Consider the following 144,179-nt stretch of genomic DNA (forward strand, 5'->3'; position numbering starts at 1 on the left):
TGGGTGTGGCCCCCTGATTAGGCAAGCCAAGCAGCTGTGAGTCTGGCTTTTAGAACTCTGACAGTTCTTACTGAGCATGCCCTGGCTTATCATAGGGTTCCAGCCAAAATTTCTTAAATTAATTAAAAATCAGCCAGGCATTTTTTAAATTTTGAAACTGCAGAAGATGAAGGTCAGAGTATGGGGCAAGGTCAGTATTAGGATTACAGGTACTCTGTGAACATGGCTGATTTTTAATGAATTTCAACATATGAGAACTCTCAGAGAAAAAAGTCCAAAAGGGCTCTGAGTTCTCTCTCTCTCTTTTTACACTTTGAACTCTCTATTCTCTCTGACTGTTTTGTGTATTGCCATGAAAATTGAGAGGGTTGTTAAGCAATTGTTTCTGAGTTCAGGACTATAAGTTTTGTAAGGTTTCATTTTGAAATGAGCTTATGGGAAGCATCAGAATGGCATGTGTGGGTATTTTCAATTTAACATTGCGGAATGTGAAAAATTCCCACTGGCTATAATATACAGCCACTCTTGTGGCTGTATAATATAGATCAGAGGTTTATGTGGAGATACACGCCTCTCTCTATCCAGGTAAGCAAGAGACATCTTCTCAGTCCCAGGACCAGAGCTTGGAAAAGTTACTTTTTTGAGCTACAACTCCCATCAGCCCCAGCCAGCATCACCACTGGATTGGGCTGATGGGAGTTGTAGTTCAAAAAAGTAACTTTTCCAAGCTCTGCCCAGGACACATTCTGGTCATGCAAAAGCACCAAGGAGGGTGTGGTAAAGGATTGCCCTGGGGAGCAGGCATGGCCTAGGAGAATCCTAATGGCCCCATAGTAGAGATGGGGGAGAGTTTTAATTCAATTCACATTGCATGCCACATTTCTCAAATTTGCACATTCCAAAACAATATGAGGACTGAAACACAGCCATCCTTTGAAATTCTCACTTATCTGAATTTTGCAATGCAGTTCTACAACCAATGTTTACAAAAATGCATATACTAGGGGAAAGTGTGCAGACAAATAAAGATATAAGTGAAAATAACATACAAAATGCATTATATCATGAGAAATTGCTTGCAAAAATGTGCACATTCCTCAAAGCTGGATCCAAAATGTGTTCATTAGGAGAAATTCACACTAAAATGCTGGAGAATTTCCATGAGGATTTTTTAAAAGAAAAATTCAGAAATTGCTGCAGAAATGTGGAGAACCAAATTTAAGATTGGAAAAATGAGAAACTGAGAGAACCGAAATTGACAGATCTTTCCATCCTTACTGGATAGGTAGGCCTGGAGGCTGAGGTTCCCCACCCCGGATATGAATGCACACATATACATACAATAGTGTAGTGGCAAATTCAGAATACAGGTTCCCTTCATTATCATCATGCCATGCCCCCTCACAGCCATACCCCCACATAGCCACTCCCCATCTAAGATTATACAACTTTCTAAGATTATACAATAAAATGAGCTTTCAGTCTCTCACTTTGTTTGGAGTACATTCCCTTAGTGATGTCTTGCAATGGTCAATTCAGATCCCCATATGCTGCTTTTTAGCTAGTTCTATTTTCTATGCACGCACATGGGCAAATAGTCCAAGATGCTATAATGTAAGGAACTTCCTTTGCTGAGTTTCCCTTCTTGGTTGTCATACTGAAATGCAGAGTAACTGCATTTGGGCAGAGCTTATGAGTTTCAGGAAGAAACTTAAACATGGAAATTCCTGTTCCTAACCTCTGGTGCTGGCTGCACCACACACACACACAAACACACACATTCTTAGTCATATTCATTTGCATATCACCTTATAATGCACAACTAACATATATAGAATGTATCTGAAAGCTAAAATATACATCACACACACACACTTCCCCCCAAAACATATTTTTCTCTTTCCCTCCTCCTCCCCTACTACTTCTAGCTTTGGGCTGGAACAAAACAACACATCTCCCTCCCTCATATTTTTGCTGCTGAGTTGGGAAAAAGATCCTTGTTAAATAAACAAACAAACTGGAGGCCATACAGCAGAGAGAGAGAGAGAGAGAGAGAGATTGATTCTTCAGCCCTCCCTTAATTTCTTTTCCGCTTTCCCTTGCTTGCTTGCCCTTGGTTGTCATCTCTACAATCCTTTCAACAACAGACATCACTAGGAGCCAATCCGCATGACAAGAGAGTATGTTAGCTACTGAGAAAAGTCTTCTCAATGGCTGACCCACCTCCTTTCATTCTGATTGGCTTCAATTAGCAGGAAAGGATGCTGGAGACGTAGGAACCCTGATGGGACCCTGCTCCCAAATAAGTAAGGGATCTAAGACACACACACCCTAGGATCCTAGGCAAATACTCTACATACACAAATACTACACATACACACCCCTGAATGCTCAGCTGTCACCATCATTATTCAATTTTTGGAATCAGCTGAAAACGTTTCTTTTCCTCCAGGCTTTCTGGTGCCTTCTTGATGCTTCAAGGGGTTAAGAGTTTTTACCCTGTGTAATTTTATGAGTACACGTGGTTAGATTTTGCACAGTATTCTTTTAACAGTTTTATGGATGTATGCATGGATGGAGGAGAAATTTGGTTCAGTTTGCATATGTGAACTGAAACGCAGCTATCTTGTGAAATTTGCGGTTCTCTGATCCATTTTGTCTGACCCCAAGGTTTTGTGTATATGCCTCTTCCATATGGTTTTTCTCCCTTGATGCTCCGTTCTTTAGTTAATTTCCAAAGTGTTTGAAAAATGGTTATTTTCATTAACAAAATAGCATGAAGGTCACCCTTAATAACCTTATCCAACCCAAATATGTGTACAAAAATGCAAATATTAGTGGAGAGTGTACATGAAAATGCATCTACTAGTGAAATGTAAGAAATGCATGTTATAAAGGGGAAATTGCTTGCAAAAATGTGTATAGCAGGCAAAGCTGCATACAAAAATGTATATATGAAAACTAAACTGCTGAAGAACCTGGGAGAGCACGGTTCGAATCCCCACACAGCCATGAAACTCACCGCGTGACCTTGGGCCAGTCACTGGCTCTCAGCCTCATGAAAACCCTATTCAAAGGGTCACCATAAGTCGGAATCGACTTGAAGGCAGTACATTTACATTTAGACGTATGTAATGTTTTAACTTTGTAACCCCCTTGGTATCACTGTGGGATGAAGTGTGAGATAGACAGGAGCAGCATTACAGCGGTGTAATTGGGCCTTCCGCTTTGTAGTTTTACTCTGAGTCTGCAGAACTATTGATTTTTTTTTAAAAAAAATCTAAATATTTGAGATAGACTGCATATTTTGCTTTTTAGAAGCATATTGTTGCTCTTTAGAAATGCTTGCATTTTGTTGACTTGAAGTTTTGTAAATTGTGTTTTTTTTATTTGTATTTTGTATTTGTGTTTTTCTATTTGTATGTAAGCCACCTTGGGGGCCTTTTTGGTTAAAAGGCGGCCTAGAAATAAACCATAACATAACATATAAATTGTAGGATATAAATTGTACACACACACACACACACACACACACCATCCTATACAAGCAAATAGATGTTTTGATTTGGAGAAATCACTTTCAGGGAGCTCCCCTGCTCCTTTAATTGCATATATCCCTTTCCCCTTTCATTCCTCTATCTCCCAGCTTCCAGAACAGGAAGAAATGTGCTAATATACCTAACACGTTTAGGCAGTCAGCAAGTGACACTGTCTGTCAAGTAGGCGAGAGCTCACTTTACATTCCACTTACCATCTGCTAAGACTCATTTTGTGTCAAACTAGCAAGGCAGGCAGCATTTGACAATGTGGAAAGAGTGAACAATCCTCTATGTTGAAAATAGCTGTCGTCTACTTGTATTTCCACAGTGATGGATGCACCCAATGAGAGAGGAAATCCTTTCTTAAATAGTGACTTGAAATAATTTTCTAAGGCAATTCGATGGCACTGTAAGGTAGAGTTAAATGTTTTAGAAAAAGGAATTGACCAGGAATAGTAAAGAGCAGCTAAGGGAGAAGTGGGAGACGTTAGAAATATGCATGTTTAAGAGGCAGTATTGCCCCAATCCAGCTACACACATACACAGCAACCAGTGAGACCACACAGCTGCTGTCAGATAATCACTGTTATGTTTGTTGGATGTGGAAGAAGAAGTGACTACATTTCAGCTCTGCCTCCTGATAGGGACTATGCATGTGCAACCCAACCAGCTGGATAGGTCAGGAACCATGCATACTGTACCCACGGTGATATGGGGTTTCCTAACTAGGTAGGGATGTGTGCATAAAGTTTTGCTTCTGTGTACATAAAGCACTTAGCTGGATGAGGACATATTCAGGAATCATACTGGGTTTTCTGGCAACACCTATTATCTGGATATCTAGCCCAAACAACTAGTGATCCTAGTTTTTCAGGAAGTTCTCCATTTGCACCCTAGCAGTTTAAGCATTTCTGCTTAACTGAACCTCCTCACCATATTGAATAACACCAACCTTATAGAAATAAAGGCTATTCTGTAGTTATAGACTAGACACTGTATTCAGAACAAATCAGTTATTTAAATATTTATGAATCTAGCTTTCTTTCAGCATTCTATTAGGATGTACATATCTCCTGATATCAATAATTAAGGGGTTTAAAGGTACCTGATCACAACATATCTATGACTGACCTCTTAATGTCAGTCCTTTCACTTTTTCCAAATACGTTATTTCAGTAGTCAGGTACAACATCCTTGTAAGGTAGACCAACATGTCCCCATATAATTGGGGAGAAGGAAGCAAGGCTGAGGAATTGTGACTTTCTTAAAACCACCCAGGTAACTGATAATGGCTCATGCTTTTAATCATACACTAAGGTATGTATATCTCAGAACTGTGCAATATTTATAAAAGAGGAATGTGTGTGTGTGTGGAGGGAGAGGGAGAGATCAGCTACTGCTTATATTCAGATTGTCCATTAATAATGTGATTGCAAAACTGAATCCTTAGAAAACAGATATGTGTTTTATGTGAATTCAGTTGCTGAGCCTAACTGTAGTTATGCTTATTATTTCAAGCTCCCAGCTACACAGCCCTGTAATATTATTCAGCTCCAATTAAATGAGGCGTATGCAGCTATCTCTAACCTGAACATATCTAGCCTTCTTTGTATTCAGATGTTTGAGGTGCAAACAACATACCAGATGGAGATAGGATGCTTAGACGGGACCTATTATGCCTAGACATCTGAGTATGAACATGAACCACTCATCTGTGTCAGCACAAATGCAATCTATCTGCCACATAATGGATGCCATTGACTTTTCCCTTTGATTTAAATGACTTTGCTCAAGTCATACCTTAATGCTATTTCGCTAATGAAAATAAGCATTTTTCAAACACTTTGGAAATAAACCAAATAACATGTCAGGAAGGGAGAAAAGCCATGCAAAAAAATGCATGCACACAAAATACCAGCGTTAGATATAGAGGTTTGTGTGTACAACTTCACATGAGTGTGACAATGATAAATTTCTTTGTGTTTCCCCCAAGTAAATATTAACATTCACTATGCCACAGAAAGCCAATGTTGCGCCCTCTGAATGATGCTAGACTAGAGTGCCCAGCATTCCTGACCATTGGCCTTGCTTTCTGAGGTTGATGGGCATTGTAGTCCAACAACATCTGGAAGGCACCACAGTGGCTACCCTTGCACTGTGCAAAATCACTTTTTTGATAACCATATCCACTTTTTTTATATACCTATGTTCAGTAATAGCTCCCTTTTGGTTATATGCTCTGCACCATGTCATCTCCAAAAAGTGTCATGGTGGTTCATCATGATAATATTTTTATTTAGGAGTGAGTCAGGCTGGAAAGATAATCCCAAATCTCATTAGAATCTAGACTGTTAATGGACATGGCTTAGTATAATGTCTGTATAGGAAAGTATTTCTCTTCTACCATCAAACAGTAAGGCAACATTCACAGACGGATATCTGTGTGCATTTTACAAATACCGACATTTGAAACCAATATAATGAAAACAATTTGAGTGACATTTTACTGATAGTGTATGGAGTCAATGGTAAGGGTGGCCTACATAAATAATTCAATTCAATGTGACATACAGTTCAAAAGGATACAAAATACATGTAATGGTATTAAAAGTAGGGAAGGAAATAAAAATTAAGAGAAAATGGTGGATTTCTAAAAGCACTTTGAGAATAAAGGAAATCTATTGTTTGTTGAATGTGAGGAGAGAAAAGCAAAGGAATGAAGGACATTTATGCCTGCTGAGGAGAGTTAGATGAGGCAGATCTCCAGCTGGTTCCTGGCTCAGCTGGACTATGCTAGAATAAGCTCTGCTCAGCCGGGGCTCAGCTGGGCCAGCCCAGCTCAGCCAGGACCCAGTTGGCTCAGCTGAGACCAGTGCAAGTGGAGCTGGCATAAGCCAGCATAAACCCAAAAAGGGGTGTGTTGGGAGCATGTCAGTGGAGGGCCCAGGTGAGGGGACTTAGGCCACATCCAGCTTGTGTTTGGAGCACTCCCGCAGGTCCCAATCCAGGCAAAAATTACGCCAGGAAAAAGGTCAGTCTAAGAAAATAATTGCAACAGAAGTCAATGGAGAGGGTTTATTCCCCAGTATTTGGGAGAGCAGGCTTTTACTTTCCGGTCCCTGTGTGCAGCCCCAGGCTGAGCCAGCACTGAGCCAACCCAGAGGCTCCTGAATGACAACTGGATGAGGCAGAACTTTACACCGGCTTCTCTAGCTCCAGTACAACTTATGCCAGCTTCCCTTGAGTTGGATTGCTCTGCCCAATAGACATCAACCATACACGTCTGGGTAGGCTTGCCTAAGACCTAAGAATAGATAGATATGGGGGGGAAAGGAATGGATAAAAATAAAAAGTTAACTAGAATATCAGAGGGGAGTACATGAGAGAAAAGAGGAGATTTTAATAATTTTTTAGAGTGCAATATTAAATAGCTCAATCAATATATAATTTGTTTATTTTCCTCGTCCCTCACCATGCTTCTCTCCCCCTTTTTAATTGTGTCCATTAGATTCAAACCCAGTGCTTTTTTTTTTGTAAAAAATGCGGAGCTCATTTCTTGATTAAAGTGCCATGCATGCTAGCACAAAATGGCTGCCATGGGCAGCAGCAAAAAAAAAGGTGCCGGTACTTCATATTGGTGAGTTCCATAACAACAACAACAAAAGCATTGTTCATGCCATTGTAAACTGCCTTGAGTTCATTAGAAAGTTGGTATATAAACCTAGCCAATGCATAAGTTTAGACAATTGGACATAATGCATAATACAACAAGCAGTGGGAAACCTGTGAAATTCTCAGGGAAGTAAACTGCAGGAAAAATCCCTTTTCCCAGAGGGGAATGAGGAACACAGCTTCTCATCATCCCTGTTGTGTATGTTAGGAGAGAAAGCTGTGCCTTCTGGAAGCTCCTCATTTTTATTTCAGACTAGCACATGCACATTGCCATCTACTACTTGAGATACTACGCAGTGGGAGAAAAAGATGCACCTATGCCATTCCTGCACAGAATTGGTTTGGGAGTGTGCTGCTTAATGCTGCCCATTCCCATCTCCAATATTTTTTTTTGCAAGATGTGGAATCTTGTACCAGGAGTGGGCGAGTGAGACTCGGGCAAGGATTAATGACAGGCTGTGGGTTATCATAAAATGAATGCGGGGAAGAGGGTAGGGAGGGACACAAGGTGACAGAGGATAGGGACCCACGAGGGGAGAAGGAGAAGGAGAAGGAGAAGGAGAAGGAGAAGGAGAAGGAGAAGGAGAAGGAGAAGGAGAAGGAGAAGGAGAAGGAGAAGGAGAAGGAGAAGGAGGAGGAGGAGGAGGAGAAGAAGAAGAAGAAGAAGAAGAAGAAGAAGAAGAAGAAGAAGAAGAAATGCTTACATTGAGTGGAAACAGAAATATTGGCATGTAGAAGGTGCCAGGTGAAGACATTCCTGAGTGTGATGTAGTGGTTAAGGTGTTGGACTATAACCTGGGAGACCAGGGTTTGAATCCCCACATAGCCATGAAGCTCACTGGGTGACCTTGGGTCAGTCACTGCCTCTCAGCCTCATGAAAACCCTATTCACAGGGTCACCATAGGTCAGAATCGACTTGAAGGCAGTACACATACATACATCATCCAGGCTTTTGGTTATTAATTTGGTCATTAATATGGTTTCAGGCTGTTTCGTGGTGTTCAGCTTTTATTTTATTTACCAAAATTTATATACCGCTTGAACGTAAAGACCTCTAAGAAGTTTACAAAAAACATCAAAATTATAAATAAAAGTGAGTAATTAAAACATATTTAAAACAATTAAAACAGCTATTAACTAAAAAGATTAAAACAGATCCACCTCTGTGTGTCCGGAAAGGCTTGCCTAAACAGAAAAAAATTTAAGCAGGTGCCGAAAGGAATACAGTGAAGGCACCTGCCTTATACCACTAGGTAAGAAGTTTCAAAGGGTAGGGGCTGCCATAATAAAATAATGACATCTTACAAGGGTGGAACAAGTATTTTGTGGTACCTGTAACACTGCCTGTTCCGCAGAGTGAAGTGCTCGAGTGGGCACATATGGGGAAAGGCTATCTCACTAGTAAACTAGTCCCAAGCTATTAAGGGCTTTATATACTAGTAGTAACACCTTGAACCTGGTCTGGTAACAAATTAGCAAGTTTTAGTAGAGTGGGATAGGATCCATCCTTTCTATAATTATTGTTGGATGAGCACTTTTAGGATTTTTGTTTTATTGCTTCCCTCCCGCCCCCATGCATTTGTTTTTCAACTGATGATCAAATTGTTTTGATCATGTAAGGTGCTTCAAGGCATCCTTTTTTTTGTGAAAAGCAGTGAATAAATATAAATAAAATAAATATTTAGAAGAATGGTTCAGAGACTGGTGCTAACGTGGTGGCTATCTGAAGTCAGCAAGTCTGACTGTATGTGTAGAAGGCTATGGGCATGTAGAGAGTGGGGCTATTGCTCAGGCACTGGGAAACAAAGATGGAGCTGTTAAATTTGTAGGCCCCATCCAGACTATATATTTAAAGCAGTATAATACCACTTTAAATAGTCATGGCTTTCCCCAAAGAATCCTGGGAACTGTAGTCTGTTAAACATACTGAGAGTTGATAGGAGATTCCTATTCAGAGCTACAATTTCCAGAGTTCCCTGAGGGATTGATTATTAAACCACCCTAGGAATTGTAGCTCTGTGAGAGGAACAACTCTCAGCACCCTTAACAAATTACAGTTCCCAATTCCTTGTCTGGGAAAGTTATGACTGTGGTATGATACTCCTTTAATTGTATAGTGCAGATGGGGTCGCAGTTTGAAGATGAAAAATCATTTTACATAGATTAGTTTAGCAGAGTGGTGAACAGCAGCATACTATTGATGGGCTGCTTTGGGGTTCTGCCTTCTTATGGTGTTTCCTTTTAAAAATTGTACTTCTGTAAATCTTGCAGTATCTTTTCCTTGTGAGCGTGGATGGCACTTCAGAAATAGAGTAAATAATGTTCAGTTGGGATTATAATTGTAGAGAACTCCAGCAATCCATGTTTGCTTACCCAACCCTTGAGCTTTCATTTCCAAAGCAAGCTCCACCTGGCTTACAACAGATTGGCTAAGAAATGAGCTATGCTATTTCCTCCACAGCTGTGGGATTTGCCCTTCCCTTTCCCCAGAGCCCTTTAAGTAAGCTTTCTCTGTTTTTGCACAAGGAACTATTATGAACAGCTGTCCCTGGTAAAGCTACTACTGTGAGGCAAGAGTCCCTCTACTGCTGGGGGATCATTTTGCCCCTTGGGTTACCACGGTGGAGAGCTTTTGTCACCCAGAAGCTTCTTTCACCAGCTTTTCAAAACAGCTCCTTATACAAAGCAACAGAGAAATAGCTCCGATGCTTTGCATGGGAGTTGCTCTGAAGTTCTGCCTCTGAGGAAACTAGGGTTGGAGCAAAAAACTGACCACACAAAGAGCAATTGAAGCAAGACTGTCCCCTGAAGGGTATGGGCTTTTAAACACACATACTCAGGATAAGTTCTGTTGGGGACATAACTTCAGTGTAAGGTATAAACTGGGATATTTTTTCTCCGGCTTGGATTTTAGTCCAAGCTGGAGCAGAACTGATTCTGAAGGGTTTCTAGCACTGGTCACTTCCCCTGTGAGGTGAGCATTACTGAGTCCCTGAGGCCATTGAACTTTAGCGGCATCTGCACTAATTTCAAAGTAAAGAAAACTCATTCTGGTTGAAAGAAAGAATCAGTTGTGTGTTAGAGTCTCACACAATCCACCTAAGTACTGTTTGAACACACAAAGAGACCACAAAGAGAATCAAAGCCCATTTTATAAAAAATGTCCAGAAAAGGAGAAATCAATATAGACTTTTAAAAAAAGCAAAATCAGCATAGACTTTTTCCTTCCCCACATTAGAGCTTTCAGTGTGTCCCCATGCACAGAACTCATTTTACCAATATAGAGCCTCAATGTAAAATAAACCATTTTTTAAAATGTTTAAACCATTCAGTTTCTTTATAGGGTGCCTTTATTAAAAGCATAATAGGTTTGCCCTGAATATCTTAATGATATGATGGCCTCTGGGTAGTCGTTTAATCTCTTCTATTTGGAGCAAGTGAACATGAAGCATTCTACTCCTCTACTACTGGAAACAAGATAATGAGCCATTTTAGGCTGCCCTTTCCCCATGAAATACTTAATCGTAATGTTGACCTTGAAAGACCTCTTGCATTCACCAGGTGGGAGCATTTTGTAACTGGCAAGCAGCCTCACTGGGTCCTGAAATATATTGGAAGCAGTTAGTATGTAGCAGCAAAAGAATCAAGCCATTCTCTCTAGTTGTTAGTTAATTACCTGATTAGAGAGTAAAAGTTCTGGGGACCTCTGCAGTTACACTTGGAGCAAGTAATTTCTCCTCACCCAAAAGACGCAACAAAAATAAACTGGGATTTATTATAAAATGTGCTTAGGTTAGTGTTCATCACATTGGATACAAATTCTGTTCACCCTGAGCAGTGTGCTCAATGCAACATCTGTGCTGAGCATGATCAAAATCCTCACATCCACCATTTGGATTAACTCTGCCATGTTAAAAAATAAACGGACAGGCCTTCCGGATTGATCCTGTATTTCTTTCCCTTACAGTTTAGCACAACGTCCAGAATGTTAACCAAATATATACTGATGCAGTTGTATCTGCTGAAATCTACAGAGCACTGCCACAGTGCCTGACCCTGGATTTGATCTAGAAGGTCACTTCTGCAAATGGAATGGTACCATCTGCTCATGGAAAGGACTAAGAGAAAGGTGAGTCCACCAGTGGAAGAAAGGCGGGAAGCAGATTTTTTAAGATTCCCTCTTCCCCCTGCAGCCCGAAGCTCACTAAGCCTCTGTTTTGGAAGGGTTCCCTGTCTGGAGCAGCTTTTCATGGGTGCAGGGGCAAGGAGAATCTGACAGAAATCACCTCCCCCTCTTCCTCCAGTGGAAACATTCCATGAGCAGACCACTATGAATGGGGGCTCTGGATTCAAACCAGTAACCATAGAAGGTATGGTTTACTCAGCTACAGGTAGATTAAGGGTTGAACCATTTGCACAGCACCTCTTTATTCACACTGTTCCTCATCCAACTGGAGAGGCTAGCAGACGCATGGAAGCCTGCTTTCAGATGTGTATGCCCCCTAGCTGGATTGGGAGGGGTGGATATATTTTATATGATTTCTCCAACAATGCAAATGAGAATGGACTTTATGTGCTTTAGTGGTTGCTAAAAGACTTGTGCTTTGAGCCTGGAAAAACCTGTCAACTATTATGCAATGGTTTGATGGCCTAAATGCCCTTGCTACATGTGAATATGTCTTCTATAAACACCAACTTTGTCTGGATACATATTTGGACTTTTGGATGGCATGTATTGATCTATATGTGTAAACTAAATGGATGTATAGATGCTTAACTGTTCTGTTAATGTGAGCTGACAGGGCTTTTTCTTTCTTTCTTTCTTTCTTTCTTTCTTTCTTTCTTTCTTTCTTTCTTTCATTCTTTCTTTCTTTCTTTCTTTCTTTCTTTCTTTTCTTCTTCCCCCCTTAATGTAACTGTAATTAAAGAAACAATAAAAAAAAAAAACAATGCAAATATTAACAATGTTGATATATTTGTAGCGCGGGGGGATTGGATTTGGCTGATGGGCAGTTCCAGCCTCCCATGGGCCAAGTTCGACAGGTGGGTGGAGCTGCTGGTTTATCAGTCTTCTGATGTCACATGGCATCAGGTGACTTTTGCAGAACAGTGTGCACAGAAATACTGATCATCACAGCTTGAAAAACTTCCATATGACACACTTTGCAAGCCATAACAACCAGCTGGTCTTTGGGGCTTGCGTAGCACTGTGCACAGAAGCCCCTATGATCACCTGATCATTGGGGTTTGCAAAGTGCTATGCACTGCTCAGTGCAAGGTCCAACAATCAGAAGATTATTGGCACTTGCAAATCTCTGTCCACAGGCTTAGTATAGGGTTCTACAAGTGTGGCCGATCAGCTCAGTGGCTTCTTTATCCACTCCACACCTGATATTATGTCAGGTGTAGGACAGGTAAGAATGGCTTGTCCAAAATGGCCTTGTAAGCCAAATGAGGTGGCCTGGAGAGCCTAATTAGGCCTACGGGCTGGCAGTTCCCCAGCACTGAAGCAGACCCTAATGTGGACCAGTGATCACTGTCTCCACCATCTTAACCTCTTTCTTTGCCTGCATCTCAACACGCCAAGAAGTGGGCACTAGCGAAATGATGGAAGATCAAGCTGGATCTGATCTGCAACATTTGAGGAAAATATTTGAGGAAAGCATACATACCTGAATCTCAAGTGACAATTGATTATTTGAAAGCCCCATTTTGTGGCAGACAAATAGGAGCACAAGTAAAATAGGAAAGAGAGTTCGATTGACTGGTCACTACTGATCACCAGCAGGAATACTGGGGAAAAGAAATTGTGATGAGAAGAATCTAAATTGCCTTCAAGAGTACCCAGTGGTGGCAAATTTCCAAGGCCACCAAATCTCAAAAGAGGCATTACTACATTTCAAGAATTCAGATGTGTATATTTAATCTTCCTTGAAATTGGGTGATTATGCATATATTGTGTGCCTGGGAAAATTCTTGCTCTGGGGGGCTTTTAAAAATAAACATTTCATCTAGCCAGATATAACCCAAAAGCATGGAGCTATATTCTCTCCCTCTTTCTTTGTTCCAGTTTTATTTGGCTTATCTAGACAAGTCAGTGAAACTAAATGTACCTTATGTGAAAAATAACTACCAAGGTGCTCTTGCAGTCTGTTAAGCGTTAAGGGATTGGACACTGGAATATGGGTTATTCCTCCTGCCCATCTCTTACCGTATGGTTAATGGCTTTGATGGCACAGAGGAGGATTGTTTATAGGATTTCTTTTTAGTGCATGGTATATTAGCATCTCCAATTTTAATGCATTCCCTAAATAAAAAATGATGAAATGCCAATGTTTTGCAAACTGTGTGCAGTTAACTTTGTTCTCAAATCTGACTATATATACACAATTTGTAGCACATATAATTCCCCTCTCCTTCCACACCCCCATCTTTTGCTGATTTTCCTAGAACAGATACTTAACCAGCAATTTATCACTTTTGTTGCCCAAAATAAAGCACTGAGCTAGCATGCAGCAGCAGAGCAGCAGCATATATATGGCTACTGACCTGTGCTGAGAAATAGGAGCTGTCATTCTGGGAAAAGCCAACTATTGCTCTGTCTGAAACATAAGAAATAGTTCTTGGAATTGGAGAGCTGGCAAGCCAAATGTAGCCCACCAGCTATGAATCATGGCTTGCTGGGGATTTGGTACAACTCCTGCTTTTGCTACTCAAAAGTGTGAAAGAATGGGGTTAAGAACTTGACAGGCCACAGAACATGGCTGGTAGGATGAGCACAGCAATATTCCTTGGCCGTGGTAAGTTTCCCAATTCAAGTAATCACAGAGTTGTCTGATGTGTGTACAGTGGTATATTTCTTTCAGAGCAGAAGTGATGAGGTAATTTGCCAGAGCACCAGAGTAACAGACAGAGTCTTCTCGCTCTGGCAAGTGAACGAGGTGATAACAAGACGTTTAAGTGTTAAAGGTTTGTGACGGATTAGCACAGAAGAAGTCAGAGAATGAGAAAAATAGTCAAGCAGAGGCTGGATACTTTTTTTCTTTCGATAGGGTTCTTTCTTCATGCTCATAGTTTAAATGGTAATGGTGCTTTATAAGATTGTTTGCATTTCTAATTAAAAGTTTAAGCTTGTATTTCAGCTGGCTAAAGAAGATCCTTTGGGCTCATCTACATGGAAGAATTTCTTCGTAGCAAATATACTGAATTTACCTTCGTTATAGATTTGCACCATCCACAGTTCCTGCTCGATGTTAGCTGCCAATCACTTTTTCTCATTCACACAAGTAGGTGTTCATCTGGGAAGGATTAGCCTCACTGTTTCCTCGTGGCCCCACATTTCCACTCCCTCTGGTCGCTACATGACCAAGCATGCTCAATCTGTTCTACTAGCTATAGTAGGTTCCTTTAAAAAAAACACTGAAAGTGCAAATATCTGTGTTTTCCCTGGTAGGATACAGCTGAAATACAAATATTTGTTTGAGCAGTGTTATTCTTTTGTGCACAAATTAGGGGAAAAGAAAAGAAAGGCACCTTTGCAGCAACATAAAAAAGGCCAGTAGGACAGAGGAAAGCAGCAGAGGAAAGTAGCTTGTCAGCCCACAGAAAACAAAATGAAAGAAGGGAGGAGGAGATAGTGTGCATGGAGAGGAGAACAAATGACACACCCACCTAAAAGCATTGGAGCAAAGTGTCTGCAACCACTATGGAAATGGAATGGAGACTTTTTTTCACCTTTTTGTATTATCAGCGGATTGGGTTAGTATAGATTTATAGGGGGGGAACTGTATGATAGCTTGTTTGCCGGTAACATCACGTGAACCATGCAAACTTAAAGGAGATGTGAGTGGCACCAAACATACAGTGAGCAGCAATGTAGATGAGCCCTTTGTTGAAGCTCAAAGTGTTGTTTTTTCAAATTAAATCTACATAGTCAGAAGCACCACAAAGTTCAACGGAGCTTACTCCCAGGAAACTAGGTTTGGAGCCATGCCACATTTATTTATTTATTTATTTATTTATTATTTCAATTTATATACCGCCCTTAGCAGGATAGCTCTCAGGGCGGTGAACAAACAAGATAAAATACAATATATCATAGTAAAAAATCACAAAAACATGTACAAACAAACAACAGAAAGCACAACAAAAACGAAATACAACACAAATTAAGGATACATGTTAAAAGTAGAAAGATTAAGAAAATTAAAAGATTAAAATGCCTGGGAGCATAAAAAGGTCTTTACCTGGCGCCGGAAAGATAGAAGTATAGGCGCCAGGCGTACCTCTTCGGGGAGGCTGTTCCACAACTCAGGGGCCACCACAGAAAAGGCCCTAGATCTAGTAGCCACTCTCCGGGCTTCCCGATGAGCTGGTACCCGGAGGAGGGCCTTAGATTCTGAACGAAGTGAACGGGTAGGTTCATAATGAGAGAGGCGTTCCACAAGGTATTGAGGTCCCACTCTGTGTAAGGCTTTATAGGTCAAAACCATCACCTTGAATCTCGCCCGGAAGCAAATAGGGAGCCAGTGCAGACGCACCAGAATAGATGTTATATGCGAAGACTGACTGGTCCTCGTCAATAGTCTGGCAGCCGCGTTCTGCACCAGCTGAAGCTTCCGAACTGTCTTCAAGGGCAGCCCTATGTACAGCGCATTACAGTAATCCAATCTTGAAGTTACCAGAGCATGAACAACGGAGGCGAGGTTGATAAGGGATGTGAACCCAGGTCTCACCAGCTAAATTCCAATATGCTGACTACTACACCACCCCTTGCCAGCTCTCCATTTTTAGGACTACTAACTGATCCTAATAAATTGCGTATTGTCCTATGTACTGCTGCTGTTTGGTGCATGTGTGTGTGAGAGAGTGTGATAGCAGCTGAAGAAGGCAGAAGCCAAAACATGTTGCTTTAAAACTTAAAATATCTCTGTTTTGTTATTCACTGTATAGATCTATCTATATCTATATATAAATGGATAAACACAGCTGCCTGCATTTTTTGACTCAAGGCAGAGTTTTGCAGATAGAGTAGATCACAAGTACCCATGCTCTGAAAATTACAAGGATAAAAGCATGTTTCCAGGGCAAAAATATTATCCCTGTGTAAACCTGTGGATGCTTCCACGTGATCACTTTAGAATTTGGCAACCCAGCAGAAAGGTCACCTTGTGGCGACCCTTTCACATTGAAAATGGTTTGGAAAGAGATGGGTAATGGTATTTTAATTGCATTTCAAATGGATGATATTCAAGCTTTTCTTTTTCAAATGCTCTTTCTATTTTTCTTTGTTGAACTACCCAGGAATCACAGCTGAATTTCCTGGAACTACATGTAATTAAACATACAGAACATTTGGTCCATGAATGTTGCCCAATAAATGTTAAGGATGTGTCCAGACATAGTAATTTGAGCATGTGCAGTTAAATCTACCTACCTATCCACTAACCTATGTATGTTTGGGCCTCCAAGGTATAACGAAATAGGATCTACATTGAGTAAAAGGAATGCCATATCTGACATCTTAAATTTGGTTACTAAACCTCAAACAACCTCATTGCTGCTTAATCTGTTATACATGGTGGTGGTTTCACTTGTGCCAGCCAGTCCTGCCTTACCGTTAAATCTCCTCTGGATTCTCTCGGCAAACAGTGCATTGATTGGTAAATGAAGTAAGAGCAGGGGATTTCTTCCAGAAAGGACAATAAATACATAAAATATCCCAGAGTGGTCAAATAGGCATTGTTTTCATCCAACAAGATTTAGAGGAAAGAAATGGAATAGAAAAGGAGACAGGACTGTCAACAAATCAGTATCTGATGGACCATTTGAAAGCGTGCAATAGGCCCTCCCAACGTATGACCTGCCAAGTTGATTGCAACACACCACTTGTATATGGGGCCTGCCAGTTAAGCTTGACAACTGCCCCATTTTTGTAGTAATTGGCAGGAAGACTTATAGAACTTCTGATAGGGCTGTCATGCAAGGTAGGCTACATTCACTTTGGTGGGTCACAGGTTGGGTAATCCTGGTCTACACTTACTCCTGGAATAAGGAATGGTGTGGTGAACTGTAAAAGAGCAACACAATTTCCTTTATAAAGAATGCTTGCCATTCAGATAGCTAAAGAACTGCAAGTGGAGGCAACACAGACTCCCTTGGCCTCCTGGAGACTAATAAACTTATGACTGCTTTAGAGGAGGAAATATTTTGCTAAGAAGCAGCTTCACATGTGACACTAAAAGCAAAAAGACTTGAAAAACACCCTCCATCTAAAAGATCCCAGGATAGTCACTCGTTGAAAGCATAAAATACAGTTTAAATAACCATAACACACAATGAAACCCTAGATACAGCAATTAAAGCAGCAGAATGCAACGCTGAAACTGCAAGTCTGGAATTTCCTAGCCTTGGATAATGTAGTGGACTTTGGCTTGGTCCAGACCAGGGGTGGCCAACAGAAGCAGCTGCTGTGACATGGGGGTGGTGCTGCAGAACCAGCCTCCCGGCAGTGGCATTACTGCCACTTACTGGGATGGGGAGGCAGGCAATGGTGAGGTTGAGGCAGGACAGGTGCACCAGAAGACCCAATCCAGCACACATGGCCCACCCGGCCCCAACCTCACTGCCACCCGGCATCACCCCCACACTCTCCTCACAAGTGGCAGTGATGCCAGGACTATGCTAGTTCACCCTGCCAGCTGTTCCTGGTAGCCAATGTGGTGCCCTCCAGATGTTTTTTGGACTACAACTCCCAACATTCCTGAGCCTTGGCCATGGTGACTGGGGGTGATGGGAGTTGTAGTTCAAAATAGTTGGAGAGCACTATGTTGGCTACTCCTGGTGTAGACATAAGGGGAAACTAAAGTTTACCAGTGTAAGAATGAACAATGGCATGTTTCAGGCTCACAGACCCTCCTTCTTCCTCCTTTGAGGCTTCAAGGAGGAGATTAAGAAACTTCATCTTTATTTTAAAGTAACCACAGTTCTGTATAATGTCAGGACTTGGGAAACTGCGGTTTGTTAAATCTCTGGTTAGTGAGAACACACCAGAATAAATCCATGGTTTCAGATCATGGCTTACTTTCAAATTGGGTTAGATGAGAAATTCAATTTAGTTTGCTTTTCAAGCCTAATTGACCAAATTCACACTTTCCAAAATAATATGAGAACCAAAACACAGCCCTCTGTCAAAATTTGCACTTAATTGAATTTTTCAGTGCAGTTCGCCAACCAAACAATATTTACAAAAATGCATATGTAAGGGGAAAATATTTATCAAAATGAATATATGAGTGAAAATAGCATACAAAAATGCATTATATTAAGAGAAGTGGCTTGCAAACATATGTACATTAGTCAAAACTGCCTACAAAAATATGTTTATTAGGAGCAATTCTCACTAAAACGCTGGAGAATTTTCATGAGGATAGAAATGCTGTAGGAATTGTTATAGAAGTTGCTATAGAAATGTGGAGAACTGAATTAAAGACTGGTAAAATGAGACACTGAGAGAACCGAAATGGACAGATCCATCCCTACTCTTAAACCCCCATTTTAACCAACCACAGTTCCCTGAGGCCATGCATTGCAGGGCACTGTGGTCAGTGGTGTCTTCAGGGGAGGACTTTGGGGCAGAAGTCTAGGGCCCTACTCAGGAGAGAGAGTAGAAAGACCCCCAAATGCAGCAGTAATATATGTTAGCATCCAAAGAATGTGTAAGACCATTAAGTCTAGAGTCTAGAATTATATAGCATACCACTAACTGGGGTTAGTTTAAAACTGAATGCAGCTTCTCCTTGCAGGCACCCAAAAGAAACAGAAGGAACAAAGCATGCAAGCCCAAAATAATGGTTTCTATCACCATTTACTAATAATGGTAAAACAGTGGTGTCTTATTACATCTGATGTGAACCTTTGTGGGGGAGGCATCATTTGCAACATCACCCAGATTACTGGGTGGTGCATGTTGCTTCATGCGTGGCTCTATGTTCCCTGAGTCCATATAAAATCAAGCATTTATTTCAGAAGCACACTAATATGTTTTCTGTGAATCAGCCCTAAGAAGAGTCCATTTTTATCTTTGCTGCTTCCCAAGAGAGATTGTTTATCCAAACAGGAACATTTTAATTCCATGTTTAAATACCATCTCCCTGTTCTGCTTCGCCAGGGAACTGGAGAATACTGGAGAATACTGGAGTTCTGGAGAAGAGTTCTTCTGGACTCTGCTTACAGACATCGGGAAGCGAACAGGCCATTTAACCAGTGTCTCCCGGGCATCTTTAGTGCTTGGAAGAGATGCTGTATCTCACTCTCCATTCATCTCCTGCTTCACTTCATATTCATTTTTAGCTTACTTGATAACGCTCCTCTTATCTTGTCTCTTCCAATAACATCTACACTCTGCTACTCCCTTATTCTCCAGCCACTCTATCCCTTCTGATTTTGTAAAGCCAGGCTACTGACCCTCTATGCCATTTTCAGATATATTAATCTTAGTTAGTACCCTTTTATCCATGGTAAACTTAACCCAATAGGTTCCCTTATCTAAGTGGTTTCCGTTTCTATTCCCCAAGCTTTACTCCCATTTTTTGAATGTGTGCTTGCGTGTTTAAAAATCCCTGCTTCTGCTCTGTTGAGAGATGTGAGGGAATCTTCAGCTGCAGTCCTATAAAACAGGAGAGGGGAACCTTTTTCAAACTGAGGGACGCATTCCCTTCTGGGCACCTTTGGGAGGTGGTGGACAGGGAGGGGCCTGAGGCAAAAGTGGTCACAGCAACATGTCAATTTTGCCTTTGTACAGTAGGCTACTTTTACACACTTCACACACACCACTCTAACCTCCCTCCAGGCACGCAAGAGGCATTGTCTTAGTTCAAGAACTCATTACAGCCAGGCAAGAACACTCAAGGAGGGTGTGGGATGTGGCCTGGGGGGAAAGGATGGGGCTGAGAAGGACAAGGACCCATAGGAAGGGTCCTGAGAGCCATACAGAGGGGCCGGGTCTGGCTTGAACTCAATGGGACTTGCTTCTGAGAAGACAGTACTTTAATCGACTTTCTCCAGAAAAGAAAAGATTTGTTTTCCCCTGAGGTGTGCTGTGTTTCTGGATACAAGCTGCTATCTTTCTCATCATCCTTCTGTATTTCCAAACAGGGTGTTCCACATAAAAACACACTGGGTGTGTGTGGGGAGGGGGAACAAAAAGGCAAGGACAGCAGGGATATCCTGAGTGCTCCAGGGACCCCCAAGGTATGTAGGAAAATCATGTATTTTTAAAAAAACTGGGCAAAATTAGTATGTACAGGGCCGGCACCAGGCATGACTGGGCCCTTGGGTGCCAGGCATAACTGGGCCCTTGGGCACCATACTGCCCTGGGCCCACAGCACCCTAGCCCAACCTCCTCATATAGGCTGCACGGGGCTAATAAGCTTGCCTGTGTGTCTCACCTATCTCTCCTGTCTCTGTGAATAAAGTGCGCATTGCATGTGCATGTCTGCCATCAACCAAGATGGTAGTGAAGGTGTCAGCCCCTTAGGGAAGCTCCTGTCACCATCTTAGTTGAAGGCAGGCTACCTTCACAGGCAGCAGCTTGAGAACAACCATTGCAGCCACATTTCCCAGTATGTGAATTCTCTTTTAACACTATTGGGCAAGAAACAAACCGTCATGCAACCAACAAGCTGCATCATCAGTGGGTTTAAGGAGGTTAAGCTGAGCACATGGAACCGCTGCTGTTGTTTCTATGGATGTAAAGGAGTGAGGTTAAAGGTAAATGAAATGCAAACAGAAAAACAAAAGACAGTGATGATTTCCTAAATGCAATACCATACCAACCACAACAAGATGCCTAGGAGTAAGGCAGAAAACTCAGCATCCCACAACCAGCCAGGATTCCTGATCAAAAACCAAAACTAAAAAATTCTTGGCAGCCAGTCAGCCAAGGTCACAGAAATCCCCATGCACCACAACTTGACCCAGGGCTGCAGTTAGTACAGAATGCTGTGGCATGATTGCTGATATAAGTGGGACCTATCAGCACATAATATCTCTGCTCTGGAATCTGCACTGGTTGCTGATTTGCTACCATGCCAAGTTGAAGGTGTGCTTTCTATGTTACAGGTTCCACATAGTACTTGTTCTGTTCTTGTGAGAAATCAGTCCTTTAGTGTGGCAGCACCTATGCTTCGGAACTCCCTGCCTATTGACATTAGGCAGACCCCTTCATTGTACTCTTTTCAGCACCTGCTAAAAACATTTTTGTTTAGGCAAGCCTACCCAAGCATGTAGAAGCTACTGTATTTTTGTATCTGTTTTTAACTCATTGATGGTTTTATTATTTTGAATGTTTTTAAATACCTGTCTTTAACTGTTTTTGCCAATACTTTTATTGTTTCAATTCCTTCTGTAAACTGCTTTGAGGTTCTTTATTATAAAGTGGTATGTAAATGTTGTAAATAAAATACATAAATAAATTTTGGAGTCACTGTGGCCTTTGAGTCTTTTCCCACTTTTAGGAACAAAGGAACCTGCCTTATACCGACTCAGGCCATTTGGTACCATCTAGCTCAGTACTGATGACATAAACTAGTTTTGGCTCTCCAGGAATCCAGGCAATAGTCTCTTCCAGAACTTTAATTTTGGACATTTGCATGCAAAGCATATACACTAACACTGAGTTACACCCTTCCCGTTTTAAAAAAACTTTTAAAATTGTTCTTTTCAATTCACTAATGAATGCACAGCATACCTAGGGCACATCCACATCATTAATTTAAATCATGGAATCATAAAATCATAGAATAGTAGAGTTGGAAAGGACCTATAAGGCCATCAGGTTCAACCCCCTGCTTGATGCAGGAATCCAAATCAAAGCATTCCCAACAGATGGCTGTCCAGCTGCCTCTTGAATGCCTCCAGTGTCGGAGAGCCCACTACTTCCCAAGGTAATTGGTTCCATTGTTGTACTGCTCTGACAGTTAGCAAGTTTTTTCCTGATGTTCAACTGAAATCTGGCTTCCTGTAACTTGAGCCCATTATTCCATGTCCTGCACTCTGGGATGATTGAGAAGAGATCCTGGCCCTCCTCTGTGTTACAACCTTTCAAGTACTTGAAGAGTGTTATCATGTCTCCCCTCAGTCTTCTCTTCTCAAGGCTAAATTTCCCCCATTCTTTTAGTCTCTCTTCACAGGGCTTTGTTTTCAGTCCCCTGATCATCCTTGTTGCCCTCCTCTGAACCTGTTCCAGTTTGTCTGCATCCTTCTTGAAGTGCGGAGACCAGAACTGGACGCAGTACTCAAGATGAGGCCTAACCTAGGGTTGCCATATTGCCCGGATAGCCGGGTTTTACCCGGATTCTATGCATGCCACCTGGCGCCCGGCTAGTCCCTTACGTGGACCGGATTCTCAGCTTTAATTAAAAAAAAAAAAAAATTCTAGGTGGTCCGGTTCTTGAGATATACATAAAAACGTCAGCCACCCCCCTCAACTGTTAAATCTTTCTTTAAACAGTACTGTACTATAGCACTTTGTAGCTTTAACCCCGCCCGTTCAGCATTGCAGCCAATCAGGGATTGTGTTTCAGTTTCATTGACCTCAGGCAGTGTCTAGAAAACAAAATGGTGGTTTCACACACACACACACCCCGTTTATCTGAAAATCTCATAAATTGGGTAAGTATATACATTTCAGTTTTTTTTCCTCTTGTGTGCAAGAGTCAGAGCTTGGGCAGTGTTTTGAAAACCTTCCCAATACTTGTTTTTTGTAAAAGCAATGCTAATCCCATATGCCCAAAGTAAATCCCATTTAATTCAATAGGACTTACTTTGAGTAGACATGTTATGAATGTGCTGAAAATCAATGGGACTTTGGAGTGAATGTAAAAAAGAATTATCTTTGTGTTCTAACTCTTTCTGTCTCCAGTCCAATTTTAAAGCAAGTAGGCAGGGCTTACTTAGGTATTACAGTTTTTATTCTGTAGGAAAGTAATACTAATTTTTTAAAAATAATACTGATTTTTCTGCAATGACCAACTGGTTTGACAATAAACTATTATATGGGCTGTATGTATTTATACATCTGCAGTGTGTGTGCGTGTGTGTGTATGGAGTCTTTCCAACACCCCTGTGAGGTAGGGTTGGAAACCAATGCAGCTCACAACAAGAAATAAAGCCATTTAAAATCAGAGCTTGGAAAAGTTACTTTTTTGAACTACAACTCCCATCAGCCCAATCCAGTGGCCATGCTGGCTGGGGCTGATGGGAGTTGTAGTTCAAAAAAGTAACTTTTCCAAGCTCTGTTTCAAATCCAATGACCATAAAACAAGTATAAACAGTTTCAAAACAGCGTAAAGTGGCATGATTCGGAATTTTGGGTTGTGTGAATGAAGTTGCTTATCACTTGAGGTTGCAGTTCTGTCCCTGTTTGAGTAAGCCCCACTGAATACGCTGGGACTTGCTTCTGAATAAATAAACTTAGGATTGCACTATAAATATCTTTACAGTTTGTGTAAATAATAAATATATTTGATAGTCATGCTTATATACATATTTCTTCATTTATCATATTTTTGGTTTTTGGTTAGGAATCCTGCCTGGTTGTGAGATGCTTAGTTTTTTGCCTTACTCATAGGAATCTTGTTGTGGTTGGTATGGTATTACATTTAGGAAAGTGTTAGTGCCTTCTGTGTTTTTTTTTCCTATTTGTATTTCACTTATCTTTAACCTCACTCCGTTACAGCCATAGAAGCAACAGCAGCATATGCAAGATAATTAACTCCCATTAGTGATAAGAACAAGAATTTATAATTATTATTTCAATTAAAACAAGAGGCTTATCAATACTTTGAAGAGGACCAGATATTTATTTTCTTTCTGAGCCCAGGACTGGGTCTTTCATGATGCCCGGGGGGGGGAGCAGGAGAGTAGTCGATAAGACAGACATCCTGGCATTGGTAATCTAATTAGCAAGGTATGTGTGGGGTTGTTGCACACTTCCAGGCCCAGTTTCATTTTGAGTATGGAGGTGGAACCTGTGTAGATGTGGTTGAGAAATTTTGAGTTAAGCAAAGCTCTGCTTTTATAAAACCTAAGAAACATACAGATACTTTGAATGTCTGAGTGCCTGCACCAGTGGAATACTGGAGGAACTTGTAAAACTTGCTGCAACAGTATTTAGAACTGAGCATGTGGTGTGAAAGACTCCTTTTCCTAACATTTTGGCTTGTTTTTCTCCACCCACCACATCTCTGAAATATATTGTATATGTTATGGTTAACCGTGCTGCTGCCCTGACTTACTTTATGTTTGTTGCTATTTTGTGTTTTTATTATGTTTTTATATTGATTGTGTATTTTTATTGTTTTTATTATATTTGTAAGCTGTGCCGAGCTCTGTTTTTAACAGCAAAAGGGCAGGATATAAATTCTCTTAATCAATCAATAAATACTCCATAGTGTTGGAAACTAGAGTCTGGGCATTTAAGGCTGAAAATGTTGCTTAAAAAAAAAAGATTTCTCATATCTTTCCCCAGTTTTTGGTGGTAATTCCTAGGCACAAACACAAAACAACTGGACAATCCAAATATTAATATGCAAATATTTGCATAATATGCAAATAATATGCAAATATATGCATAATATGCAAATTAACCTGCCCGGATTTGTGGAACTGGAATATGGCAACCCTAGCCTAACCAGTGCTAAATAGAGAGGAACTAATACTTCACATGATTTGGAAACTATACTTCTGTTAATCCAGCCTATTTTGCTTCACTTATTGGCTAAGTGGGACTTGACCTAACCTTGGAGAATGTACATCGGTGTTCACCCTCCAATCCCAATACTAGCCCCTAGAGTCCTTTAAGATGCACTCACGCTTTAAAGAACAGAGGAACTGTGTTGGTCAAGGTTGTGTTGCTTGGGTCCTCTTATCCCCACATCCATCTTAAAGGTTTGGAAGGGGGATTGGATTAGACTTATTGTCTCTTCTCTAGTTCCACTCCATATAAGAAGTGAACCCAGGATAACTGGGATACACATTAAAGTGCAAACAGACCACCTGCGCTGGCAGGGCCGGTTCTAAAGGGCAGCCAGGTGGGGGGCCTGGCTGAGGGCCCCTGGGGCTACAGGGACCCCTGAGGAGCCCCTCTGCTCCCCTTCCATGATCTGCGGCAGGAGCTTCCCCCTGCCCACCATTCCCTCGCCCCACCTACCTGCCTCCTACCTTTTAGCATTGCCCTTAATGAAGATGGCAGCTGAGGTTTCCCTAAGGTGCTGAAGCCCCTGTTGCCATCTTGGTTGATGGCAGAGATGCATGTGCATAGCATGCATGTGTGCCATCAACCAAGATGGCGGTGGAGGCTTCATCCCCTTAGGGAAACCGTGGCTGCCATCTTGGTTAATGGCAATGCTAAAAGACAGGTAGGTGGGGGGCGTGCAGGGGGGCAGAAGTGTGTGTGTGCACATACCAGGGCCCAGGGCAAGCTGATGCCCAAGGACCCCGGCATGCCTGGCGCCAGCCCTGTGCACTGGGATGCTCCTCCCTATGCAAGCAACAGTATTTTTTCAAAGTCTAGATTTATATAGGCTGCTTCCTGTGATTCATGGATCATGAAAACTGATAGCAACCTGCAAATGTTTTATAAAGGGCCCACATCTATGTAGTAATCATCATCATCAAAGGTATTCAATGCTAGTCCTACTCAGAGTAGACCCATTGAAGTTAATAGACATGACTAATGTGGGTACGTTAATTTCAGTGGGGCTGCTCTGAGTAGGACTTTGAATACAACCCAATACCTTTAATAAACATGCAAGCAGGGATCTCTTCCTTAAAGAAAATGGCTGTGAATTATAAAGAGGTTTATCCTAATGGATATGCAAAAATATCACAACTGCATATGCATGGAGGAACACAGGAAGCTGCCTTATGCCTCATACCAGACCTTTAGTCCATCTAGCCCAGGATTATCTACAGTTGCTCTCCAGAGTTTCAGGTAGGGGGTCCTTCCCAGCCCTACCTGGAAATGTCAGGGTCGGGGATTGAACCAGGGACCTTCTCTATGCAAATCAGCTACTGTATCACTGAACTATGACCCCTGAAGGGTCAGCTATATTTCCTTCATAACTGACACAGTACGCATGCACTTTCATAGGGAAATGCATCATAATATACACCTTATTTATATGTGGCTATGTGACCCCGGTGAGAATTTTGCTAACTTCATTAGAGATAAAATTGTTCCTTAAATGTTCTTCTTTTGCCCTTGATACATTCCTTTTTAATAGTAACCTGCACTTGCTCCAAGATTCTTCCATTCTCAGATGTCTCAGTCGCAGTAACCTTTCTGTGCTTCCTGCATTCCTTTAAAGGCTTGCTTCCAAGTGGATTTAATCCCAGTTTCCCCACTTTTTATGGCATATGCTATACTCTGTGTGCCTCAATTCCATCCTTATTGCCTCATTTTCTGATGGGGAGGTCCAGGGTATTTCATATAAATGGAGAGATTGGCTTTCTCTTATACTTTGGATGACACTTGCCTAAAAGGGTGTACACCTGCTCCCCTAAGCATTCAACAAAGGCCCTTTTGCTTGGGCCACAGCCTGCCAAAGTACATCTGGTGGCAACCAGGGGGAGGGCTCTTTCTCTTCCCGTGTCTAGTCTGTGGAATTTTCTTTTTTTTTTACCCTGAAATAAGGCAGGTGCCAGCTCTTCTGCTTTTTCAGCACTTTCTGAAAATGCATTTATTCACACAGGCTTTTGTGGGTTACTGACACAAAGCCTAGAGACTGTCTGGCAGTTGTGGTCATTACTGTATTTTAAAGTGCAAGCCTAACCATGTCTACTCAGAAGTAAGCCCCACCGAGTTCAAAGGGTATTACTCTCAGGTAAGTGGATATAGGATTGCACCCTTAGGGTGCAAGAGGATCCCCCCCATTTCCCCCCACGTGCCCTGCACCATCCCCAATTCTGCTCCGGAGGGTTCAGGGAAAACCCAGAACAGGATTGAGGGTGGATTGGGGGGGGAGGAAAGAGGGAGAACTTTCTGTTGCACAATCAAAAATCCTTGTGCTGACGCTGTAATTTTAACCCCATTAACTTTCAATCCAGTGTCAACACCCAACATGGTCAGGTGGGATCCCACCTAGGTTGGCACAACTTTTTCTTTCTTTAAGGCCCACAGCAAAAGGAGGCACACCATGTTGACTGGGCAGCGACCTTCTTACAGCTGGGCTCCTGTCTGCTGCCACCACTTATCCCATTACCCAGCAATCTCATGGGTTTGGGGACTGGATCACTGGCCCAGGAGACAGTATGTCGGTGGGGGGGCTGAATTGGTAGCCTGGGAGGTGCTGGGGCTGGAGAGTCTGAATTACTGGCTTTGGGGGACGCTGGCTGGATCACTAGCCTCAGAGGCTGTGGAGGGTGCCCAGTAAGGAGCTGAACTAAACCTTGACTGTGGTTCTCACACTGGGCCTGTTTCACCTTCCTGAAAGGTCTTTCTCCTGACCCTTCACAATTCTTTTTTTTTTTAACTGAAGCATATTTAATACATTGTAACAATGTTTAATTGGGGAACCAACAACCTCTTCTATCTAGCTGTAATGTTTTGATGGAATTTAGTTTATGAATCCATAACATGCCTTTTCCCAGCACAACATTTCCTTTCTTTACACTTTGTAAATGCTTAATCAACTATATAAGCCCAGAGTAATAGTTACTAATGAACTGAGTTCTAGTAGTTTTAATTTCCTCATGTAAAACTATCTCCAACGTGTTTTGCATTAAACGTTTAAGTGGTTTCTTTTGGATTGCCATACAAACAGTAGGAATTCCCTTAAGTCTGTGTGAAGAAGATAGCATCAAATTGCTTTGACCATGGAAATGTGACTTCATGCCTATTTACATTATTCTAATCAAATTCAAAGCTGCATTTGGAATGTCGGAAGGACCTTAAGTGTTCTTAAGATACTGTTCACTGGATCTGCTTACCATAGATAGTAATCTTCCTTTATCAGTAGTAGACTTTTGATAAATCAAAAGTCAGAAGCTGAAGTCAGAAATTGCTGAATTTTTGTTGGTTAGTCTTATCTGTTTTTTTAAATTATCTGCTTGTTTTGACTATAACCAACACATTATTATTAGTATTGTTGTCAGAATCACCTAACCACCTAACCAAAGGGAGGATAAATGAAGAGATCATCAGTATAGTCAGTATTTTATTAGAATGTGATCAGGTGGTACAATGGTCAGATGGCTGCAAATTATATACAATGCAGAGCAAATATATCACACACACACGCACAAAGAAAAGATCTAAAACACAACAGAAATGAAAACGTTCATAATTTGTGTGAATGAATTTTAACGTAAATGTGTAATTACATTTAACTTTTTCACATTGCTCTTTTTGGGACCAGATTCTGAATCAACAATATTATTTAGATTTTCCTATTAATCCCTTCAAGATACTGATCTCAAATTAGAGTTGGCATTTGGATGAGAGAAACATGTGATGTTCAAAATTGCTTTGGTGTTTTGTAAAAAAAAGATAATCCTTGTACAAAGGACTCTGTAACTTGCAAACAGAATGTGGCCGTTTGTTTTTTCTGTGATCGTTCATGTGTATAGTTTGATATTCAGTGTCCTTCTGAATTCTTTGAACCTAGCAGAAAGAATAATTTGGAAGATTTGCTTTCTTTTGAATGTGATTATTTAAATAAGACGTTAAGCATTTGCCATTGTTAGATCTAACCAGCTCATCCCATAGGGCAAGTCCAGGAACTCTTCTCCCCTGCATGGGCATGTTAAAGCTCATACCCAGTACCAAAAGAAGTATCAAAAGAAGTATCAAAACACACCATAGAAAGCTGGAATACCCTCAAAGCACTTCAAGATTTCCTATTTGGTTTATGTCATTCAATCCCCAATCCTTGTTCCCATCCCACGCGGTGTTGCTGCTGCTAACGCGGCAGCAATGTGCCTCCCCCTCCTCTCTGCCTCACGGTAAGGAAGGGAAGGGGGTCCTTCCTCAGAGTGAGGCAATCTGCCAGAGGTAGCCTGAGACAATGCCTGTGCCACAGCCACTTTTCTAGGGTGGCTAGACATTCTTTCACAAAATCTGGGTTTGTACAACTAGCAGGAGCTCAAGGTGAAAGAGCACCCTCAAACGATAAACCTAATGTTTCAGACTGCAACCTCATCCAGGCTGTAAATCCCAAACCTTCCTTTGCTTTCCAAGCCAGGTGTTGGTGAGACAAGCAACAAGAATGCACAGGGAGCAACAAGATTTTTTTAAGAGGAGGATTCCCTCCTTCCTCCATTTTCCTCCTCTTTCCCTGAACTGATGAGCAGCGTGTCAGGTAAAGCCTAATGGCTGAGTTCTCCTTACGATTGCTGTCATTCCTGGTTTGTTTGGTGTATCATTAGTATGAAGCTCACTCCCTTATTTTATTTATTATTTGATTTATATCCCACTCGTCCTCCCAGCAGGAGCCCAGGGCGGCATACCCACATGCATGGGCATGGGAGCAGCTTCTCTATGTGGTACAGCTCAATTTGTTGCTGGGGTGTCTGTGTAGATACAGCAATCAGGTGGGTGGGGCTAATTGCATAGATCCTTCCCATCCAATTAGTACCCACTCTCCCAGAATGGTGTTGGTCAGGTGGGAAAACCCACATGACCAGCCCCCATGTGGTTCTTTAATCCACACTCATAGGTTTGCTTCACAGGGAATCAGTCCAATGCCACAGTGAGTCTGCACAGAAGGAGGCCAAACATGGCTTGAAATACCTCTAAGCAGGTGTGAGGACCCAAACTTGCAATAAGAAACACGAGGCCTGTGGAATTGAGAGGATGTTAGCTGCGGATTCATTGTATGTGTTATCAGCTGTTCTGGATAAAGGAGGAAAATGCAGGGAGCCCAAGCAGTCTCCTTGCATCAAACGGCCATTGTGGGTCAGGTGATACTCTCTGATCTCAGTATAAACATTTTTAAGCCAGGTTCGCTCATCATTATTCAGAACTGACTTGGTGAGATGGGTATTGGAGGCATTGTTTCACAGTGGTTCCGATCCTATCTCCAAGGTCGTTTTCAGAGAATTGCATTGGGCAATTGTCTTTCAGCCCTCTGGCAGTTGTGCTGTGGGGTGCTGCAGGGTACCATTTTGTCCCCCATGTTGTTTAACATATATATGAAGCCCTTGGGAAGAGAATTGGGGCAAGGTGTCAGCAGTACACTGACATACCCAGCTCTATTTCTCTGTAACGTCTGAATAGGGAGAGGCCATGCAAGCCTTGGACTGCTGCCTGGACTCGGTGGTGGGCTGGATGAGGGCCAATAAACTGAGTCTGAATCCTAGCAAGATGGAGGTATTGGTGGTTCCCGAGTTCAGATAATAGGTCAGTTGCCTGCTTTGGATGGGGTCGTACACCCTCTGAAAGAGCAGGTCCCTTGTCTGGGGGTGCTACTGGATCCACATTTGTCTCTAGAGGCCCAGGTGACCTCAGTGGCTAGGAGTGCCTTTCACCAGCTCCGGCTGGTAAGACAGCTGTGGCTCTTTCTGGATCGGGATAGCCTGACCACTGTTGTCAATGCACTGGTAACCTCTGGGCTGGATTACTGCAATGTGCTGCCCTTGAGGTTGGTCCAGAAGCTACAGCTGGTGCAAAATGTGGCATTGAGACTGCTCACTGGGGCAGGATATCACCAACATGTCACCCCACTGCTGAAATAATTACACTGGCTGCCCATTTGCTACTGGGCCAAGTTCAAGGTTCTAATTTTGGTGTACAAAGCCATATACAGCTTGGGACTAGGATACCTGAAAGACCATCTTATCCCTTATATACCCAGTTGCAGAGCTTGGAAAAGTTACTTTTTTTTAACTACAACTCCCATCAGCCCAATCCAGTGGCCATGCTGGCTGGGGCTGATGGGAGTTGTAGTTCAAAAAAGTAACTTTTCCAAGCTCTGCCCAGGTGATCACTGCACTCTGCAGATGAGGGCCTCCTGCAGATACCATCTTATTGGGAGGTCCGTTCTACACAACATAGGAAGTGGTCCTTTAGTGTGGCAGCACTTACCCTTTGGAATTCCCTCCCCTTAAATATTAGACAGGCACCATCTCTGTTATCTTTTTGGCACTTATTGCTGATCTTCCTCTTTCAACAAGCTTTTTAATTAGAGACCTTATCCCAGTCTGCGTCTGTGTTGGAATTGCTTTTTAAATATGTTTTTAAACCTTTTTTAAAAAACAATATATTTTTAACCTTTTTTTTTAAAGATGTCTTGAGCGCTTTTTTAAAAAAAAGTTTTTAAGGATGTTTTGTTTTAATGTATTTTAAAGTCTGTTTTTATGTTTGCTGATGTCCAGGCAATAGCTAGAAACCACTGCAAATCCTGAAAAAAGCATTGACTGAGTGCTTTTCTTTTCTGCACAATAATGTAGCATGAAAACTAGAATCACAGCAGATCTTGGTAGGTATGCACAGTAAACAATTTCAGTTATGATTGTAATAAAATCTACATGCAGGTTTTTTAATTACTTGGAAAAATAGCATATTATACATTGTATCGAACAGAAATTTAAAAGCAATGTAGATGCAGCTTATGATGCCATTACAATATGTTATACTTTTCTCATTATAAGGAGTCAAATAAGTTTAAATGTTGCTGGACTGTTGAAAAGGGCAGTTTCTTTGTCTAATTCATAGTCTGATTTGAAAACCATCCCAATATAAAGCTTTAATCTTATACTCACTTTTCTGGGAATAAAGCTGCAATGCTAATCCCATATACCTAGGTGTAAACCCCATTTAATTCAGTAAGGCTTACTTTGAGTAGACATGGTTAAGATTGTGCTGTAGATCAATAAGACTTTTGAGTGAAAATAGCAAAGGATTGTGTTGTAAAGCTTTCTCTCCCCCTCCAATCCTATTTTTAAAGCAGTTGGGCAGGGCTTACTTAGGTGCCACTGCTTTTATTTGGTAGGAAACTTAATACCAAGTTATTCTGCAAATGGTTTTGACAACAAACTAATATATGGGGTGTAGGTATTTTTACATCTTTAGTATGTGTGTATATGGAGTCTTTACAACAACCCTGTGGGGTAGGGTTGCCGAATGGAAACCAAGGCAGCTCACAACAAGAAATAAATTCCTTTAAAATCCAATAACCATTAAAACAAGTATAAAACAGTTGCAAAACATCTTAAAGTGGCCTGAAAGTGACATGCAGGGCCGGCTCCAGGAATGCGGGGGCCCTTGGGCATTAGCCTGCCCCGGGCCCCTCTGCTTCTCTTCTGCGATCCCATGGATCGCAAGATGAGCTTCCGAACTGCCCGCCATCCCCCGCTATCCTCAGCGCTTCACCTAGCTTTCTCTGCTGTTCGCGCAGGGTTGCCATCAATAAAGATGGCAGCCGAGGTTTCCGTAAGGGACTGAAGCCTTTGCTGCCATCTTGGTTGATGGCATGCAGCACACGCATTGCTGCCATCAACCAAGATGGCGGCAGAGGCTTCAGTCCCTTACGGAAACCTCAGCTGCCATCTTTATTGATGGCAACCCTGCGCGAACAGCAGAGAAAGGTAGGTGAAGCACGGGGGATGGCGGGCAGCCTGGAAGCTCATCTTGTGATCCACGGGATCGCGGAAGGAGAGCGGAAGGCCCCTCAGGGGCCCCCCAGGGGCTCCTAGAGCTGCAGGGCCCTCGGGCCAGTGCCCAACCTGGCCGCCCTTTGGAACCAGCCCTGGTGACATGATTCTGAATTTTAGGTTGGGTGAGTGAAGTTCCTTATGACCTTTATAGCAGTCCTATGCACACTTCCCTGTTTGAGTGAGCCCCACTGAATATATTAGGACTTGCCTCTGAGTAAACATGCAGAGGATTGCACTATAAATATCTTTATGAGCTGTGTAAATAATAAACATCTGTGATATTCAAGTTTATATAAATATTCATATTATGTCACAATATGTATCTGATTTCACATTGTGGTTGCACATTATTATGTCCTCAACATTTTAATGTGCCCTTCTTCCTTGGGGTGGTCATAGTCCCCCTCTGTTGTTTTCACCCTGAGGAGCAGATTAGGCTGAGAGATGGTGAGTAGCCCATGGTCACCTAATAAACTTTGTAGCTGATTTCCATTTTAAATGATAAATTAAAATGATTTATATGCAGGCAAAGTTTATGAGGTAATGCAGATTCACACAATACATTTAAAGCACATCCAACTCACATTTATAGCACATGACATCCCCCAGAGAGTCCTGGGAAGTGTAGTTTCCCCCTCACAGTTATAGTTCCCACCACCCTTAACAAACTACAGTTCCCAGGATTCTGTGGTGGGATTCATGTGCTTCAAATGTGTGTTGAATGTGCTTTAAATGAATGATGTGGATGTGCCCTAGGTATGCTGTGCATTCATTAGTGAATTGAAAAGAACAATTTTAAAAAAATTAAATGGGAAAGGTTGTAGCTCATTGGTAGTGCATATGTTTTGCATGCAAAGGTCCAAAATTAAATTTCTGGAAGAGACTATTGAGTGGAATCCTGGAGAGCCAATGGTAGTCCATGTCATCAGTACTGAGCTAGATGGTACCAAATGAGCTGTCGGTATAAAGCAGATAGGAAAGAAACCCAAGGGCCACAGTGACTCTGAAATTTATTTATATATATTATTTACAATGTTTATATACCACTTAATTGTAAAAAACAATTGGTTTACAGAAGGAATTAAAACAATAAAACTATTGTCGAAAACAGTAAGACAGGTATTTAAAACATTCAAAATAATAAAGCCAACAATGAGTTAAAAACGTATAAAAAAATTATAGCATCTACATGCCTGGGTAGGTTTGCCTAAACAAAAAATGTTTTTAGCAGGTGCCAAAAAGGTGCCTACCTAATGTCAATAGGCAGGGAGTTCCAAAGCATAGGTGCTGCCACACTAAAGGACTGATTTCTCACAAGAACAGAACAAGTACTATGTGGAACCTGTAACATGGAAAGCACACCTTCAACTTGGCCTGGAAGCAAATCAGCAACCAGTGCAGATTTCAGAGCAGAGTTATTATGTGCTGACATGGTCTCACTCATGTCAGCAATCATGCCATAGCATTCTGCACTAACTGCAGCTCTTGGGTCAGGTTGTGCTACATGGGGATTTCTGTGACCTTGGCTGACTGGCTGCCAGGTTTTTTTAGTTTTGGTTTTTGGTTAGTAATTCTGGCTGGTTGTGGGATGCTGGGTTTTCTGCCTTACTTGTAGGAATCATGCTGTGGTTGGTATGGTATTGTATTTAGGAAAATATCACTGTCTTTTCTTTTTCTGTTTGCATTTCATTTACCTCTGACTTCATTCCCTTACATTCATAGAAGGAACAACAGTGGTTCCATGTGCTCAGCTTAACCCCCTTAAACCCACTGATGATGCACACTGTTGCTTGCATGATGGTTTGTTTCTTGCCAAATAGTGGTAAAAGAGAATTCATATACTGGGAAGTGTGGCTTCAGTTGCTGTTGTTCCCAAGCTACTGCCTCTGAAGGTAGACCAAACTATGTTTGTTTTCTCTCTGTCAATTATTACTCACTGGAATTGGGTTGGCTGTCAAAGTGAGTTTATAGCAGCCCACAGGGTAGGCAGCAAAGTGTAGAGCATCTTCTTACTCTTATTCATTTCTCAAACCATCCATCATTAGTCCTGAGTGCACCTATCTAACATCTGAACAACACTAGGCACCCTTCTTCCTACAATGGCCTTCTGGTAACTAGCCTGGCCTGAGGGCACTAATGTCATCACTAGGGCCAGCCCCTGAAATCTCAGGATTTAGGATTCTTCTAACCTTCTAGGCTTCTAGGATCTAACACCTTTTTCTTTTTCTTTTAGGAAAAATAGAATTTGTATATTGTTTAATCATCAAAACCTCTAAGCAATTTTGCTTAAATATAATATATACATTCAAATTAGTAATAAAAGCAGATGTTGAAATATAAATAAACAGCAGTTTTAAAAATACACTTTATAAAATATTGCAGATTAAATACAAGTCAGATTTACATGTCTAGGCAGATTTACTTAAACAAAAAAGTCTTTTTAGCAGGTGCCAATAAATTGGGGAAAAACTAATTGTCCACACACCTTAGACTTTTTCTAGGGGATGGCTAATAGCTCAGTGGAAAATTACATGTTTTATATGCAGAAGGTCCTAGGTTCAATCTTCAGCATTTCCAGTTTAAAAGATGAGAGAGTAGGTAATGTGAAATATTTCTCCCTGAGGCCTTGAAGAGCTGCTCTCAGTCAGAGTAGACAGTATTGGCCTCAGTGGAAAAACAGAATGATAGCATTGGAAAGGATTTAAAAAATCTGGTGTACAGCAGCTTTCTATGTTCCAGGTTAGCTCACACCTCATGCCTTCAAAGTACCTGAACCCCCCTGTGGAAAATATCAGTCTAATTATTTTTTTATGTACGGTCCTGATAGTTTTAAGTATGTGTAGTTCTTATCTTTCTGGAAACAGCAAGGACAATCAACTGGAGATTATCTTGGAAAGAAACCATTTGCAGGAGACCTTGAAATTTACATTAAAAGCAGATATCATTTAACAGAGCCTTTCCGTTAACCCAGCAGTTGGTGTAGCAAAGCCTGCACATGGCCAACATCGCAGGGATTAGAATTAGACAACAAGCTTGAGAACCGTTTGCCTTGCACTGCAGGTGCCACGTCCCTTAGGGCTTTGTAAGCTCTCCCTAAGCAGATAGTCTCTTCTGCTCTAGAATCAGAGCGCACGCTGTCTGCTGAAGGGGCTTAGCATCTTGGGAGAAAGGCAGAGTTGGGGGGCACAGATGGGGCTTGGTGGATGCTAAAAGGGAGACATTACCTGCTGAAGTCGCAGAGCAGCCACAATTATTACAGATCTCTGGGTTCATTGTCAATTAGAGTGGCAGTTAAAACGAGCAGCAGCTGTGGCAGATGGCTGGGCTCCAGCAACATTGTAGTAATGGGACCAGAGCCAACTCAAATCCTTTCATTCCCCTTCCCTAACTGAAATAACATAAAATAAAATAAAAAATCTACATAGCTGTCAATTAGTCACAAAGTAAAGGAGAGAGAATTGCATTTGTAAAGGAGGGTCATTTATCTCTTTATTTATTCTTAGGGTTTTTTTAAAGTAATTTCTTTTGTTTATTTATTACTTATTCAAACATGGTTTAACCCAAAAGACATTTTATGCTAACTCTTTGTTCGGTGAGATCTTACAATATGCTTGTCTTCTAACTGAGCCAATTCCATCCAAGTTGTTAACATTTTAATTAGAGAAATCTACCGGAGACTGGCGCCTTTAGTCTCGCTGATGCCATGTAGGAATAAAACCATCTATTTTGCTATCAGTGAGTCTGAAGAATTATATATAAGTAGCCGTACTTCTTTGATATCTGGTTCCTTGCTTACTTTAGCTTGGAGTGTTGTTTTAGAGCCTAAATTTAGAGCCTAAAGGCCAACTTTACACATGACTCCCATTTAGTAGGTATGCTGATCTCTTTTATTGCACCTATGGAGATAAGTCATTAAAGATTTTAGAAGAGGCATCCCCTTTGACACTAACTTTACAGCTTCCATTGGCAGTAGATAAAGATGGTGAAGTGGCTATTATCAAGTGTTATGCAAATGATTCCTTACAGGCTCCAGGAGAGAGAGGGAGAGGGAGGAGGAGGGAAAGATCAAGCAAAATTGCTTTGTGCCTTGTTTTTGTTTGAGGTAAGGCATAGTATGGTAGAATCATGCAGCCTCTGTCACGTACTGGACAGAGTACTTGACTTGGATTCAAATCTCTGCTCAGCTATGAAGCTCACTAGGTAGTTTTTAGAAAATTGTTGCCTATGGGCATGCTACAATTGTTAAGTAAAAGTGATACACCAGCAGCAAAAGAAAAGAGACAAAATGAACCCAAATCTGTTCTGGGAGATTCTAATGCCCCTGTCAAGTAGCCTTTCAGGGGAAATGCTGGGACACCCTGTGACATCACAAGACTTTGGGCGTATCCACATGGAAGCATTACTTCATACCAAAGAAGGTGTTTTTACCTCCGTTTTCTATTTGCACCATCCACGGTAAGGCTCAATGCCAGCTGCAAACACGGTATTTTCTATTCACACTGAGGGGAAGAATCAATCACACAGTTTCCTAATGACCACACCCTCTAATTTAACATTTCCACTTCCTCTGGTTACCTGGCAACCGAGCATGCTCAGTTTGTTCTACCAGTTAGGTTCATTTTAAAAAACAACCCAGAAGTGCGATTATTTTTATTTTCACTGGTAGAATACAGCTGAAATACAAATCTTTGTCTGAGCAGTGTTATGCTTTTGCACATAAGTTAGAGGGAAAAGAAAAATAAGGCACTGTTTGCAGCAACATAAAAAAAGTCTTGCAGAATGGGAGAGAGCAGCCGGAAGTTGCTCTTCAGCCCACCTGAAATGAAATAAAGGAGGAGAAGGGAGTGGGCGTGGAGAGGGGAACAAATGACACACCCACCTGAAAGCATAGGAGCAAAGAGTTTGCAAGCACTAGACATATGGAGTGAAGACATTTTTTCCTTTCCTTTTCATATTAGCAGAGGATTGGATTAGTACGGATTTACAAGGGGAAAACTGTGTGATAGCTTCTGTTTGCCAGTAACGTCATGTGAACCATGCAAATTAAAAGGGGATTTGAGTAGCACCAAACATACACTACACTACCATATAGATGAGCTCTATGTAAATATGTAATCCTGCTTTTGTTTGTTTATTTGCTAACATATGTCCATATTTGGTAAGCAGAGAGGGGAGGGGTAAAATGGAATGTTAGTAGGGTTGCCAGGTCAGAAGCATCCCAAAACCTGAGATTTGAGGGGTGGGCCCGAGTGATGTCATGGAGGCAGGCCTGAGTGATGTCACGGGGTGGGCCCAAGTGATGTCATGGGGGGCCCCAAGTGAGCATGATACATTAAGCATGATACATTAAGCATCAATCACAGTTGCTTGGAGCATACAATTAAAAAAAATTGATTGGAAATTAAAATAGAAATCTTAGCTAAAAGATGGAGCCTGGCTAGGGAACATTTAATCTAGCCTACTTGCTTTCAGCAAGAAGGGTTTAAGTGCCTTCAGGCCAGGCCAGTCACCAGAAGGCCACTGTAGGGATAAAGGAGCCTAGTGGTGTGGAGATGTTAGATGGGAGCTTTGGGGAGTAAAGATGGATGCTCCTGAAGGCTACAATTGTAAACACACTTACTAAGGGATTAAGCCCCATAGAACTCAACAGGACTGACTTCTGAGTAGATATAGTTTGGATTGTGCTGTTTGTAAACCTTGACTAGAGATCCTCTGCAAAGACATCCATCTCCAAGCAGGGTTGGCAACCCCCTACCTGGAATGCACTGCCCTTATCTTTTAACGTGGCTGCTCCAAACATCTTTACAGATTTGACCCTTCACTTCAAAAAGAGGTCTGATAAAAGAGTAAGAGTAAGAAGTATCTTTTCAATTCACTCTTGAATGCACATCATACCTAGGGCAGATCCACACCATTCATTTAAAGCACATTCAACACCCATTTGAAGCACATGAATCCCACCACAGAATCATGGGAACTGCAGTTTGTTAAGAGTGGTGAGAACTATAACTGTGAGGGGGAAACGACACTTCCCAGGATTCTTTAGGGGAAGTCGTGTGCTTTAAATGCGAGTTGGATGTACTTTAAACGTATTGTGTGAATCCACTTAATAAACTTTGCCTGCATGTAAATTGTTTTAATTAATTTTTCAAAATGGAAATGAGCTATAAACTGTAGTGGGTGACCATGGGCTACTCACCATCTCTCAGCCTATCTGCCCTCAGGATGAAAACAATGGAGAACCATGACCACCCCAAGGCATAATTAAAATGTAGAGGATGTATTGTACAACCATAGTGTGAAGTGGATACTTATTGGGAGACAGTATGACAAAATATTTATATAAGCATGACTATCAAATATGTTTATTATTTACACAACCTGTAAAGATATTTATAGTACAATCCTATGTTTGTTTACTCAGAAGCAAGTTCCAATGTATTCAATGGGGCTTACTCAACCAGGGAAAACTGTACCCTTAAGTGATAAGGAACTTGTTCTTTTAACAAGCCTTTTAAGTTGAGATCTTATCCCAGTCTGTGTCTGTGTTGGAATTGTTTTTTAATATGTTTTTAAACCTTTTCTTTAAAAAAAAGGTTTTTAAAGCTTTTAAAGATGTTTTTAAAGATGTTTTGTTTTAATATATTTTAAAGTCTGTTTTTTTTATTTTTAAAGTGTTTTTAGTGCTTTTGTTTGCCGCCCTGGGCTCCTACTGGGTGGAAGGGCGGGATATAAATCAAATAATAAATAAATAAAAATAAATAAATAAACTTCATTCACCCAACCCAAAATTTGGAATCATGCCACTTTAAGCTGTTTTGCAACTGTTTATACTTGTTTTATGGTTGTTGGTTTTTAAAGGGATTTATTTCTTATTGTGAGCTGCCTTGGTTTCCAACCACCAACCCTACCTCACAGGGTTGTTGGAAAGGCTCCACACACACACACACACACACACACACACACACACACACACACACACACACACACACACACAGGTGTAAAAATACACCCCATATAATAGTTTATTGTCAAACCAGTTGGTCATTGAGGAACATTTTTTAAAATGATGCTGATACATGATTATGTAATGTTGTTTTCAGGAGCTGGGTGGAGAAAGAGATGACTTCTCCCCCATCATTGCATGCAGCACCCGTCTCCCCCCCCGCCGTACAGTCCCTGGAAACATCACATGATCACATGCTGCCATTTCCAGGGACACTTCCAGCCCAATGTTTGAAAGTGTGTTGCAGGAAGTCATGCTTTCTGGCCTCTCTGAGAAGTGTACCCTTAGCAAACCTAAAAGAAAAAAGAAAAAGGTAAAAAAAATCCCCATATTATTGAATGTTTACTAAGAATACTGCTACATGCTACATGCAGATCACACAACTGCAGGAAAAAGTCAGAGTTTTTGTTTTGCTTAGAAAACCCTGAAAATTATTATGAAAAAAGCAAAGAACAATGCAAGGGTGCTTCTCTTCATGACCCAGACAGCCAATGAATGGAACTCTGCTTATAGGACCCTCTCACTGATTTAAGGAGGGGGGGAGAGACAATTATCATTTATTTCCCTTCTTTCTGCAGTCTGAAAATCTGCAGCAACCTGTCCCCCCTTGGAAAGGCCTTTCCTTAAAATCATACATTTAGAGTACATCCCCCTGCCCAGGAATCCTGGGAATGTAGTTTATCCTCTCAGTGCTACAGTTCCCAGCACCCATAACAACTACAGTTCCCAGGATTCTTTGGAGGGAAAATGTGTTTTAAATAAATGGCGTATACACAGTCCGAATAAAGTTTCTATATTCCAGGCTGCTGGGGCAAGGAAGAATCACCCAAAATCAGGCAGGTTCTAGAGAGCGTTTTTTGGGGGGGGAGGCACTGGAGAATGAAGGGGGAATGAGCAAACAGGATACTTTTCATCAACTTAACTTGTCACAGAATGTAAGACATTATATTTATTTATTTATTTTACTCTCCTTCTTGGTTGCCTTTCTTCTAGGTGCTGAAAACAATGTGCTGTGAGACCAACCAATTACACATTAAAACCAGCAAATCTGTAAATAATGATATAAGAAACAACAACATTAAATCACTATTAAAACTGGAACTAAAAGAGGGATAGAAGAAGAAACCAACAAATGTCAATGCTGTCATGGCTTCTAAAAACAGAAAGATCTTCATCCTGCAGTGAAACACAGACAGTGAAGGCAACTGGCAAGTCTTCTGTGAAAAGACTTCCACGAAACGAACGCTGCCACTGCGTGTCACAAGAAAACCTGCATTTGTGATATCCCCCTCAAAAAACCAAGGCACTTTGCAGAATTTTCTTCAAATATGCTCCATCATTTATTTTTTGTGGCAGCTGCCATTCCACACACAGAGAGATGCACAATTCCGAGAGACACATTTACTGTTCTGCTGGTTCCAGTGTATCTCTCTTCTGTAAAAGGGGGGGGCACACAATGCTAGTCGAACTCCGCCCCTTTTTACTGTAAAACCTGGTGGGAGCAGCTTGAGGTGGTTTTTTTTAAATCAAAATCAAAGAGATTTTGCAACTGATTGGCAGATCAACCAGCTTCCCCTCCAGGTGTGGCTAATGGAAACTCTTCGTTGTAGGCGACAAGTGCGCTCACAGCCACACACACTGCTCCAGAATGATACCAGATCCATATTGTGTAGGATCCTAAATGGTGGCCAGGCTGCTAATGCTGCTGCTACTATCATTATTTGCAGCAGCAGAAACAGCGGGGGGGGGGAGGAAGGAGGCAGGGCAGGGGGAAGAAGCTGTGCTGCCACTGCTATTGATGAACCCCACCGAGAAACTCTTGGAGAATATCAGTGAAGTGGTTTCCCCCAATTTCTCTGTCCCCAAATAGGCTTGAGAATTTTGAGAGGCCTTTTGCACAGCTCCGTTTCAAACCTTTCCCCTCTACTTTTCTTGCTGAAGGTGGCATTGGCTAGGGGTGCGTATCACCTCTGGGTCTACCCCAAATTATGAGGCAAATCAGGGATTTGTGGATGCGTCTCATGTTTCCATGTCAGAGGACGCTGATAACAAAGCATCTCAAGGCTGATCAGAGACCGTCCAAACTTCTGAGTGTCTCTGTGGCTTAGCTCTCAGAAAATAAACAAAATCAAGCTGACTGGGGAAATGCCCAGAGGGGAAGGGATGGAGAGATATGGGAGTTTTTTTATTTGTTTGCTTTGTTGATAGACAGGTTTAACTTTTAATTGCAGTGAATCACAGCAATTTGGTGGCGGGATTAAAAACTGCTTGTTTTTTACATGAATCATTTACGCCTTCTCTTTGGAGAGCCAGTGTGTGGCGTAGTGGTTAAGGTGTTGGACTGCGACCTGGGAGATCAGGGTTCGAATCCCCACATAGCCATGAAGCTCACTGGGTGACCTTGGGCCAGTCACAGCCTCATGAAAACCCTATTCACAGGGTTGCCATAAGTCAGAATCGACGTGAAGGCAGTGCATACATTATGCCTTCCCTAATGCAAGTCAATGGAGAGACCTCCATTGTATTTCCAAAAGTCTGTGGGGAGGGTACAGAAGCCCACACCCACCAACACAAACCTCAATATCACAGGGTCATTGGTGGAGGTGAGGTGACATTTCCCCTATCATTACCCCAGACATTTCTACCACTCCCTTCTCCTATGTAAGCCAATTGAGATATCTGTCTCTTCCAGGGAGAAGAGGCTGTATCCCCAACATCTGATGTTGGGGAAGCAGTAGTGTAATGGCAAATTCAGAAGTGCAGGGTTCCTTCATGGTAGTCATGCCACACCCCCTCATTTGCTTGCTTGCTCTCCATTATCTCTACCACACTCATCAGTCCTTCCCATGCATGCCTTCTCCCACAACAATAGATGTCCATAGGAGTCAATTAGCATGAAAAGGGAGACTGTTAGCTACTGAGAAGAGTCTTCTCAGTGGCTGGGTCACCTCCCTTCACTCTGATTTCCTGCACCAATCAGCAGGAAAGGACAAGGAAGCACGTTAGAAGACTCTTCTCAGTGGCTAACATGCTGCCCTTTCATGCTGATTGGCTCATCGGATACTGGAGACATAGGGACCCTGTTGGGACCTGATCCCAAAAAGGTAAGAGTCTAAGACCCCGCAAGATCCCAGACAAGTACACCCCTGGCTGAGAATGAGATCCTAGTTAATAGTTTCTCCCACAACAACAGACTTCCTTAGGAGCCAATCAGGATGAAAGAGGAGTGTGTTAGGTACTGAGAAGAATCTTCTCAGTGGTTGATTCACATCCTTTCACTCTGATTGGCTCCAATCAGCAGGAAACATGTTAGAAGACTCTTCTCAGTGGCAACACACCCTTTCATGCTGATTGGCTTGTAGGATGTTGAAGACATTGGGACCCTGGTGGAAAGCTGTTCCCAAAAAGGTAAGGGGTTTAAGACCCCCCAGGAGCTAGGTCATTGCTGGGGGAGATATTTTCCTCACCCAGTATTTCTTGGGGATTCATGCTTCATTCTCCCACCACCACCCCGCCTCCTTGTGATCCCTGTTGTACCCAGGAGTCTGGCCTTGCAGGAGAACCACTGCAGCTATCATTCCTGGTAGGCTTCATCCCTCCACTACCTCAGAAGGGATGACCATGCCGCAAATGGTATGCAATTGTGGCAGAAAAAAAAACTTTAGAATTTTCCTATGTTTTAAAAAAGTCAAAATTTAAAACTGCTTTGCATAACCCCCCCCCCGATGTATCCACCTACAATGTGGCAGGCTTGATCCACCCTAGAGGGATTCCTGTGCCTGTACATTTTACCTGTCTTAGCAAAAAGCAGAAAAGGTTATAGCTGTTTTTAGGTTTTCCATTATAGTGGATGGGAAAATTAGAACTTAATTTTATGCAGAGTGGCTCAGAACCTGGAGCACAGATCAAACTGGAGAGACCACAGAGTAAGTCAGAAACAAACCAGAATTCTTTAAAAAGCACAGATACAAGGTGAATCTTGGGGCCAGTGCACACTTCTAGTATTTTACCCTAAAGCCATTATTTGCATCCAAAGCAGCTTCAGGGGTGATTTTTATTCCTTGTGGACTCTGCAGAGTCTATATGGCTAATCACCAAAAGAGTCAGGAGATTCTCAAATTTTAATGAAATGTTTAATTAATTGTAATGCCTTTATTTCATCAGTGTAGGTTGTTTGAGCTGAGACCAAGGGAAAAAAATGTTCTTGCTATATTATTTATTTATTTATTAGATTTATATCCCACCCTTCCTCCCAGTAGGAGCCCAGGGTGGCAAACTAAAGCACTAAAAACACTCTAAAACATCATAAAAATGGACTTTAAAATATATTACAACAAAACATACCTAAACACATAATAAAACAAAACATCTTTAAAATATATATATATATTTTAAAAAAATCTTTAAAAACATATTAAAAAGTAATTACAACACAGAAACAGATTGGGATACGGTCTCTAGTTAAAAGGCTTGTTGAACAAGTAGGTGCCGAAAAGATATCAGAGATGGTGCCTATTTAATATTTAAGGGGAGGGAATTCTAAAGGGTAGGTTCCACTACACTAAAGGTCCACTTCCTAAGTTGTGTGGAATGGACCTCCTGATAAGATGGTATCTGCAGTTCACCCTGACCTGCAGAGTGTAGTGATCGACTGAGTATATAAGAGATAAGATGGTCTTTCAGGTATCCTGGTCCCAAGCTATATAGGGTTTTGAACACCAAAACCAGAACCTTGAACTTGGCCTGGTAGCTAATAGGTAGCTAGTGCAATTATTTCAGCAGAGGGGTGACATGTTGGCAATATCCTGTCCCAGTGAGCAGTCTCGCTAACACATTTTGGACCAGCTGCAGCTTCCAGACCAACCTAAAGGGCAGCCCCACATAGAGCGCATTACAGTAATCGAGCCTGGAGATTCCCAGTGCATAGATGAAAGTGGTCAGGCTATCCTGGTCCAGAAACGGCCGCAGATGTCCTACCAGCCAAAGCTGGTAAAAGGTACTCCTAGCCACTGAAGTCACCTGGTCCTCTAGCGACAAAGATGGTTCCAGGAGCATTCCCAGACTAGGGACCTGCTCTTTCAGAGGAAGTACGACCCCATCCAGAGCAGGCAACTGACCAGTTATCCGAACTCGGGAACTACCAACCCACAGCGCCTCTGTCCTGCTAGGATTCAGACTCATTTTATTGGCCCTCATCCAGCCCACCACCGAGTCCAGGCAGCAGTTCTGGGTTTGCACAGCTTCTCCCAATTCAGATGTTGCGGAGAAATAGAGCTGGGTATCTTCAGCATCAGATATTAATGACAGAAGGAACTTGGAAGGCCAAAACAACAACATAATGACATAAGAAGAGCCCTACACAGGACTCCAACAAGCAGTGGTGGCTGGTGGCACCATGTCAGTGGGCCAGTGGAATCTCCAGGTTTTAGCCCAGACTTGTGAGTAGCTGCCCAAGGTACTGAACCTAGTTTGGGAATAGATTTCAGCACTTTGGACAGTTCTGTGAAAGTTCAGACTAAAACCCAGAGCAGATTCCACTGACATTGGAGCCACCAGCCTCCACTGCTAACAAGTGTGGTAGCACCACCACCGCTACACATTCTGCATGAACATCTATTAACACTGACCTGATTTCAGTATGGTGACTTCTGATTCATATTGGTATAAACAAGAAAATAAACTGGCCTGTAGCAACCATTTTCGTGTTTTCATTTAATTCCACTCTTCCTTTGTTCTTGGCCCATGTGAATTCTTTATGCCAGAATGCACATTTCTGCTACTTTGTTCTTTTATATATATATATATTCTTAGAATTCAGTTAAAAAAAACCCCAAGCACTTAGAGTTTTCCAAAAGAATAAAATGAAAAGAAATCTGTTATGTTTGTACTTTTCATTTAACATTAGTTGGGACATCTGCCAAGCTAATATAGGCACTTCTCTGCACCCTGAAAAACCCAATTAGGAATTGTTCTGAGTTTGATTATCAGTCAGAAACATGCATACGGAATTATTCATTAGAGACCTACTGAGAGCAGTGATAAAGCACCAGACAGCTGAATTATAGAGTCTGTCAGTACCCGCACTACAATTTTACATTTGCTTCATAAAGGGTGACTAACAAAATCTCTAAGATGTAATTTGGTGCCCACTGGAACTATACTTCATTATGCCAGATATTGTTCTGACTCTGTTTAAGAGGCTGGTGAGTGTTTTATGACATGATATTGTGCACAAATATAAACCACTAGGTTAAAGAAGTTACATCACATGTGCACATCTCATTGTGTTCAGCCAAATTTACAGGCACTTCTTTCTTTTTGAATATTTCACATATGCAAGGAAGCTGATTATTGGGGATCCTGATTCCTTGGGAAACATTTGCTATCCTCTTTCCACCTGGCCTGGGAGGGTGGGGCCCTGATTGACTGCAGCTATAAAAGCTGCTACTACCTGGAGATGCCAGAGACCATCTTGACTGTCGGCTTCTCTTGGGGCCAACATTTAATTCTGCTGGTCAGTTATTTTTACCGTTATTGGGATTGTGTTCTTGTATTTTATTGTTGGACTTTATGAATTATAATGGAGTTTCACTTTACTGTATGTTTGTTAAGACGTTTTAATTGTTTGACTACTTGAATTTTGTTTTTTAACAGTGAATTGTGCAACCTTTTTCATGTTGTGAGCCGTCTTGAGCATAGATTATTGTGGAAAGTCGGCATACAAATAAACCATGATGATGATGATGACGATGATGATGACGATGATGATGAAAAGGGGCTAAATGGGACTACTGGGGGGGGGTGAGCGGGAGGGGAGGAGTAGGAGGAAAATAGCAAGCCCTTCTTTCTTTCTTTCTTTCTTTCTTTCTTTCTTTCTTTCTTTCTTTCTTTCTTTCTTTCTTTCTTTCTTTCTTTCTTTCTTTCTTTCTAACTTACTTTTTCTGTGGAAACTCCATAGGGGCCTACAACCACCAAACTCAGCACTTTAATATCAAAACAGCAATACACACACTTCAGAAACAAGGTCAGAAGGTCCCAGCTTCAGTCTCCAGATAGGACTGGGATTATCCACTGCCTGAAACCCTGCAGAGCCACTGCCAGTCAGTGCTGACCATACTAAGCCAGATGGACCAATGGGTTAACTCCATGTGAGGCAGCTTCCTCTGTTCCTATGCTAAATTCACACTAACACATATTAACTTTTCACAGTATTTCAGCAACACGACAATTAACTGCCTAACAAAATATCAGCAGAAGACTAACGAATCTAGAAAGATTTCATTTCAATAATATTTTATTTTTCCCACAATCACATTCCTTTTTGGAGGAAAGTTCCCCCTGATTTGGGCAAAAGAGTGATTCACTGAAACTTTATCCCATCTGTCCATCCATCCACAGGTTTCTAATCCCTGATTTAGATACATATATTTAGAGAACATACATATTTAAACCAATATTAAATTATATATTTAAATGCTATTTTTAGATATCTTTTTAAAAATAGTAACAATTAAATGCAGAAATTGGAATGGAATGGAATTCTTAACAGAAACATACAAAAGCAACATGGGCTGGAAATAGACAATCTCCATAAATTTCCTGGTCAAGAACCACTATGCTACAAATGAAGCTACTTTTCCATTTTACAAATACCCAACTGGCAAGCAATACCATTCACACAAAATGATGTAAGGGACCTTTATTGTAATCTAGTCCAACCCTCTGCCTCAAATAAAGCCTTTAAAATATTGTTCCTTTTAGCTAATTAAGTGACAGACCAGACAAGACAGATATTAATGTTGCACTAATGCTAGCACAATCGTATTGGCTGCCAGTTGGGTAACTGTAATATGGAATGGTACACTCAGTTGCATGATGGCTTAAGTTGCATAGACTCCAGGTGTCCATTCCACTGAACAGACGAATCTGGGCCTTAGGTCCACCCCACTGCCACTGCCACCCATCTAGCTCCAAAGTAGCGGTGAAGCTTGAACTAACCACAAGATAGGATACCATATCCCTATCAATATCATCTAAATAATCCAGCTGTTAAGGGTGTAGTTCTTAATAGCTGCAATTTCTCAGCATTTTGGAGCTGGAGTAAACATGGAAAGCCCTTAAGATGACTTGTTACATCCAAATGTTTTTTTGTTTATTGCCTTTAAATAGAAGTACAATGCATCACTGTAGGACACATAGTGACCAGGTGACCTGTGTGCCTGCTCATTCCGCTGTCCAGGTGCTACTCACTGTCAATGGGCAACTTCCAGGCCGCTGACCTTTCTTTGTACAGTTCGTTATTTTAAAATCTGTCTTGGACCAGACAGCTCTTCAAACAGAGGATAACCCTTCAGACAGAGGACTGCCTCCCGTACATTAGGGCACAATTGGCAATGCCACAAATTCATATTCCTTAACCGCACGTTTCCCAATGAATGTGAATACAGGGGAGCCTTTGCAGGGTGGGATCAGTAAGCAGGAGGAGAATTGCTCAACCTTTCCTTTCCCAGATGATTCACCCCTGATTCATCTGTAATTTGCCGTACCACAGGGTTTTAAAAACTGTTTTCACACAAGCTGGGCTCTGAGAATGGAAGAAATCTGTCTGAAGCAAAATTAATACACTAAGTCTGTGCACCTGGATCCCAAATGGAATCAAGCTGATTCAGGTTGACCCAGGGTTTGGCCAGTGTGGGTCGAGGCAGCCCTGGATTGCCCTGGGTTGGATCAGATCCACCCAGAATAAGGATGGATGAGAAATTTGATTCAGTTCACATTTCAAGCCAAATCTATCAAATTTGCACTTTGCAAAACGATATCAGAACCAAACCACAGTCATCCTTCAAAACTCAGTTATTTGGATTTGCAATACAGTTCGCCAACCAACGTTTATAAAAATGCATATGTAAGAGGAATGTGTGTATAAAAATGAATATATGAGTGAAAATAACATGCATTATAGGACGAGAAATGGCTTGCAAAAATGTGCACATTCGTCAAAACTGCCAACAAAATGTATTTATTAGGAGAAATTCACACTAAAACGCTGTAGAATTTTCATCAGGATTTTTAAAAAAATATCACACATTGCTGCAGAAATGTGGAGAGCTGCATTTAAGGTTGGAAAAATGAGAAATGGAGCAAACTGAAATTGACAGATCATCCCATCCCTAGCCCAGAGCGATCTGTGATGGTCAAAAGGGAGGATGGGGTAGCACCCACAAAGAAATCCTTGTTGTAATTGAATGAACCCAGCTCATGCTCCAAGACAGCCGCTGCTGGGAAGTGTAGACTTTGAAGGCCATGCCTGTCTCCCTTCTTGTTCTTCTTGACAGAGCCTGCTGCCAAAACACTTTGCTCTAGGGTGGGGGAGAGGTGACTAGTTATCTCCAATTGATCCAGGTGGAATTCCAATGCTTGCATAGCCTCTATGTTTAATTATGTCTTAACACCCTAATTAAACATCCGGTTGGGAGGGAGGAAGGAGACACACATAGGTTGCCTGCCTGTCTCCTTCTTCCTGGCCACTTGTTTAATTAGGGTTTAAAAGCCCTCATGAAAGACAGTGCAAGGCCACCAGTTTGGTTCAGAACCTGGATCCAGGATGGAAGCAGGGCCACTCTAAAGAATCCAATAAAGCCCCAAATCAGTTTGGTGGAGGGGGAGAGCATGCACAGCTCTACAATACACAATTGCTGGGAGAGCTATTTGCTGCGGAGAATTGGCTGATGGGAAGTTAAGCATCTCCCTCCTGTAGGTGATTTCTTATTAGCACTCCAAGGTAAACAATTTGGTTGGGAAGCTTTTGCTTCCCTTGTAATGTGCTCTATCCCTAGAAGTCCTGAGGACTGGTCTTTGGTCAGTGAGTGGTAGAAGAAACTCTGCCTCTGCCTGAAAGTAACCTCATCTTTATTATTAGTTCACATATTGGAAGGGTGATCACTGGCAAAGCAATTAATTTTGGCAGTGAAGCCCCCATGACCCCCTGGCTCATATTAAGCTCTGGTAACTTGGTGATAGCAAAAAAGCTCTCAAAGATTAACCAGTTCACACTTTTATCCCCATTTGACCTTGGTTTTATGCAGAGGTCCTTAACATCTTTTATTACAGAGCACAGATTGCACCATCCTCCCTGTAAATCATGTTACAAAATAAAAATGATGAAAGAACAAATTCCACAAGCACCTCTGACAGGATGCCTGTAATAATTGTTATAGTATTCTCTGACCGAGGGTTAAAAACCAAATCAGCACATTAGCAATAAAACGTGAACCATGATAAATGGTGAGACACTTTGAAATATGTACATGTAAACGGCAGGAGGAGGTATTAAAATGCAAATGTTCTCTTTATTGCATCATCTCCATTCCTGGGTCAAGAAATAACTGTAGGACCTTGCTGTTAGCACATCAGATGACAGGTCAAGGCGGCGCACTTGAGCTGGTACTACTGATTCACTTAAGCATCAGCTAAGGCAGGAGTAGGGAACATGGTGCATTGCAGATGTCATCAGACTACGACTCCCATCACCCCTGCACACTGGCCATGCTGGCTGGGACTGATGGGACATGGAGTCCTGCAACATTTGGAGGCCACCACATTGGCTGCCTATGAGCAAAGCTGGGCACGGCATTATCTGCATTAATGCAATTAACAAGCCTTTGCAGTGGAGGTCTTTATCCCAGTCTGTTCCTGGATTGGATCTGAAATTATTTTTACATATGAAATTGTTTTAAATCGTGTTTTTACTTATAAAAGCATTTGTAATTGTTTTAATTACCAACAATTGTAATTGTTTGTAATTTGTAATTTTTATTATAACAATTTATGAATGAATAGTGTAACTTTTTTATTGCTGATGTTTTTATTGTGAGCTTGCATTGAGATATTTTGTGGGAAGCAATTCATAAATGGAATTCATTAATTGGTTGATTATTGTACTTTTTTTTAGGAAAATGAACCACAGGGTATGGAGGGGAAGTTTCACTCTCACTGACATGGTCCCAACAAAAATAAATTTTCTGAAGCTGCTTTACAAAAGAAGCTTCCACCACCCCCAGTGAAGGTTTCCTGCCCCGATGCAAACAGCACCTTTGGAGCTAGTTATATGAGCTGCTAGTGATATAACAAAAATCCTTCTCCTTTAATGTAGAAACATAAGAAGAGCCCTGCTGAATCAGGCAAACAGCCCATCTAGTCCAGCATCTTGTTCTCCTGGAAAGCCCAGAAGCAGGACCTGAACACACCACTACTCCCCTCCTGCAGTTTCCAGCAACTGGTATTCAGAAGCATGCCCCTACAGAATACATGGGTGGGGGAGTGATTTTGCACTTAGCCTTCTGCCATGAGGCATGACCAAGGTGAGGAGCAGCTGAAAAGCCACATGACATGGGAAGAGGGGCTGGAGGACCAGCCAATAAAGGCTAGGCTCTGCTTTCCCTTCCCCAATCATGCCTTGCCCAGCATCTACCTGCCTGCCCCTGGCTCAGCATGGGGACGTTTCTGGTTGCCAAATATTTTTTTGCTATGTTTTCCCTTAAGGTCCATATTGACTGTTTTTTGGTCTACATCACATTGGCTGAGGTATAATGTTCATCAGGGGCAAGATCAGTGCAGATTAAGGGGGAGAAATGAAGGAGAAATTGCTAAGCACCTTAAGGAACCCTTAGGAAATGAAGGGTGCACCCTCAGGCCTACCCATCCAGTCTGTGAGGCTTAGGGATGGAGACAGGAGGTCTGTTTGTTACATCCATGGTGGCTTGGGTTGTTGGGAGTTGTAGTCCAACAACAACTGAAGGGCCACAGGTTTTCCTTCCCTGATATATATGGGCTTCAGCTGTTAGCTGCCTATCACTTTTGCTCTGTGGTTACCTTGGGAGCTGTATGGGTGTGTGTTTATTTGGAAAATTTATACACCACCTTTCATCAAAATTAATTTATTTTTAAAAATTTGTATACCGCTTGATTGTAAGAAAACCTCTAAGTGGTTAAATTTGATTCTGGGTGGCTCATATACATATAATTTTTGCCCTGCACTCTAAACATTCAAGGTAATTTATGTTTCCAAAATGTTTTTGTTTAAATTCTGAGAGCTGTCCACTCAGTAAAACCATCTGTCGTTTCCTCCTCTTTTCATAACCAGAAACACACACACACATATTTCAAAGTGCTGAGAAGTTAGAGTTTATTCTGAGCATATGGGAAGTCCCTGGCTCACCCACACATAAATACAGCCAAGCATTCAATAGTTCTGTGATGTAAACTCAAAAAGGCTGGAAGGTAAAATTCAAAAGCCATTAGCTGCCGGTTCAAAACAAGACATTCTGATGCAATACACAGAAATGGCTCCATTGCATATATTTTAAGAACTGCTGCCCATTTGTGATTACGTCTTGGTTATAGAAAGGATATGTTTTAGCAAGCGTTTCATCATATGTAATAGCTATTTCTAGTCACAGTAAGGCAGCAAAGAGTTTGAGAACACACTCATCAGGAACCTTTCTTGTGCAAGACTATATAAAGCAAATGAAAGTTGTGGAAGAGCAGACCGGTAGCCTGAAGCTTGCTTCACACATAAAAACCAACTCTGAACATGGAGAGTAGTGCTGGCTCCAAGTCTGGCAAAGTGTCTCTGTGGATAACTTTCTTCCTTGGTGGGCCCAGCCCAGGGGTTCTCAGACTGTGATCCATGGACCACCAGCAGTCCACAAGCTTCATTCAGGTGATCCATCGCAGGTTTGTGGATTTGAAGATGGGAGACAGCACATCCATTAAACATTCATATTGAGTTTTAATTGCACTATCACTTCTTTTATTTCTTATATTGTATTTTACCGTACTACAATTTTGAATTCTGTATATAAGAAATTAAAAATCACACAGCATCTAGCACGGAGCATTTCAACGGCTACAACAGGCAGAAAAATCATTAAGTGATCTACCAGACCCTCAGCAGTTTTCAAGGGGTTTGTGGGAGGAAATGTTTAGGAACCACTGGCGCAGGCCAAGGCTTACTTGGCAGGAGCAAGCAGCAGAAGCACCAGATGACTGGGAGCTGCCATTTAAATTTCCCACAATGCCCTAGAGCTGGGGCAGTATTTTACTATTAACTACTTAGTTGTGTTGCTCATTTGTTATTTTTGTTCCTGAGTCTTAGAAACTTTGTGGTCTTTTTGATGAGAAGAAGTATACAGATACGTTTAATAATAAAAAAAAGAAATTCCCAGGCCTCATCTTCTGGCTCAATCCCATTTTAGCCAAACATTCCCCCACTTTAACCTTTGGGCCAAGCAAACCACCCCCTCACCCCCACTTATGCTGGGCTGAGCTCTGCCAGTTAAGTCAGCCAGTGCTGCTAACATCACTCCATCAGTGCATCACTCCCCCCTCTGCCCACTGAATGTGTGGATGGATTGGACTGGAGCTGCCTTGAGAACTTTGGTTAATAGGTTGGATATAAATATTGCAAATAAATACACTTGTGATTGACATCTTCCTTGCCTGCATCCCTGCTAAGGTTGGTTAATAACCTGTGGCCCTCCAAATGCGGCTGGATTATAACTCCCATCATCCCTGACCATTGGCCATGCTAGCTGGGGCTGATGAAGAATGCAGTCCAAGAAGAGCTGTAGGGCTACCGTTTCTCCACCCTGATCCCTACAGCTTGCTTCAGCACTGGGGATAGAAGTTGGAATTGGTGCCTGAATGCTGCAGCAAGTGTTAGCCATAGCAAAGGAGGCTGTTGTTTGGGTTCTGCTTTGGGAAGCAAAAATGTCTGGGGCTGGATCTGTCCTGCCACTTCCACTGTCATTCAAGCCCTACTTGTAGGGCAGTACAAACCATTACTTAACTTGGAAGATACTAGCTTTGTGATGGATGAAATAAAATGGGCTGCAACTTCTTACTGACCATTTATTTATTAATTAAATTTATATCCCTCCCTTCCTCCCAGAAGAAGCCCAGGACTACACAGCTTCAGCTTTGCCATTTTCAGTTATCCACATCGGCCTTCATCAACCTGGTACTCTCTAGATGTTTTGGAATGCAACGCCCATCAGTTGTAGCCAGTACGGCTGCAGGAGTTGCAGTCCAAAACATCTGGAGCAAACCAGGTTGATGAAGGCTGATCTACCTGATGCCACTAAATAGACCGGTCCTTGAGTAGATGTGAATTTTCTCCATATTTATTCTTGTAGTTATTTAACAGAATTTATATCCTGCTTGTTTGGGGGGAGTGGGAAACACCTCTAAGCAGTTTACAAGAAACATTAAGATTATGAATAAAAATAGTTAAAAACATTTAAACATTTAAAACAGCACTAAACTCAAAAGACTAGTGGCAAAAATGAAAATTTAAATGTAGACAGACAGTGGACTGGGCTCAGGCACAGGGAGATCCTGACCTGGCTCTGTCACCTATGAAAATCGGGTGTAGGTTTAAATCCGTTCCTGAAAATTCACATAAAGCAGTGTGGGGAGGAAAATGTTCACAGATGAGTTAACCTAACAGCTGCAGCTGTGTTTTAACTCCATTGGAGGAAGATATATATCTTCTGCATATTCTCAATAGGTTAAAAAGAAAGGCTCAAGAACCTAAAGCAGTGACCCTAGAAATTGCTTTAAATAATAGAAAATGATAACTTGCGTATCCTCGATTTTTGGCTGGTATTGTGTGGGAAGCAGAGCTCAGAATTTAAGCTTGAGACTGCTTTTTGTTTTTTTGACTTCATTTTTTATTGTAAGAATAGTAACGTAAGACCAAAACAGAGGACACTGTGAGAACAAAACATTAATTCAAAGGCATCAGTGTACATCAGAAATCAATCCAATTAAAAAGAAAACCAAAACATAGTACCACATCTCATGTTGCAACCGATATCCCTACATGTACACTATGGCCATATTTTTAAGTATAAGTGTAGTAATAATAAATAAGAGAGTGCCACTGGGCATATGCAGAGTGCCAAGTCACAACTGCTTATGTAATGTCCAACTTTTTTGTTTTAAAAGTAGAAAGTATACCCTCGGAAAAAAGACATCAAAACCAACATGAAAGAAGAAAATAGTTTGTCCTCATCATACACTCTCTTCAGCACCCCCTTCTATTAGAAACATACCAGATCACTCTGTGACCTGTGATTTCAGGACTTTTTTGCAGTTACAAACAATGCTAATAAAAAATAATAATAAAAAAGATGTGGTCTCTTCTTTAAGAATTTTTCATGATGATCAACTAGAATGTCTTGCTTTATGCCAATATTGGCAAATTAGTAATTAATTGTTTAGCTGTTGCACTTTGCTTTAAATGATCTAAATGCATAGGGTATATCAGATGATTAGGAGAAAAGCCTGTCACGGAGATTCAAGCCTCACAGAACCTTCCTGTCACACTCATCAATGACAGCCTAAGTAAGTGGGTCACTGGAATGGCTGGCCCCTATTAATTAATTTTTTCCATGCACACTATACATATTCATGGTATCCTGCTGCTTGTCTGTCACCTCAAAGAAACTCTCCATGTCCTTGGAGTTATGATTTTTTTTAAAAAAAAAATAGGCTTGGGGGCTTGTAAGCAGAGATATTGGAATTACGCTTCCATATCTACCACTACCTACATGTCTATCCATATCTACATGTGTAGTGTTCAGTTTTGCCTGTTCACTTGAGTTTATGATTTTTTGAGATGGTAGGAATGGAAATAAAAAAGTGCAGCCTGATGTGAAGGAACATCTATCTCCTAGTAAATACAATTTGCATCCTGTACATATACTTTCCCTAGTGCCACTGTAAACATACTCATCCTTGCTTGGAAGTGCTGCTGGTTTCAATGGGTTGTACTTCCTGGTAAGTGAGACTTGCAGCTGGAATGCCATTGTCTGTCTAAAAATTATTAAGGGTAACTGTCTTAAGTACATCTGTTGATTCATGTTATGTGTTTCATGCTGGATGTCCAAACCATAAAAGATGTCCCCGTGTTCTTTAGGTCCTTGAATTATCACTACTGTCAAGATACAGTGAATGTGATATTTATTTGAATTGATTAATTCAGTAAAATACAGCAAAAGTTTAAAAGTGAATCAGTTCACACCCCTGTGATGTTGGGTCTCTCCTTTCCTCCCTCTTTAAAAAAATCCATACCTGAAAGCTCTTTATACACAAGAAAGAACGATAACCAAAGTTCAAACTGCACTGAGGAGCGTGGTTTTCACTAACAGTCCAGAGTGCTTTGAGGATAAGATTGTAAGCCTTACATTTGGCATTTTGTAAGGGTTTTCTGGGAAACAGCTAGTTGCCAACATGTCAGAAGATTTGTAAGATGGTGTCTTTATGGCACATAGGCAAAACTGCAGGCACAGAGATGGCAAAGACTTGGGATGGCACACACACCTACTTGTGGATTCATCACTCCTAAATAATGTAGTGATCGCCAACGCGTGCCACTAAAACATTTATACTGTCCCATCATGTATGTTGTATAAATATTTATTATGATAAATTATTAAAAGGATCACATGAATATTGATTATTATTGCTGCACAATGGCCTCTGTGTGTGATATGCACGTGCACATATCAATGGTATATGGCCATCACCCTCACTTATTCAGCGAATGGTCCCACTGAGAGTCAGTGGGACTACTCTAAAGGTAAAGAGTTTGAGAACTGCAGCGTGTGTGTCCATTGCAGACTGCAGGCAGACATCCTTACGGAAACAGCTGCCACTTTGCAAGGGGCTCACATAAGCTGTAATTCCATTATTTATATCCTATATGCATTCTAGGCTTGATTCTTGTGTGTACATTTTGCTTAGTTTACGACTGAGGGTGACAAAAACTGGCAAGAGTTGCAGCTATCAGTGGGAAAGCAGAGTAGAGAGTTCTGTCAAGCAATATTTTTATCCACTAATAGGCAAAAAGCCTTGTGGTTTAAGAACGTACCTATAGCCCACAGATACTTCTATCAAACTTTAAAAAGCAGGGAAATTGGGCAGCTATAGTGAATGCACCAGGGGAGCAGGAGACCTGAGTTCCCCTCTGAGATATTGGACTGCCCTATAAATTTGTCAAAATGCAAACACAATTTGGGTTGGTCTTTCACAGTCCAGTCCACTTCCTGTGTAGCTTGGAACAATTTGGTAACGTGCCTCTGAGCACGTGAAGGAGGGGGATGGGGCAGGAAGGAGGAGGAGGGAAGGAGAAGGACAGGTTTGATCATTTGCATGTTTATTGAGTTCAGTGGGATTTATTCCCGTGCAATCATGCTTAGGATGGTAAAACTAACCAGGGGGGTGAAGGGGATGGCTGGAGTGGGCAGGGAAGGAGGAAAAAGGAAGAGGGGAGGGGAGGAAGAAGGGAGAGGAGAGGAGAGGGGAAGGAGGGGAAAGCCAGGTCTGATGATTTGCATGCTTATTGAGTTCAATGGGATTTACTCCTATGTAATCATGGTTAGGATAGGTAAAACTGACCATGGGGAGAGGGAGGGGACCATGGGGAGGGAAGGGGGAGGGGAAGGAAGGGGCAAGCGGGAGGGGATAGGAGAGAGGAGAAGGGAGGGTGGGTTTGATCAGTTGCATACTTTTTGAATTCAATGGGATTTATTTCTACGCAATCATGTTTGAAAATAGAAATTGACTGCCCTCAACTCGATCCCGACTTATGGTGACCCTATGAACAGGGTTTTCATGGTAAATGGTATTCAGAGGTGGTTTTACTATTGCCTTTCTCTGAGGCTGAGAGGTAGTGACTGGCCCAAGGTCAACCATTGAGCTTCATGGCTGTGTGGGGATTCAAACCCTGGTCTCCCAGGTCATAGTCCAACACTGACTGAGGGGCAGGGAGGAGAGGGGGAGGGGAGGAGATTGGATAGGTGGGCACTGGGCAGAGGGGAAGACCCTTTCCTTTCCAAAAGGAAAACATTGTGAACAGTATCATTGCTTTTCAGGGTTTCCCTCATCTTTTTATTCTACAGTAGGCACATGTAGCCTCCCACACAAATTTAAATCAAAGCTGTCCCTGGCCATACCCACACCAGGCCTTTATTTCAGTTTGGACAGTCATGCCTTCTTTCAAAAAATCCTGGGAAATGTAGTTAGTGAAGGGTGCTGACAGTTGCTAGGAGACACCCTGTTCCCCTCATAGACCTTCAATCAGAGCAGCTGACTGTAAAACCAGTCTGGCCACTGGAGCTCTGTCAGTGGAATAGGAGTCTCCTCTCAGCACCCTTCACAAATGACACTTCCCAGGATTCTTTGGGGGAAGCCATGACTGTCGCACGTAAAATCAAAATCTGGTGTGGGTGTGGCCCCTTGATTAGGCAAGCCCAGCAGCTGTGAGTCTGGCTTTTAGAACACAGACAGTTGGTTCTTACTGGGCATGCCCGACACCATCATTCAGTTCAATGCAAAATTTATTAAATTAATTAAAAATCATTGAGGGATTTTTTTTAACTTTAAACTGCAGAAGATGAAGGTCAGAGTATGGGGCAAGGTCAGTAATAGGATTACAGGTATCTTGTGAATATGGCTGATTTTTAATGAATTTCAACAGATTATGAGAACTCAGAGAAAATAGTACAAAAGGCATCTGGGTTTTCCGCCCCCTCTCTCTTGACTTTGAACTCTCAATTCTTTCTGACTGTTTGGTTTATCATCATGAAAATTGAGGGGGTTGTTAAGCAAGCGTTTTCGAGTTCAGGACTATAGGTTTTGTAAGGTTTTGTATTGAAATGAGATTATGGGAAGCATCAGAATGGCATGGGGGCTATTTTCAATTTAACATTGCAGAATGTGAAAAATCCCCACTGGCTATCGTATACAGCCACTCTCGTGGCTGTATAATTCATAGGGATATAGAATCTTCCAAATCTTAGATTAAAGGACCCTTGCAAGAAGGAACAATAATTTCAGCATCTGTTCTCTCATACAATCCCAAAGAATAATGTTTATTATTATTATTATTATTATTATTATTATTGACATGTGTTGCTGTGATTTCATATCCCCCTATAACAAGGAGGAAATGGCATGAGCCAGTCAAGGCTGGGCACTATTCAATGTAACCTCAGCCAGCTTTTCAGTTTTATTGTTTATGCATTGCCATTTTACAGTTTAATGCTGGCTTCATTTTGTTAATTCATTATGATTTTGCAGTTGTTTTTGTGATATTTTGTATTTTGGTTTCAATAATAATTTTTATTTTTGCCTATTGTACACCGCCCTGGAATCCTCAGATGACGGGCAGCTGGAACTATTTTAAATTAAACAAGCAAATGCATCTTATGGATTTTAAAGGAAAGTGCTTATTTTTGGCTGGATTATCCCTATAGTCATTCTTTCAACAACAAAGAAATAGGGCTCTTTTTTAAAAAGTAGTTTTTTAAAACCTTTTAAAATGAAAGCCCTGCTCAGATATAAAGCCCATAATGACTTGGGACCCAGGTATTTGTTGCTGGAGTGCCCTCCCCATTAGGGATGGGGGAGAAATTCGCTAATGTCAAACTGTACATTGGATTACCCCCCCCCCCCAGTTCACACATTTGCTATCTTTGTGGATCAATCTTGTTTGCTAGGAATTTCTGCAGTTTTCCCAATTCCAGATTTCTTTTTTTAAAAACAGCTGCAAATATGATGGCATTGTTAATGACATCTTTGATCTAAATAGCTAAAATATGTATTCCCTTTAATTTCTGTGTCATTGAGGTGATGATGGTAGACATTAACATTCATTGTTTGATTTTTTAACCTGTCTCTCCTTTCTGTCTGTTTTTTTTTTAATCTCTGTGACTTTATAGCCAAACTCACAGTTCTTTAGTAATCTGTTCCCTCAGGCAGGCAAAAAGTATCTCAGCATCAGCACATTGAAAAACTGACCAAGGCATGAGGAGGGTGGGAAGGAAACAAAATAATTTGGTTAACTGTTGGCCAAACAGGCTAACTGTAAGGTCAAGAACTCAGTAAAGAGCAACATTCAAGGCGTGAAGATAAATTGAGTTCATTTTTCAACTTTCAAAATTACATCACATACCTGCCCTGGAAAAAACAATCAACTTCACAAGCCTCATTTAATTACACGGGGGGGGGAGTTTGTCTCCTTTCCTTGGATAGACAGTAATTCTGAGGAACAATGCCTACTTGATAGAAAATTCCCTAGCTCATTTACTTTCGAATAACAACAAAAATCACAGGCCATCATTAGAAAAAACAAAAACAATAATGTAATTTTCTGGCAATGGAAAAGGATGAAATGGGAAGATAAGAAGAGCCTGCTGGATCAGGCCAGTAGCCCATCAAGTCCATCATCCTGTTCTCACAGTGGCCAACCAGCTGCCCATGAGAAACCAACAAGCAGCAGCTGAGTGCCAAGAGCACTCTCCCCTTCTGCGGTTTCCAGCAACTGGTATTTGAAAGCATACTGTCGCCGCCTATGGAGGCAGAACGTAGCCATCATGACTAGCAGCCACTGATAGCCTTTTTCCTCCATGAATTTGTCTAATCTTCATTTAAATCCACCCAAACTGATGGCCATCACTGCCTCTTATGGGAGTGAATTCCATAGTTTCACTATGCACTGTATGAACGAGTACTTTTTTTTGTCTGTCCTGAATCTTCCAACATTCAGCTTCATTGGATGTCCACAAGTTATAAGACAGGGAGCAGAGCCCCTCTCTGTCCACTTTCTCCATTCCATGCATAATTTTGTACGCTTCTATCATGTCACTTCTTACTCTCCTTTTCTCTAAACTAAAAAGCCCCAAATGCTGCAACCTTTCCTCATAGGGGAGTCACTCCATTCCCCTTGATCAGCATAAGATCAAGAAAAGCAGAAGACAGCAAAGTGCTAACTACAACAGACCATAACCAGCAGCCAATTTGTTAAAATGACAACCAAACCAGCACCACACTGCGAACTACATCCCTGCTTCCCATACTCTTGTGCCCTGAAATTGTCAGAGGCGGCCCTTCTTGCACTTCTACTAACAGGTGAAGATTGTTGGATGGAGATCAAGAGTAGGGCCTTCTCTGTGGTGGTACTCTAGTTATGGAAGTCTCTCCCAAAGAGTTGCCAACCTTTTTAGACCTAGGGGTACACTTGCCAAATAGAAAAAAATGGCAGTGGCCACATACACACTCAACCAAACACACACCACAACATATTCAATGGGCTGCAATCAAATATTTCTTTCAACCCTAATTTCATTGGGTCACAGGGACATGATGGGCACTAGGAAAGGCTTCTACAGGTGCATGCACACCTATGGGCACTGTGCTGAAGACCACTGCCTTAGAGGCATGGATTGCCACAACTACAAGGGGATATCACTGCATGGTGAAAACCAACTTGTTCATAATTAAAAATTGGAAGCCATGTTTGATTACAATCTGCCTTAGTCTCACTTTCACACTGTTGTGTTTTTATGTTTTATTTGCTGTTATTTGGATCTGTATTTTATTGATGCCATTTGATTTGAGGTCATTAATGATGGAAAGTATATACCATTAATGATGGTATATAAGAACCGTAAATAAATAAAGAGTAGAACTGAAACAAAAAATGGGAGCAGGGAGAGCAGAAGGAAGTGTGCTGGCTCTGCTGCTAGTCTCCCTCCACGAGCTGGAGGATGACTGTACCAGTGGAGACTCTCTACATAATGCAGAACCATGGGAAATCTTCATCACGCAGGGAGCCCATGTGTACAGATGCACAGGCTTCCTGCTGCAGACACTTGTCCTTCAATTAGTCAAATCCATCAGTTTCAGTCTCTCTTTTGTCCAGTATTCAATTCAGTTCTCCACATTTCTACATCAGTTTGCAATTTTAGGAGGGGGGATTGATACAATCTGATTTTTAGGAGTCCCAGAGAAACTGACTAGTCAGGTACACCTGTATAAGAGTCGAATAAAGAAAGACATTTTTCACTACTTGGCAAGCCTTTATTGGATATTTCACAAACCAAAGTGCTCCCTACAGGATCCCTGCATGTTCTCCTCTCATGTGGAATTAATAGCAAGGTCCATCTTTCTTCTCTAGATTCCAAATATTTTGACCTGAGTTTTGAGTCAATCCACCTGGATATACCTGTGAAGCAACAGATTATATCAAAGGGTGCAACAGAACAGCTTTGTATTTTTATTTTTATCTTTATTCTCATATCTGTAAATTCTTTTATTTTTGTCTCTAACTTGTCGCAAAAACATAGTTTGAAATTATTTTTTCACACACGCACACACAAAATCCAGGCTTCAATCCTATTCACACCTGCTGGGAGTAAGTTCCATTGAGTTGGGACTTACTTCTGAGTGGACATGCAAAGGATTACATTGTCCGTGATCTTTCCACATCTCCCACATTAATCCTAGATCTGAAAATAGTTTCGGCAATTTCTAATTTCCAGCTGTGCTAATAATAAGACAGTTTAGATGAAAGGCATGTTGTGGCTTTGTGTTTGTTTGATGAAATATTCTGAAGGAGAGCAATGCTAAAATTATGACATTGTCATTTGCATACATTATAAGCCTGTTGTCTGTCAAAGTTGCTTCTTCCAGTCTAGCTCAGTGGCTTCCAGGCTATCTTTTGGGGGAAACCTAGAATTCCTCAGAAGCTTCTGAAGGATTTCTCAGTGAGAAGATCAGTTATGGAAGATAAGCTTGCCCACAGAATACATCCTGTCAGGTTTAATCTAGACATGTACTATGAGTTTGATACGGTATATAGATAGAAGGAGTTTTGAAATGACAGCCCAATTGTAGATAATTTTATGGACTGTCAGTTAAAATGCTGAATGATTTGAAATATTGATTTTCAATGGGAAGTACTGCATATCTTGCAAAACATGCCAACAATAATTGCTATTTACCTTGTCCACAACTACTGATCTTTTTCTGCAACAGGTGGTACTGCAGCATCTTCAGAGTATTCAGGGTCATACTTTCAAGGAAGGCAACTGTTATGCCCAGCAAGCCTATCCTGTCTGTCCCATTGGTGGTGGCTGGTGCTGGCAAGTTTGGGGTGGAAAGCAGGGAGGCCAACAGTAGGTGGAGTCAAAGTCAATGTCTGGCAGAGCCAACTAAGTCTCATTTTATCCCCATCCTCCTCCCTGTTGAGTTCTACAAATGCAGCACTGAGACTAAGGAGGAGGAGAAAGCAGACAGGAAGCCACTCCTTGGATAGATTGAAAGTAAGAAGGCAGGCTGGTGAGGGCTTAATGAGAGCAGACTGAGGTTGGGCAGAACCCCATTTGCCCTAACAGACCAGCCTCCTCCGTGTCTCATTGTCATGTCCCCTGCCTCAGAGTCCCAGTGCTGCTCTGAGGAGGACTCTAATCTGGATGCAGCACCACTCACCCCACACAAGGAGAAGCCCTCAGAGCCCCCTTCTGCATGACAACAGCCTGAGGAACCTGCCAGCTGTAAGGCTTCAGATGACTCTGAAGCAACATATTTCCAAACTCAGCCAGTGGGGCCCACGAGGAGCTGTGTCACCATGTCTCAAATCTGAACTAGAAGAAGCTCTGGCATTCATTACCACTTTCCCTGTGGGATCAAAACCCCAGTTGAGCATGACATGAGTATGTGCTGCAGGACATGCCCTAGAGGATCCTGCAATGCTCTGGTCATCCATGCAGGAGTTCCTTGGGGATGAGTCAATCATTCCCTGAAGATAGACACTTTAAAACCACTGGCCTAGTTAAAAACATCAAACAATTTTGGGGGTGCCAGTAAATAATGTAAGAATGCAGACTGCAGAAGCAATAGACAAATATGTAATAACATATCTGCGAGAGGGAAAAAAGAAGATGGGAAAACAGGTGGCAGAAGATTTAGAGTATGTTATTTTCCCATTTATAGATACTCTGCAATATTCCACCCTTTAAAATATTAGGAAAGAAATGTATCCGGCTTCATGAATAATATTGTGATTCTTCCCCACCCATCATCCCCATCACAATGTGCTTGCAAAGCAAGATGAACTGCATTGGCAATATTTGTGTCAAGATCGTACTGATTAATTTAATACTCTGATTGGATGAGCAGCAAAGCTGTAATGGCTGTTACTTTCTCTGGCAAGCAGCTCAGAGAAGGTGATAATGAGATTAACATTCAGAGGACCTGATTTGCGTTGTGCTGTATTTAATTACAACTTTGACACCATATCGTATGCATTACAGATCAGGCAGATAGGTCACTGTTTATCTGTTACTTGTAAAAACTATCATATTAGTTTGTAATAGATAGAATTTGCAAAGGTATTTTTGAAGGACACATTATGACAATCTGTACTGAATATCACAGATATTTGGTATACATATATACCCACCAAGGGGACAATCCACTCAGAACAGTTTTCATTCACAAGTTCCCTTGTAATGAATGAGAAGAGCACATGAACCTCTTGTGCCCCTCCCACTCATTTCAATGAAGATTGCATGAGAAGTCCTCCCAGTGGATTGTGCCCCCAAACAATAGAAGAGATCAAATGTAACTTTGAGCTTATTGACATAAACATCAGAACATCATAAGCAAATACCAAATTGTAATTCAAGTTCCATTAATAATACTTAAGCAATTAGTAACATGCACTTGATGGCTGACCTCTTAGTTAATTAAATACCACACTGGTAATCTGCCTAAATAATTCTTTGGCTTGATATGAGGAATGTGTTGATTTGATCAATACACACGAACTCCCAAGTCAAGCATCATCTCAACCTCCATGGCCTCTTGAATCCCGGGCCTACAATATGCCCTGCTTCTTTTTGCGGTCTACTTCCTGCCCCAGTTCTCTTTTTGCCTTGGAACCAACTTTCCTCAACATCTTGTCTTGCACTTCTTGAGACCTCTGCCTTCTCTAACCTGACTTTTCTCGTGTCTCAGCTTTTCAGCACAATGGCTTTTTTCCTTCAGCCAGTCTGTCTCTGGACCACTAGCACCCCTTCTGTGGACTTTCCAGTTTGCTCTGCTTACACCTCAACTCATTTTTCTGACTCATTTCCTGCCAATTTTGTCCACAGAAGTCACTTTATTTTTCAGCATTCTGTGAACTGAGCTTTTCCTATATATATAATTGAGAATGTTTACTAATATCCCACAACATCAACAACAGCCAACAGCTCATCCAACAGGTGGAGATTTGCAAGAGCATATGATTTTTTCTAAAAATCTAAAATGAAGGATGTGAGGCAGGGGGCCACAGCCCAAGCATGCCTTTGTTTATATAGGAGACCAACAGAAACCACATCTCTCTGAATACATCTTGCTTTGTGATTCCTCTAATTGGTTTGCTATGATAAGTTTCTCTGCCAAAGCAATTTGCCAACTCCATCCTCCAATGTCTTCTAGTTTTTAGCGATTTCCCTTCTGGCTCCCACAACTAGTAGTGATATGAACTTGATATGGAAAACCTTACCTTGGGATAGAGACGGGTGAGAATTTCAATTCAGTTCACATTTCAGGCCAAATCTATCAAATTCACACTTTCCAAAACAATATGAGAACTGAAACACAGTCATCCAAAATTTGCACGTATCTCAGTGTTGCGATGCAGTTTGACCACCAAACAGTGCTTACAAAAATGCATATATTAGAGGAAAGTATGCATAAAATGAATATATGAGTGAAAATAACATACAAAATGCATTTATGACAATAAAAGCCTTGCAAAAATGCATATATTAATCAACATTGCATACAAACTGCATACAAAAATGTGTTCATTAGAAGAAATATTCATATTTATTTTTAATTGTATGTTTATTGCTTCCTTTTCCATTAAATTGTATTATAAATTCTATGGAATTTAAATTTTAATACAATAAAATACAATATTATACAGCCACAAGAGTGGCTGTATACTCTGGTCAGCATGGATTTTTCTCATTCCGCAATGTTAAATTGAAAATACCCCACCAGGCCATTCTGATGCTTCCCATAAAATCATTTCAGAACAAAACCTTACAAAACTTGTAGTCCTGAACTCAAATACTTGCTTAATAACCCTATAAATTTTCATGGAGATACACAAAACAGTCAGAGAGAATCGAGAGTTCAGATTGTAAAAAGAGGGAGAAAAAAACAGACCCCTTTTGGACTTTTTTCTGTCAGAGTTCTCATAGTTTGTTGAAATTAATTAAAAGTCAGCCATGTTCACAGAGTACCTGTAATCCTATTACTGATTTGCCCCGTACTCTGACCTTCATCTTCCGCAGTTTAAAAGTTAAAAAATGCCTGGCTGATTTTTAATTAATTTAAGAAATTTAGCATTAAACTCAATGATAATGTTGTGTCTGCTCAGTAAGAACCAACCATCAGTGTTCTAAAAGACAGACTCACAGCTGCTTGGCTTGGCTAATCAGGGGGCCACACCCACGCCAGACCTTTATTTCACTTTAGAGAGTGATGGCTTCCCTCAGAGAATCCTGGGAAGTGTAGTTTGTGAAGGGTTCTGACAGGAGACTCTTATTCCCTTGACAGAGCTCCAGTGGCTAGGGTGGTTCAACAGTCAGCCACTCTGATTGTAGCTCTGTGAGGGGAATAGAGCGTCTCCTAGCAACTCTCAGCACCCTTCACTAACTACACTTCCTGGGATTCTTTGGGAGAAGCCATGACTGTTGAAAGTGAAATAAAGGTCTGGTGTGGATGTGGCCAGGGACAGCTTTGGTTTAAATTTGGGTGGGAGGCTACATGTGCCTGCTGTATAATAAAAAGGTGGGAGAAACCCTGAAAAAGAATGATACTGTTCACAATGTTTTCCTTTTGGAAAGGAAAGGGGCTTCCCCTCTGCCCAGTGCCCACCCATCCAATCTCCTCCCTCCTCTACCCCTCCCCTCCCTGCCCCTCCCCCAGGTCAGTTTTACCTATCCTAAGCATGATTGCACAGGAGTAAATCCCACTGAACTCAAAAAGCATGCAAATGATCGAACCTGCCCTCCCCACCTCCTATCTCCTGTCCCCTCCCTCTTGCCCCTTCCCTCTCCCTTCCTTCACCCCTCCCTTCCCCTCCCCCATTCCCTTCAAATCCCCTCCTTCCCCTCCTCCTCCTTCCTTTCCCCTCAGCCCTACCACCTCCACCTCCCCCACCCCCATGGTCCATCCTTCACCCCTCCCCTCCCCTTCCAATCCCCTCCTTCCCCCTCCCCGTCTTGCCCCCTTCCTCCTTCCCTTCACTCTTCCCTCCCCCTCCTCCCCCCCCCATGGTCAGTTTTACCTATCCTAGCCATGATTGCATGGGAGGAAATCCCACTGAACTCAATAAACATGCAAATGATCAGACCTGCCTTTCCCCTCCTTCCCTGCTCCTCTCATCTCCTTTCCTTCTCCCTTCTTCTTCTCAATTTCCCTGCTTTTTAAAGTTTGATAGAAATATCTGTGGGCTATAGGTACATTCTTAAACTGCAAGATTTTTTGCCTATTAAAAAGGTAAAGGTGTCCCCGCACTTATAGTGTGAGTCGTTTCCGACTCTTAGGGTGATGTCTTGTGACGTTTACTAGGCAGACCATATATATGGGGTGGATTGCCAGTTCCTTCCCCGGCCTTTCTTTACCCCCCAGCATATGCCGGGTACTCATTTTACTGACCACGGATGGATGGAAGGCTGAGTGGACCTCAACCCCTTTTACCGAGATTTGACTTCCTCCTTCCATTGGAATCGAACTCCGGCCGTGAGCAGAGCTTCGGCTGCGTTACTGCCACTTTACCACTCTGCGCCAGGGAGAATATGAATATGAAATAAAAGAAGCAATAAAATCCAATTGAAAATCATACAGCACCTAGCATAGTGCATTACAATTGCTACAACAGGCAGAAAAGTACTTGAAAAGTTGTCACACAGAGGGCTAGATCTCTTCTTGATCATCCCCGAATGCAGGCCATAGAATAATAGGCTCAAGTTACAGGAATCCAGATTTTGGCTGAACACAAGGAAAAATTTTAAATTTTAAATTGTGTTTTTAAATTGTTTTTAAATTTTTTAAATTGTGTTTTAAATTGTTTTTTGTGTTTTAAAATTTGTATATTTGTTTTTAATGCTTTTAATTGCTGTAAACCTTTGGCTATGGGGCGGTATATAAATGTAATAAATAAATAAATAAAAACTTCCTACCTGCTAGAGCAGTACAACAATGAAGCCAATTGCCTAGGGAGGTGGTGGGCTCTCCAACACTGGAGGACTTCAAGAGGCAGCTGGACAGCTATCTGTTGGGTATGCTTTAATTAGGATTCCTGCATTGAGCAGGCGTTTGGAGCAGACAGCCTTATAGGCCCCTTCCAACTCTACTATTCTATGATTCTATGAAGCATTGTGGTCCACCCAGACCATCAGCAATTTTCAAGTGGTCTGTGGGGAAATTGTTTTGGGAACCACTGATTTAGAATATAACAGTGAATGGATATGTCATATATAACTAGGAAATAGCTATTTATATCTGCTTTCAGTTTCAGATCCATCCAGTTTCCACCCAGTTTCAGAGTGTGGATGCAAAAGCCAGACTTGACACTTTTATTTTCTCTTTAAATCCATTAAATAATTTCAGGAAATACGGTGAAAAGTCAACTTTGTCAGGTCCCATTGGGCTATTCCCAGACGTTTTAGTTAGAGAGAGGTTGTGGAACATGATGCTTTGTAAATATTGCACAGTGTTACTCATCACCATATCTGTGACCTCTGTGTCTTGGAAGCATAACTTTGGGCTTGGTTTGAAAAGCATCTACTTTTAGCAGCTGTTTATGCTCTTGGATTCCATTCTGCCTTGCACATCATCACAATTGCCAGTCATGTTGTAACTGCTTCTTGATGAGGATGCTGGATGCTGACATTTGTGATCAGAATATTTTGATCCTGAGCTATACCCGCAAGGACTGTGCGTAGAATCTGACTGGTGAACTGTGGTTAGCTAGCTATACAAGTGGTACTTAAACCTTCCAAATGTAACACTGTTACATACCAAAGTGGCCATTTCCAATGTTTGTCAGTGCTTTCTTTAAACCCATGAATACACATACACATTATCAAGTGTAAGGATGGCACAAGTATATATTTTGCAATGTATAATCATTGAGAAACCTCAGTTGGTACTGGGGATGGAAGCATCTGTCAATTTTGTTTTTCTCTGTTTCTCATTTTCCTCATATTTAGTTCTCCACATTTCTGCAGCAATTTGTGATTGTTTTTTTAAAAAAAATCCTCATGAAAATTCTTCAGCATTTGAGTGCGAATTTCTTCTAATGAACACATTTCTGTATGCAGTTTTGACTAATGGATACATTTTTGCTAGCAATTTATCCTAATATAGTGTATTAATGTATATTATTTTCACCAGTATATTCATTTTTATGCACACTTTTACCTAATATATGCATTCTTGTAAGCATTGGCTAAAGAACTGCAACACAAAAACTGGATAAGTGTGAACTGCAAAGGATGGTTGTGTTTCAGCTCTCACATTGTTTCAGAAAGTGTGAATTTGACAGGTTCAGCTTTAAATGTGAACTGAATTGAATCTCTTCCCCATCCCTAGATGGTACACTAGGCCAAATATACCGGCACACGCTCGTCATGCATAACAGTGTATACGGATGTACACATTTCCTAAACACATACATCCATGGAGGTAAAATGGAAGTGTAATTCTGGTAACAGAGAAGAAACCATATAAATGCTTGGAGTGGAGAAAGAGCTTCAGTCAGCATTGCCCACTTACGTCACATCAAAGGACAAACCTTATAAATGCTTGGAGTGTGGAAAGAGCTTCAGTCGGAATAGGAATCTTCAGGCACATCAAAAGATCCATACAGAGGAAAAGCAATATAAATGCTTTTAATGTGGAAAAATATGTTTTGTTTAAGATGTGTAGTGTTTTATCACTTTACTTGCCACCCTGGGCTCCTTCTGGTAGGGAGGGTGGGATATAAAGCTTCCAAATAAATAAATAAATATCGTTCATGTAGTTTGCTTTGGAAATTAATTTGATATGGTTTTTATTGTACCTTGTGTATTCTGTTGTAAACTGCTTTGAGATCTTTCAGATAGTGAGCAGTCTATTAATGGAAATATCATAATCATAAATGCTTCATTTATGCAAATTCCCTCACCTCGCTGCAATTATATGCTAAGAGAAGGGACGTTCTGCACTATCCAGTTCACAAAGATTTCCCCATTTATTTCAATGCAATGAACAGCTCTGCATCTCCCATTGGGAAACCTGATGGGAGCCACATGTTAGTGGTGGTTGAGTCCACAGGCAAAAATCAGTGGGGCAAAAGATGTGGCTCTTACCTTTGTCCAGCAGGCTACATTCGAGCCACACAAGAGTCAGAGGGTTCAACCCCAAGCATACACATCTCTCCCTTCTCCATCCAGGCGAGGAAGAGGCATGTTCACAGTTCAAGGACGCATCCCAGTCAGGCAAAAGCATTCATTGAGGCTGTGGAGTAGGGCCAGTGAGGGATGTGGCCTAAGGAGAGGAGGTGTGGTGTGGAGTGGGTGTGATCTAGGGAGGATCCCAAGGGCTAGACAGAGAGACCAGGCAGGCCACATTCAGCTCTCAGGCCTGAAGTTCCCTACCCATGCTCTGAAGACAGATGCACCCAGTGCTCACTGCAGTGAAAGGATGTGGACAGTCTGAGCACGCTGGAGCACTTTGTGTGCATCTGACAGTTGGACTGGGGTACCTATGAACAGGGTTTTCATGGTAAGCAGTATTCAGAGGGGGTTTACCATTGCCTTCCTCTGAGACTGAGAACCAGTGACTAGCCCAAGGCCACCCAGTGAACTTCATGGCTGTGTGGGGATTTGAACCCTCTTCTCCCAGGTTATAGTCCAACACTCTAACCACTATGTCACACTGGCTGATAACATGATGGTATTTGGTCCCAATGAGTTGCCTTCAAACAGTGTTTTGAAAAGCCATGTACAAACTATGAAACCAACTAAATGGTCTTGCACATTTGAATCACTTGGGATATTACTGTAGTAGCTTTTGCATAATCAGAATTTCAGAAAGGTATTGTCACTGTAGCTTCATGAAAAGACAGAGCTATCTGGTAGACTACACATGAATTGTAATGAGTCCTAGATTATTAAAGTACAACTCTGTCCGGAATATAACACATACATAAGCACATTTATGCCCACTAATATCAATCCAAAATAAAGGCTGTACTGTAATGGATATGCATTTATTTATGGCTTTTCTTTTTTAAAAACTAGTCTTGTCAGCTGGAAAAAGCTCCCAGAGTGGCTTACTTGAGGTCAATAACAAGCAAGACAAGTCCTTGCCTGCAGGCTTACAATCTAAAAGACATGACACAAAAGGAGCAAAAATATGATCTCCACAGACCACAAAATGGTAATTTCTTACTCTGAACCTGAGGGTTTACAAGAGGCAGAGAACCACTTGCCACACAGTTATCACAAAACGTCCCACACAACAGTCTACTTCAGGTTCCTGCCAAACCTTCACATGTGAGAGTGTGGTGAGGCACGACTCACTGAGTAGCCAAAGACTATGGAAGCTCATCTCCTCATATGACTGCCTAAGTCTGTTTGTGTTTTCTTTTTGGTTACAGTTAAGCCCTATCTTTCCATTAAAATGATCAAGGTGGTTTATATGATAAGTTAAAATAAGAACCACAAAACTGAAAACCACATGATTTTAAGGGTCCGAAGACAGCAGATAAGACCTCCAAAATAAAGGACTTTAAAACAAGCCAAACGCTTGCCAAAATAAAAAAAAACTTTATCAGGGGCTGGCTCAAGACATTTTGCTGCCTGATGTGAAGGGCAAGATGATGCCCTACTCTATTCCATGGGCAGAAGCCAACTGGACTGGCAGTTGAATCTTAATTCAACACTGGCAATGGGGTAGAATCTACCATCACACCTGAGACAGCAGACTATTGGGGGTGGGAGAAGACATGTCATGTGGCATACATAGCTCTGTCCTCCAACAGACGGGAATGGCCAGTGAGGGGGGGGGACTCAGGAGGAATAGCAAAGAGGCAGCTGCCACTGCCTCCAGCATCTGTCACCTGAGGGCAGTGCCAGTGCCACAAGGCGGCCAGATTGGGCCGTGGCTGAGGGCCCCCCCTTAAGATGGGAGGATGGCACTCCCATTCTGTGATCCGCAGCAGAGTCTGATCCTGCAACCTGACCCTGCCACAGATCGCAGAGAGGGCGCTCCCAGGCACCACTCAATACAGACAGCACAGGCTTCAATAAAGCCACCCACACGTCCCACCTACCCGTCCCATCAGTATGAATGCTATGTGCCCTGGGCACGCATGCCTGCCATTAGCCAAGACATCTGTGAAGGCTTCCCTAAGGGACTGACGCTGACGCCACCATCTTGGTTGATGGCAGGCATGCGCACATGTCTTTCAAACAGTACAGGAGGTAAGTGGAGCATGCTGGCAGGCTTATTAGCCCCACACTGCCTTTATGGGGAATTGTTGGGCTATGGCACCACAGGCTCGCAGCAGGCTGGTGCCCAAGGGCCTAGTCATGCCTGGCGCTGGCCCTGCCTGAGGGGATTGCCTCACTTTGCCTAATGGCAGAGCTGGGCCTGGTTTTTGTGAGTTGAAAGGAGGCCATCAGAGTCGGGGCAAGGTGGACCTCCCTTAGAAGAGAGTAACACAGACTAGCATCAAGCATAGGGAAGGGTCTCATGTCCCAGCCAAATACATTTCAAATGCCAGCAAGATTCAGATAACAACCTCCACATCCTCTTAATGAGTGGGGCATAGCTCTTGTGAGAAGAGACAGTCCTTTCGCTGTCCTGGCCTTGAGCCATAATGGAAAGCGACGACCTCGCTTCAGTTGTGCATGCTCTGGTAACCTCTAGATTGGATTACTGCAATGCGCTCTACGTGGGGCTGCCTTTGAAGACAGTTCGGAAACTACAGCTAGTGCAAAACGCAGCAGCTAGACTGTTGTCGAGGACTAGGCGGTCCGCACATATAACACCTGTTCTGGCTCGTTTGCACTGGCTACCTATTTGTTTCTGGGCCAAATTCAAAGTGCTAATTTTGACTTATAAAGCCTTACACGGCGTGGGACCACATTACCTAGTGGAACGCCTCTCCCGATATGAACCTACCCGTTCACTATGTTCAACATCTAAGGCCCTCCTCCGAGTTCCGACTCACAGAGAAGCTCGGAGGGTCGTAACAAGATCTAGGGCCTTTTCAGTGGCTGCCCCCGAATTATGGAACAGTCTCCCCGATGAGGTCCGCCTGGCGCAGACACTTTTATCTTTTCGGCGCCAGGTGAAAACCTTTTTATTCTCCCAGGCATTTTAATCTATCTTTTAAGCTTTTAACGTATATTAGGTTGTTTATTGTTTAATATTTATGCTCTACTGTTTTTGTGATTTTATTGTATTTTATCCTATGTTGTGCACTGCCCTGAGAGCCTTCGGGCTGTGGGCGGTATAGAAATCGAATAAAATAAATAAATAAATAAAATAAATTTTGTAAAAGTAGCCATGCAATCACTAGCAACCTGGTTCACCCTGTGGAGGCAAGGATCTTAACATTTCTTTTATTACATTTGAGTACTGTCTCCCAAAAAATTCCGGACATGGGGCTATCCTGTTTAATCCCCACACAGCTCTTCAAGGCAGGATATACGGAGAGTGAGCTAACATAACTGACTAAATCCAGAGGGGTGGCCATATCGCTCCGTTGCAGCTGGCTAGGAATTCAAACCCAACTCTCTGCAGTCCAAAACCATTATCCTGTCCGCTACATGTACTATAAGAAATGTAGATGTGACAATAAATGCACAAAATGATATAAGGCACAAGCAACACCATCTTCTGCTTATTTAAAAGCAGGTTAGTGGCCAATAAACCACAACAGATGTGCATTTATTCCATTGATTAGTAGTATTTGTGTGGGGCAAAATGTACTGAGCCATAGATTTATGGACCTAACAATACTTTCCAGTCACACCCTGGACATTATACATCTGCCTACACAGCACAAGCCATTTCTTTTGTTATGTGTATTTGGGTAGGAAACCCAAGGCATCTTGATTATTAAACTGCAGAGACTTGGCATTTGCTACCATACAGTCAGAGTTAATTGCTTGAGACTATTTACATCCATCAGAGCAATGTTTTATGGCTTTCAGACTCAGTGTAAAATGAATAAATAACATCATTCCAATCACTGTTCAGCTTTATTACAGGAGATGTGGTGGATAATCTGAAAATAATGTGAGGAGTAAAGTAGCATCAAACAATGGGCATCTGTCAAGCTACAGGTTCAGCTTGATAGTCCTCAATCTGTATCATTCATAAACATCTCCTGCCTGCTAGTACAATAGCAAAAGATCTCATTGTTTTTAAATCTCTTTAAATATAATTTTGATTTTTTTTCTGCCCCTTCCCCCACAACTGATACTGATTTTTCAGATGCAGAAAGGTCAGGTGTTAGCTCAGAGTGATCACAATTTGTGTTGCATAATGTTTGCATAGCCATCTTTACTGTAATTTACCAGATTTTAAATAGTAATTGTAGATTTTATGTTATATGATTGTTTTATATATTGTCTTGTGAGGACACTTGTCCTGAAAGGCGAAGTAGAAATCTTTAATGGTGATATCAAACTATACCATACTGAGAACAGGCCCAACTGAAATCAATGGGCTTAAGTCCATTGATTCCAATGGGTCTGCTTGGAGTTTAGTTAACGTTGGGATATCACCTTTGATAAATAAAACTGTAGCATCAAGGAAAAGGATAATGCTTATTTATTGCACATTGATTGTCACCGTCGTCATTTCCAAAAGAGCCAAGTCACTGTACACCTGCTAGCCACAGGCAACCAAACTGCAACATGTATATTGTTGTTGTTGTTTATTATTTCTACCCCGTCTTTTGGCCAAAAGGCCCTCAAGGCGACTTACAAAAAAACACAAATATAAAAATACATCAATATAAAAATACATCGATAAAAACAATACAATTTACAATAGGCAATACATAAATAAATAAATGTGGGTGAGAAGGATGGGTACAGGAGAAATCCAAAGGAATGGATCTTGAGGGGAAAGACCTGGCAGAGAGGTCCTTGCTCCATGACAACTGAGATGATGGATTAGCGACGCCATGCTAAGAGTGGATTTTAGTCCAGCCACCACCCACTGTCCCAACCCAGATCATCAAATGGCACCAGTCTCTTCGTTCTGGGCTCGCTCCTCGGCAGGTGCGGCTGTGGCGGCTTCCCCTGCAGCTCCTGCAGCTCCTCCTGCCCCACCGGCAATGGCGGTGGCTTGGGCAGGCGCAGTGTGGGCCTCAAGGGCCTCGCAGAACTGCCTGAGGCTTGTATACCACAAGTGGCATGAGTTGCAAGTGGCAAAGCAGGCTAGATACTGAAGGGCCCTCAGATTTGCCTACAGCAAACAGTCAGGCCTACACTCCCATCTACTTGTCCAGGTCAGTGATCCTGCCTATTTCCCAACTCAGCAAACTAGAGACACAACCACACCAAGGCACATGGGGAGGGGGTGCTGCATATGTAAGAGTGCACGTTACAATAACACTATATTTTGGTCTTGTGGGACATTTGCCAAAATGACTGACCACCACTGTGCTAAACCGTGACACGCAGAACTGGGTGATCATAGGAATAGCAAATGTGGGGGGAGGGAGGAAATTGTTGTTACTTATTTTAAGCCACCCAGAGAACTTTATGTTTTGGGGCAGCATACAAATTTCATAAATAAAAAAAGAAGAGCCATAAATGCAAAGAAAAAGGTCAAAACATAAATGGCACTTCCAGATTATCACTCTTTTTGGGCGGGATTCAGTCACATACTGACAAATTCAGTTTGCACAATTACATTAATTGATGTGGTGCTATTATGCAACAAACCTACTTTCCCCCCAAATTAGACTTTTTGCAATAAGCATAGTGTCGGGGAAATGCACTGGAAAGTGTGAGATAACATTTGCTTAATGCAGCAACAAAGGGCAATCCAGATGATCAAGCGGATGCAGCAACTCCCCTGTGAGGAAAGGTTGCAGTATTTGAGGCTTTTTAGTTTAGAGAAAAAGCAAGTAAGAGGTGACATGACAGACGTTTATATAATTATGCATGGTATGGAGAAAGTGGATAAAGAGAAGTTTTTCTCCCTCTCTCATACCACTAGAATTTGTGGATATCCAGTGAAGCTCAATGCTAGAAGATTCAGGACAGATTAAAAAAAGTACTTCTTCACCCCACACATAGTTAAGCTATGGGACTCACTCCTAGAGAAGGCAGTGATGGTCATCAACTCGGAGGGCTCTGAAAGAGAATTAGACAAATTCATGGAGGATGAGGGTATCAAAGGCTACTAGCCATGATGGCTATTCTTTGCTTTCAGAATCAGAGGAGTATGTTTCTGAATACCAGTTGCTGGAAACCACAGGAGGGGAGAGTGCTCTTGTGCTCAGGTTCTGCTTGTGGGCTTCCCATAGGCATCTGGTTGGACACTGTGAGAACAGGATGCTGGACTAGATGGGCCACTGCAGGATCTTCTTATGTTCTTTTGTTCAGCACTATCTAACCTTCCTGCAAACCAATCAGAATGAATGTTCAATAAATAGCCAACATTGTCTAATCTCCCACAAACAAATCAGGATGAATATTCAATAAAGAAATCATCTGGAAACAACCAAAGAGAGAGACAAGGGGCTTAGAACTAGCCTGCAGGATCAAAGAAATTAGAATTTTCGTGACTCTACCGTCTAGATGTAACTTGGATGCCTAATGTAAAATATTATCAAAATACTCCTTCTCAGTCAAGTTCCTAGCCCTTGTATTCAAGCCTTTCTACCTCTTGCTTTCTATGTGCCTCTTCTCTCCTATCTCCCAGTGGTGCACCTAGGTATCCCTGGATTTAAGGGACCCTCTTTAGATGGCCATGTATCAATTAAATTTTTCCTCTCTCTCTCTCCTCTCCTGGTCATGCTTTAGGAACATACGAACAAAGGAAGCTGCCTTATACTGAGTCAGACCATTGGTCCATCTAGCTCAGTATTTTCTACACTGATTGGCAGCAGATCTCCAGGGTTTCAGGCAGGAGTCTCTTCCAGCCCTCTTTGGAGATGCTGAGCATTGAACCTCGGGCCTTTTGCATGCAAGGCAGATGCTTTAACAAATGAACTACGGCTTTACAACTGTTTCTACATTCCTGATATGTAAGAGCAAAGCAAGAAGACAAAGAATTTGCCAACCGTGATTTTAAAGCCAACAAATGGAAAAAATATTCTATTCATATTCAGTTTTGCCATTTTAAAACTTACTGAAATCATAGGACCATCGCGACTATGAAAGAAAATAAAGCTTGTTTCTGCTGCTCTAACGCTAAACACCGTATATTTGGAAATATACCCACCATTTTGTTATTGAAAAGAATAATATATATTTTTAAATGAATATAATAAGATAAGAATCTGTAACCAGAGCACAGCCTTGTCCTGATTGTTTGGATGAGTTTCAGTTGGTGCAGCTCGAGGATGTTGACAAGGTGCTTGGACAGGTGCACGCGACCACTTCTGCTCTGGACCCTTGCCCCTCATGGCTAATAAAAGCTAGCAGGGATGGAACAGCTGGTTGGGCCAGGGAGGTGATTAATGCCTCACTGCGAGAGGGAGTGGTCCCTGGCTGCCTAAAAGAGGCGGTAGTGAGACCACTTCTGAAAAAATCTTCCCTAGACCCAGAAGATTTTAATAACTATAGACCGTGGCAAATGTCCCATTCCTGGGCAAGGTTCTAGAACGAGTGGTTGCTAGCCAGCTCCAGACACTCTTGGATGAGACTGATTATCTGGATCCATTTCAGTCGGGTTTCAGGCCTGGTTTTGGCACGGAGACAGCCTTGGTCGCCCTGTATGATGACCTTTGTCAGGAGAAAGACAGGGGGAGTGTGACTCTGCTGATTCTCCTTGACCTCTCAGCGGCTTTTGATACCATTGACCATGGTATACTTCTGGAGAGACTCGCTGATCTGGGAGTAGGAGGCACTGCTTGGCGGTGGTTCTGCTCTTACTTGGCAGGTCGCCTCCAGAAGGTAGTGCTTGGGGAACATTGTTCGGCACCCTGGGTTCTCCAGTATGGAGTGCCGCAGGGGTCGGTTCTGTCCCCCATGCTTTTTAACATCTACATGAAGCCGTTGGGTACGGTCATCAGGAGCTTTGGAGTGCGTTGCCATCAGTATGCTGATGACACGCAGCTCTATTTCTCCTTTTCATCTTCTTCAGGTGAGGCTGTCAATGTGCTGAACCGCTGCCTGGCTGTGACAATGGACTGGATGAGAGCTAATAAACTGAAGCTTAATCCAGACAAGACTGAGGTGCTGCTAGTAGGAGGTTCTTCTGACCGGATGGTGGATCTTCAACCTGTTCTGGATGGGGTCGCACTCCCCCTGAAGGAGCAGGTTCACAGCCTGGGAGTTGTTCTTGATTCATCCCTGTCACTTGAGGCTCAGGTAGCCTCGGTGGCCCGGAATGCTTTCTACCAACTTCGGTTGGTAGCCCAGCTGTGCCCCTATCTGGACAGGGAAAATCTTGCTGCAGTTGTCCATGCTCTGGTAACCTCCAAATTAGATTACTGCAATGCGCTCTACGTGGGGCTGCCTTTGAAGACGGTTCGGAATTGCAGTTCGTGCAAAATGCAGCGGCCAGACTATTGACACGGACAAGGCGGTCCGAACACATAACACCGATTCTGGCCCGCTTGCATTGGCTGCCTATATGTTTCCGGGCTCGATTCAAAGTGCTGGTTTTAACCTATAAAGCCTTACACGGCTTGGGACCACACTACCTGATGGAACGCCTCTCCCGATATGAACCTACCCGTACACTGCGCTCAACATCGAAGGCCCTCCTCCGGGTGCCTCCTCAGAGAGAGGCTCGGAGGATGACAACAAGAAAGAGGGCCTTCTCAGCGGTGGCCACCGAATTGTGGAATGATCTTCCTGATGAGGCACGCCTGGCGCCAACATTACTATCCTTTCGGCGCCAGGATAAAACTTTCCTCTTCTCCCAGGCATTTTAGCATTTTAGTATTTTAGTACTTAGTATTTTAATATGTGCTTTCATCTGTCTTAAAATGTTTACAATTTTGAAATTTGGATGTAGTTTTAAAATTGTTTAAATATGTGTTTTAATTGTAGATGGAAGTTTTAGTTTGTGCACTGCCCAGAGAGCTTCGGCTATGGGGCGGTATAGAAATTTAATAATAATAATAATAATAATAACCATGTGCTTGGCTGCTCCAACTATATAATATTTTTTTAAAAATTTTAAAAAAATTCCTCACAACAACCCTATGAGATTTTATCCTCCCAATCTTATCCTCACAACAACCCTATGAGATAGGTTAGACTGAGAGACAATGACGTGCCCAAGATCACCCAGTGAACTTCATGGCTAAGTAGGAATTAGAACCATGGTCTCTGAGGTCCTAGTCCAACACTAACCAGTATTTTATTTATTTATTTATTTATTATTTATTTAGTTTATTTATACCCCGCCTTATGGCCAAAAGGCCCTCAAGGCGGCTTACAAGAAAAACACAAATATAGGAATACATCAATAAAACAATACAATTTACAAAATTAAATAACAAATAACATTATTTAAAAACAGAGATTACAACTTCCAGTGAAATTACAGTGTGGTACAGGCGCCTGGAGTGGCAGAAACATGTCAGGCTACCCACAACAAAGCTGTGAGTTGGTTCTCTCTCTTTCCTTCTATGCTTGCAAGTCCGACACCTTCAACTGAACTTCTGATCAGCTTCTCTGATGGCAAAATACGAGTGAGCTTTCCCCAGCACCAGCCGGTCCCACAGAAGCAGGGTGGGTCATGGCCTGGATGTCGTTCCCCATCCCGCTGCTGTAGTTGTAAATGGTGGTGGCAGCCCCCCACTTGGCAGCCGCGTTGATCTTCTCAGAGAAGGTGCAGCTGCCACCCCGCTGGATGAGGGTGAGCCACGGTGTGCTTCACATGGGGCTGCTAGGCACAGCACCAAGATGTCGCAGGATGGATCTTGCCACATTAAGACCATCCATAGGCAAGGCAAGGGCATCAAATGTCCTCCCACCAGGTGGTCTCTCTGTTTCCTATGCTACAAGATGTGTGTGTTATAGCCCCCTGCCAATGACACCAGGATTGTTGGGTAGCAGAAAAACCTGTCCTAACAGTAGCTCTGGATGTTCAGTCCTGTGCTTTCAGTATACTTCCTGGTAAAGACCAAAAAGAATAAAAATATAGGTGACAATGTATGCCACATCAACTGTATTGGGCCCTGGCATGCTGGCCTATGGGCTGACATCGAGACGATTTCCCACTGCCTCCATCATTTGCCACTCTCTGGGTGGTTATTTGGGGGCAGGGCTGGCCTTTGCCCAAGAGTAGTTTAGCAAACAATCTCTCTTTCCAGGGAACTCTCAGAATTGTAGCTCTCTGAGGGGAATAGGGATCTTAACAAACTACAGTTCCCAGGATTCCTTGGGGGAAGCCATGACTGTTGAAGTATATTGCTTTAGATATGTAGCGCAGATGGGACCCTAGTTATATGGCTGAGAGAAGTCTGCAAACTCTTACTTTTTGGAATACTGCAGAATTCTTTCCTCTTTTTCAATGTTCCTAATTTGCAACCATAACCATGAAATAAAGAGGCATGACACAGATGAAGTTGGGTAATAATTTGAGCCAAATTTAATAAATTTATTAAACTTAATAAACTTCAGCAATTTTATTCAACTAAACCAACTCTCTGCAGTGTAGCTGTGCAGGAAACTAGATGTTAATCTCCCGGGTGAGACCCATCCTGCCAACTAAGAGAGGGTGGCTTTAACTCCACCTTCTTTCCTCAGCCCCACCCTTAAGGGTGGGTAGGGAGGCCTTCCTGGCTCACCCTTGCCAGTGCCCCACAACTGTGAGTGGGTAATACAGGTTAGCCCCAAAGGTGATCCTACCTGGCTAACAGGCCTCTACAAACCTGAAAGGCCAGCCTCGGGTATCACCTTTCACCTTAAAGGTGCCTAAGGGTGCTCATCAATACCCTAACCTGTGAAACTTCCCGCACATACCCATCTAACATGACCAAATTAACCTATTTACACAAAGTACTATGCCAATCCAAATCAAGGACTGAATTAAACCAAACAGAATTAAAAGCTGTATCAGGAAAATGAGGGACGAAGTGCAGAGTAGGCGACAAACAAAACCAGTCATCAAAGAATGGCTGAGCAGCAAATAAGTCCTACTTGGCCCCCTAAAGGCGACCAGTGATAGCTGCACTGAGCCAACGGTGGTTAGGTGCCTCACAAGCTGAAGAGGCCAGTAGAGAGGGCGGAGTGGGCTTAAAAGGCCCACACCTGACCATGCCCTCCAGCAAGGTGGCATGTTCCTAGGCACCCTGCGTGGCTGAAGCCATGTTAGGCTTTATTCCTGGCATGGCCGTAAAGCTTGCTGCCCCTGGATCTGTTCGGGTCTGAAGGCAAATGGGAATTTCATAGGATCCTTTCCAGGAATATGGGTTCTTCTCTTGGTTAGAGTAGTCAGCTCAATAAATGATATTTGAAACATTCATAACAGAGGATATTTGACTTGTCTGTTTATTATTCACTATAAATACAGAGCAGAGCTATCAAGAGGAGATAAAATATTATTTCCCTTATTGCATAGAAAGAATAATGGCAGCACACAAGTACTAGGTCTGAGGTATTTATTTTGAAGAGTGTAAATAGTGATTATTACTGGCTTGTTTTACAAGATCATGTTCTTCCATATATGCAGTCTTTTTCATTCAAGTGAAAATCAAGGTTTTAAATCATTCAACATTTTTACTGACAGTTACAGTCCATAAAATTACCTTTAACTGGGCTGTCCTTTCAAAACTACTTTTATCTATATACCATATCCATCTCATAATACTTACATTTTTAGATGAACTTTGACAGGATGTATTTTGCTTTTATCATTTGTTAATTTAAATCAGTGTTTCCAATGTCAAGACACATTTTGACATTTGAAAATCCTTCAACAGCTTATCACACTCAAGGATCAATTCCTATGTAGTGTGCTCGTATGACAACTTCATGAGCACATCAGTGTGAAAAGCTGCTAGCCACTCAGGAACTGAAGTGGCAGGGTGGGAGTCTCTGTAAACACGACTCATCTTCAGACTGGGAACTTGCTCAATGAGAACATCTCTGCAAATGTTAGACTGAAAACTGCAGAACAGTTATATACTCATGTGATTTCTTGGAATTAGACCTGGGCTCAGTCAGCCTTTTGCTTCCATCACCATGCCCACATTCTCTTAAACAGAATAAACGCCTAAAATGAGATATCACAATGGCTTGAAAGCACCCACTGTGGTTTCATGTCTGAAACAAAGCAAGCTGAGGTGGGTCTGGTACCTGGATGGAACAACACCTAAATATGTCATGTATGCTGCACTTACCTCTTGGAAAACAGGTAAGATGGGGGAGGTTATGTTCTGAATGCTGCATAGAATATATTGTTGCGCGCCTCCCCAATCTCCGAGTGGTGAGATTCCAGGGGTCCCTGCGCTTGCCCAGGGTCTGGTTTCCTTGGGAAGAATGTCAGTGGAGACTGTGGTGTCTTTATGAAATATGGTCTATTTATTTACACACGTTCCAACCTGAGTTTAGGATGGAGGGGTTCAAGGCATCAGCAGTCCAATATCCAGTTTTTCCATTGGGGTTACAGGAGGCATCTTAAAGCCATGGTGCAGAGAGCCAGTCTCTCTGCCTGCCTCTAGTTCCCAGCCTTTCTCCAACACGACTCTACATACACTAAAAACACAAACCTCTCCTAGCCACCAGGAGGGGGGGGGCTCTCCTGAAGAGTTTCAATGACAAAAGGGTCTTCCTGGCCACTCTATTAGCTTAACAAAAGAAACTCATCTGGCCAGCAGAGCCAGCCCCTCACCCCAAGGCACAGGATTCCAAATCAGAGGCTGGAAGGGGACTCACAGAAATCATCTATTCCAACCCTCAAACTCACAACAATATAGAACAGCTATTATATTATTAGTTTCTGCATACAGCATTGTTTGGGTGCTAATAATCCTGCTCTTCTCGGTCAAGGAAAAATCATGATGTGTTAGGCCTAACCTGTTAATAAAGGGATCTATTTAGAATGTCCAGATAGCTACCATAGATTCTGTACCTGCCCTAATTACAGTTAAGGGATACAAACACATGTATTGTATGTGGTAAGGGGAAAACATATCAGAAAAAAATTGTTCCTTTCCACTTACTTATGGGATAAAACACTGGGGGAGGGAATGCAATTAAATCTACAAGCTCTGCCCTTGAATCTACCCAGCTGTAGCCAAATCATGCTCCCTCATAGCATTTTTAAACAGTAGCTAAGGGGCTGTCACAAAAGGTAATGAGCTGGTCGTCTTCTGGCTCCCTTATAATTTGTGCATTGGCCACAATCCAGTCAACACAAATTAAGCTGGCTTATGTTGGATTCTAGCTATTTTATGCAACCCCAAATGTCCATATATAACTAAACCATTTTTTTTTGTTTCACTATATGGCATTTTTATATATTCTGTGATCACATGTCGAGATCAAAGATATTCAATGTACATTCCACCTTGGGTCAAAGCAGGCTAGGAAACTGCAAAGTGTAAAGCACTGAAGAAGATGAGAGGACAAGGAAATGAGGGAGAGGTCTTGAATGCTGTATTCCCTCAGCAGTCATAACTAATAAATATAATTTAAAGGCAAAGTGCATGCAAATAATAAAGTTTTGAATATTTTCATGATAGAGATGTTATTAAACATAAATCAGGACTTGAAAGAGCTCTTAGTTCACCAAAAATTTTCAAATAATGATAGAGTGTTGGTCTGATTACAGTAACACATTAAACTAGAGTAAGACTTCAAGTACATTCCTGTTTGGCTAGTCATAAAAAGAGATCAAAAGGAAAAAGAAGACAGTCTGATAGGTGTATGTTAATACTGAGCTAAATGTAATCGCCTGCAAGTCCACCTTCATTTTAAAGCTCTTTTACTAGTGGCATAAATTTATCGAGAGCAATGGGAGGGAAATCCATGAAGACCATTAAGAGGGAAGGAGCACCAAGTAATCTGACTACATTTATTAAAAACAGGAGAGGTTAAGAGAAAATGTGACTGGTATATGCTGAAGCAAACAGATAACAACTGGAAAGAATTTGCTCTGAAGTTATCCTCAAAATTCTCCTCTGTGAAGCTTGATGGCTAATATTGCCCAGATATTCACAGGCTACTGCTGTATTTGAGGAATATTCATCAAATATTTTATGCCCGCATCAGCAAGCATGTCACACTATTTGAATGTGGACCGAAGTGGCTCACCTGGTGGGTGGCAATGCAAGTGAAGGGGAAGGGAAGAGGTGCTGGTTTGGCTTCTCCACTGTGCCAACCTTTCCGTCACATTGCCCCTTCCTGCCTTCCTCCTGGTAAATGGCAGTGATGCACCTGCTGGGAAGCTAAGTGAGTGGCTTATGACTGCTGACATGCAATATCAATCAGTATTTGACAGTTGGCTCCCAATCAGAGATGGGGGAGAAATTTGATTCAGTTCACATTTAAAGCTGAATCTGTCAGATTCACACTTTCCAAAACAAAATGAGAAGCAAAACATAGCCATCCTTTGAAATTTGCACTTATCCAAATTTTGCAATGCATTTCTCCAACCAACCAATGTTTACAAAAATGCATATATTAGGGGGATATATGCATAAAAATGAATACAGGGATGAAAACAACATTCAAAATGCATTATATTAGGAGAATTTGCTTGCAAAAATGTGTACGTTAGTTAAAACTACATACAAAAATGTGTTTATTAGGAGAAATTTGCACTAAAATGTTGAAGAATTTTCATGAGGATTTTTCAATTTTAAAAATTGCAAATTTTGGCAGAAATGTGGAGAACCAAAATTTACAGATCCTTCCATCCCTACTCCCAACAGAATTTAGTAAATTTTGTATTCACATTGTTCCTTCAACAATTCTGACATTCTGATGTCAGATTTTAATACTGAAATCTGAATGTTGAATTTCAGGTCAAACTTGAACATGAAAATCCAAATAGCTAAGGACTGATTGTTCTCATTATCATTTAATACAGATCATTGGATCACTTTTACGTTTTTGCAATACTTGTTAAAGAATTCAAATGAAGTCAAAATCAGTACCTCTTTCTCAAAATAGTGGCTTCAGAAGCTGATGACTGCAAATCTATATCCATCCAAGTCTTCCACTCTGTGATACTGGGAGTTAAATGGGGTGCTTTCTAGTTGCTTTTGGACTACAACTCTCATTATCCCTGACCATTGGCTATGCATCTGGAGGGTACCACGTTGGCTACTGCTGCTCCTCCTCCTCCTCTTATTCTGTTTTGGTTTTCTTAAATTTATAGTTAAATCCCATGTGGATTTCTGAGCCAGATCTTTCATTTCTCTCACCCAATCCAAAAGCTGGTTGCACTTGTGCAGCTAAAATAACTGCAATCATATGGAGAACTACTCCACACAAACAGCTTCTCACATGGAAAAGGGCCCATACAATTCCATCTTCAAGGCAGGAATCCTAAGTCCAATACTGGCGGGGAAAGAGATAAGAATCTCTTTCTGCCCAAGGGCTGCATTCCTGCACAGGCAACCTTACAGGGGCCACATGCGAGTGTTAGATGAGGCCATTGCAAAGGCAGGGGTGTGTGTCAACATTTGTGACTCTTAGCTTTGTACAGTCGGCTATATTCCAGCTGCACAAAAATCAGGTTTCTACAGAGACACAACTCTCTCTCCTCCATCGTGGCAACCAAGAGGCATTGGGTTGTATTCACCTAACTCCTCCTCAGAGCAGACTCATTGAAATGAATGAACCAGTTAGTCATGTCTATTAACTTCAGTGGGTGCTAATAGTAGGACTAGCATCAGATACCACCCAGTAGCACAGTCCAGTTCAAGAAGATGTTCCAGCCATGTGAAAGCACTTGAGGAAGGGATGGAGCAAGGGCAATCAGAGGTCTGGCTTAAAGAGGAGGGGTGTCATCTTGGGGGAGCATAGCCTTAGCGGAGTCCTGAGGGCTTGAAAGAGAGCCTTTCAAGAGGGCCATATTTGGCTCCCAGGGCTGGGGTCCCCTTTCCCAGATGAATACAGCCTAATTGGGCTGTCCATATACTCTCCCACCCCCGCTCAGATATTTTATTCAATCAACTACATGGCTAGAGGCCTGAGCATCTTTCATATCTGGATTTTAAAACCAATGCTTGAGGAAATATATAAAATGTAAAATTATTCACTGAACAGTTAAAATGTTAAGTTAACATAAAATATCTACTTTACAACATGGCTAAATTTTATTACCTCATTGTACTAGTACCTATTAGATATTAGGTTTTTCTTCCCGCAAAGTATTCTCTCAGGCAATCAGCATACCATTCATTTTATGAGGTCTTGTTAAAAGAAAGGCAACCAGATACAAAGGAGATCAAGGCTCCTGAAAGTTTAATAGTTGCACAAAAGAGTAAATTCCAGCACTTTCCTCACCACTGCATTACAAGCGGTCAGAATTCCCTCTTCTACATCTCTCAAGTGTACAGAGTCCAACCCTCCTTTGCATCTGGCTAACCCGATTAAATATTGGACTGGCAAATTTAAGAGCAGAATCTGTTGCTCAAGCATAACTAGAACCATAGAATCATAGAATGGTAGAGTTGGAAGGGGCCTATAAGGCCATCGAGTCCAACACCCTGCTCATGCAGGAATCCAAGTTAAAACATACTCAACAGGTGACTATCCAGCTTCCTCCTGAATGCCTCCAGTGTTAGAGATCCCATGACCTCCCTAGGTAATTGGTTTCATTGTGTACTGCTCCAGCCGTTAGGAAGTTTTTCCTGTTGTTCAGCCAAAACTGAATGCTAAATCGCTAAATGCTATGAATATAAACTATTGAATATAAACTGTTGAGACTATATATATGCAAGGAATGTCCAAAACACAGGAACTGTCAACAGGCATCACAAGCGAATGTTGACAATCTCTTGCACATGTAGTGAAAGTCTAGAAATATGAAGGCAGACCCGTGGATATAGTGTAACTCCACAATTCTGGACAGTCACCAGATGCATGGCTTCTACATTTTGGACATTCACTGTAAACATATGATATAACACCTTCTAGGAATTCCATAAAGCTCACTAAGGTTTGGCTCACAAAACAATATAAAAAAGGGGGAACACAACTCATTATTGGCCTACGGTTTATCGGATGGAGAAAACTATGCAGGAAAGCAGTACAAACTGATCAGTTAGCATCAAATGTAATTTCAACCCCAGTAACATAGCACCTGCTTCTTTTATAGCCAGGGTGGAGGGGAAGCTATTTGAAGAACTGCAGTCTATTTGTGGTTTATACATCAAAGGCCAAAGATAATTAAATTACATCAACTAGCAAATCACAAGGTTCAAGAGAGAGGCCTCACTTCAACTAATGATAGTTGAATCTTTGATAGAACTCTATATTCATTGCATTAAAGAGCCTTCTAACAGTCACAACTCTTCTCCCACGTTCTTTTTTTCCTGTCAGCCATGTGTAGCATTTCCTGTCCTAAGGCCCTGTGGATGTTCTCTGCCTTTCTGGTCTCAGACCTTCTCAATCTACAGGAGCTTGTACAGCACAGTAGCTAAGAGTGTGAGCTGATAAGTCATTAGTCCAAACCTTATCTAGCCATGATCTTATCTAATGGCCTTGAGTAGGGGTGGATGAATCAGTCTCTGTCCAGTCCATGTCATTTTGGCAAGTGTTCACTCAAGGCCTGGAGATGAATTGAGATTTTTGAGCCTCTAACTATAGCTTATCTCTCTTATGCTCCACTAACTTTGAAGGACAACTGCAGACTTTTAAAAGGTCAATGCTCTGGCTTGAAGATGGGTGCTTATCCTTTGCTCCATGGTCTGCTTCCTGCACTGATGGACTGACTAGGTAGTATTGGAGACACTCAGTTCCCCAGTCTCAGATGAAGTTACCCATTTTCATGATTTTAGAGTCCAGCAACAATCAAGACACAGAGTCAGAGGCTACAGAGTCACAGGCCAAGGAGCAGACTGAATATCAGACTCTGAGCCTAAGGTACTGTTCGGTATTATAAAAATACCAGAGAGAAATAGGAACTAATTTGGTTGGTCCTATTTCTTCGCAGAGATATAAAAACACAAGCAGCAGAGTGAGAATGTAACCAGCCCCACCTTTCTCTATATAAATAACAACAGACACAATCTTCTTAGGTAAAAGATAAAAACATTTACTCACAACCTCCTCATATGTTAGAAACATAGGCTGTAGCTTAGATGAAAGAAAATAGAAGTCTCAGTCCATTTTTGGTGTTTGGTATTGATGCTCTCAGCAGAGAGCATCATTTGCCATGCGGCCTCTCTCAATGGTGGATTGACCAGCAATGGAGAATATGCAAAAATCCTCCAGGACAAAAGGAGGAGGAAACCAGGTAACTAACTCCACCCATAAGGAAGTTACATCATGGTGAACAGGTACATTGGATATTTCCCAAATATCACACCCCAAGTGAACATGCAACATTTGCCTATTCCAACAGGTACATCACCAGGGGGCCACCAAATCCAAGATTAGTGGGCAAGAAGTCCCTTGACTAGGTCCTATAGCACCAGGGTCTATAGAGCCAGAGCTGTGACCTTTATGGACACTTTTCTCTGGGCCTGAGTGCCTCCTCGCTGGTCCAATGGCACAGGGAGTGCACCAGGCAGGAGGCCAGGCAGCACAGAAGTGCCTGTCTCCAGGCCAGACTGCAGTTCTCACAAAGGGGGTGGAGCCTAGGAGAATTAGCCTGGATACAGAAACTCAATGGGTGTCACTCTCTGCCCTTATGTTTATGGCTGCTATAACGTAATTAGCAGAGAACAGCCAGCAGCCAGGCCGTGAATCTGTCAGCCTTGAGTGGAGGCAAACAGGCCCACAACTACAGTTAGTGTAATTACTGGGTTGGAAGAGCCAAGAGTGGCGAACAGATGAGCCCTGGGGAGTCCAAAGTCAAGGTACCAGAGATCCGATGAGGTGAGGCAGGGTCAAAGACACATAATCACAAACTGGACTGGGTACAAGGAGTCATGGAAGTTATTTCCAGCAAGAGCCCCAAGCCACTCACAGCCTTTTAAGCTCCCTTCCCTTTTCAGTGCTAATAATCAGTCCTCCGACTCCCAGGAGCTTGTTGCATTAAACAGCCAGAACGCCTGCATTGCTGTGCTACTCGCAGCCATCTTTGCTCTGCAGGGAGTGGAGGGGCCTCCTGTTCACTCTCTGAGTCTGACTCAAGGGCTCTAGGTATGTCCTGAACATCTTCCAGTGGTGGGAGATCTGGAGCTGCATCTTGGGTGAGTCTGCTTGTTCCCTCTCCTGGGTCTGCTGTTCCAATCCCGGGTCTGCTGTTCCAATCCCCTGCTCCTCATCCTCCTCTGAGGACTCACCTGATGGAGGCATGACAAAAGGCCTTAGACCACATCTAGCCTTTGTTGGAGCAAGTTGCTCACATGGAGTTTTCTGTGGCACTGCAGCACCCGATCTGCCTTGCTGTCATGCCCTGTAGGCTCCCACACCAGACCAGGACAGGCAATGGCCCTTGATGCTGTGGGATCCAGTTCAGCAGTTTCCTGTCTGCCAACCTCAGGTTCAGTGGGCCTCAGACTGAAAGTCAGGAGCCTGGTCCAATTTCTCAGCCAGCAGCCCTGTATCCTCTGATTCAGCATCACTGATAACTGGGATTACTGGGTTCCAGGGTTATGACAGGTCCACTAGTGCTCACAGACAATGGATCTGATCCTTTATGACAGGGGTGGGTTACCTCAGGCCTGGTCTCTCTGTCTGGTCTCAGAACTCTCCCCAGGTCATATCCTTCACTGACCCTGCTTTGCATCCCAAGTGTTTTTGCCTGGCTGAATGTGTCCTTGAACTCTGATAATGTCTCATGCTTGCCTGAATGGAGGATAGAGAAGGGTGTGTAGAATCTAGACTACTGTACAAAGTAGGCTGCCTCACCAAAGTTAGACAAAGAAAACTAGAGCTCATGGTTATCAGAACACTGATTGTACCTCATCACAAATCATCAGATGTTCTTACTCAATGGCTTATACAGGAATCTGTGGTATAAAAAAACACACCAGCTAAGCAGTAGTCTACCAGCAGCACTTTCTTGAATTAGTCATCCAGATAGGAACAGAACCTAACTTGATATGTAGCAGGGCTGTGGAATCAGTACGCCAAACCTTCAACTCTGACTCCAACTCCTGTATTTTTCTACTGTCCGACTCCTTCATAAATGACAAATGTATATTAACTAGTAATAACAAATTTACTGTAGTAAAATGGTAGCACAAGGCATTTCATCACCACCACGTGAATCATCAGGCTAGATTGATAGAACATAGAATATATTTATTTGATTAAAATTTCTGAACAAGAAAACTTTCCTAAATTCCTATAAAAGTTTTTATTTTGAAGCCGGAGTCAGAGTCTGTACATTTCTACAGACTCTGACTCCACCCAAAATTGTTTACAACTCCGACTCCACAGCCCTGATATGTAGTGTCTTCTGATCCAGACAGTCCATCTAGAAGAATAAAAGATACTGCAGAAATTAGTAGGATCACACACACCCTAGCCTTCTCCTGGCACAGGTTCTCTGTTAGGGTGCCCATTACTGCCAGACCCAGCCGTGAAGCCTAATTGAAAAGGATCCAGTTATTCTCATCCAAGAGTGTCTGGAATTGCATGGCAACTATTCATTCAAGCACCTTGCCCAAAGAGAGGATATTTGCAACTGGTCGATTGTTGTAATCCTCGGGGTCCAAGGAGGATGCCTTTAGGAGCAGTCTCTTAGAAGCAGTCTCTCTTCAAGGCAGTTGGGGCTGTTCCATCTACCAGAGAGGCATTGATTAGTTACTGAATTCTTGGTGGTCAGCTCTGTCCGGCTAGATGCTAAAAGCCAGGAAATGCAAGTGTCAAGGTGGTAGGGTGCACTCCTCCAGGTATCTTGTCCGTGTCTTCAGGCTGCAACAAATGAACTTGATTTCTTCTAGGAGGAAATATGGGATATAAATCTAATAAATAAATAAATAATAAAATTAAACAAAGGAGGACTGGATGGTACTTTGGACAGATGCATAGATTGAACTGCAGAATTAGTGGCATCCAAGTTGAACTGGATGCAAGTTTCCTCAAAGTGCTTAATAAATACTTCTCTAACTTACCTAGCAATTGTCAATTTCAGTAATTAAATTCACCAACTATCCACTACATAGTAGCTGTCTTTATGAGCACCTGGTCTGAGGAATAAAGACACCAACTCACAGTATTCTTAATTAAACTGAGAGCAGAATTCCATTTCCATGGGCAAGACAGAACAGCTACAAATATATTTATATACTGCAAGCTAGGTAAATTCACATTGTGAAACAGATATTATCAAACTTTGACGCCATCACTAACTCTAATGTGGAAAATTTGGGATCCTTAGAAATGTAAATCATTTATCTGGGATTTTAATCTCACCGAGTTTTGTGAACATTCCATTTTATTAGCTTGTGCATGTTGCACCTCACATTAAAAAAAAATTTGAATGTAGGAAAATACTAAGATTCCCCCAAAAAAGTTATAATTGGTGCGGCAATTATAACTTTTCTTTAATTGGTGTGGCAAGCATTGTATTTGGATTGATCCTCATGTCAAGAAAAAATGAAGAGAATATTTTTGTTTACAAGATTGATGTCAGAATTTAATTAAGTTGCCAACTTTATTTAACTTATTTTTTATTTTATGGATTCATCATACCCCTACCTTTCTGAAAGTCTTTGGACAAGGTGGCGTTAAAATGATCTCACAACCTTAAAAGTCTGAAGGACCCATTTTCCATTAGCAACCTTCATGATCAGGGCAGGCACCAGGCATGACTGGGCCCTTGGGCACCAGCCCGCCCCAGGCCCACAGTACTGTAGCCCAACACCCCCCATACAGGTGGCACAGGGCTAATAAGCCCACCCATGTGCCTCACCTACCTCTCATGTTGTGTAAATGGCACCTGCCATCAACCAATGTGGCTGTGGAACATCAACCTCTTAGGGAAGCCCCTGCCACCATCTTGGATGATGGCAGGCATGTGCACACAGTGCATTCCTACTGATGGGAGAGGTAGGTAGGACATGCGGGCAGACTTATTAAAGCCCGTACTGTCTGTATTGGGGGGTGCCTGGGAGCTCCCTCTCTGTGATCTGTGGCAGGGTCGGGTTGCATGACCCAATGCTGCCAGAGATCACAGAATGGGAACACCACCCTCCCACCCTAAGGAGGGGCCCTTAGGGACCCCTCTGGACTGCAGGAGCCCTCAGCCAGGGCCCAACTTGGCCATCCTCTGGCACTGTCCCTGTTCATGATAATTGGTATGAATCAAGTTGCTTTTTACCTCCCCCATTTCATGGCTGACAACCATTCTGTGCAGGCTGAGAATAGATATTATACCATAGCAGGACATGGAATAATGGGCTTAAATTGCAGGAAGCCAGATTTCGACTGGACATCAGGAAAAAACCTCCTAACTGTTAGAGCCATACAACAATGGAATCAATTACCTAGAGAGGTAGTGGGTTCTCTGACACTGGAGGCATTCAAGAGGCAGCTCGACAGCCATCTGTCGGGAATGCTTTGATTTGGATTCCTGCATTGAGCAGGGGTTGGACTTGGTGGCCTTATAGGCCCCTTCCAACTCTACTATTCTATGATCTATGATAACAACTGACATTTTCCCAGAATACAACAGGCAAATGCTATATTGAGTTATATCGGAGCAATTATGCATGTAGGAAAGCTGCCTGATATATACCATCTAATATAACGTGTCCATTTTTTAAAATGAGTATCTTGCTTACATTGATCTTACATTGATCTTCTTATCTTCAGAGTTCTTGAAAGGTCATAACAGAGGCTTGCAAGAATACTGCTGATTATTATTCTTGACTGCAAAATCTCTTTAAGTAACTCTATTAGTTACAGGAAATCCAGAATTTTATTTTGAATAGGTACATCAGTGTGTGCAGAAAGCCCTTTATTTTGCTATTGAAGAGTTACTGATTTGTCTTTGAAATATGCTATATTCAATCATTAAGAAATCTTGACTCACAATATGGAATTTTAATACATTGCCTTGTGTTTGCAACCTTAGAATTAAAGTTCTCAATTTCACTTGTAACTATAGGTCCCAGGAATAGGTCACAAAATAGGTAAAGTGATGCCTATAATAACATCTTATTTACTTTGCACCTCAGCATTAAAATAAATTCTCTCTCTTTTTAAAAAAGAACACAGCAACACCACACGGTAACTTGAAGGAGGCATCACCAGATTTTAATCAAATGAATTTTAGCAAGGTAGAATATGAATAATTGCCTATTCAAATGAGGACAATTAGGCATTTATTGATCTTGTGCTGAATTTTTTTTTCTATTTTAACAACTCTGCAGGTCTTGCAGGTGGGGAAATTTGATTGCACACTGGCATTTTTAACAAACTATGTAACCTTCTAAAAGCTTACATTACAGGCTGAGTCCTAAAATGAATGAACGGATAAGGCTTACATATCTCTTATGGGGCCAACTTGCTGCAGAGCCAGCAGCCCTTCAGCAGGTCATTTAGCTTTAGATTCTTCTTCAGGTGAAGTTCCAATGCCTGTTAGAGGTTTTGATAACAGATGCGTTTCTATATGCTTCTCTCTCTCTCTCTCTCTCTCTCTCTCTCTCTCTCTCTCTCTCTCACACACACACACACACACACACACACGGACCCCCCCAAGCAGCCACTTGAATATCCCTTGTTGCCAGTCATTCTGCAATATCCTCTTTTCTAACAATGTGTACAGACTTTTCTGACTCAAACATTTGCAAAAACCAATCATTTTCTCGGGCAGACATTACACATGGCAGCTTCAAGAAATGTTTCTGCTGCTCCCTCTTATTGGAAAAACAACAACCCTTAATGATTCCAGGTGTCTTGTGCACAAATAAATAAATAAAAATGAATTGAGCCAATGAGAAACAGAGAGACTGTATTTCTTTACATTTAACAGTTACAATAACAAAATCTCTTTTGAGCCAAATGGGTCTGAATTACCACAGCCAGCAATATTTCTGTTCCTTTGGCGATTGGTACGAGTACTCTTAATTTAAATCTGAAATATTTCATATTCCTTGGCAGAAAGTATATGCATATTCCAATACAAATGGAGGCTAAAGGAAGCTGTTCTGCATGCTCCATCTCTGGGGAGAGCATCTAAATCATTTTCTGGACAGCAGTTTGCCTCTTTACAAAGGCACCACTTGGGTCATGCTACAAAGGCACAGCTGAAAGCCAATGTTAAAATGACTGCCTGAGCCGAACTACTGTTTGTCTCCATTAGAGGGTGGTCCCTCCTCATCATGGCTGAATCCCATTAGGAGAGTGAGAGAAGAGCTGCATTGCAGTCAGTTGTGCTGCATTTGACATATGAAACAAGCAGGGGCTTTAACCTTCATCCTCATTGTGGCTATTCAACAATAAAAAAGAAACCGCCAAAAGATCACACATACGTGCATGTAACATACCTTTGGAAACAAAGTGTATGCATACAGAGGGAGCACAGCAATGTTGCTACATAAAAAATACCGAGCAGATGTTCTAGAATGTGTGGGTGTGGTAAGGATAGACAAATCCGTTTATTTCCAGTGTGTGCCACTTTCCCAAGCGTTCATTCATAAGTCTATTCTGTCCCAACTTCACATTAATCTGTGATTTTTTTAAAAAATGCACAAAATGCATTGAAAAACATAAAATGATATTTTAAGTGTTTTTTCACAATGTAAGATTGGGTTTTCTCTCAAAATACTCATTTTGTAGCATATTTTTTATTTAAAATACACATTTCTGTTGATGCCATTTTTGAGCTGAGAACTGCACTGCAAAATTTGGAGAAATGGATGAGTGTGCTCTGATCCACACATGAGTCTGGGAGGCACAGAGCAGGTCCTTTTATATTGGAATTCAGAAAGAACTAATTTCTCAAGTATCCCTATTGTGTTTAGTGGCATGTTGAGTATGAATACAAGCATATATGCCGTATATCTTTTGTTGTGTGACTAGATTAAATGACATGTACCAAACCACTACTCTACGCCTACCCAGCACACCTGCTCCAACTACCCAACTCACCTGCCGATGGCTATCTGACAAAATCTCATCCAAATAGGAGCAATACCTGTACAATCCCATTGTGCGTAAGTCTGTTTTGTACAGTCAATTTACCAGATAAATCTGAGAAATCAGCCACACAATCTGAGTTTATGCTTCTTGGGTTTTACATGTGTAAACCCCATCTTTGTCACTAGAGGCCCTAGTGACCTCAGTGGCTAGAAGTGCCTTTTACAACCTTTGGCTGGGAAGACAACTATGGCTGTTTCTGGACTGTGATCGCCCAGGCACTGTTGTCCATGCACTGGTAATCTACAGGTTGGACTACTAAAATGTGATCTACCTAGGGCTGCCCCTGAGGTTGATCTGGAAACTGCACTAGTGCAAAATGCAGTGGCTTAATTGCTCACTGGAGCAGTATATTGCCACCATGTTACGCTGCTACCAAAATAACTGCACCGGCTGCCAATTAGCTACTAAGCTAAGTTTAATGACCTCCTGAAAATACCATCTCATCAGGAGGTCCACTCTGTATGATACAAGAATTGGGCATTTAACATGGTGGCATCTACCCTTTGGAATTCTCTTCTTGTGTATATCATACAGGCACCACCTCTATTGTCTTCTCAGCACCTACTGAAGACTTATTGAAGACTGTCATGCCCCCTCCCCCTCATCAACGCACTTTACTTGGTAGCAGAAGCGGGCACAGTTTTACTACTTCTTCTACACCAACCAATATAGCAATGCCATGAGGGATTCATCTTTATATTCTATTAGTTCCGCTGCAATGGCTCCGGTATCTAGGCAAGCCTCAAGTCCCTTGTGACACTTTGTGTTTTACAAGTTCACCACTGTGAGTTGAGCCCCTGTAACCTGCTACTATAACACCCCTTCAGGTATATGTTGCCACCACAGATACCATCAGAGATGTAATCATCCAGGGTCTCAGGGGGTCTGAGACCCTTTACCTTTTGGGAAGCAGGATCCCAGCAGGGTCCCTATGTCTCCAGCATCCTGTGAGCCAATCAGCATGAAAGGGGAGTGTGTTAGCCACTGGGAAGAGTCTTTTAATATGCTTTCTGCTGATTGGAGCCAATCAGAGTGACAGGAGGTGAGTCAGCCACTGAGAAGACTCTTCTCAGTAGCTAACACGCTCACCCTTTCATGCTGATTGGCTCCTAGGGATGTCTGTTGTGGGAGAAGGCATTAACAAGGATCTCATTCTCAACTCAACAGCAAAAAAGGGGGAGGGGGCATGGCTGTGATTAACATGAAAGGACTCTGCACTTCTGAATTTGCCACTACACTACTGGATACCATGTATCTGAAACAACTTTTACTGTAGCCAAATAATGCAGTGGTGCGTGTGTGAAATAAAACAATATTTATTTAAGAACAGATGTCTTTTTAAAAATGATTACTTGTGTTCATAAGCATATGGTTTCAAAACAGGTCTTTTGTTCTGTTACTTAAGTTACTGTGTATTCTATAACTTGTGAGGATCCTGCCTGACCTATCCACCTAAAATACACCTACTCTAACTCCATTTTCATCATCTTAATCCAAAATAATACAGCAACATTGCCCCTACATTCTCTGCCACTAAACAAGCCCAAGCAATCCAACACCAGCTCTCTAAACTATACCAGCAATACCCTAATTGCCAAACTGCCACACACTCAAGTAGAAACCTCTCCATCAATTAGCTAATCACCATCCAGCACACTCCAGCTTTCTAGTCACTCATTTCCCCCCTTGGAACACTCACCACTTACCTTAAATAATCTACTACAAGCCATTACCATATATTATATTATTATATAATACACAAGCATGAAACATTTACATAGAAGTATGGAACATCACAAAGACCTCTTTCAAGAAGCCTTTTAAATGGGGATCTTTATTCTAGTCTGTATCTATATTGAATTTGAAACTGTTTTTATTTATGGTTTTAATTGCTATAATTGCTTTTATGCATGAAATTGTGTAATTGTTTTTATTGCTGATATTTTTATTGTGAAATCATTTCCAGATATTTTAAAAGAAGCAAGTCATAAATGGAACAATATAATTACACAAATAAATATTCAAATTTTACATCCTCACATGGATGTCTGGAGGCATTAGAGGCAAGACAGATGCACTGTGTGAACAAGCATGTATGACACACTCATGCTCTCAATCCCTGCCACATGTAGAAGAGTGATTGGCTCTGAATAATCCAAGCTAGCCATGTGTTAAATTGAATGCAGTCTATACAAAGGCACTCATATTGTATAGAATCTATATGTATGTTAACTGTTTTGGCTTTTACTTACCATATATAAATATACTCCTACTGGGAAGAGGGGTGGGATATAAATCTAATAAATAAATAAATAGTAAAATAAATGTGAAATATGCAGACCTATAAATGCCTACCTAGAGGCGTCTGAATTAAACTATTGATGCATTCCTATGCATGTCTTTCAAAAGTAAGTCCCACCGGAATTTGGAAAGGTCATTTTAAAAAGGAATTAATTCTAGTTCAAGTCTGACATGTTGAAAAAGGAACTAATTACAGTTCATGTTTGTTCCTTTACAAAAGTTTAGTTCACATTCAGTTCATAGTTCAACTCAAATGATCCTTGGGGAAAAAAAGTCTTAGCATTCAGAATGCTACAAGCTGCTGCTATAAAATACACTTTAAAAGACTACAAAAATATCAAAGCACACATGCATGCACATTGGAATGCGAATCCTTAACTTTATTTTTCCCAACAGTTATGATCTTTAAGCTTAGTTCTCTTTAAGTTCTTTAATCTCTTTAAGGTCCACCCCAGGATGAACTTAATGCACATTCAGTTCCCTTAGAAATATGGGGACTACTTTCAGGTGTAATTCAGATATTTTTGAACTAATTCAGTGAACTTCATTAAATTGAATTAATTCATTCCAAGCACAGGTCCCAGGTAAGTGTGTATAGGATTGCAAACTAAGTGCACTTATTCTCATTTTAACTATTTTGGACTAAAATACTCAAAATGTATATTTAAGTTTCATTTATGTCAAGGGAATTTTATGTGCTTAGCTTTTTCAGGAATGTAGCCCTTAACTTTCAAGGTGCAGCTTTTGGTCTGGCTGTAACTACTTCAGTGGAGATTAGACTATACAAGTGACACCTGGAAGTTCACAATTCTGTGAACTGACTTCCCAGCATTTGGGCTCATGCCAACCAATCTGAAAAAAGAGGACTTGCGCAAGCATGGTTCATGTTGTTTGAACGTCATGAGAATCTACTTCATAAACAACTTCCTCACATGCAATGCATGAATCACACTTTCGTTTCAAATATTAAGGGTTGTATCCAGAGTTAATCATACTCAGAGTAGACCCACTGAAATTAACGAAAATGCCTAACTTAGGTCCATTAATTTCAGTGGGCCTACTTTAGCAATGAGCTCTATCTGCAATAATCAGATTTGCCATGGATTATTATTTCTGATATTCTCTATCTTTGCGGAGAGAGTTTTGAGGTAACAACTCTCCACGCCTGGTTTCTGATTCATTCTTCTTCCTTTTTTCCATTTTTTTTTAAATTCGCTTTGAAAGCATGGATAGTTTGAGTGATACTTTTTGTGATCTACTTTCTATGTGAGCTCTTCAAATGTGTATTCCCTTCTATTGATGACACTGAAATGTTGATTGTAACTGACAGACAGAAAGCAGCAGATAGGAATGAGGTGTTAACTATAAGCAGCAGGGGGGAGGACACTGACTTGATTATGTGCCTTAATCTGCTCTGCAATGCACTTGAAAAGGAAAGTAAACAGGCAATAATTACAAAGTTCAGAATAAAGATCAATACTAGTGGAGGCTTATGAATAAATAGCAATTATAATATTGATAATTCTCTGCAAAGCAATATATATATATATATATATATATATAAAGACAGTTTTGAAAGCAACAAACAGAACTTCACTCAAGCTTGCTCTGGATCCCTATAAGGATTCCGTTAATCACCTAAAATATATATATAAATGTAATTGTGATTAACCAAACAGAGGTTTTTATTGTATTAACAAAACGTTTCAGCTTCCGCCTTCATCAGCTGCCAACATACAAGTGCTGTTACCAAGGTGGCAGTTATAGAACTTTGAGGATGGAATGCTCAGAGGGGCTTCATTTGCAGAAGCTAAGTAGGGGTGGTACTGTCTTCCAGGTTCAGGCCATGTGGTGCCAAGGTGTCCAGAGAGTAAATCCAAAAGTTCTCCCTTTTGGTGAATGCTGCTGGATCTGCTGGCATCTCTATCGCTGTAATGGAGAAGTCCAACAGGCTGTGACCCTCAATGTTAAAATGCTTTGCAACTGGTTGCTCCACTTTTTTTGTCAAAATTGCCGACTTGTGGTTCCTGAAGTGCGTGCGTAGGTCAGTTGTGGTCTTTCCTACATATTGGATATGACATCCTGGTCTTTTGCACTCGATGATGTAAACTATATTGCAGGACCTGCAGGTGATGTTCTGTTTGATGTAATATGTCCTGCCTGTCCTAGTGCTTGTAAAAGTGGCTGTCTCCTTGAGGTACACACAGGTGATACGGCGTTTGGAGTGACAAGGATGAGACCCTGGATTGGTGATAGGTGGCTTAAGCACAGCTCTCACCAACAGTCTGCGCAAATTAGGAGGTTGGCAAAATGCTATAACAGGAGGCCTGCTGATGGCTCTGGTAAGATGTTCAGAGTTTGCCAGCAATGGGTAGCTCTCCTTGATTGCTTGGCGATAGTTAGGAGATGCTGGATGGAAATCTACCACAAATGGAATCCGTTGCTCTCTGCTGTTTGACACCTCAGTATGATGGAGGAGGTTTTCTCTGGACAGAATGGAGGCTTGGTGGATGTTGCAATTCATAATATGTGGAGAATATCCTCTTCAAAGAAGGTGTTCTTTAAGTTCACTGATCTTTCTCTGGTATTTATCTTAAGTGTTGCAAATAAGTTTGATTCTCAGAGCTAAGCTATACACAGTGTTCTTTATATGCCTAGGATGGCAGGATTACCAGTTTAAATAGGTGTGGGCATCATTGGGTTTGCTGTAGAGATCAGTAGCTATTTTGTTGTTTTCAGTGGTAAGAAGGACATCCAGAAAAGGGATGTGTGAATTGTCATTTGTACTATTAAATGTAAACTTAATAGAGGGACGGATAGAGTTGATGTAATTTTTAAATTGTTCCAAACTCTCTTTACCATTTGTCCAGACCATAAAGATGTCATCAAAGTATCGCCACCATATAAGTGGTTTGTTGATGGCCTTTTTGAGGATTTCCTGTTCCAGTTTACCCATAAAGAGATTTGCATATGATGGAGCCATGCGAGTCCCCATAGCTGTGCCTTGTAATTGCAGGTAGTGTTCTCCATTGAATGTAAAGTTGTTACAAGTCAGGACTAGCGTAGCTAAAGTTGTGAGAACCTCTGTTGCAGGATTGTTTATATCTCTGGTGTTAAGGAACTCATTTAAAGCCTGAATCCCATCGTTATGTGGTATATTGGTGTAGAGATGTGACATCTAAAGTAGCTAGTATATAAGAGGAGATTGGAAAAATGAAAAGATATTGGAGGAAAAAGGAACTCAGTAGAACTCACTGAACTCAATAGGACTTACTTCTGAGTAGACATCTGCAGGATTGTGCTGTAAGTGGTATGCTAATATCAAAACAACACTATGAAGTAAATGAAATATTTTATTTGCAATCTCTGAACATATTATCTGATACCTAAAACATGTGCAAACTTACTGTGTTTTACTTTTTCCTCTCAGTTTGTACAGTTCACATTTCCTGTCTCAGTTTGCTACTGTTAAAAAAAAATACACACACACAAGGCTGGCTGTTGATTGCAGAATTTATTCAGTTTCCTGGTTTGACAAATTCATAAAAAAGGGTTTTCACAATCACACAGAATGCAGATGTAAAAGCCTATACACGTCTTCATATACAAAATACTATGATCTACAAGCATATATTTATGTAACCGATACAGTGTTCAGTTGGCTGGTGTGGTAAGATCACATTTTCAGCAGTTTCAAGCAATTACTTCAGGATCATTACTCCCTGCTCAGATTTCAAAGGCGCACAGAATTTGGGCCTGCTGTTCATCAGATTAGCTTATCCCCCTGCCAAACATGCACAGACTCACCCCTCCCTCCAGCAAACACAACAGAATTGTCATAATTTTTACAAAAATACATAAGTGGACAGTACCTAACACAGCACACTCCCTATGGCCCCATATGTAAAGCAGTCTCCTTATTAAACAGAGGCTCTTATTAGAAATCCAGCCCCGATTAGAATAAGAGGCAAGGGCTGCTGTCATCAGGCATTGAAAACCTCACACAGCTGTTGTGTGCAAGAGGCTTAATGTCCCCCCGTTTCCCATGAAAGCCTTATTTCACAATCTGTGCCATGTTCTCACTCTCTCACAAATTACATTCCAAACTACCTGGAGAGCTTTTTCATGCTGGAGCGTGTGTTACTCATCATACACATGGTGTGAAGTTCACAGATGAGAAATGTGAGGGCCTAAAATAAATACTACATGAACCCTGGGATGCGTGGTGGGCCCTGGGGAGTTAGCAAATGAAATGCCTATCAGTCTCTGACACAGCAGACGCTCTTGACAATTGGCAGCTTCATGCTTCATTATGCATGGATCAGATATATAGGTATGGCCTCAGGCTAACTCCCTGGTATATGGGAGAGATGCATGCTGGGAAAAGGCAAATGCTCTTTGCCCATGAATTAGAAACATGAAGGGAAAATGGGGGAGGGGAAAATTGTTGAATAGTATCTGTCTATCTATCTGGGGGAGTGGAAGAGAAGGAGGAGGTTTAAAACACTTTTTTGTCTCATAATTGGCTTTATACATGTGTATTACACCACTTTTGTGTGATTTATTTAGCATCATTTAAAAATGCTATTATTCATATCCACTCTATTTATGCATATATTAAAAATCATAAACAGTTGTTTTAATCTTCTTCACACATATGTACATTTACAAATATACAAGATTGCATTTTTAAAAGAAAATCTGCATGAAGGAAGGCTTGATGTTTATAGCAATGGGTCAGCAGTCAGGGCTTGCTGAATTTTTGCAAAGTCTTTTAAATATCATACCGTGTTTCAGTAACAAATAAAAATGATTTCAGAGACCTAGCTTCGGTCAGAAAAAAATCACACATACCCCTCCATGTGAAGCAGCAGCAGAAGAGTTTGCATCACACAGATCCAACAGCTCTAATTAAACCAGACATTGGTAGACACTGATACCTTCAGAACAGAGTATCGGGGTAGGGGTAAGATATATATCATGCATACACACACACACACTTATAAAGCTACATTTTACTGCTTTCTGAGAAAATCATGGAGACCAGAGGAAATGAGAAAAACTGTATATACTGGCAATTAAGACTTCCCTAAGAAATTCCTTCTGAGATTTCAAACAGCTATTGTAAAATCTAAAAATGCTGGGGAGAATCCAACCAAAGTTAAATCTGACCCAGTGATTTTAATTACTACCTTCTTACCATTGTTAGTATCCAAGGCAATTAACAAAAATGTATGGGATATACATTAAGTTTGTCATTAAAATCAAAGCCCTTTGTTGTTGTTGTCTTTTGGTATCATATCAGTCTAGTGTTACTTTATTGTTCTTTAGAATGGAGAGTAGAAAATTGTCTGAAGTGAGGATCAAAATAAATTAATGCAGTCCTACAAAACTGAGACATTTAAGAAGTTAAGCCTTCAATAGGGAGTTTTTAAAGTGAGAAAGTAAAAGGGAAACACCACTAATGTCTCTCTCAATGCTCTTTCCAGTATGTTCAGACAAGTTGTGATTAGGAATGTAAAACCTGAATTTAAAGAAAGTGCATCTGGTAGAGATTAAAAAGGATAAAGAAGGGAGGAATCGGTTTGATGTGTACTTCAAAATGCTGCTCATAATGTAGGTTGTTCTGTTACTTGAAAAGAGGGCACTGCGGTCCTTTTATGTCTTGTTTTTAATCCTACACTTTTAAAGTACCTTTTATTTGCTGCGATCAGTGTAGAATTGCCTCCACCTCTGGCTTTAAATTCCGCATGAGGACCCTGACTTTTGAGTGGCTTCTTTTGAATAGGCTTCTGAAGTCATATTTCATCTCCTGTTTTACCCATCAATAGTAAGTGGGAATATTTTCCTCCACTGAATGGCACCTTTTGGCCCAGACATTCCAGGCATATTGCATATACATTGTATGTCAGCTGACACACTATAATGCTGCCAGATTTAAAAAAAAAATTGGTTGGCAACTCAAATTTTAAGACATATGTAAAAAAATTTTTTTTAATCTGAAAATCACTTTATCCTATGCATTTGCTTTGAGCTTAGGCTGGCATTTGGAAAACTGCCTTGTTGGGGGGGGGACCTTCGGTTCTTTCTCACCTGATGCAACATTCTTCTATAATCTTAAATAATGAAAGAAATCAATATTGAAACCCATCCCTTAGCAGGCTAGACTCTTCCTTTCAAGACCAGAGCATGAGGGCATCTGTAAATGTATCTTATAGGCTCATCATCTCATAATGGCTCATAAGTGTCTGATCTGTCTGAAATGTGTGGGGATGCAGAGTCAGTGCTGTACTATGCAAACTGCTCTGATCAATCTGGGTTCAAGTCTCAAAAGCACAAGCAGAATATTTTTCAGTTATCAGCTCTTTCCATTCCATCACAAGGTGGTATACAGAAATCTGAACTGAATTATTTCATATAGAAAACTGAGTTTAACTTAATCCATATCCTAATTACTAATTAGAGTCCTAATTCACCCACCCCCAAAAATACTCTTAATGGATTGTGGTTTAAGAATGTACCTTTAGCCAACAGATATTTCTATCAACTTTAAAAAGCAGGGAAATGGGACATCTATAGTGAATGTACCTGACTTCCTCTCTGAGATATTGTAGTGACCTACAAATCTGTAAAAATGCAAATACAAAATGGGTTGGTCTTTCACAGTCCAATTCACTTCCTGGGTAGCTTGGAAGAATTTGGTAACATGTGCCTCTGAGCATATAGTGAGCGGTGACAACCCAGCCCAGATAAGAGAAACCAGACATGTGCTGTGCTGATCTTGTTTTAGCGGGGAGGAAGCAACAATATTAAGACAGTTGATATAGTTCAGATGGTCACTTTAAATATGTCGGATTTACTTTGCAATTTTAGTGAAGTTTCATATAGTAAATCATTTTCTTTTGCTTCTGTTTCTGTGAATATGTAAAGTACAGTAACATTTTGCATAATTTACAGTAAAAAACCCGTCTAAAAACAATTGTGGAATAATGGCACTGACAATTCTTCAGAATAGTCTCCAATGGACATGAGGAATATCTCAGTTTGCACAAGATGAAACAGTGGGAGGTGAAATATATTCCAGCAAATTTCTAGCTGTGCTCTATGTTTTTCATTGACCATTCCTACCTTTCTGTAAGTGGAGTGGTTTAAGCAACTCAAGCGGAAAACATGCCTCTTGGGCAGGCCAAGTATTTCTTCCCCAACAGCTAGATTCATTGCTTAAGTAGCAACATATTGTAATCTGCCTGATTTTACATAAAACTGCAGTTTCATTTTCCACTGTTAATGCACCCAAAATAGAAATAGCACACAACCTCCAGTTTGAAACACAAAAGGCTGTCTTCACCATCATATGACATTGACCAATAAAAAGGCTTTGAAATTAATAAAAATAAATTTGACATATTTTAGGATGAATAATGAGAGAAATATAATTTTCCAGGTTAGATTCTCTGTAGAAGCAGTAGTAACACAGGAAAGAAGCAATGTAAGAAGAATACCAACAAACATACAAAAATGTAATTCTCCATCTTTGGAGATATAGTGCTGATTACAGGTATTGCCACCACTCACCATATGCTCAAAGGCACGTTACCAAATTCTTCCAAGCTACACAGGAAATGGATTGGACTATGAAAGATCAACCCAAATTGTGTTTTCATTTTTACAAATTTGTAGGGCTGCAAAATATCTCAGAGAGGAGGTCAGGTCTCCTGCTCCCTTGGTGCACTATAGCTGCCTAATTTCTTGCTTTTTAAAGTTTGATAGAAATATCTGTTGACTATAGGTACATTCTTAAACCGTAAGGGTTTTTTTTTTTGCCTATTAGTGAATTATTTCATATGGAAAACTGGGCTTAATTTAATCCACGCGCTTCCAGAGTCCTAATTCCTCCACCCCAAAAACATACTCTTAATATATTGGATCTAGACCTAGTCCTGTTTACAGCAGACACATTGAAAACAATGAGACTAAAGTTATCATGTTAGTCATGAATGACTTGTCCCATTCATTTCAATGGGTCTCCTCTAAGTCTGGATCTAATCCAATGAAACAGGTAAAGTAATAATCAAGGAGAAGTGCCTCTGGAGCCTGAAATGAGCAGATGACAGCATGTTCCTGGCCACCAAATAAGAAACAAATTAGCTCACTGTTTGAGAGAACTTTCATGATATTCTGACCATCTGTCCAAAGTGTTGCCAGGTCAAATCTGGAAGCTGCTGTCTGTTGATGCACTTGTGGTTTCTTTTGGTCTGTGTCCCCCCCACCCACCCTCTGGTCCCAGCACCCATCCTTCAATACTGCCTGAGGTTGGGTGAAATAAGAATCCTGTTTGCTTCAGCAAGCAGTAGGGAGGTTGGGTGACAGGACAGGGAGAGGAGATGAATGGGGAAAAGCTTCACCCGCTTTTACAGCTGCAGATGTTAAAGGAACAGATGCAGTCTCCATATTGAGAAGTGACAAACTGACCTAAACTTCTTTATTTATATGTACATCCACAGACGCATCTCTGCCAGTGCCAGTTAAGGTGGCATGTTGCCATTTTTCACAGAGTCTAGAAGCTACTCACACAGGACTAGTGTTTTTCATATTTGTCCCATCAGGAGATTCCTTCCCCGGGTCTGGTTCTCCCCTCCCCTTTTCTTGTGCTGCATGATTATTTATTACATCATGCTTCCATTGTCCAGCCCCAGAAAGCCTAGATAAGAACACCATACAGAAGCAGCAAAAGAAAATGTGGGAAAGGGCTCACCTGACACTGAGACTGTAAAAAAGTGATTGTGTGGGTAAATAAAATGAGCCAAATAAACAAATTAAAATATCAATCTATTCATCCAATATAATCAATTGGTTAAGAACATGAGCCTTAGGAGATTTATAAATAACGAGGGGTCTGTCCCTGTTCACATTGCTCACCAAACCTGCCTACCATTGTGATGCCACATGATTTACAGGTGCCCCACCCACCTGTCAAAATCCCAACATCAGAGGTTGAAAGGAGGAGCACAAGAAGATTTGCAAATCTCACCTGAGCTAATACTTTCAACCTTTTGCAATCATCCCTCCACTTCTCATTTGCACCCCTAATGACCTTTGCACCCAGGAGCATCTCTTCCCCCCTCACACAAATCCCACATCTCCTTCTCTCCCTTTCCCTCTCTGCCCAAGAGCATTTCCCCCACATATCCTTCTCTTCCTCTGTCTGTCTACCCAAGAGCACCTCTTCCCCCACATCCTTTTCTCCCTACCCAAGAGCATATCTTCCCACTACAACAACTTTCTCTGCCTTTCCCTCTCTACGCAAGAGTATATATTTCCCCCCCCCAAAACACTAACACTAACCCAGAATCTAACCCAAAACCTAATCTGGAATTGAACACTGACCCAGAACCTAACCCAAATCTGGAATCTAACCCTAATCCTCACTGGAATCCTAGCCCTAACCTTAACTGGAACCTTAACTCTAATCTGGACCCTAACCCTAATTCTAACCTGGATCCCAACTCTATGCCGAACCAGAACTCTAACTCAGAACCTAACTCCAACCTAGAACCCTAACCTGGAACCTAACCCAAAACCTAACTGTAGCCCCTAACCAGAAACCTAACCAGAGAGCTTCAGCTATTGGGCGGTATAAAAATATAATAATAATAAATAATAATAAAATAAATAAACCTAATCCTAACTGGAATCCTAACCCTAACCGAGAACCTCACCCTAACTGGAATCCTAACCCTAATTCTAACCGTAACCTGGACCTAACCCTAACCCTAATACAGAACCTAACCTTAACCCTAATTGGAATTTAACCTTAACCTTAACCTGGACACTAACCCTAACCCAGAACCTAACCCTAGTTGGACATTAACCCTAATCCAGACCTAACCATAACCCACAATCTAACCCTAAATTGGACCCTAACCCTAACCCAGAGGCCCAACCCTAATCCTGATATTGACCCTAACTCAAAACCTAACCCTAGCCCAGAACATAACCCTAATTAGAATCATAAACAGGAACAGGAACCTAACCTAGAACCTCACTCTAACCAGAACCTGGACCCTAACCCTAACCTAAACCCAAACTGAACAGGAACCCTAAATTTAACCCAGAACCTAATCCTAACCTGGACTCTAACCTTTACCTGCAACCCTAACCCAACCCAGAACTTAATACTAACCTAGAACCAAACCCTAACCCAAACCTAAACCTAATCTTAACTAGAACACTAATCAAACCCTAACCCAGAACCTAAGCCTAACCAGAACCCTAACCCTACTCATAATCCTACTTGTAATCCTAACTTGGACCTTCACTCTAACCCAACTCACTCACATGAAACCTACCGCTAACTGTCATGGGCTCCAAGGAGAACCATGGCATGAATGGAAGGAAGAAGAGTGGGGAACAGAACTGAGAGAGGAGATTATCAGTTCTTTCAGGACAGCACAGGGGAAGGATTTTCAAAGCCCTCTGAGCTTCCTAGCAGAATTGTTGAGAACACCCTTCTGTGGCTAGAGCCATCCAAAGATAAAGATGCCTTGGTATCCAGCCCAGATCTAACTGAGGAACAAAGCAAAAGTGGTCAGCCAGAGTTACTGGCTCCTATCTCTTCAATGTCACTCAGAAAGGCCAGATGGCAGCTTCAGCTCAAGAAGCTACCATCAGATCCTTGAAAGAGCTTGTGCTTGGTAGCAAAGGTTAGAAAAATAGAGAATTACCCATAGGGTGATTTCTTGAATAAAGCTTCATGCAGAAAAATCCAGCTTTCCGAGTCCTGACTCTGCTTCTTGGTTGAGAGTCAAGACACTAATCAGAATCTAACCCTAACCTGGACCTTAACCCTAACCCATAATCTAACTGCTACCTGGACCCTAACCCTAACATAGAACCCTAACCCGGAACCTGACCCTAACATTAACCCTAACCCAGGACCTAACTCTAATACAGAACCTAACCCTAACCCTAACTGCAACCCTAACCCAGAACCTAACACTAACCTTTGCTGGAACGCTAACCCAAACCAGAACCCTAACCCTAACTCAGAACCTAACCCTTATCCATAATCTAAACCTAATCAGCACCTTAACCCTAACATTGAATCTAATCCTATTCCTAACCCAGAAAGCAACCAGATTCCTAACCATAACATGGAACCTAAATCTGACCCAGGATCTAACCCTAACCTGGACCCTCACCCTAATAAAGAACTCAACCCTAACCAGAATCCTAAACAGGAACCTAATGCTAATTGCAACCTTAACCTTAACCTGGAACCTAACCCACAACCTAACATTAACCTAGAACCTAACCATAACCCAGAACCTAACCCACAACCTAACCCTGATCCTAACTGGAAACCCAATCCTAACCCACAACCTAACCCTGATCTCTCTGCTGCTGATACCTGGTTGCCTTTTGGAGTGACTAGTGTTGTAGTGGGAGTGCTTTGCCTCTTATTCCTCCCCGGCTTGTATCAGCTTGTGCCAGCTCTCCCGGTGCCGCGGCTGCACGGGTCTCGGTTGTTGTTGTTGTTATCGCCTCCCGGGTCGGCTCCATTTGTGCTTCTGGTCCTTGTGGGCTTTTTGTCGGAGTGTCCCTGGGCTGTTGTGCGGTCCTCATTACTGCGGTTTGGCGTCCTGGGTTGCCGTTACGACTGTTGTGGGCTTGGCTGCTGCTCTGCTGCTGTTGTCGCCGCGTCCTTGTGACCCGGCTTACCATCGCTCACCGTCATCGCTGTGCAGCCGTCGTGGATCTGGACGCTGCCTCGTTGCTGCTGCTGCGGCTTTGAGCATTGGGCGCTTGCCGTGGCTGTTACTACGACTTTACGCCCGAGCTACTATCATCGATGCTGCGGTTCCCATGGTCCGGCTGCTGCTCTGCTATTGCTTTGCTCTGACTGCCTCGGACTGTATTGGAGACCGCTGCTGCTGCTGTTGACCGCTATTGCCGTTGCCTTTGTGGTCGCTCCAATTGTCGCTGTTGCCTGGTTGAGGGGCATTGCCGCTTCATCTCTTCTGAGCCCTTGCCGTTACAGCTGCCGTTGTTGTGATCCGTTGGCTGCTGGGACTTCGCTGTTGCTGCTGTGCTATTTGGATGTATGATTGGTTGTATGAGTGAGTGTGTGATTGCGTATAGAGTATGAATTTTATTATTTATTTTATTTTTATTATGTGCCTGGGCGAGAGGATAGGGACTTGGGAGGGAGGACCAGAGGGGGCCCCAATCAGTGCAGTGACGGGTAATGGGAGGTATGGCGCTGTGGGGAGGACACGCCAGTTAAGGGGAACTCGGCCCAGACAATTGGTGGCTGTGCCGTGTTCCGGTCCTCCTCACATCCACAGGATTGCTGGTAGTTCTATCAGCCAACTCTCGGATCTCCAGCTGCTGCTTTTTAATGCCAGATCGGTAAATAATAAAACCTCCCTCATCTATGATTTAATTGTGGATGAGGCGGCCGATCTGGCATGTATTACCGAAACCTGGGTGAGCGATCTGGGAGGTATTAATCTCTCCCAGTTATGCCCACCTGGGTATTCGGTTCAGCATCTGGGTAGATCCAAGAGTCGGGGAGGGGGAATCGCTGTGGTCTATAGAAGTTCCATCCCTCTTGTTAGGCACCCCATCCAGGTGGCTAATGGCCTGGAGTGTCTGCACATTACGTTGGGTCAGCAAGACAGACTGGGATTACTAATGGTGTACCGTCCACCCTGCTGCCCAACAGCTTCCCTAACTGAGCTGACAGAGGTGGTCTCAGACTTGGTGTTGCGATCTCCCAAACTTTTGGTATTGGGGGATCTCAACATTCATGCCGAGGCCGCCTTGTCTGGAGCGGCTCAGGACTTCATGACCTCCATGACAGCCATGGGGCTGTCTCAATTTGTTGCTGGCCCGACGCATGTGTCAGGACATACTCTAGACTTGATTTTTGCCACTGGGATGGGGGAAGGTGATCTGGGAGTGAGGAATCTTACATCTATCCCTTTGTCATGGACAGATCACCGCCTCTTGAGATTTAGACTCACATTGTCTTCTCCCCTCTGCAAGGGTGGAGGACCAATTAAGATGGTCCGTCCCCGGAGACTAATGAAGCCTGAGGGATTTCAGAGGGCTCTGGGGAATTTTCCGGATGATAAAACTGACGATCCTGTCAAAACCCTGGCGACTCTGTGGAATACGGAAATGACCCGGGCAGTTGACACAATCGCTCCGGTGCGCCCTCTCCATTGCAAAGCTCAACTGGCTCCTTGGTTCACCGAGGAGCTAAGAGTGATGAAGCAAGAAAGGAGACGGCTGGAGGGCAAATGGAGGCAAACTCCCGACGGCTGTAATTATGCACTTGTGAAGGCCTCTACCAAACGTTATGTGAGGGCGGTGAGGGCGGCGAAGAAGCAATACTTTGCTGCCTCCATTCAGTCATCTTGTAACCGCCCAGCGGAACTCTATAAAGTTGTCTGGGGACTTTTACACTCTGGTCCTCCAGATGCAATATTACCATCAACGGCCCGCTGTAATGAGTTTGTGAGGCACTTCCAAGATAAGATCATAAACATCCGTCAGGACCTTGACTCCAACATTGTAACAGTTGAACCTAATGAGGTGTCCAGAACACAGTCTTGTCCTGTTTTACTGGATGAGTTTCAGTTGGTACAGCTCGAGGATGTAGACAAGGTGCTTGGACAGGTGCGGGCGACCACTTCTGCTCTGGACCCTTGCCCCTCGTGGCTAATAAAAGCTAGCAGAAATGGAACAGCCGGATGGGCCAAGGAGGTGATTAACGCCTCCTTACGAGAGGGAGTCGTCCCACTTTGCCTGAAACAGGCGGTAGTGAGACCGCTCCTAAAAAAGCCCTCCTTGGACCCTGACAATTTTAACAACTATAGGCCGGTAGCAAATGTTCCATTTCTGGGCAAGGTTCTAGAGCGCGTGGTCGCTCACCAACTCCAGGCTCTCTTGGATGAAACTGATTATCTGGATCCATTTCAATCCGGCTTTCGGCCGGGGTTTGGTACAGAAACAGCCTTGGTCGCTCTGTATGATGACCTCTGTTGGGAGAAAGACGGAGGGAGTGTAATTCTGTTGGTTCTCCTTGATCTCTTGGCGGCTTTTGATACCATTGACCATGGTATCCTTCTGGGGCGACTCGCGGATTTGGGAGTTGGAGGCACTGCTTGGCAGTGGCTGTGCTCCTATCTTGAAAATCGTCTCCAGAAGGTGATGCTTGGGGAACATTACTCGAGTCCCTGGGTGCTCCAATATGGGGTCCCGCAGGGTTCAGTTCTGTCCCCCATGCTTTTTAATATCTATATGAAGCCGCTGGGTGAGGTCATCAGGAGTTTTGGAGTGCGTTTCCAGCAATATGCTGATGATACGCAGCTCTATTTCTCTTTTTCATCTTCTTCAGGTGAGGCTGTTGCTGTACTGAACCGCTGCCTGGCCGCGATAATGGACTGGATGAGAGCTAACAAACTGAAACTCAATCCTGACAAGACTGAGATGCTGTTGGTTGGGGGGCCCTCTGCCCAGATGGATGATGTCAGACCTACCCTAGATGGGGTTACACTCCCCCTAAAGGAACAGGTCCGTAGTTTGGGGATCTTATTAGATCCGCTCATGTCACTCGAGGCCCAGGTAGCCTCGGTGGCACGAAATGCATTCTACCAGCTTCGGCTGGTAGCCCAACTACGACCCTATCTGGACAGGGAGAACCTAGCCTCAGTTATTCACGCTCTAGTAACCTCTAGATTGGATTACTGTAATGCTCTCTACGTAGCGTTACCTTTGAAAACGATTCGGAAACTTCAGCTAGTGCAGAATGCTGCAGCCAGAGTTCTTACTGGGACGAAGAAATTCGACCATATAACACCTATTCTGGCCCAACTGCACTGGCTTCCAATATGTTTCCGGGCCAGATTGAAAGTGTTGGTTCTTACCTATAAAGCCCTTAACGGCACTGGACCGCAATATCTGATGGAACGCCTCTCTCGCTATGTACCTACCCGTTCACTCCGCTCGACTTCCAAGGCCCTTCTCCAGGTCCCAACTTATAGAGAGGCCCGGAGAACAGTAACTAGATCTAGGGCCTTTTCAGTGGCGGCCCCCGAATTATGGAATGCCCTCCCAGATGAGATACGCCTGACGCCTTCTCTGTCATCTTTTCGGTGCCAGGTAAAAACCCACCTCTTCACCCAGGCATTTTAAGCTTATTTTAATTTTAATTTTATTTTATTTTTATTTTATTTCTGTTTTAAATATGTTTATAATTGTATGGCGCAATACTTGCCTGCTTGTATTTTAAATATTGTGATTTTATCTTGTTGTACACCGCCCTGGGAGCTGTTAGCTATAGGGCAGTTTAGAAATGCAACTAAATAAATAAAATAATAAATAAATAAATCCTAACTGGAAACCCAATCCTAACCCAGAACCTAACCCTAACCTAGAACCTCACATTAACTGTAACCTGGACCCCAACCCAGAACCTGTCCCAACCAGAGCTTGGAAGTAACTCGTTATTTTTAATGAGTTACTTTTAATTCGTTACAATTTTAAATAATGAGTGGGTAATTCCATTACATTTGGCAAGTAACGGAACGAATAGTAATTTCCCTACTTTTCAGCTTCAACTTTAACGTTTCCACGTTAGGTTGGACGTTACTTGGGGGCGGGAACAAGGGGAAGTCAGCTCCTGGCTGTGATTGGTTAACACAAGACATGTGCCTCACACTGATTGGACCTCTGCGCAGACTGTCTCTTCCCTCATGATCTGTGTTAGGAGGCACAAGGGAAGAGATGAATAGGCAGGGGGAGCCTGCTAGCATCTGACTCTGAGAGGAAAAAATGGACACCAGAGGAAAAAGCCAGGGCAAGGACAACAACGGAGGAGAAGGCTGCAGCAGAATGGCGAAGAGCTGTGGAGGTGAGTGACGATGATTTGTGTGTGTGTGTGCCCCGGTGTGTGTGTTTTCGGCTGGAGTCTCTGGTTTTTTGGGGGGGCTCCAGCTCTCTGGCTACCACCCCTTACTCTCTGGACTCTCTGCTTCAATTTTAAAAAAACTTAAGTTTCTAGGTGGTCTAATTCCCGAGATACACACCAAAACGTAAACGCCCCCTGCACAACTTTTTTTTAAACAGATCATGCTCTAGCTACAATTCCCATCAGCCCAATCCAGTGGCCATGCTGGCTGGGGCTGATGGGAGTTGTAGTTTAAAGTAACTTTTCAAAGCTCTGGCTGCAACCCCGCCCTTTCATGATTGTGAGTAAAGTGCAGACTTGTGTTTGTGTTGTAAATCTCTCTCCCTCCAACCCTATTTTTAAAGAAATTAGGCAGAGTTTATCACAGTTTTTATTATGTAGGAAACTAATACTCATTTTTTAAAAAAATGAATGAAGTTTATTTATTTATTTTTATTATTTTATTTATATCCCACCCTTCCTCCCAGTAGGAGCCCAGGGCAGCAAGCAAAAGCACTAAAAACACTTTAAAAATCATAAAAACAGACTTTAAAATATATTAAAACAAAACATCTTTAAAAACATTTTTAAAAGCTTTAAAAACATTTTTTTTAAGAAAAAGTTTAAAAACATATTAAAAAGCAATTTCAACACAGACGCAGACTGGGATAAGCTCTCAACTTAAAGGACTTGTTAAAAGAACAAGTTCCTTATCACTTGAGGCTGCAGTTTTCCCTGGTTGAGTAAGCCCCATTGAATACATTGGGACTTGCTTCTGAGTAAACAAACATAGGATTGCACTATAAATATCTTTACAGGTTATATAAATAAACATATTTGATAGTCATGCTTATATAAATATTTTCACAGAATCATAGAATAGTAGAGTTGGAAGGGGCCTATAAGGCCATCAAGTCCAACCCCCTGCTCAATGCAGGAATCCAAATCAAAGCATTCCCGACAGATGGCTGTCCAGCTGCCTCTTGAATGCCTCCAGTGTCGGAGATCCCACTACTTCTCTAGTAATTAGTTCCATTGTTGTATGGCTCTAACAGTTAGGAAGCTTTTCCTGATGTCCAGTCGAAATCTGGCTTCTTGCAACTTAAGCCCATTATTCTGTGTCCTGCACTCTGGGATCATTGAGAAGAGATCCCGGCCCTCCTCTGTGTGGCAACCTTTCAAGTACTTGAAGAGTGCTATCATATCTCCCCTCAGTCTTCTCTTCTCCAGGTTAAATATGCCCAGTTCCTTCAGTCTCTCCTCATAGGGTGTCGTTTCCAGTCCCCTGATCATCCTTGTTGCCCTCTTTTGAACCTGTTCCAGTTTGTCTGCATCCTTCTTGAAGTGCAGAGACCAGAACTGGACACAGCACTCAAGATGAGGCCTAACCAGTGCTGAATAGAGCTGAACTAATACTTCACATGATTTGGAAACTATATTTCTGTTAATGCAGCCTGATATAGCATTTGCCTTTTTTGCAGCCACATCACACTGTTGGCTCATATTCAGCTTGTGATCAACAACAATTCCAAGATCCTTCTTGCATGTCGTACTGCTGAGCCAAGTATCCCCCATCTTATAACTGTGCATTTGGTTTCTTTTTCCTAAGTGTAGAACTTTTACTTCCACCCAGTTTTGTCATGCTGTGTCCCTATAAGTATCCAATTGCATACTATGGTTGTACAATACTTCCTCTACATTTTAAGTATGCCTTGGGGTAGTCATGGTTCTCCATTGTTTTCATCCTGAAGGGCAGATAGGCTGAGAGATGGTGAGTAGTCCATGGTCACCCACTACAGTTTATAGCTCATTTTCATTTTGAAAAATTAATTAAAACAATTTACATGCAGGCAAAATTTATTAAGCGGATTCACACAATATGTGTAAAGCACATCCAACTCGCATTTAAAGTGCATGACTTCCCCTAAAGAATTCTGGGAAGTGTCATTTCCCCCTCACAGTTATAGTTCTCACCACTCTTAACAAACTGCAGTTCCCATGATTCTGTGGTGGGATTCATGTGCTTCAAATGGGTGTTGAATGTGCTTTAAAGGAATGGTGTGGATCTGCCCTAGGTATGATGTTCATTCAAGAGTGAATTGAAAAGAACAATTTTAAAAGATACTTCTTACTCTTACTCATTTTTCAGACCTCTTTCTGAAGTAAAGGGTCAAATCTGTAAAAACATTTGGAGCAGCCACATTAAAAGATAAAGGCAGGGTATTCCAGGCAGGGGGTTGCCAACCCTGCTTGGATATGGATGTCTTTGCAGAAGAACCCTAGTCAAGGTTTACCAACAGCACAGTCCAAACTATATCTACTTAGAAGTCAATCCTGTTGAGTTCTATGGGGCTTAATCCCTTAGTAAGTGTGTTTAGAATTGCAGCCTTCAGGAGCCTCCATCTTTACTCCCCAAAGCTCCCATCTAACATCTCCACAACACTAGGCTCCTTTGTCTCTGCTGTGGCCTTCTGGTGACTGCCCTAGCCTGAAGGCACTTAACCCTTCTTGCTGAAAGCAAGTAGGCTAGATTAAATGTTCCCTACCCAGGCTCATATATATAAAATATAAACGGCATTTTGTCAAAAGTATTTTTGTCTACATTTTATACCTCATCCTTGGTCTTCCAAGCTTGGCATGGAATGCTTCTCATACAGAATTAATTTGAAATGCTGCATATTTATTATCATAATCATCATATTCAAAATAAAAAATATATGTACCGCCTTCAAGTTGATTCCAACTTATGGTGACCCTATGAATAGGGTTTTCATGAGGCTGAGAGGCAGTGACTGGCCCAAGGTCACTCAGTGAGCTTCATGGCTATGTGGGGATTTGAACCCTAGTCTCATTTTGTTCTCACAACAACCCTGTGAGATAGTAGGTTAGACTGGCCCAGGCAGGGTTATTTAGTGAGCAAAAATGATGCAAATAGGATCTCTTTTAATTGTGCTATCGACCTGCTTACTTCCACTCTGACTGGGGCATCTTGCAGCATGGGGAAGAGATGGGGGCACATCACAGCTGAAGTTCACCCATATAGGAGCATTATCTCTTGTTTATTACAGAGACACCTGTTGCAGGTTTTGCTGCTGAGAGCAGCAGTCAGTTAGTGCGGCCACTTGCGTCACAGCTTGTTGATCCTGAGGAGGCAAAACTAGAAAGTGAGGTTCAGAAAGGAGGCCCTGTGCACGAGGAGGAGGAGGGCATGAAGCAGTGCCAGTTGCCCACAGCCACATCTGCAGAACAGCAAGTACCATGGTTTGGCTTTGAGAAAGCTTGTACATTTGTGAGCCAGAGTGGGAAAAATGTTGTTGTACAATGCAATTACTGCCTTCCAAGGATCAAAAATCTGAGATCAGCTGTTTCCTCCTCATCCAATGTGAAAAAACATTTTGAGGTAAGCCTTTGCCATGCTGGTCCTCAAAGAGTGTCCATTGTCTATTTATGTTTAAATTGTGAAGTTCCTCTTCCATTTTTTCTTGGATTCATGCTTTGTTCTTCTTCCTCAGAGGGCACACCCTGAGAAGCTGAGAGCAATTGAAGAAGCAATAAAGGCAAGGAGACGTGGCCTTCCTGAACCAATGCATGACACCCCTCCTCCCAAAATGCTGAAGCAGCAGCAGACAACCCTTGAGAGGTGGGGATCTGGCAGGGATCTGCTTCTTCTGGCAGCCTGCGTACACCCTCGCTTCAAACTAGATCGGCTGGAATCGTGTCAGGCCACCACCCATACCAACAAGTAAGAACATTAGGGAAGCCCTTTGGGTGGATTACTCCAAGGGAAATGTTGTCTCAAGGGAGGCATCAGAGGGCTTAAGGTGGTAGGCAGGGGCTGGGCCTTTTCTTCCTGGGGCTCCTCATCACAACCTTGGGTTGCTGCAGGTCATCCTTAAGGGTCTGCTGTGCTGCCCCATGAGTGTGGTGACTTGGTCACCTTCCTACCTTCCATGTCATCCTCCACAGGCTCAGGCTGGACCCTGAACCAGGGGACATGACAAGCATCAGGAAATGAAGAGCAGATGATGGTTTCCTAACATATATGTGTTAACATATCCTCTCTCTTTCTTAGATACACAATGGAAGCCTTGTTGAAAGCTGAAATAAAGATGGGTGTACTTAATGAGGACAGTGATCAGTCTTCAGATAAAGACCAGGAAGGAGATGACTTAGAAGATGACTTCTTTAACTTTCTGCCCCAGGGCAAGAAGTCAGCAGTGGACACTGCTGAGGAGGAACTGGTGAGGTACCTGAGGTCTCCCAGCAGGGAAGTGTCATCACTCCATGGCTTTCCACATGTGCTGCAGTGTTTTTTGCAGCACAACACAGGCATGCCTTCAAGAGCCGCAGTAGAACGCCTGTTTAGTACTGGTGGCAACGTAATGACTGTAAAAAGACATTCCTTGTCTGACATGCTCTTTGAGCATCTTGTTCTTTTGAGACATAACAGAAACATATTATAAAAGCATTTCAAGTGTAAAATCTGATTTCAAGAGTTGGGGAATCTTCATTGCTTGGGGGGATGTGAGATTCTGTTATGCCATTATGTTAATCTTAAGGATAAAATTTTTTATTCTACTACCCCCTGTGTGTGTGTGTTTATTTTTAATATTGTTTTAGGCTTCTTAGATGTGCAGCAGCCAAGGCCAGCACCTTGTAGGAGTTTTTTTAAAAAAGTAACTGAAATGTAATTGTAGTGATTACTTTTGAGAAAAAGTAAAGTAATCAGTTACTTTCAGAGCAGTTGTAATTGTAACGGTAATTACTACTTTTTTGTGCCAAGTAATTGTAACTGTAATTAATTCTTTTTAAAAGTAATCTTCCAAGCTCTGGTCCCAACACGGAACCTAACCCTGATCATAACCCCAAATCTAACCCTGACCAGAACCCTAACTGGAACCCTAAACCTAACTGTAACCGCAACCCTAACCCAGAACCTAACCCTAACTCTAATCCTAGCATGGAACATTACCCTAACACAGAACCTAACCTAACCCTAACCTGGACTCTAACCCTAACCCAGAAAAGAACCTTAACCAGAACCCTAATCCAGAACCTAACTCGAAGCCAGATTCTAACCAAGAACCTAACCATAACCCAGAATTTAACTCTAACTTATAACCTTCTGTTCTGCAGCCCTGCTTTGCACCCTTGTTATCACCTTCATGTTAGCATCCCCATGTTACCTCCTGCATTTTCCTCTTCCCACACATTGCAACTACTCAGCACCCTTTTCACCTTCCACCCAGTTATGAAGCCACCATCCCCTCCTCCTCTGCAACCCATTTTGTACCCCTTCTTGTATCTTCACCCCCATCCCCATGCCTCCTACTCGCTCCTTTTTTGCAATCCCATCTGCACCCCCATTTTCACCTTCACCCTTTCCCCCTCCCTTTTCTCAACTCCCCCTAGCACAGAGCCCAACCCTATTTCCATGCCTCCTCCCCCTCTCCTATTCTGCAGCTCCTTTTGTGCACATGTACCCATGATGATATATGTTGCTGTATCTTGAAGATGACAGACTCTTAAGAGCAAGCCTGTCAGTTAGCTTGTTCTGTTAGAGAAGGTAAAGCTCAGCTGATGGATGTTGTACATATATGGGTGTTTGCTTGTTAATAAAAGACTTGTTCTAAATTAATACATTGAATCTGGAACTTCATGCTGAAAACAACACACGGTACCAGGAGTGAAATACATTGCGTGAAGGTGCTACGTGGTATTTGAAGGCTCCACATCTTTTGTCTCTCTCACATGAGGCTGCTGAGAAATGGAAGAGGGAGATATATAAGTACAGCAAGAAAGGAGTGACACTAAAAGGAAAAAGCGGCAGTTTTAAACAATAGCAGACATTTGAGTGAAGCAGCTATTGAGAGACACTGAGGAAAATGGAGGTTTTAAACAACGGCAATGGTTTGAGTACAGTCAGTCAATCAACTATATTGCTTGAGCCACAGGGCACTGTAGAGTTTGAGTACAGCGAAAAGGGAGTTGGGAAAGGCTCTGTTGTGTTAGCTTCGATGTTGTACCATCTCTGCTATTTCTCCTTGTTAAAACTTAAAAAAAAAACCCCTTACTGTTCTTCCCTTGCTGATCTCTCATGTTGTTTTAAACCACCACTTTCCCTCTGCCAGGGTCCCTTCCTTCTCACTCCCATGCCATCCTCACTGTTGTTGTGCACCCTGCCTTCTCTTTCACTCCCTGACCCCAGTTTGACTTCATGCAAATACAGGATTGTGATGAGGCACTTCAAATCCTCCAACGGGGGCTGTGTGATGGCACCTAACTTACTACATGAAAGACATACCAGCCCTTTTCACATGTCACATTAAACAAATAGATCAAGGTCTGGGAACGTCAGGCAGGAGGGCCAAATGCATCCCTCTAAGCCTCCCTATCTGGTCCTCAGGACTTTCCCCAGGCTATACTTCCTCCTCAGCTTCAACTCTCACTTCCTACTTTGCACCCTCCTTGAGTGTTTTTCCAAGTCTGGAATTTATTCGTTACATTTATATCCTGCCCTTCCTTCCAAAGGAACTCGGGTCAGCACTGATCTCTGATCATGCCTCTTGCTTGCCTATGTGGAGGGTATGAGTGTGTGTAGAAAGTAGTTGTGACGGACAGGCCTAGAATGCGCCTGCCTCTGCCTCCAGCCAATCAGAGTGAATGGAATTCTGAGAGGGGGAAATGCTTTTAAAAAATACCATTTGGTCAATTGGAGAGAGGGTTGAAGGTGCAAATGTAAAAAGTTGGGAGCAGAGTATAATCTGTAAAGGGATTGCTCCTGGAGTGGAAAGAAGGGTTAATAACAAAGTCTAATCTTAGGGCAAGGGTGAATGAAAGAGTTCAGCAAAAGTTCAGTGTGAAAAACAAATGTATCTTTTATGGCTGTGAACCAGCTAGGAGCTGTTATATTGTAAAATGGTTTCAAAAATAAGAGGGTTTTTCTTCTGTTACCCCACTGCCTGGATTACATTTATGACTGGGGAATAAACGTGGAAGTTAGTATTGGGATCTACCGTACCTGGTACTGGTCACACACCCAAGAAACACTGGAACACACTCTAAGATTTATTTTACTGTTCTTTGGACAATCACCTCACAACCTTTCAGTAGCCAGGCTATGGACTAGAGAGGATTGATGGGGTGGTACAGGTGGCTCTAGTGAGGTTAAAAGAGAGTCAGGTTAAAGAACCTGATTCTACTCATGAGGAGCACCTGAGTTGCTGTCACACTAGCCTACTGTAGAAAGGTAAACTTGCTCCACCCATTTTTGCCTCTGGCCCCACCAACCACTGACATGTGCCTTCCCCCCGCAAAGGATGCCCAGAAAGGAATGTAGCCCTTGATCTAAAAGAGGTTCCCCACCTCTAACATAGATGGAAGAGGGAGCAGAATCATGCATGCTATATATTAGAACGTATACCAACACATTTTTTAGCAGTTAACCTAACCCTTGTTAGGATGGTTTGAGTATGATTCAATTGAACATGATGCAGGTATACTTTCAACAAAATCCAAGCAAAAATGGAGCAGTAATAATCTATATCTTAACAATGGCTTGTCCTATGAAGGGGAAAAGGTACATACAGTATGGCAACTGACAGCCTTGGAATTATCACTCAGCCAACTGAAAATAGTGATGAATACAGCTGTTACCACTACTGATTCACCAGCCTTGTTAAACTCTCTCTCTGAAGTGGCACACTTTCAATGTAATTACAGGATCTGCAAAAGACCCATGTCTGCAGAACATGGAAGCAATAGATTTGGCAGATTACTGAAGAGGCCTAATCCCTTCATTCTAAAATTTGCCATGCCAGCAAATAATTGCCTAGGCCAGGGGGAGGGTCTACCAACCAAAGGACCAGCATAATGCTTTAAACCAGGGTGTCACGCCAGCAGGTAGATAGCCTAAACACATAGGACCAATACAATGTGATGATAACTTTAATTTGATCAAACAAAATTTCAAGCTTTTCTGTGTGAAATGATCTCACAACCAATGAGAATAGCAGGGACAAAATTTTGCCATGTACAGGTATAGCAATCTGGCCAAGGTTGTGCACTGACATCCCTTTGTTTTCAGTGGGAGAGGTTTATGCCTGTGCTTTATTTTGCCATTCAAATCAAAGGATTTAAAAGTTTAACTGAATCAAGCCCTCCTTTCTATGACTTCTGGGTCCACCTCCTCTATTAAATGGCAAGTTGCTTAACTTTTTTTAAAATTCCCCTTCAAGCTAAAGTGGAATGGAGGTTCTAATGTCTTATTGAGTGATCACAAAAAATTCTCCTCCTAGATAACGTTGGAGTATATTTGGTTGATTATTAATTATTTAAGGTATTTTATATACTACTTTTCAGGCAGATCCCATAAAGCAGTTTGCATAAAACTATTGAAACAAATGATGTCAATAACAATTATACAATAAAACAAAAAAGATAAACAGGGGACTCTGAGCTGGATGGTGGCAACTTACCAAACTATTTCTGCTTTTTCTCTCCTTTCATGGCAAGAGGAAGCTCCTCTTGTGGTAGCTGAGCGAGGTAGGGCCACTTGGGTGCAGAACATTTATTTCCCTTTTCAGTGTAAAGAATATTCCTTGTCTTTGATCATTTATATATTTTGTGTTTTCTATATCAGCCTGTAGAGAACCTCACCAGACTATGGGGTATCGCACTTGATTCACCTATGACATATTTCTTTGATGGCCTGACTTTATTATACAATCAAGAGAGTGGCTGCATACTATAGCCAGCATGGATCTTTCACATTCCACAATGTTAAATTGAAAATACACCCCCATGCCATTCTGATGCTTCCTATAAGCTCATTTCAAAACAAAACATTACAAAAACAATAGTCCTGAACTCAGAAACACTTGCTTAACAACCCTCTCAATTTTCATGGTGATACACAAAACAATCGGAGAGAATCAAAGTGTAAAAAAGAGAGAAAAATCCAGACTTCTGTTGGACTTGTTTCTGTCAGAGTTCTCATAATGTGTTGAAATTCATTAAAAATCAGCTATGTTCACAGAGTACCTGTAATCCTATTACTGACTTTGCCCCATACTCTCACCTTCATTTTCTGCAGTTTAAAAGTTAAAAAAATGCTTTCCCATTTTTTAATTAATTTATGAAATTTAGCAATAGAGTTAATGATAACCCGGCCATGCTCAGTAAAAACCAGCTGTCAGTGTTCTTAAAGCAAAACTCACAGCTGCTTGGCTTGGCTAATCAGGAGGCCACACCCACACCAAACCTTTATTTTACTGTAGACAGTCATGGCTTCCCCCAAAGAATCCTGGGAAGTGTAGTTTGTGAAGGGTGCTGAGAGGAGACTCCTATTCCCCTGACAGAATTCCAGTGGCCAGAGTGGTTTTTTTTTTCAATTAATTTTTATTCCAATTTTCAAAACCAAAACAATACAAAAAGAAAACAACACAAATCAATAACTAGTACAATACAAAAAGAAATATATATATATATATAAAAAAGAAAGAATATTGACTTCCGATTTGTCATAGTTCAGCTATAAATCTATAATATATAACAAACCTATCTCTTAATAGATTATAAAATCACCTTCCTCCAGCAGTTATCTTAGTTGGTTTCAGATCTCATTAACATCATATCATTTTAATCTTCCACAAAAAGTCAAAGAGAAGTTTCCAATCCTTGAGATATATGTCAATCATTTTTTTTTCTAAATAAACATGCCAATTAATCCAACTCATCAAATCTACTAAGTCCAGTAATTTCAAATCGCTATAATTCAGCTATAAATCTATAATATATAACAAACCTATCTCTTAATAGATTATAAAATCACCTTCCTCCAGCGGTTATCTTAGTTGGTTTCAAATCTCATTAACATCCTATCATTTTAATCTTCCACAAAAAGTCAAAGAGAAGTTTCCAATCCTTGAGATATATATCAATCAATTTTTTTACTAAATAAACATATCAATTAATCCAACTCATCAAATCTACTAAGTCCAGTAATTTTAAATCGCTCTTCTGTCATTATCCATATTGAGTCCATCTTCCATTTTCCATCTTTACGCACCCAAAAATCTTGCTGTCATAGTCATATAATAAAAGTCTGATAGGAATTTCCTCCATCACAGATATTTTCTTGCCATCAAATCCAAACGTATCACTGAAGTATTGTTGCAAAGCCGCATCTCTGTTCCTCTTTTCCACATGATACACTAGTACATCTCTTGAAGGTTTTTCCATTGACACAAAATAGGGATTAATTCTGTTAACTTTCTCCATTTCAAGTTCCATCAAATCCTTCCAGTTCAGGAATTTTTTTGAACCGATAATATCTTTATCTCCAATCTCTTCAATTCCTTCAGGGACAGCGCTGAATTCCAAACTGTAATATTTGTCTCCAGGATCCATCACAGCCAGGAAATCCAAATCTTTTTTCATGTCCATAATTAAGCCAATCTCCATAGTTTGAACCTTGCCTTTAATTTCTCTTTCATCCTTTTTTTGTTTTCCAGATCTATCTTTATTCTCCTTTCTCATAGAATCCTGAGTTTTTTTCAGCTCCTGTCTCATTTCGTGAAATTCAATTCTCCACGCTTGTCTATTATTTCTCAGTTCTTGTTTTATTGAGTTAATCCCATTCATTATTTTCTGAAACATGTCTAAAGATAAAGTCCCTTCTTGTACATCCATGATCTTCTTAATTGTCAATCTTAAAGCCAAAGGAACAAAACTCCTTCAATTTTCAATGTCCCAAACAAAGAGCAGCTTATTTCTTTAACCAGTTACAAAGGAGTTAATCTTTCCAACCAACTAACGTCACACGCTAGACAGCCCTTATCTCTTATCTGCCCGGAAGTGTAAGAACGGCTTTAGTTCACAGCGTCGAAATAGCTAGTAGCAGAGAGAATGAGCAGATTCGTCAAAAAAAAAGTAGATCAGGAAAAATAGTCCCAGCCATATATTACACAAAAGTCTTATAAATCAAAAAGATTTCTTATCTCTACCAATCAGAAATCTCTCGTCCGTTGTAATCTTTAAAATGCTATTTTCCATGTCAGCTTCTTGCAATAAAAAAAAGATAAGCTATTTATATTTTCTTCCCCCTTAGTTCCATGAATAAAAAAAGGAAAGTCTTACCTCACCTAGGTTATCTCAATTGCTGTTACTTTGACAAATCTCTTTAGCTGTATAGATAAGAAAATGATGAATATAGACAGGAGGATGTTGGCCTGTTAATCCGTATAAAAAAAAAAATGGGTCACTTATCCAGCTGAGCTAGCATAAAAATCCTCACTCTGTCTGAACTGCTGGAAGACAGACAATTCTGACGAATTCCAGACTCCAACAATCAAAACAAAGCTGTGTGGGAAATCTCACGTTTCTTCCTTATCCGGAAGAAATTATTCCCAGTCAGAAAAGAGCCTTCTGACTGAATTTAAACTAGATAAGTTTCATCCAAGACGGAGCTCGTCTCAGAGGATGCACAGGCGTAGGGATCCTCCTGGGAAGTCCAGTGGCCAGAGTGGTTTAATAGTCAGCCACTCTGATTGAAGCTTTGTGAGGGGAACAGGGCATCTCCTAGCAACTCTCAGCACCCTTCAGTAAACTACACTTCCCAGAATTCTTTGGGAGAAGCCATGACTGTCTAAAGTGAAATAGAGGTCTGGTGTGGATGTGGCCAGGGACAGCTTTGGTTTAAATTTGGGTGAGAGACTACATGTGCCTGCTGTAGAATAAAAAGGTAGGGGAAACACTGAAAAACAATGATACTGTTCACAATGTTTTTATTTTGGAAGGGAAAGGGGCTTCCCCTCTGTCCAGTGCCCGCCCACCCAATCTCCTCCCCTCCCCCTCCCTGCCCCTTCGTTCCTGCCCCCCTGCCCTCCCTGCCCCTCTCCCAGATCACTAAGAACAGAGGCACATATTACCAAATTGTTCCAAGCTACACAGGAAGTGGATTGGACTGTGAAAGACCAACCCAAATTGTGTTTGTACTTTTACAAATTTGTAGGGCAATAAAATATCTCAGAGAGGAGGTCAGGTCTCCTGCTCCCCTGGTGCATTCACTATAGCTGCCCAATTTCCCTCCTTTTTAAAGTTTGATAGACATATCTGTTCTGTTGGCTATAGGTACATTCTTCAACCTTACAGTTTTTTATCTATTAGTGAATATATTATACTGGTCATCAACATGCAATGGAAATTGGTATTATGTTGTCTCTTTGCTTATAATCACCTCTGGTTAACAAAATTTGCCCTTATATTTAAATTATCACTTATTTCTCTGAACCCTTTGTTACTGTTGCTACCGTGTATCTAAAAACCTTTTATCTTCTTCCTCAGTTTAGCTTCCAGCAGTTATGATTAAGTGTTGGATAAAACAGTCAGAGATTCAATTTTACAGTAAAAACAAGTATAATTGTTTTATTTAGCTTAGTTTTTAATATAAACAGATGGTGATGTTTATATTTATTACCACCTATAACACAGTGTGTTTAACATCACTTTGGTACCATTACTGTAAAAGGGAATGTGTATACTATGGTATTACTGTCACTTTAAATGGTACTGTGTACACAATGTAGGGTTCCTATCACTTTAAGAAGGTGAGCAAGGTACATTTCCAAACTTAAGCTACTTACCCTATAACACTAATTTTCCCCGTTAATAATCAACTGCAAGACATGGAGGACTGTACTTGCAGTTTTCAATCAGATCCATAACCTCTTCCCACTGGAGTCTCTCCAGCTTCTCCCAGGGATTCTGTTGCAATCTTTCCCCTGGTTCAGCAGCCGCTGTTGCCTTGGGTTTCCAGCAACCCTGCAGTCACTTGACTGCAGCTCTCTTGAAGACTGCCCTTAAGAGTCTCTTGCTCTTCTCAACAGACGTCCTTCAGCTCTTAGCTCAGTCAGGTCAGCTCTTTATTTTTTTAACTATTATTTCACTTATTTATATATATTCTACTTATATATATATATTTAAATGAGGTTGTAATAGTATCTGTTTTTATCTGATGATTCAATGGTCTGCTGACTGTAATAAAATTGGATTTGATTTGACTCCCTTTATTTATTTATTTATTTGTTTGTTTGTTTGTTTATTAGATTTATTAGTCGCCCATCTGGCTGGTTGTCCAGCCACTCTGGGCGACGTACAAAACAGAACATACAAAAACATCAGGACATTAAAATCTAAACAATAAAATAGAACCTAATTCTGTTCTTGTCCGAGCCCTTACTCTTGCCCGACAACGACAGAGTAGAATCGGTAATGGTGTTAGTGGTGGGCGGCGATGATGTATGGGCTGGGGGCCAGTATGGCCAGGAGCATGTAGTTCTCCTTTCTAACTCTCTGGAAAGGGGAAGCGCCATCTTTGCGAGGCCGGCCCTTAGATCTTTTGTCTGTGGCGGCTGCTGCCGTAGGGGGAGCTCCTGGCTCGGGAAGTTGTGGCAGCGGTTCTTGAAACTTGCATTTCTCTCTCCGCAGCTCCCGGCAGTTCTTCCTGCTCCACAACGCCAATGGGGGCTGCACTGGGCTTGACTGTCCATCCTCCTTGACTCTCTCTAAACCTCTTACTCTCAACTGCTCATGACTCCCAAGGTTCTCTGAGCTCCTGGCGAACCACCACCTGACTTTTTCTACCAACTTCTAGCTATTCCTTCAGCTGACCAGCACCTCTCCTGACCAGGCCAGAGACTGGCCTTTTATTCTCGCCAGCTATCATTTAAATTTGGGTGGATTTCTGATTGCTCTTTAAATATGACTCAGTGAGGCAGAACATCCACCAACTGACCAGTTAAAGCTAACCATATTTGGTATAGTACACACACACAGAGAGAGAGAGAAACCTCACTCTCATAGCCATCTCTTGACACACTTTTACAAAAGACAGTTTAACTGTCACTCAGGCAACCTGCTGGGCTCTTGCTGATACATTGCATCCCCACAGCTTCCGGAAGGAATGCACATCAGTTTATATTACAGTTAACCCTTTACCTTAATACCAAAACCTTTATACATTTCTTATAATAAAATTTTATGATTTCTCCACACAATGAAGTGACTCCATGCCAAGTTTCATGCTGTTCAGACATGTAGCGTCAATGAGACTAGAGCCTTGATTCTCCATGATTGCAGCAATGTGAGATAATACAGAGAATGAATCCCTACAGCAATCTACATCTGACCCATGATCTGATCCTCTGTATGACCATAGCTATTTTTGTTGTGTTCATTGTAAAGATAGAGGAGAAATATGATTCAGTTTACATTTAAAATTGATTTTATCAAATTCACATTTTCTGAAACAATATGAATAAACACAACCATCCTTTGAAATTTGCAATTATATGAATTTTGCAATGGGTTTCTCCAACCAAGCACTGTTTACCAGAATGTGTATGTTAGGAGAAACTGTGCACAAAATGAATATATTGCAGAAAAAAACATACAAAATGCATTATATTAGGATAAATTGCTTGCAAAAATGCGTACATTAGTCAAAACTGCATACAAAAATGTATTTATTAGGGAAAATTCACACTAAAATGCTGAAGAATTTCATGGAGTTTTTTTTTTTAAATTGCAAATTGCTGCAGGAATGTGAAGAACAAAATTTAAGATTAGAAAAATGAGAAACTTAGAGAATGAAAATCGACAGATCATTCCATCCCTAGCTCATTGCAGCTGCTCCTAATGAATAGGTCTTCTGGCTCACTTGTTGCCCTAAGTAGAAGCTGCAGCTTTCCATGTCATGACTCAGCACACACCCCTAGGCACCAAACAAGTCAGATGACCTGGTAGCTGTGATCTGAGAGAAGCTGCTACAAGAAAGAAAGAGAAAGAAAGAGATGGCCACAAACAGGATGGCAATTATGGCAATCACAGATACCTGCTCTGAAACCTGATATTAAGGCAGACATGGGGCTGCCACCAAGAACAGCCGTCTCATGTATCCTCCTTTTCTCTTTCCTGTAATATCTAGTGATGCAAAATCTCCCCAACAAGGGGCTGTCAATGAAGGAAGAAGAAACAAAAATATTCATATCATGGATTGTTATAAGGGGAGGGGAGATAAATACCAAAATCACCCCACTCTACAACAGAAATTAATATTTGTCAGAATATCAGATTATTGACTAGATCCCAAATGTATCAGTTTCAGAAAAGGGTTGCTGCCTGCTAGGCTTTAAGTAAGCCTAAATGTTTTGGGGGCTGGTTTTTGGTACAGTTGATTGGTTGGTTGTTGTTTTCCTAAGCTTAGTCCTGTTTTTTATTTGCTGATGGCATTCTCTGCTAGCTTCTCTTTTGAAAGGTCACCTTCCTGTCCAGTGGACAATTTGACTTTGTATTACTGGTGTGTACAAATGAACAACTAGATTCTCTCATCTCTGGAAGACTGAGCAACCTGAGCTGTATATGATTTTGTAAGGCCAGGAAAACTGCTGACCCCAACCCTTCCACAATTTGCTCAAAACAGTATTTTCTTTTCCTACATAGCTCATCCATTTGCTACCATAAGCGACAGGGGAGATCTACAGATAGTATTAGGTTGAAATCTGCAGCATGTCTCTTGACACTAAAATTGATGGGGACTGATATTTATTTTTAATGGCAGAAAACATAATTCTCTTGCTGTAATAAAAGAATGAGTGTAGAGCAGTCCAGCAACTTATGGCAGGATCAGGATTCACAAGTATGTATAAATGTTAATGTTGGTAATAATAAGGATTTAAACATGGATATTTATTACAGTTTTGGGCACTCAAAACTATACAGATCCATTTAGTAACGGAATTCACTGTCCACCTGCCACTGTGGCAAGTGCAGTAAAATTTTGATAAGTCTCAGAATGTAATAAAAGTAGTTGGCTTTGTACCTCATTTCTATTAAGGTCCTATATGTTATCATTACAAAATGTGAACTTTCCAGATAGCGGATTGGCAGTACAAAGCTCTAGGATTACTGAGATAATGTGTGTGAAGCACGTGGAATGTTCAAAAAGCGCTATATAAATGCTAAGCATTATTATTAGATTTCCAGATATCCACAGGCATACTTGGAATGACTTGCTCCATGAGGTTATGAAAGCCTGTTTGCATCTAACAGGGTTTTAGGATTGGCAGTTGAATATTGGGGGGGGGGGATTCTGCATGCTCTGTACTCTTTTACCAACCGGGTTGGAACAAAAGCCTTCTCATACTAGAGACATAAGACAATAGTAAGCAATATCCCCACATTTCAGTCACTTACCATTTTCTTTATGTACACCCAAAGTGCATAGGGCTTAAAATATCTAATGAAAGCTATCATTTTTTGCCATTGGGGTGCTTTTTTTGCCCCAGCCAATGTAATCTCCTGGGATAAAAACACCTTGACCAAAATGTGTACCAAGAAGTCTGTTGCATTGCTTTTTGTAAGTAAAAAATATTGGGGTAAAGAAATGTCCCATAGGTTTTTCAAAGAAGAACTGATCCATGGGAGCAAACATAAAGACCTTTTTTTAATACCACACACAGAGATTTATCTTGGGGCATTTTACTTCTCTGATACATTAGAATTTGGCACAAGGAAGTCAAATGTCTCAAACATTGTTAAAAACAGGGGGCAAAAACATGGCTGCTCTTTAGTTTCTCATTCTCATCTGGCTTGCCAAGGCTAATTACAACTGTAGTGCTACATGGGACAAATCGTCTTTGAATTCAGAGGTCCAAACCAGATGAGATGTGGGGGAGCTGTGATCAGATCTCCAAATGTCTTATTCAAATCTTAATAGTACCTGTAGAGTGTGTGCATGTGCAAATTGAATCTAAGCCACAGCATTGACAGAAGGAGAGTTCACCCTTCCCCTGCTCTATTTTCCTGATTGAAATTCCTGCCCCAAATTGCTGATACCATCACTGGAGGTGGTGGTGGAGGAGGACAGTACCTGCCTCCCTCCCCCCAGCAGGGCTAATAGAACTTTGGAGAGGGGCAATTTCTATTGCGTAAATGGCACAGATGAAAGTGTTAAATGCCTCATGCTCCAGGGCCATATTCTCAGTCCAAATGATGGACACACACTTCCTAAAGCTGCTTTTAAGGTTTGGAAATGATCTGTCACATCACATCTAGTTTTAGCCCTTACTTACCTCACAGTAAAGAAGTGCAACACTAAGTTCCACAATCCGCCTTTGGCTAGCAGTTATTGCCCTCAAGAACATTGGACTCCTGACAACCTGTTGACTGAGCGTTCTTCCTGATTTGCTTGCACAAAGCTTATATAGAAGTTAGAGGATGTCCAGTCTTTATTGAGTATTTGTTTTGATTTGTTTGCAGGGACATTATACAACAATGAGCATTCGCCCTGATTTCATCCTGATATGCTTGCTTGAGTGGTGGTTATACATCTTCCCATTAATCAATAATTTATCCCACACTTTTTAGTGCAATTCCCCATCACTTTCCTAATCACAAAAGTCTATTTTTTAAAATGGATTGTTGTGCCATAGTGTTTTAATCTACTTTAATTGCACGAATCTAAATTTCTGCTATGTGATTGAATCCCTCCCACAAAATACTGACAGTCTGGAGGTAACTTTGGTTATTATAATTAAAATTCTTCCAACTGGTTACTTCTTTCTTTATTTTGCAATATAGGAATGTATTATTAACATGAAAGTTTTAAAAGTACAACAAACCCCATTCAAAGTTAAGTCACTAAAGCACAACATGCTTTCAAAATATTAGTATCCAATTCTGCATGTGAGAAGCAGTAGTTATTCAGTGATTTCACTTCCCTTCAAGAAGGTATTAGCATAAACAAGTATATTTCAAGTCAGCATACTTTGCATGCAAAACAACCATCATATTCAAAATGCGTTCAGGCACATGTTAAGCAGCAATCAGGTTTCCCCTGCCAATTTTGTACAAAGCTATCCATTTCCAGTCACATAGTCATCTCTTCTCCAAACAAGCAAAACGTGGCAATATTCTTCAAATCATGTTACTATATTATTTTCCTCATCAGTGTCAGATAATGTGATGTAAAAAACATGAGCCTTTCTGATTTTACTACAGAAGGTACACTATATGCTGAGGCGTAACACAGAATATTCCCTAAAACAGAACTGAGAATAAAATCTCATGATAATGTCCTGAAATTGTGGGGAGGCTTAGGACCCTCTAGATATTACCTTGGCAAATGGAATCTCCCCTTCGTCCTCACTTGCAGAGATAATAGGACTTGTGGGAATATTAGTGGCCAGGGGAGTTTTGTGTTTTCCCAGTGTTCCCAACTACATGGGCAAAGCCTATGCTGGAGGCATGAGATAGAAATATGTGGGTGTCAGGAGCGAGGACAGCACATACAATCTTGATGCCTCTCCCTGTCTTTTAAAAATATTGCCTGCATAGCCCTGATGTGGAAGTTCTATCTGTGGTATATCTGCAATGGTCAACTCACACATGCAAGTGATCACTTGATGTTGTAGTCATTAAATGAATGAAGCTCATGGCTTTTCTCTTAATGTATCTTTTTTTTAAAAAAAGAAAATAGAAATAGAATTTTTAGGAAATCTTTTCTAAATGAATGCATCAACATTTAGAATATTGGGTACAAGGATGCAGGGTTGAGAAACCTTGTCCATACCACAGCATGCAGTAAGCACATGTATTAGCATGCAGGCTGGCATTGGGAGGCTCTGGCCTTAGCTGGCCCTTTTTCTTCACAGCTCCCCTATCCATCATTGAGGGAGCAGTGCAGGAATAACCAGTTGCAATGTGGTCTAGTAGGATCACCCTCCCACCAATCTGATTGGCTATGGTTGATGGGCCTTTTCACCAACCCTACACTGCTCTGCAAAGGCAATTGGGATCAGTGGCACCAGGGTGCAACCTGAGTTAAATAAATTGGCCACACCAATTTATTGGATGTACAGAATATTTCAGCAAAAGGAGAGGATAACATATGCTGCACACAAAACTAGTGCTTTGGGGGGGGGGGCTAGTACTCATATCTTAATAAAAATGTTGTGTGTACCAGCACAAAATGGCTGCAATGGGCAACAGTAAAAAAAGAGTACTCTGTAGAAGTGAGTACCATCACATGCACACACACACAAACCGCAGATCACAACCATTTATGAAATGACTGGCACAGGTTTTCTTTAAAAAGGAGAATAAGGGCTTTTGGAAAAGATGAAAATAATGCAATTCAGTGAGAAGGAGGAGATAATTTAATAATTTTAAGAATTTTATCATTTCTTTTAAATAGTTTATTTTGTTAATACTTTCTTTTTTATTATTTACTTAATACAGAGTTTGCTTATTTTCTTGCAATAGAATGCATAAATCAATCAATCAATCTAGCCCTATGCATTGTTAGAATTTCTGCAACATATCATGTATATTGCTATCTGTTGGCTATTTAGAAATGTCATATGGACAAACAGCATTCATATTATGTGTTCATTTGTTTCTGTTTTCATTCTGTTAGCTATTGTAAGGAGGTGAGAGCCTCCTGCAGATACCACATTATCAGGAGATCCGTTCTGCACAACATAGGAAACAGACCTTTAGTGTGGTGGCACCTACCCTGTGGAACTCCCTACCCTTAAATATTAGAGAGGCGCCATCTCTGTTATCTTTTCAGCGCCTATTGAAGACCTTCCTCTTTCAACAAGCCTTTTAAGTTGAGACCTTATCTCAGTCTGCATCTGTGTTGGAATTGCTTTTTAATATGTTTTTAAATCTTTTTTAAAAAACAATATGTTTTTAACCTCGTTTTAAAAAGATGTCTTGAAAGCTTTTAAAAAAATGTTTTTAAAGATGTTTTGTTTTAATGTATTTTAAAGTCTATTTTTATTATGTTTAAAGTGTTTTTAGTGCTTTTGTCACCCTGGGCTCCTGTTGGGAGGAAGGGTGGGATATAAATCAAATAATAAATAAATAAATAAATAATATTGTTGTTTTGGTTTTGGTTTTTATCATTGTCTTAATAAAATAATAATTTAAAAAATTGGCCGTATTCAACTAAATTCTTGTACTAGCACAAGGATTAGCATTTAGGATTTCCCCCCCTCTCCTCCCACGCATGCCTTGCACCATCCCCAAATCTGCTCCAGAGGGTTGGGGAAAATCCCAGAAATTATCTAGGAGGTGTGGGGATGTAGAGGAGAAGGGGGAACACTCAGTTGTGCAAGGAGAAATCTTGCACTGTTGGAACCAGAAACTTAGTGCTGCTTTGAATACAACCCTATATCTGAGGTTTTAAAAAACGTTTTTCTGCTCAATTTGCACCAGTCACAGGAAGTAGAACAAGAGCCCCAAGTGGCATCATTCCTTGGCTCTGAGGATTCAGAGGTGGCCCCAATATCTCCGAGGTGGGGATCCTCACCTCTGAGTCATGCAGATTAAGAGGTGAATCTGATTCAGTGGCAACTCTCTCTCATGTCATCTTTGAGTGCTCCCTATATGGTTCTATTCGTTCTAAATTCATAACCCCCATTATTAATAAATTCTCTCATAAAACGCCTGATCGCTTACTTCTCCATCTTCTGTCAGCGGCAAACAGAGATATTACCTTGTTAGTAGCTAAATACATCTCTGCGGCCCAATCAATACGGAGAGCATTTATCCCCCATGATGCTCCCGCTTTTATATTGTAATTGTTTTTTCTTAACGTTTCATGGTTTTACTGTTTTAATATGACTATATTTCTGTAAGATTTTGTTGTAAATGTGCATATTTTTTTATCTACTGACGTTTGGTCTATGACTGCAACAATAAATCTGAATCTGATTCAGTGGTGCTTTTTTCACAGATTCAGAGGTGCTTTTTTTCACAGATTCGGAGGTGGTCCCAATATCTCCGAAGTGGGGATCCTCACCTCTTGAGGTACATGGCATGCATAATATAACCACTGATGGCCCCATACTCATCCCCAGTCGCATCTACAGACACATCCAACCAGGCAAACAATGTTTGGATGAGACAGGGATGAGATAGCTCCCTATTGTTGATAGGGATGTGTATTCAAATGCACATCACCAGCAGGCTACTTATGAATACAGATCTCCCTTGCTGCATTGCAATGGCCGCCTTTAAGCAAACTTCTAATTATGCTTGGAACTGATCCACTTTTACCATGCAAGACACTGCCAACAAATGTCATGTTAGGAATTTCACAATCATGTCCCTCTTCTTTCATACTGAGAACGATACTGTTCCTCTGTTTGGTACACACTCAGCAGACTGCTAGTTTGCAATAAATGTTAATGTGGTGATAAATCCCATTGGCAACCAGTACAATTCTGAGGGTACACCAATACAAATACAACTGACTCTTTACATCTTACATATAAGTGTGACTTTTTATACATACACAGGATTGGGATACAGCCTGTTAAAATCCCTCAGAAGTGGCACTGTGTGCTAGCATAGTCTTCTGCTACACTAGAAGGCGGTGTCTGAGAGGTCATCATGCATTGCAGTGGAATGTATTTCAGTGCCAGCAGCAGCCAGGCTATGTCCACTGGATGCTACATACGTTTCAACAGATTTCATTAAGAAAAGAGTTCTGTCTATCCATTATCTGTGCTATTTTTAATTGGTATGAAGACAGTCGTCGTGCTTTTTTCATTAAACCATCAATTCATTCCAACATTGTCCTTTTGTCAGTAACAAACAAGAAGCATAACACTTGGTTTATTGCATTAATAATTCAATGTTGCCCGTGCTCTTTTTTTTTTAAAAGAAATCGCAGGTGACTGTTGGGGCATTGAGTCAGGCCACTAAAATGATCTCCAGTGAGTCAGCTCATCATGTTGCCTGGCAACCGTAGCCTGGATTGACAGAGGCAGGACACCTTACCATTTCCCACCCCCCAGCCCTTCTCATTCCCCCCCCCACAAGAAATCAATATGACAGGCTTGATGTTAGTGACGGGAGATTAGCTGAGAGAAAGCATCAAAATGTCTGGAGTAGTGTATTGCGGAAGAGAATCTATTGAGAAGGCTCCTCCCAACTACAAGACTTCCTTGCAGCTGTGTCATTAAGGGTTCTCCTCAACCAGCAACATTCATTTAAGTATTATTTACAAAGGCATTATTTTGTATAACATGTATGCCTCATTATGAAGCTGATGCCTTTTTGTTGAATGATTTCATTTAGGGGCAGAGGCAAGGAAGTTTTTGAGGCCCCATTCCACAAGCAATAGGATATTCCCCTTTTCCTCTTTCACTCATTACTTGTTTCAAATCAGTCTTTGAGAGGTTTTTAAATGAAGGTGCAGATAACGTGTGCTTATAACTGCCCATATTTCTGTCATCAGTTTCAGTATCTTAAGGGTTCTCCAGGATGAACCCCTTTTACAATGTTGGAATGCAAGATAAAACAGTGACAGTCAGTTAAGCATGTAGGCCTCATGGAAAAGTTCCATGTATTTATTAAGTATTCTTGGCTTATACTTCAAAGCTCTGCAGGATAGGGCTTAGTAAACATTGGAATCAGAATCAGTCCTACTCTGTTGTTCTTCGGAGCTAAGCTCAGCCCGTTTGGGTGGAGAGAACTTCCCTTGTCTATCAGTTCTCACCAAAGGATGAATTGTTTCTCTGCAATAGAGACTAACTAGCCCATGAGATCTGTAGCAATGTAACTCTTTTCAATTATATTAATAAAAAGGCATGACAAAGGTGTCATTGATTACTTTTTCCTGTCAGAACTATGATATCAGTTGATCAGATCTCTAAGGAAACTCTCTCTAAAGAAATTAGTAAATGCAAAACATAAGATAAAGTATCTTGGTCTGTAACAATTTCAGAGATTCCTGATCTGTTCTTTTCAGCAGCTATGTAATGATCATGGCTCAAGGATAGTTTTTGCAATGGTAACTACTGAGAAGCCTAAGTACTCTACATCAAGGTAACAGTATTTCTCATGTACAGACTGAATACTCAGGGGTTGTTGTTTTTTTTAGCTCTCTGCATTATGAAATATAACCTCATTCTTACCTATAGTTAAGTGAAGTTGACATTTAAATATGTAACTCTCCAACTGGATTTGTACCTAACACCAACACATGCCAGCCTGTTCACCCACAGGTTGCAGATGTTCCTATCACACAAGGCAGGCATCCTTTCTGGGTATTATATAAGCAAAACAACATCAATTTTCTTTAGACCCTAGTGCTAATCACTTCAGGGTAATTGGAGCATTCATCTATAGTGCACAATCACCCTATAATTACTTAAGTGATCCTGGAAAAAACCAGCCTGTATAATAACATGGCCCTTGAAGAGTGAAATATTACAACTTTGTATTATGGAATAGAGTTAAGACTTTCATTTGCTCTGCTTTTCAGTTTCAGTTTGTGTTCTCTATCCAGCCAGCAATAAAGAAGCATGCTTTTTTGCCTGCAGGAAGATGTAAGAGTTTGCTTATTCTGCAGTTATTATGATGAATAGAACAGTATTGGGTGCTTATTGCTGAAGGGTGAAATAAACAGATAAAGTAATCAGAAAGTTACCCTTTACTCTTTTAAAGCACTCACTATACCCATGATTAAAGGAGCTATTTTTCATCTTTTTCTTGAGTACATGATGGCAAAGGTTGAAAACAGCCGTAAAGGAATAGAAACACTTCTGTGCACACTACAGTTACCTGGCTGGCTTGCCACCTAGGTTGTATCTCATGTCCAATTTCTGATTTTCCCAATGTGTACAGCTCAGCATGAGGCCCCTTTTTGGTTGCTTTCCACAATTAGTTTCCAATCAGTTAATCCTTTATATAGCAGTCAATTAAAACTGCCCAAGCTAGAAATGTGGCTGCCCCACCTAACAAGGAAGACGGGTTACAGGTCTTTGAAGAGTTGCCCTTCACGTGAAGTTAGCAAACATAAAGCAGAATGGGTGAAAGCACAGCAAAGAGCCATTTAACTTTCAAATAGAAATCTTTGAACTCTGATATCATAGTACTTGTCCAGCTCAGCTATTATTTATATATATATATATATATATAAACGTAATTGTGATTAACAAAGCAGAGGTTTTTATTGTATTAACAAAACGTTTCAGCTTCTGCCTTCATCAGCTGCTAACATACAAATGCTGTTACCAAGGTGGCAGTTATAGAGCTTTGAGGATGGAATGCTCAGAGGGGCTTCATTTGCAGAAGCTAAGTAGGGGTGGTACTGTCTTCCAGGTTCAGGCCATGTGGTGCCAAGGTGTCCAGAGAGTAAATCCAAAAGTTCTCCCTTTTAGTCAATGCTGCTGGATCTGCTGGCATCTCTATCGCTGTAATGGAAAAGTCCAACAGGCTGTGACCCTCGATGTTAAAATGCTTTGCAACTGGTTGCTCCACTTTTTTTGTCAATATTGCCGACTTGTGGTTCCTGAAGCGCGTACGTAGGTCAGTTGTGGTCTTTCCTACGTATTGGATATGACATCCTGGTCTTTTGCACTCGATGATGTAAACTATATTTCAGGACCTGCAGGTGATGTTCTGTTTGATGTAATATGTCCTGCCTGTCCTAGTGCTTGTAAAAGTGGCTGTCTCCTTGAGGTACACACAGGTGATACAGCGTTTGGAGTGACAAGGATGAGGCCCTGGATTGGTGATAGGTGGCTTAAGCACAGTATACACACACACACACACACACACACACACTTCCAAGGAATATACTTCTGAGGAATGTAGAACATTCTTTGCACAATACCTTCAGAATATTCCTTCCCATGCAGGTAAAAATGTGATGTTTGGTCTTCTTATTTCAACTGCAAGGGGAAGGGGCAAAATAAGGTTGTGATCAAGCAAAACCTGAGTTCTCCTAAGTCCCGCTGAGTCAGCTCTTCTACTGAAATAAGCTTAACTTAAATTTATTAAATGCTGGCTGCATCATTCCATAACAGGTTAATGATTTGCCCACTTAGTCTAATTTGAGCATACCAGAGTTTTTTGGGTGATGGTGCCTGCCATTCCAAATTCTACCATGCTGCCATTGAATATGCCACCTGCTTTTCCTGGAAGAACCTGCTCATTTTAGAACAAAGGATAAAGTTTTCACACTTGAAATAAATAGTATGCATTTACAATATATCAACACACCCAGGCATTATCATGGTAGATTCAAAATTCTTCACAAGATTGCATTTCAATAGGATGAGCGCTGTCTGACTTTCACTCTTACAGTAACTCATCCATCTCCTGTGGTTGTCCCTTCTTGATGTTGCCCCTTTATGGCTTAGGAGCAAGGTACTCTGTCTCCACGTACACCAAGGTCATAATTAGAGATGCAAAAATTCAAGAATTTTTGAAGCCATGGGGGGAAAAAACTGTTTTTTTTCATTTTTTTCCAGAAAAAATGGAAATTTTTGGAAAAACTGAAAAATGCAATATTAGCACTTTTACTGATTGAAAGTCACTTTGTTACTTCAGGAACTTCAAATGTAATTATGTACAAGTTGGTTTGGCATAAAATTATCACATTTGGTATATTAAAAGTACATTTTATTCAAACAATTATTACAAATTGAATTTACTTTTTAAAATTTTTACCTTTTTTGTAACAAATGGATCTGAACTGTAAAGAACACCTGAACTGTAGGGAACCTCTTTCGTTTTGCCAGTTTATGAGGAGCAGGCAAAAAACAATTAAAAAACCAGAAGAAACCATCAACATTAATAACAAAGAAAATTATTTATGGCTCCGCTAGTCCTCCACAGTGTCAAGCAGACATAAAGCATCCATTCCCATAAAAAGAAGTGAGAAAAAGGGGGGACCAAGATTCAATGAAACAGTTTATTCATCATGCTAAAATAAAACATTCCATAATCCATTTTTTCTTCATTTTTTTTCACTTTTTCCAATTTTTCAGAAAAAAAACAGAAAAGGCTTCGGGGGGGGGAATGGAAAACCCCCGGATATTTCTGGATTTTTCTGGGTTTTTTCCAGGCCTTCACATCTCTAGTCATCATCAGTTTCTTCTCCAGATACCCGTGCCATGTGAGATGTGGCAGGTGGCTACTGGGAAAATAGCTTTTTCAGTGGTGGCACCCCTTCTTTAGAAGGTTCTCCCTAGAGAGGCTAAATTTTAATGTCATTCTAATGCCAGCTTTTTATTGTTTCAAGTTTTTAAATTATAATGATTTGCTTTACTTTGGCTCATGTCAAATATTTTAATGCTGCTTTTATGAATCTGCTGTCTTATCTGACTATAGGTTTTATTGCATGTTTTATTTTAATTTATCTTGATTTTATTATAAATCACCATGATAATTTGACTGAAGGGCAGGATGTAAATTCTTACGATAGGTAGGTAGGTGCTAGTATTGTGAAAAGGGGGCTGAAATCATAGGGCTATGGCGCTAAACTAGGGTTTAGATGTTTTTTTAAGACAATATTTCCCTCTAATTGTTGTTGGACTCTCCCTCCCAGGCAGCATGTCAAATGATGCTAGCTATAATCTGGAGGGCAACAGGGAGTGGCAGCTGGTGGCTTCATGTAAGTAGGACAGTGGAATCCGCTCCAGGTTTTAGTCCAAAAAAGGAGCTGAGGTCCAACGTGCTGAGGTGAAGTTCAGACTAAAACCTGGAGATGATTCCATTGCCCCAGTGACATAGAGCCATCAGCTGCCACTGACCACAGGTTCTCCATCCCAGTTCTAGACATTACAAACTGAGCTATTTGATTATGTTTGTTGTGATGTAGCAAATCTGAATTGAAATGTTCCTATTCATGCTGAGAATGTAACTCACATTCTAGGGTACTTGCTTACTAAAAAGTAATTACCATTGAACTCAGTGGGACTTAGTACCTGAGTAAATATATTTCAGACTGGGCTGCAAAAAGGAAGAATATATAAATTTAAAATTAAATGGATTCATGTCTAGCTAAACACAACCTCATGTAGGTTTTTTTTAAGTAAGATTTTGTATCGGAGAGCAAAGACATTTCTCCAATACTCCAGAGAAAATAAAGACAAACTGCAGTCACAGCTCTTTCTTTGAACTTTGATCCAAGTGAGAGTTTCATGATAACTAAGAGAAGAGAAGGCATTTGGTTTCCAGAAAGTGAAGGACAATATTTGTGTGGACAGGAGAAACCAGGGTGGGTATTATGGTACTGGCAAGCAGTAATGGATATATGCACAGAGAATCGCTTGGCCTCCTTCGGGAGGTTCAATGAATTTTCCGGTAAACCTCCATTTGTACAGAACATATTACCTTTTCAAACTGAAAATGCAAGACTTTAGTTTAATCAGCTTTTTCATTCCATCCACCACTGCTGCCCCCTCCCCATCGTTAATTCAAAAAGAAGGGATACCAGTATCATATCTTGGCAAATTAATAGGTATAGATAAAATCTTCTATAAATATTCATTACATCTCATTATTGTAAATTAATGAGTAAGATTTTTAGAATTAAGGGTAGTCACATTTGGAGACATGCATCACTTCTAATACAGACTAAGCTTTCTGAATAAATGGCTCTGAAGGAAAATGGCCTAGTTCACCACAGAGGTGGCCCCCATGAACTCAGAGTAAATTATTTGAAAGACAAAGCAAAGGCCTCATTTCTTTTTCTGATTTAAAGAACCATCTTCAATTATCATTTCAACAACTACTGGAAATGTAGAGTAGTAAAGGAAATTATACAGCCACGAGAGTGGCTGTATACTGTAGTCAGCATGAAGTTTTCACATTCCACAATGTTAAACTGAAAATACCCTCCATGCCATTCTGATGCTTCCTATAAACTAATGTCAAAACAAAACCTTACATAAATTATAGTCCTAAACTCAGAAATGCTTGTTTAACAACCCACTACATTTTCATAGTGATACACAAAACAGTCAGAGAGAATCGAGAGTTCAAAGTGTAAAAAGAGAGAGAGAGAAACCAAAGCCTTTTTGGGCTCTTTTTTGACAGAGTTCTCATAATCTGTTGAAATTAATTAAATATCAGCCATGTTCACAGAGCACCTGTAATCCTATGACTGACCTTGCCCCATACTCTGACCTTCATCTTCTGCAGTTTAAAAGTTAAAAAAAATGCCTGGCTGATTTTTAATTAATTTAAGAAATTTAGCATTAAACTCAATGATAAGGCTAGTCATGCTCAGTAAGAACCAACTGTCAGTGTTCTCAAAGCCAGACTCACAGCTGCTGGGCTTGCCTAATCGGGGCCACATCCACACCGGACCTTTATTTCACTTTAGACGGTCATGGCTTCCCCCAAAGAATCCTGGGAAGTGTAGTTTGTGAAGGGTGCTGAGAGAAGACTCTTATTCCCCTGACAGAGCTCCAGTGGCCAGAGTGGTTTGACAGTCAGCTGCTCTGATTGAAGCTCGGTGAGGGGAACAGGGCCTCTCCTAGCAACTCTCTGCACTCTTCACTAACTATACTACCCAGGATTCTTTGAGAGAAGCCATGACTGTCTAAAGTGAACTAAAGGTCTGGTGTGGATGTGGCCAGGGACAGCTTTGGTTTAAATTTGGGTGGGAGACTACATGTGCCTGCTGTAGAATAAAAAGGTGGGGAAGACGCTGAAAAAGAATGATAGTTCACAAAGTTTTGCTTTTGGAAAGTAAAGGGGCTTCCCCTCTGCCCAGTGCCCACCCATCCAATCTCCTCCCCTTCCTGCCCCTCTCCAGGTCAGTTTCACCTATCCTAAGCATGATTGCACAGGAGTAAATCCCACTTAACTCAAAAAGCATGCAAATGGTCAAACCTGCCCTCCGCTCCTATCCCCTCCCTCTTGCCCCTTCCTTCCACCTTCCTTCACCCTTCCCTTCCCCTCTCCCTCCTGTTCCCCTTCCCCTCCTCCTCCTACATGGTCAGTTTTACTTATCCTAGCCATGATTGCACGGGAGTAAATCCCACTGAACTCAATAAGTATGCAAATGATCAGACCTGCCTTTCCCCTCTTTTCCCTCTCCTCTCCCTTCCTCCTCCCTTCTTCTTCCCCTCCCCTCTTCCATATTCCTCCTCCCCTGCCCACTCCAGGCCTCCCTCCCTATGGTCAGTTTTACCTATCCTAAGCATGATTGCAGGGGAGTAAATCCCACTGAACTCAGTAAGCATGCAAATGATCAATCCATTCTCAGCAAACTTGCACAGGATCCCATTTCTCACCTCCCAGATTAAAAAGCAGAGAAATTCACTAATAGGCAAAAAATCTTGTGGTTTAAGAACATATGTATAACCAACAGATATTTCTATCAAACTTGAAAAAGCAGGGAAATTGGACAGCTATAGTGAATGTACCTGACTTCCTCTCTTAGATATTGTACTGCCCTACAAATTTGTCAAAATGCAAACACAATTTGGGTTGGTCTTTCACAATCCAATCCACTTCCTGTGTAGATTGGAAGAATTTGGTAACATGTGCCTCTGAGCATATGGTGAGTGGTGGCAACACCTGCAATCAGCCCAAATAACAGAAGCAAGACGTGCTGTGCTGATCTTGTTTTACAAGGGAGGAAGCAAAAATATCAATAACAGTTGATATAGTTCAGATAGTCACTTCACATATGTTGGATTTACTTTGCAATTTTATTTAAGTTTCCTATAGTAAATTGTTTTCTTTTGCTTCTGTTTCTGTGAATATGTGAAGTACACTAAAAAAAAAACTCCAAAAACAACTGTGGAATAATGACACTGACTATTCTGCAGAATATTCTCCAATGGACATCAGGAGTGTCTCAATTTGCACAAGATAAAACAGTGGGAGGTGAAATATATTCTAGCAATATTCTAGGTCCGGTCTATGCTTTTAATTGACCATGCCCACCTTTCCTTAAGTGGAGTAATTTAGCATAGCAGGCTGAAAACAGGCATCTTGGGCAGGCTAACTTTGTTTTTTCCAACAGCTAGATTCATTGCTTAAGTAGCAACATATTGTAATCAGCCTGATTTTACATCCAACTGCAGTTTCAGATTGAACTGTATGCAGCATCACATGACATGATATCATATGATAAAAAAGCCTTGAAATTAATAAAAATAAATTTGACACAGATTTCTAGGATGAATAATGAGAGAAATATAATTTTCTAAGTTAGATTCTTTGTAGAAACAGTAGTAACACAGCAAAGAAGCAAACTAAGAAGTACAGCAACAAACATACAAAAATGTAATTATCCATCTTTGGAGGTGGCAGGTGTTGCCACCGCTCACCATATGCTGTGGCACATGTTACCAAATTTTTCCAAGCTACACAGGAAGTGGATTGGACTGTGAAAGACCAACCCAAATTGTGTTTGCATTTCTACAAATTTATAGGGCAGTACAATATCTCAGAGAGGAGGTCAGGTCTCCTGCTCCCCGGTGGATTCACTATAGAGGCCCAGTTTCCCTGCTTTTAAAAGTTTGCTAGAAATATCTGTTAGGTATAGGTACTTTCTTAACCTGCAAGGGGTTTTTTTGCCTATTAGTGAATATATGTCGTAAAGAAATCAAAGTGTAAAGCTATGCAGATTGAAGTGGTTGAGTAGGCATATATATGGAAAGGCAATCCTTTACGTAATGTGTTATTTATGATGTTGCATGGTCACTGTGGGCCCCTTCAGGAGGAAGGGATGGATGATGATGATGATGATGATGATGATAGGTCAAAGTGTAGAATGTAGGGCTTACAAACGAGCAGCACCTCACAGGATCAAACCTCCTGCTCTCATTCCTTCCCTCCTGTATGCTTAATTATGGGGTTTTTAAAAAAGAAAAAACTAATTAAATA

Source organism: Rhineura floridana, chromosome 4 (genome assembly GCF_030035675.1).
Source record: "Rhineura floridana isolate rRhiFlo1 chromosome 4, rRhiFlo1.hap2, whole genome shotgun sequence".
Lineage (NCBI taxonomy): Eukaryota > Metazoa > Chordata > Lepidosauria > Squamata > Rhineuridae > Rhineura > Rhineura floridana.